Source organism: Pezoporus flaviventris, unplaced genomic scaffold (genome assembly GCF_033815535.1).
Source record: "Pezoporus flaviventris isolate CSIRO_AGI_PZ_B2104156 unplaced genomic scaffold, CSIRO_AGI_Pfla_v1 ptg000097l, whole genome shotgun sequence".
NCBI classification, from domain to species: Eukaryota; Metazoa; Chordata; class Aves; order Psittaciformes; family Psittacidae; genus Pezoporus; species Pezoporus flaviventris.
Genome location: NW_026892645.1, coordinates 1,552,176 through 1,694,451, shown reverse-complemented (window position 1 = coordinate 1,694,451; position 142,276 = coordinate 1,552,176). Strand labels below are relative to the sequence as shown.

General features: G+C 46.8%; 4 protein-coding genes across 17 annotated transcripts; all 4 read right to left on the bottom strand.

Annotated features, from left to right (window-relative positions):
- Nucleotides 1-3,013: 3,013 nt before the first annotated feature.
- TMEM250 (transmembrane protein 250) lies at nt 3,014-51,774 on the bottom strand. Of its 12 annotated transcripts, none has more exons than XM_061476937.1 (4): nt 7,129-7,300; nt 5,980-6,100; nt 5,658-5,835; nt 3,014-3,623 (listed from the first exon to the last, which is right to left on the bottom strand). In XM_061476937.1, exon 4 carries the CDS (start codon nt 3,488-3,490, stop codon nt 3,071-3,073), a length of 420 nt encoding a protein of 139 aa, XP_061332921.1. In that variant the 5' UTR covers nt 3,491-3,623; nt 5,658-5,835; nt 5,980-6,100; nt 7,129-7,300; the 3' UTR covers nt 3,014-3,070. The 12 variants fall into 12 exon arrangements, with proteins under 12 accessions (XP_061332921.1, XP_061332926.1, XP_061332925.1 ...); XM_061476942.1 differs by lacking the exon at nt 5,980-6,100 and adding an exon at nt 4,714-4,810; XM_061476941.1 differs by lacking the exon at nt 5,980-6,100 and adding an exon at nt 4,183-4,264.
- Nucleotides 51,775-56,825: 5,051 nt separating this feature from the next.
- Nucleotides 56,826-61,901, bottom strand: LHX3 (LIM homeobox 3). Its single transcript, XM_061477114.1, has 6 exons — nt 61,895-61,901; nt 60,895-61,066; nt 60,518-60,720; nt 60,209-60,360; nt 59,922-60,093; nt 56,826-58,428 (listed from the first exon to the last, which is right to left on the bottom strand). Exons 1-6 carry the CDS (start codon nt 61,899-61,901, stop codon nt 58,010-58,012), a joined length of 1,125 nt encoding a protein of 374 aa, XP_061333098.1. The 3' UTR covers nt 56,826-58,009.
- Nucleotides 61,902-68,640: 6,739 nt separating this feature from the next.
- QSOX2 (quiescin sulfhydryl oxidase 2) lies at nt 68,641-91,997 on the bottom strand. Its single transcript, XM_061476932.1, has 12 exons — nt 91,743-91,997; nt 87,674-87,774; nt 86,443-86,491; nt 85,198-85,303; nt 84,910-85,000; nt 82,543-82,688; nt 81,794-81,937; nt 79,933-80,062; nt 77,558-77,680; nt 76,264-76,414; nt 72,162-72,350; nt 68,641-69,725 (listed from the first exon to the last, which is right to left on the bottom strand). The coding sequence occupies exons 1-12, from the start codon at nt 91,972-91,974 to the stop codon at nt 69,175-69,177; spliced, it is 2,013 nt and encodes a 670-aa protein (XP_061332916.1). The 5' UTR covers nt 91,975-91,997; the 3' UTR covers nt 68,641-69,174.
- A 1,705-nt stretch (nt 91,998-93,702) lies between these two features.
- CCDC187 (coiled-coil domain containing 187) lies at nt 93,703-133,895 on the bottom strand. Of its 3 annotated transcripts, XM_061477113.1 has the most exons (27): nt 133,498-133,895; nt 132,832-133,063; nt 131,666-131,709; nt 130,831-130,924; nt 128,972-129,207; nt 128,609-128,833; nt 126,698-126,796; nt 123,269-124,014; nt 122,981-123,072; nt 122,041-122,522; nt 121,359-121,458; nt 117,030-117,211; nt 110,633-110,739; nt 110,181-110,291; nt 109,220-109,323; nt 108,615-108,748; nt 107,969-108,114; nt 107,667-107,854; nt 106,955-107,042; nt 105,992-106,168; nt 105,724-105,902; nt 102,448-102,632; nt 101,786-101,898; nt 101,238-101,319; nt 97,538-100,392; nt 96,334-96,462; nt 93,703-95,470 (listed from the first exon to the last, which is right to left on the bottom strand). In XM_061477113.1, the coding sequence occupies exons 5-27, from the start codon at nt 129,120-129,122 to the stop codon at nt 95,291-95,293; spliced, it is 6,855 nt and encodes a 2,284-aa protein (XP_061333097.1). In that variant the 5' UTR covers nt 129,123-129,207; nt 130,831-130,924; nt 131,666-131,709; nt 132,832-133,063; nt 133,498-133,895; the 3' UTR covers nt 93,703-95,290. The 3 variants fall into 3 exon arrangements, with proteins under 3 accessions (XP_061333097.1, XP_061333095.1, XP_061333096.1); XM_061477111.1 differs by lacking the exon at nt 133,498-133,895 and having other exon boundaries at nt 128,609-129,207; nt 132,832-133,087; XM_061477112.1 differs by lacking the exons at nt 131,666-131,709; nt 132,832-133,063; nt 133,498-133,895 and having other exon boundaries at nt 128,609-129,207; nt 130,831-131,065.
- Nucleotides 133,896-142,276: the final 8,381 nt, after the last annotated feature.

Sequence of the window (142,276 nt, the reverse complement as noted above, 5' to 3'; positions counted from 1 at the left end):
TGTCTTTTGCACAACCTGGCTCCAAGTCCTCTCTTGAGGAACATCTGGGCATTTGGCAAATGTTCCTTTTTTGTGGTTTGATAAGGACATGTACTTTCTCCTCAATACACACTATTGAATCAGGATGAGGAGGGCTGGTGGGAAGTCTGTGCAGTAAAGCAATAAACCACAACAACGCAGAAGCCCTTGTTTGGTCATTACAGGAGCATCATGTAGCAGATATGGGCTGCTCAAAGAACCACTGCCAAAAGTAGCAGCAAAAGTGGTTTTATTGAAGTAAGGTGTTAAAGTGGGGCTTAACGGAGTCTGATGGGAAGGGTCAATCTACTACTTACTGCACACAGGACATAATAATGATTCAAAGTTGCCAACGCAGGATTTTACTGCCCTGTAATACAAGGTTAGGAGCAGCATCAGTCACTTACCAAAGATCTGCAGTTAGTGAGGGGTCTCTTAACCTTGAGAAACATCCCAACTCAAGAGGGCATCACTGCCATGCAGCCAGCTGCTTAGCAGGGAGAGCTCAGAAAAAGCTCAGGGTCACATTTATTCAATAAGGCAGTTGGCTCATAGTCAAATTACATGGGATGGAAAAGGTAAGTATGAGAGTCCTTGTACCCACAGCCTCCTTTGTTCCGTGACCAAATCAGCCCTGGAATAACCACCTGCTATTCATGTGTTAATCGCATGATCAGTGTTCCGGTTTCCAGGCTCACAGACATCAAAGCTCTCAGTGTCACCCTGTTCCTGTGTGGGTTTTCAAAGGACAGGTTGGAACTGGAGAAGTTCACGACCCGGTCACAGCCTCGACCTTTACTTCCTCCAGAAGCCTGAACCAAACTACCACTGGTTTGGTCAAGCAGTTGGGGGCACCCATCACAGGGCACCCACCAGCTGAGCTGACATGGGTAGGGAGCACAGCAGGGCCCGCATGTACCACGAAGCACCCTTTCACTCATCATTATGGGCCAGGCTGGATGGGGCTCGGAGCATCCTGGGGAAGGTGTCCCTGCCCATGGCAGGTGTTGGAACTGGATAAGCCTTAAGGTCCCTTCCAACCCAAACCAGTCTGGGATTCTATGATTCTAACGAGTGCTGAAATACAGCCACTTCAAGGTGAAAGGAGGTCCTACCATCCAGCCTCAGACTGAGCCTCCTGTGAAGGGCAAGCTGCTCTCAGCTGAGCCTCGCTGGGGTCCTGTTGGCCTCTCAGCTCACACCAGGGCTATTTGCTGGCCATCTGTAATGTGTTTCCTCCAGTAACGCTTGAGCACAGCCACGCAGAGTCCCACAGTCTGCAGAGCAGAGCTGCAATGCCCTGGGCTGACAGCTGTACTGGGGAAGGAAGCACTGGGCTGGGAGTTACTGGGAATTCTCTGCCCACAGAGCAAGCTGTAGCTCACACGTACAGCGCATGAGGACCTGCAGCCCAGAGACCAATCCCAGAACAAAGCTCTGGGGAGCTCCACAGTTGGGAGGAAACTTCCAGACACCAGTTTGTGACATCTGCTGATATACTGCATCTTTCCTGCAGAAACAGCCTTTGGCTCTCGTGGGGCTAACCTAAAGTTCACACTGCCACGGCCTGTCATTTACCCAGCTCTGCATTATCTGTAACACTTGATAATAAGACAGTTTCTAGGTTTGCTTTAGCTTTGGGCTTCAGACAGCAGCTCCTTTACTTTGCATCCATTAAGCCTACAAATCAAAGTAAGTCAGCAAAAGACTGCAGTACTCACAAGCTGAAATATGAAGCATCCTTCTCTGTGTGCAAACTGGCTTTGTTCTCAACCACATTTATGTCTCAGACCAAAGAGATCATACAAGAACAGTCACATATTTCCAGTCTTGCTTATTCCACTATGATTGACTCCAATGATTTCGGGGAAGAGGGTAGCCATCACTTTTACCAATTTGTTTTTAAACAGTTCTTCAAAGAACACAGGGAAAAGAGCAATATTCCATCATAAGGAAAAACAAAACAACAAAACCAGAATAAAACACTTTAGGCCAGCTTCTGGCCTCTGTAAACAAACTCACTTGACTGCCTGCAGAGGAAGAGTCTGATGTCTTTGATCAAGACCAGTAAAACTGAGCTTAATGCTTAACTCCCTTCTTGAGCTGTTAGCAAAGGTCTCCTGCAGAGGCAGGAGAATGCTTTCTGTAACTGCAGATACTGCCGTTTCAGACTGTACTCTGCTTTCAACCTCTCCTGGGTATGACAGCCCCATCTCACCATACTCCGTGGGACAGAAGTACCTCTGCAAGAAAACTGGAACTAATCAATTCAGGGGAAAGCAGAACCAAATGCCAAGATCTGGATGCTAAGGACCAGTGCAATGGGTTCCCCTTAATCACCTAAAATGAGAACATATTTGCCATGACAGGGAATTTCAAGAGCACATGATGCCAAGCTCTGCTCCCATCACTCCCGTGGATTTGTTCTATTAGGGTAAGACTCAATTACTCAGCACTAACTGCCTGAAAAGGACAAAGCCATCCAAAGCTATAGAATTACATTAAAGCGAACAGAACAGCACAGTGGGTCAGATACACATCTTGCACAAATCAAAACAGGAAAAAGCCAAACCCCTACACTGTTGAATTTAGCCCCATATTCTTAGCTAGAAATATGCAAACTGCAGATTACAGTCGAGCAGGATGCATGTTACATGCCTGAGACATTAAGGAACATTCTTAGAAAAAGGGGGAAGCTGGATCAAGAGCATGGGGTGCACAATTATCTGGCTTCTGTCCTCCAGATAAACCCTGCCTTTTCCATGCCCACAGGAATACAGGCACAGCAGCACGAGGCTCCTCTGAACTAGGGACACTTATATTAACTTGCACTGTGCAAAGAAAAAACCACCCCATCGAGTGTTGCACTTTGATCACCAAAATGGCACCTCAGTCCTCAAAAAGATATAAACTGAAGAGACAAGGGGGTTAATTCATCCATAAAAAGTAGCACTGCTAAATAAATTAATCTATATAAAAAACAAGAGAGGCTATCGACAGGTTTGGGGGTAGAAGAAGAGTCACCTTCTGAGCCCACATGCGCTTGTTTTATTTACATATCCACAAATACCATGAAACACCATCCCAGCCCCCCCACTAGCAGCATGGTCACATGAATCCCATAGATGAGCAGTTCATTCATGAGGCTGAAGTCTACACGCCTTCGCCCCAGTAAGAGGAGGATGATGGAGAGTTTGTACTGGAAACGCAGAAAGATCCGGATGCCAAGGTACTGAAGGCAAAACAAGATAGAGAGTGCCACCCAGAGGATGGAGGTAAACAGGCTGCAGCTGAAGTACAGCAGGAAACGGATGAATCCATACATCCATCGGGATTTGAGATAGATGTCGAAATTGTTGTACTTGGTACGCACCAAGTGAGTGGTCCTCACCGGGCCACAGGCCGAGTGCAGGCAGGTCGTGTGGGGGCCGTGGAACGAGCGGACCCGGCGGGGAATGGGGATTACCGGCATCAGGCACCCCACCGGTCACCGAGTCCCAGGGCAGGATTTACAGGGCACATATCAAATATTATCCATGAACATGGAAGAGCTCCAACAGCCCAGGAACGCTAACTCTTTGCTGAATTTCCAGGAAGGAAGAGACCTGCAGGAAGGCAGAGAAGGAAAACACATTTAAGTAGCCCCAGCAGCAGGAGAGCAGCACAGCAGATACTCCAGGCTCAGCCGTGACTTACAACTGCTTTGTGAAACTCAGCAACTTCACTTTGCTTCTTTGGTTACTGTTTACCAGCCATACAGAGGTACCAAGTCAGACTGCACACAGCTCCCTAGTCACCTGCAATGTCAGCACTAGTTGTAACCTGTTAGAAGCTCCACGGTGTTACCGCAGGAAAGGGAACAACTTTGCTCTGGAATAAATCACAGATCCTTCTTAACCAAAGAGCCACGCTGCAGCACTCCACCCATGTGAGTAGTAATATTAATGGAATAATGTAATATTAATTCATGTTTCTTTGAAAGGAGAATACCAGTTTTCCAGGTACTTCTGCAAGTGAATTCCACCGCCCAGCCCCAGCGGTGAGTTTGGATTTCAGCTCATTTCTAAACTTGGCAAAGCTTCACCAAATAAACAAACTGAAAAGAATGGCAGGTCCTGCAGGAACAATGAGGCAATCGTGTTTTTCACACTCCGCAGGATGTACCTCCCCTTGCTCTGCCTGTCACTGCCTCCCATGGCAAACAGCCTTTCAAAGACATCCACTAGTTTCTTTCTCCCTTTGGGACCTGCAGAGATAAGTGAAATTATCTTGATCTTCTGGAGTGTTTAGGATTTATAATCTTAACATCCTTCCACACACCCATTGTTGTTGTGTGAGTGATGAGCAGTAGCCCCTTAGCTGCTCTCTGCTTCACCCCAGGCTCACAATGTGCCAAATTCCGGGAATTATACAATGACAATGCACTCATCAGATAATGCTGAAAACAACAGGGACTTCCCTGGCCTCCTCGCACACCCAGGCTGCAGAGCTGGGCAGATCTTGCCTTTGTTGAACTAGAAATCCTACTACACTTCAAATGAAAACTAATATGAAAGGGACTTCAAGAAGTTTTACTTTGCTACTAACAAAACTCATCACAGAGTAAATGACGAGGTGGCAGGAAACTGCACTTTGATAGCAAACCCCTCTTCTGATTCAATGTGCACCACTGCCCAAGTCTTCACTGCTTCCTACCTCAAATTCCCTGCAAATGGAAATTGCAGCTCTGCTCTCTGCGTGGCCCCAGGTTCCAACTCCTTTTTGCCAGGAATCAGCAGGCAACCTGCTGGCTCTGCATGAATCAGGGGTGAATAAAAAGGAGCCTGGATTAACTTATGATTAAGGAATTTAGGAAATTGAGGTCTGTTCTCAGCTCTCAAAGACACCCTTGTAATTTTAAGCGCTGCTTGCCCATAATTTCCTGCCTGCAGAAAGGAAATACCATCAGCTCGGAAGTGTGTTACAAGAATGTATTTTGCAAGACATGTAATTTGGTCAGATACTAAACCAACACTACTTAAAATCAACACAGTTTTGCGCCTGGAGCCTGCAACCAAACATGCTTCTCACATGCTCTGTATATACTGCTCTGTGTTTGTTTTTAAAGGTATTTTTGGAGGACTAAATTAGCAAGAGAGGTTAAAATTCATACTCGGGACTCAGAACATGCAGCTTCTATTGATGCAGCCTCCTTCCAACCCCTTTTCCAGGCCACAAAGGGCAGTTAACATTTCCAGCAAACTCTTACACAGCTCCCGAATCCAAGTCCCTGAGAGCCACAGGGAAATCAGAGCACTCAGCACCACTGTGCCTGTGTGAGGAGCCAAACCCTGCCCACCTAAGGTGCAGTTTGTGGGGGTGAACTCAATACCTTGGCTTCATGTCTGAGCCCTGCTTTGGAAGAGTTTTCATCCTGATAAAACCTTCAGTAGATGAACCCAAGAGAAGCACTTGAACAGCTCAGCTGTGGAGAGTTACTGTTGGGAACAGCAGCAGCTTGTTCCCATGTACTCTGCCCACCAAATAACCAACAAGCCTTTGGCAGGTTCATGCTCTTCAGACAAACTCCAGTACCAACACTGGGACAGCCACGAGCAGAGGGACATGGTCAGAATAAAATAAACTCTCTGAAATATTACATTTTAAGGGTGCTGCAGCCACTCAGCAGGAGGTCAGGAATCCACTGCCGGTCCTGAGGCCACTTAATTCTCGTGCCAAGACAAGTGAGGTTTTCCTGGGACACCTGGCCTTCTAGGAAGAGGGAAACAAACTGCTAAGGTGCTTCAGAGACTCACAACACTCTACATATGAGTTGATCTAAAAGATAAAACAAGAGAGTGAGTTTCAATTTGCTCATTTTGTGTGTCAGAAAGCTCCGAATGACAAGGCCCCTCCCCAAGCACAAACTGTTAATACCATAAGGATTCCCAGAGAAATCCCACACTCAATAACACGTCTTACAGCTTGCTGAGATGTGCCAGAGAGAATCACCCAGCTTGTACTCAATGCCGGATAAAGACAGGAAAATCACAAAATACTCTTGTCAGTCCCCTTCTCCTACCACAGAGCCATCAACATCCATCTAGGGTGTAGGAAACACGATGCAGAGCACCCACTGCCAGCATCTTCCAAACAGAACATGGAAAAGCAGCTCCCCCCAGGCTGTACTTTGGCACACAATGCCTAGATACAGATCTGGACACCCAGTTCCTCACGATCATCTTTTTAGGGACCCTTTTGTTTTAAAGCACCTTGCTGTGAGGTTGCAAAGCTGCATCAGGCTCTTCTGGATGTCACCCTACAGCTCAAAGGATTTCAACTCTAAGGCCCGAGCAACCCATGTCAGCCATGCTGCTGTCACCCAAAGCATCACATTGACAACGGCCTCATCAGGAGGTTATAAATCCGAGAATTATTCACTTGGGTGAGTTTTCACTTCCTCTCCTTCAAAATGGAGTGGATGAGGAGGAAGCTATGGAAACCCAGCCCCGCTTCCCTTCATCCATCTCACATTCCAGACAGGTTTGCTGTTACTCGGGTACTTCGTGGAGGAGGAGGAATGATGGAAGGGCCTCCACGGTCACAAACAGGCCCATCAGTCAGGTCCCACGGGACCCAAGTGTTCCAGGAGCCCAAGGAGGTTAGGGACAATGACAAATAAAGGTTAGTGCTGATAACAGAAAGCAGGGAGCGCCGGAAGGAGGGGAAATTCCAACTCCTCCTACATCCTACCCGATCCTAAATTAAACCGCATCGACTTCGGAGAAGAACCGGAGGCAGGAAGCACAGCCCGGACTTCCCGGTGGCCGGCGAGGTCGCAAGCTCGGCTCAGACAACGCGGAGCCCCGCGGGCGGGCAGCGACAGCCGCCACGGCCCCCGGGCCGGGCCGACAGCCACCTCCGGAAACCGGGGCCTCGCAGCGGCACCGGCGGGCGCAGGCCCCGCGCCCGCCCCCACCCCGCGGACCACGCGAGGCCCGGAAGGCGCCCTCGCGCTGCCCCCCCCCGCCCGCTGCGGGCCCCAGCGCAAACAGGGGCTGAGGCAGCGCGAGGGCGATTCCCGGGCCGCCGCCGCCGCCGCGTCCTCCCCGTTGGCAGCCCCGCACTCACCGTCCTGCCCATGGCCTCCCGCCGTGCGGCGGCCGCCCAGGCCAGGCGCCCCGGGCCCGGGCTGATGGAAGGCCCGGGCCTACGGGCGAGCGCCGCAATGCGCATGTGCGGGGGGGAGCAGCGGCGCGCCGGTTCCGGCCGGTGGCGGCGGCGGCCACGGTCAGGGAGCGGCCGCGGAGGCGCGCGGCGATGGCGTCATCGCGCCGCGCCGCCCAGGCCGGCCGGAAGCGGGAGGGCGCTGCGTTGCCCCGGTAACGCGGCTGGGTGCGAGGGGCAAGGCCTGCGCCGGGGCTGATGGCGGCCGGGCCGGGGTGCGGAGCCGGCAGGGTCCAGCTCGGCTCCGGCACCGGGGGCAGCTGCACGTTAGAGGAGTCCGCGTCCCGGGAGAGCCCGTGGTGCTCACCCCGCTGGAGGAGCTCGAACGCTCTCAGGCGGTAACATGACAAACGCACAGCCCCAGGTGTCTGGGGGGCGCAGAAGGAGCCAAAAAGTTCCTACGAAACAGACGGGTGGAGGAATATTGAAAAGCAAAATAAAGAGGAGGAAAAGAAGCGTCCTCCCTGCTGTCTTCCGTTGAATTGAATTAGGAATGGCCTTCCGTCCTGGAAGGAGCACAGGAGTGTCTCGTTGGCTCCCTGCCCCGCTCGCTGTCCAGGCACTGTTGTGTGGAATAACAGCAAATAATCATAACTGGGTCCATCTGCCAGTGCCGAGACCCGCGGCGCTGCCCACCCCTGTCCGTGCTCGGTGCTGGTGTGTCCCTGTGCCTGCAGAGCAGTTCTGCCCAGCCCGCACAATGCAGGGCCTGGGGTGCGCATCAAAGGGAGATGACAGGCAAGGTAACAAGTGCTGCTGCGCTGCCAACAAATTGCTGTTGTGTGCCTCCCACACACCGCCTGCTGGGAGGGAGAAGGGAGGCGAAGCTGGTGTGGTTTCTCAACAGCCTGAAACGGAACATCTGTTCAGTGACTAAGATAAGCAGGAGAGCCACGTTCCACTTGTCCCTCTGCCATTGCCTGGGACTGGAGCCACAGCCCAGGGCTGGGAATTTCAGCCCAAGCAACACGATGATGAAAGGACTTTGGCTTTCCAGCTTTGCTTTTGTCGGAGAATGACGGGGATGCTGTAATTCCGCAGAGGGGGGGTGCTGGCATCCTGCAGGATCCCCTTGGGGTAGGAAAGGTCTTTCCTGTCCTTCAAAAACACCCAGGCAGCTCCAGTGAGCAGCCCCACAACCTAAACGTGTGCAAGGGTGTGATGCAGCAGCATCCATGTCAAAACTGACCTGTTTGGTTTCTTAGGTCAGCATGACAAAAAAGCAAGGTGCCTGAAACATTCCGACCCCTTTCCTGCTTTAAATGCACACGTACCTTCACAAAGAACAGCCTGTCCTCAGGCCAGGCATGAAGTAAAGCTTTGACATTCACAGAGGTAAGGTCCTGAAGGCGTGCCGGTGGCTCACATGCAAGGAGCCCGCCCACAGCACCCGGCAGCGCTCGGGGCTGTATTTCTTCCCTGTGCTAATTTTACTAAAGACACAACTCATATTCCTGTTGATTGAACAGTTTTGTGGTGACAGCGGCGAAGATTTGTGGGGAAACTTATCATCAGCCCAGAGAGCAGCCATTAGTCCCAGTCACAGCACCCAGCCAGAGCTGATGTATTTTATGGCAGGCTCTGAAGACAAACATACACATTTATATGTCACTTGTTGCACTATAAATTCTAACTTGTACTTCTTTCAAAACTTTTAATGAATTGTACACATTTCCGAAGATTTATAGCGTGAAGCCAACAGCTCAAAATATTACTTTCAACATATTTGTCACTTTGGCAACAGAACAAAACAAATCGGGAAGATACTGCGTTTAGGAATAAATCATGAATATATGCATCTTGAAAGAGTTTGTTTTGGTCATTAATAGTTGATGCCCCCCCCCCAGTGCAGGATTTAAAGTTAAATTATGCAAAATCAAAACCAAACCTTATAATACTTAATCAAACATGCATAAAACTGTCAGGGCCAAATAAATTCTCTCAATTAACTTGCTTCAGATTGTGATTGCATTTACTAATTTAATCAACACCAGAATAATTTGGAGCCTGGGTAATGATGAATTACTGTGGTGCGGCACATGAGGGGCCGCTGAGGCACGTGCTGAGACGGGGATGTGAGACACGCTCTCAAGGCTGAGGGCAAGAAAATAACAGCTGAGTTGTTACCATTGGTTTATAATAGAAACATCTTCTTATTCCATTTTGGGGGGGGAACTTTGTCCAGTGATGGTTTTAAATGCCTGTCATTGCTAGACCTGCTCTGGATGAATGACTTGAGTCAATCTCATTTCCATCTGAGCTGAACAAGGAACTCAAATTGACATTCTCGCCACATTTTGAACTCATTTTGTGACTGTGATCTTCTGCTCTGAGTACAGGGATCTATGACTTCCAGCCCTGCTTTCTGGCACCGACTCAGACTTAGCCTGGGTCAACTCATTTAGGCTGGAGCTGGAGTAACAACCCTGTAATATTGAGATGTCCTTTCGTTCAATCCTTTTGCACTCTGAATGGATCTGCACTTACAAGAAAATGGGTCTGACCCCTATCTGGAAAAAGCTTTCAATACTATTACTTGTGGAGAGCTAAGCATCTCCATTTTGCAAGCGTAAGCAAGGTTTTATGGGGAGGTTCTCATTTACAGGTCCATGTGAAGGAGGCTGTAAGGCATTCAACCCCATCAAATACCTGCACCTCTGAAAATCACACCCTTAGTTGCTCTTTAACCTTTCCACACCTGTTTCACAAAAAAATAACCATGTCCCTATAGCTGCTGTGGGACTGATGTCAGCACTGCAAAACTCTCCCTTTTTCTCTCTCTCACTGCAAAACAGACTTCCCACAGGCTGGCTGGCCATTTTTGTCACCATTCATTTGAAATGGGGGTTGTGCTTTATAAACGTCGAGCACTCAGCGAGCGCAGTTTGGTCCCCAGCAGAAATCAGTAAATAAAACTGTGTGTGCTGAAAAGGACAGCCAGAGAGCTCGCTAACAAATTTCCTCCACTGACCCAGAAACAACTCCTTGCTCAGTGGTGCTAGAGCCATTCAGAGAGCCATAATTCTTAAGGTCTTAAAGATAATAAATGTGTTAACATGGTATTTTTCAGCCTTGCATTCACTGCTGCCTTCCAGCCGTATCCAAAACCACCATTCAAAACAAAGTGTCCTGGCAAACTCCCTTGGGGTTTGCTGAACCAGCCTGTAGAGCTGAAATATAACAAATTAAGGAATTAATTCGTTCCTTTTCCTGAAAGGAGATTTAGGATCAGGTCTGGGCTTTAAATTTTAAACATAATCGATCCTCCCTACAAATCTGAAGTGCAAAAGCTTGTGAAATAATTTTTCCTTATTTCTTCTCTCCAGATCTCACCTCTTAGCTGAAATGTCAGCTTTAATCTGTTTGGAGAGATTTGCATGTGGTAAATAATAATGCACTAGATTAGACTAATCAAATAAAAACCTATGTAGCAGAAAGTGGAACTAATTCCCACTTCTGCAGCACTGCAATACCCGTGGGCATCCCCTGAGCAGCGCTCAGAATCCCTATCCCTCCGGTCCTCTCACCTCCCCGGGGAGGCTTGGGGTGTTATTTGGGATTTCAGTAGCACTGGAAACCAAGGGAGTGATGTATATGCATCCACACCCTCAACTAAAATCCACACTGCAGCAGTGCTGAGCACAAACAGATATCCCAGCTCAGCAGGTAAGGCTACAGAGCACGAGGAGGGCAGGCTGCCGTGTCCCTGCAGGAATTCCTGCTCCTGGAACACTTTTATAGATAGATATTTTACAGGTGACTTGTGAAATATAAAACTAGACCAGTCTGCAGTTTCTAAAGAAATAAATGGTCCGTGTGAGGCTTGGTGAGACAGTAATGTTTGATGTATTCAATATACATGACACCTCAGCGTGTGCTCTGGCATAATAATCTGCCCTCTGCTGCCGCCAGCATTTGCCTCACTGAAGAGCCTGGGGGTGCCCAGGGAGCTGGGGGAAGCCTGCCCCTCCCTGCCCTGCAAACTGCTCCCTCCTGCCACAGGGAATGGGGCACAAGGACCAGCCCCAGTGTGGTGGGATCCCAGTTAACCCACAACAGGTTGGGTTAAATGTGTCATCCTATAGCGGGGACACTCACCTGCACTGGTACCATAGCACAGGACAGAGCCTCACTCCCAGCCATTCCTCCCGCCTCTGGAGAACAGAAGGTTGTTATTTTAGCGATGCTGGAGTCAAGGAAAGATTCCTGCTGACCTGCAGGGCTGGTGCAGGAGCCAGCTGCACACATATGGTGAGTGAGAAACTGTCTCTAAAACAAATGAAAATAGAATTGGACACTTTGCCAGGGACAGGCCTCCTGCCAACGCTTGTTGCTGCATCATGTTGGCTACCCCCGATCTGCCTGATGTCAGAAACTGCTGATTATGCAGAAAAACCTCATGCAGAAGTGTCGTTATTGCCTTCTGTTCATCCGTGCTCTAACGTAAGCACGAGGCGTTAAACCAGCCCCAGTCCCAGCCTGCCCTGCGGAGCTGAGGTTTGGTGGGCAGGCCCGGGAAGCCTCCCGGCTCCTCAGGCTCTGCCAAGCCCTTCTCAGAGGTGATATTTCAGTAACACCTTTTCTCTGGGAACCTCGGTTTCCTGTTTTCCCATTCATCAATAACATGTCTCAAACGTATCATGGTAGTAGCAGATGGGTCCTTTTAAACTCATTGTGTAGATCCACCAGGTCTGTGCTGGTCTTGCTGCCCCTGGGCAGCAGCAGGGCTGGGATATGTCTCATCTCCAGCATTTCCAGTGCCCCTGTCTCTGTTTCCAGAGGTACTTTAGCAGCCCATGAGGGTGCTCAACACCACACCAGCACTTTGGGGCAGGGAGTTTGAGCAGCCTCTCATGTGACAGGAGCACACCGTGGCTCTGCAGGGAAACAGCAGCAGTTGAAGGCTGATAACTGCCACAAAGCCCTGTGCTGGGCAAAGCAGGAAGGCTCATCTTGAGCTCTGCAGTGAGAAAACACAGACCCCATCTCACGCCATCATCCCCAACAATTCCCTGGGGAAAAAACCACGAACACCAAGATACCCAGGCAGACTTGAATTTTACTCCTTCTATCCCTTTTCCAACACATAAGTCCCAGTTATCCAACCCCTGCATGCAAGGGAAGGGAAGATGCTTGGGAAAGATGGAGAGTGACAGGAGAGAGCAGAGACAAACCTACTCTCGGCTAAGGTGTGTGTTCCTGAGCTCCCCCTGTCCCTGTCTCTGTCCCTCCACTGTGAATCGATGAAGCCATCTACTCTGGGCATTGGCTAAATGTCAAATTTAGAGACAACATTCATTTTTCTGGGATCAATGGAGAGCAGTTTGCCGGTATCCGTCAGTGGCCAAGCCCTGCACTCGCCGGGATTAGCTGTGATGGCATCAGATCAGCACTAGGGGTTCACTGCGTTCACAGAATCCTCTGTGCTTTGAGTTGGGGTGCACAAAATAGCTCCATGATTTTTTAAGGTAAATTACTGTAAGAGTTCCTTCTTCTTTTTAAAGCAGCCAGGAAGAGCAGGTGATTCCCATGCTGAATCATAGAATCATGGAATGGTTTAAGTTGGAAGGGACCTTAAAGCTCATCCAGCTCCACCCCCTGCCACGGGCAGGGACACCTTCTACTGGAGCAGGATGCTCCAAGCTCCTGTGTCCAACCTGGCCTTGAACACTGCCAGGGATGGGGCAGCCACAGCTTCTCTGGGCACCCTGTGCCAGCGCCTCAGCACCCTCCCAGGGAAGAGCTTCTGCCTAAGAGCTCATCTCAGTCTCCCCTCTGGCAGGTTAAAGCCATTCCCCTTGGCCTGTCCCTACAGGCCCTTGCCCAAAGCCCCTCTCCAGGTTTCCTGCAGCCCCTTTAGGCACTGGAGCTGCTCTCAGGTCTCCCCTTCCGGAGCCTTCTCTTCTCCAGGCTGACCCAGCCCAGCTCTCTCAGCCTGGCTCCAGAGCAGAGCTGCTCCAGCCCTCGGGGCACCCGACCCCGCAGCGCAGCAGGTCCCGCACCGCGAGGAGCAGCCCCGAGCCCCGCACTGAGCCACCCGCGGGTCCCGCAGCCATCGCGGACTGTGCGTGCGGCCGCGCCCCGCGTGGCGGTGCTCCTGCCCCAGGGATGCTGCTGGAGCGCAGGCAGCAGAGAAGGATGCGGGGAGGGAGGGGAAAGCGACTCCAATGAGTTCAAAGCTTTGGGTTCAGAGCGAAATCTCTTCTCGGAAGCTTTACAGAGCTCTCTGTGGGAGAGACGAGGGGAGCAGGCAGGTACTGAGTGCCCTCCTGTCACGATGCCCTAAAGATGCCAGGTGGGAGTGATGTGCACAAGGGAAGGACCCGCAGTGGGACCCCACAGAGCTGTCTGCAGACCCCTGAACCCTCTCTATCCCTGGTGCAAGGGGAATAAAACAAACCCTCTCATTCCTGTGGGGCAGAGCTGCCCCGGTCTCTTTTACTAAGCCAATTTTCCCCTTGTTTTAGCAGGGGAATCATCAGTTTCGAAAAATGCTTTGCTGACAGAAACTTTTGGTGCTCAATACATTTCAAAAGTGTGTTTGACACTGCTTGTGCTTAGGCTGTGTAGCGCCAAGAAAATGACTTTCCAGCAACATCCACATCAATAAAAATGATCAAGAAGAAAGGAACAAAGGATTTATAAAACAAAACTATCCCCAACTATTTCAACATCTAATAGCAGTGCCTTTTCAAACCGGGTTGCAATAAGATAAAGCTGATTTTGCTGTAGGTAGAGCACTACCCCTCTCCTAATTACCTCTGAACAGGGGGAATGTGGATCTCCATGGCCAAGTTACACCTCCTTCAATAAGGAATGTCACTTTGTCACTGCAGGAAGCACAGGAAAGTGAGAACATCGCTTCCAAAAAACCCAGCCCTAAACTCCACTGAAGGGCCATGTTTCAGGTGCGGGTACCCTACAGGTCCCTGCTTGTGGAGCGCAGCGGTGTCAGTCCCGCTCCTTTCTCCCCAACTTGCCTGGATTTGTTGCCTGTAACTCAATGGTGCAACATTTTACTGGCAAGAACATGGAGGAGACAAAACCCCAAAGCCCTCATCAATCACAGCCTGGCTCCTGGTACAATTAGCAAGTTCTATTATCTTAAGAATGACACTTGTAGCACAGAGCAAAGCAACGCGCACCTGATATTATAATGCTGCATGTAAAAAAAGGGAAGGCTGGAATTGCATTAGCATTGCATTAGATTCCCATGACTTTTTATATCAGCACTTGTGAGTTATTTATGAATTCATTTATTTACTAGGACAGCCCTTTCTGCATTCAGTTGCCATGGTTGCTTTAACTCCTGTATCCTATTAATTCTGGATGTTATGAAATAAATATAGATCAGACAATCCTTGTGTGTTGGGTTTTTTTATTGTTCTCATTTTACAGTTATCCCCATGTCCTGGCCAGAAAGGGTTCAACTCCAGCATCTCACCCTCACCAGTGCTTCCTGCCGCAGAACTACAGCCTGGGCTGAGGGTGCTGAGGCACTGGCACAGGGTGCCCAGAGAAGCTGTGGCTGCCCCATCCCTGGCAGTGTTCAAGGCCAGGTTGGACACAGGGGCTTGGAGCAAGCTGCTCCAGTGGAAGGGGTCCCTGCAGCTCCTTGCTGAAGGAGACCAGTTTGGCTGCCCTGGGAGATGGGGAGCGACTTTGTTTTACAGGGTGAAAGCTTTGAGGCTGCTGCTTGTTTCAGCCTCAGACCCCACTGGAAATACCGGTGGGGCTCAGGGGCTTGGCTTGTGTTTTGCCCCTTTGGAGAAGGTAAAAGTGCAATTCAGAGAAGAGGATGGTCCTGGAGCCAGGATCCCAAAGCCAACATGCTGGAAGTGTTTTGTAATAGAATTCCACAAGAAAATTAAATCAATTACTGAGTCTAATAAAGCTCTCAAGGTTTTTAATTAAACTAAGTTTTAATTAAAGCAGCATGGGCTCGTGCTCTTGTGATATTCTGCCTCAGACCCTAGAGGATTGCAACTCCTTTTTGTAATTTACGTGGGCTGGATCAATCACTGGAGTCAGGGAAGCAGGAGAACTTTGTCGATTGTCTGGGATGAAACAGTGTTTGTGAGCCTGGAATCTCCAGCAGCTCCAGGCCAGGAGTGACCCCTCGGAATGGGCATCAGCCTGAGCTAGTACTGTCCTGGGAAAAGTCCTCTCCCAAACAAAACTCCTGCTGCCTAATCCATGATGATGCTGTTAGGGGGCGGTTGTAACAGCTCAATAATTCGCCAGTGCATGCCAGAGGTGGCACTTTTGCCTCTTTACAAAGCCATGCCCCACTTGTCCCCCAGCAGTGGATGAGTGCGGGATGAGGAGGGGGATCCCATAGGGCAACAGCACCAGTCCAGGACACAGGCAGGAGAACGACAGGCAAACCAGAGCCACCTCCTCCAACCTGGACATCTGGTAAGTGGCCCCAGAATGTTCTGCCTCTATTTTAGTCTTGTTTTGTACACAATATGCCCAAAACATGCTTTATTTCTTAAGGAGATAAGGATCTTTATGTAACCCCTTTTTCCTTAACGTTAAGTCCTTTGTCAGGATTAAAGAATCCTAAAACATCTGCACGGGCTTGGGTGGCAGATGTATAGAGAAAATAGCTTAAAATAACACAGAATATTAACCTACTGAGGTATTAAAAAATAAAATAGAATAAAAGGACCCTCTTGCATTCTTAGTTCCAGCCAATTCCTGACCCTGGCCACCACGCTGCAGGTGGGTAACAAGACTGTGTGGTGGGGATTCCCATCTGAGTGCTTCAGGCATTTTTATCTGATGCCAGAACTCAACATTTCCAGGAGTTTCAGCCACGCTGAAGAAGCAGAGCTGCCTCAGTGCTGGGTCCTGTGAGCTGCCATGAGGATGCATCCATCCATCAGGAGCGCCGGAGCAGCCGGCTCGAGGCTCACTGGGTGACACCTCTGGACACCAGCAACTTCATTTAAATTTGCTCGATCCTACTTAAACCCCAGTCCTTTGTGTTAGGCAGACTGATGGACAGACACTTCAGATAGGGGGGTTGGTGCGAACAGGAGGAAGGACAAACTTTCCTCTTGGCTGCAAGTGCCCCGGTCCCCAGGCCACCTTTGCTGGATTTGCTGCACTGGGTGGCCACTGTCATCCTCCCTCCTGCCTGGCTCCCAAACTATTTCCCCTCTTTTTAGCAGCAATAGCATCACTTTTCCTGCCCTGACCTGTGACACCTCAATGAGGAGGTCTTCCAGGTCCTCTGCACCCATGAAAAGGAGCATAGGGAAGTTAACCCAAGGCTGCATTTGTCACCTCCAGGTCTGCTTGTGCCCTGCTGATGCTGCTTTGCAATACCACAGTGCTGGGAACCAGTATTCTTGTCCTGCTCCTCCCATCACCACGAGAGCCAGACTCGGGCCCCAGGGGCTGGCAGGAGCCCCTCTGCAGCCTCATGCAGCACTGCTGGGCCTTAAGACACACTGACAGCGTCCAAGGAAGGCTGGGAGCCATGGTCTGCTCTCCAGAGAGTGCACATCAAGCGCTGCCCCAGCCAGCCCTGCTCCTGACACCATGTCCACTAACCACATGGGCTGTGGGTGCTCAGTGCCTTTCACAGCTCAGCAGGGATGGATGGACAAACGGCCGTGTGGATGGATGGCTCAGAGCACTCAGTAACTGCTTTCCCGATGCCTTTGCCAATACCTGTGATCAAACCTGATGCAGCTGAAAGGCCTGCAGTGCCTTGGTCAGTTAGAGCTCACTGTTAGCAGCCTCTGCTGTCCTCATCTCCCGGCCCATTTCCAGCGATCCATACAGGTCCCATCAGTCCTGGCCACAGTCAGCTCCCTCCCAGCCAGCAAAGACCATTAGTGTGATTACTGGAGGTCATGAAGTTCAAACCAAAATGTCAATTTTCATTTGGAAGAATGGTCTCATTTTAGGAGCAAAGGGAATTTTTTTCTCTCTCAGAGAACCCCCGACTGTGAAATCATTGCTCCCCAAAGACTTGCAAATTTCTGGCCAGCAAGAGGTGCCAATAGCTGCTGGAGCCAATAAAAAGATTAACAAGGGTCACTGGTGCTTTCCTCTTCCCTGCACTCAGAAGGCTCTGGGGCCTGTTTTGAAGATATTAACCACTGCCTTTACCTTCTGCGTGTTCATCACCAGGTTTGGGGTCTTTATGGATTTATTGACAGGACATTGCCATTAATCCTACCTACGGAATGCCAGCCTGGGAGTCACTGAGGTTACATCACCCCGTCACACAGGAGCTTTAGCCAGAGAAGTCTTAAAAGGTAGAGGGAAACAGGACAAAGTAGGTGGTGGGTGAAGAGGAGTGGGGCTCTGCCAGGCCCTGAGGCATGGAGAGCACCCACCAAGCAGCCTCTGAGAGTCTGGGAAGGCAAAGACCTGACCTTGGGAGGTAGCTGGAGTCTGCTCATTGATTCAGCAGGGCCAGGGTGCCAGCCGCATGCTCTGGGGTTAATGATCTCTATCTTGGGGGTGACTTGGGAGGGCAGAGAGCTGGTGAGATGGGTGCTGATCCTGCTTGGAGTGTCCCGGGCAGGGCTGGCACAGTGTGGATATTGGAAATTTTAGATGTCTCCTTTCTGCAGGAGCTCAAAATAGCTCCAAAAGGCTTCACTCATATTGGGATGCTCCTGCGAATCCTGGCTGGGCTGCTGGCAGCTTGGGAGGGCACAGGACAAGGCTGGGTGGGCTCCTGCCTACCCAGGAGGTGTCACGCTTTTAAAGTGGGTTTTTCCTTCTATGTCATTGTGTTAACTAATTAAGTCTGTTCCATCTTTACCTACTGACAACATGGCACTTAATTAAGTAGTTTAATTAGAAGCTGGCATCTTTAATTAAGTTTAGGGCTGTAGAGGTGACTGGGAGCCTCCAGCTGAGTTGCAGAGCCTTTCCCTAGGAAAATGATGTGGGCTGCTGATGAGGGAGAAACCTTTGCTCCCTTGTCCATCATCCTCAGACATGGCAGGGAGGGAAGCACCATCTCCCCACCGCTGAGGGGGTGGATGGTTTGGGCACCCTTTGCTCAGATACTTAGGAGAGCTGAGGGCTTCCCTGGGACCATGGAGTAGGAGGGAGACATGAGGGGTATGGGTGGGCTCAGCAGGAGGTGGGTGTTGTGAGCCACAGGCTCTGCCCAGCGGGTGCCCGTGTCTCCTGACTGGGACTAAACCTGCTGGCCACCCAGGATGGATGGCTGCAGGACAGGTACCACTGGGTGAAGGCTGTGGTGAGGTTAGGAGCAGCATCTGCAATTCTAGACCACGCAAGAGGCTGTCCAAAAGATGCATTGCCTTTTAATAACGTAAATATGTAAATATTACTGAGGTGCCATTAATCCTTATTGCCTCAACATGATACCACTCTTAAGAACAAATGTAGTGAGATATTATTAATACGCACAGCAATAGTACATTGACCTAACACCAATAAATCGCAGAGCTTCGCACAAAGCGAGGAGCTGCTCAGGGAGCAGCCTGCATCCCTCGGGGTCACCTCCAGCAGCACCCCAGGCTCTGCAGTGCACAGGAGCCCAGACTGCCCCTCAGGAGCCCTAGCCCTGGGGAGACCAAGGAGCAAGGAGGTCCCGGGAGAGGACTCGGAGGAGGTGGGGCTCAGCAGACCCTGCTCCCTCTTTTGGAGCAAGAGCCCTAACTGCTGAGGCTCCTTTTCCAAAGCCTCACAGCCTGAGAGTTTTCTTGACCCCTTCTCATAACAGATTTACCTTAAATCCTAGATGTGTGTTAGGAAAGAGGGTCTTATTGATCCCAGAAGTGCGGAAATTAACCCAGGCTTTGGGCCAGATTTCCTGTCTCGGCAGACTACGAGGTGGCCAAGCCTTCATCTCATCAGTTGCTGGATCACAGAACAGGAGGATCATCCAGTTTCAACCCTCTGCCGCGGGCAGGGACACCTTCACATAGACCAGGTTGCTCCAAGCCCCATCCCAAGAAGCTGTTTGTCTATTCACAGACCCAAGCCCAGCTCTGTTTAAAGCTTCAAGGCAGTCTCTCACTGCCTGCCTTTGGTGGTGGATTTCCCATTTCAATACAAGCACATACAGGGATTACAGATTGGAAGGAGCACCCCAATTTGCCAGGCTGAGAATGCAGGCTGTTGCCACCTCTCCTTGGCCCTGGCAGGGCAGCCCCTGGCTTCGAGCTGTGTGAATGGGAGCAGAGGGAGAGCGCACGACAGAGCAAGGGAAGCCATAAAGTCTGGATTTAGGGCTTGAAAAGGAAACAATTCTGTGCAAATGGCTGCTTCAGTTCAAATCAGCCCTGCCTTGTAAATCCTGCGCATCCTTTTCACGAGGGAAACCCGCTGAAATAACCCATATTTCAGCAGCACACAGACTTCTGGAGGCCTTCACCTCTCGGTGCCCTCTGAGCCCCACACCCGAGCACAGCGCTAGAGAGCAATTCAGGCACGAGCATGGCCATTGGGTCTGAAATTAATCCTCAATTTCATGATTAATGAACTTCAGAAGCACAGATTTACCCGGGTACAGGGTACTGAGGGGTTGTGTACAGTAGATGACTGCAAATAATCAAGATTGTAACCAAGACAAGGAGTAAAAAAAGAATTATTTTCAGTTCCTTTCTGTAAAAGAATCAAATGCTGAACAGTAAAATGATCAGGCAGCAGGCTGATTTTTCCTCCCTAGAGCATTAATGAACTGCAGGACTCATGGCTGGAGGATGCTGTGTAAGTTATCGCGTATGAAGGAGCTAGAAAAAGACTACACAAATTTGTGCATTGTACGTCCATCTCTACTGCTTTCAGCCCAGGAGGTCTCTGATCAGTGGGTTGATGGAGGGCAGCAATGAACAGCAGCAGGATCACCCTTTTCCCAAACACTTCCCCTATGCATTGGCTGCTCCCTCGGTAGAGACAGCTCCTGGGCCAGGGGGAGCAGTGGAAGCTCATGTGGGTCTGGCATAGGGCAGGGTGCAATATCTTGCAGAGATATCAATTAAACCACTCCAAGCTCATGTAAATAAGGCTTTCAGCCAAGCAAAAGAGCCCCAGTTTATTTGCCAGAGCTGTTTCGGTCTTTGCCTCTCACTAGCACACTCCTTGCATGCTCTGCCAGGCCCACTGGTGCTCCTCTTTCTCCTCTTGCTCAGCTAAGTGAAGCTTGCTGTGTACAGACTGCATTTCCCTTTCCAGAACGTGAACCTTCCCTTTCATTCCAGGGTTTCTTTTGTGCATCATCATTTTAGCAGACCCTATTGTACTGGAAATCTGTTTGCCACATGTTAGCTGGAGCTCATCTGCTAAGATCCTTGGTTAAATATTCATGGAGAGGTAGCTATTAAACCAGGGGCAAGAACTCAGGTTACACAGCAGAGATGAGAAGGGTGGCTGGCAGGGGAGGCCAACTTCATATCAAGTTAAAAACCCTCATGGAAATTACTTACCCCACATAAGGCCTGGGCATGGAGAAGCCCTAAAGCACACCCCTGGCAGCGAGTCCTGCATGAGCTTGTGGCCATTAAAGTAGCGAGAGGGAATTTCCACACCGGTTGAGCTTTTCACAGGGGAATTAGAATGAAGTGTCCTTGCATGGCCTGTGCCCATGCCCACATGCCCAGGCTAAGGAGGTGGGTTGAACAGGGAATAGCATGAAACCTGCTATTCCAGTCCAAAACAGCTACTCAAGCACTGCTGCAGTGAGGAGGTGATGCCTGAGCAGGGCTGGTGGGGACAGGATGATGCCCTGTACAGCCAGACCACCCAGCAGGCTCCTCTCCACCACCTCCTCCCTGGCCATTAACTCCCACAACCCGGGGGCAGGAACACTAAGGGCAAAAGGACAAGAGAGCAGGAGTCAGTCTGGGGTGTCAGGTAACCAGTTACCTGAGCTCTGCCTAAAGGTAACTTCCTCATGAATAGCCCACAGGCCTCATCCCAACACCGACATGCCAAGCTGGTGAATTATGCAGGGCCTGGTGGTGCTGAGCAGATGGCATCGCTGCTGTAACGTGAGCAGCCACGCTACACAACACGCAAAGCCCAGCAATTAACCTTTCCCAAGGTTTCCTCTTGTCTCGGGGATTAAGCCTCCTCCAACCCCCCTGTGCTCCACTCCTGCCTGAGAGAAAAGAGTAATCCCCAAATAAATAAGGGAAATGGATTTCGACACCTCCAGCAGCCCTGGGAGATTGTCACTGGGGCTCCCAGCCCTCCGACTGGGTACCAGCGGGGCTGAAGAGGGCGCAGGAGGAGCCAGAGCTCTGCGCTGCGGGTGACACTTGCCCTTCCCAGCTCCAGCAGCCTCTGGTTTTGTCCCTGCCCTGGTAGAGCTCCCCACTCCCGCACTTCCCTGCAGCTCAGGCACACACAGCTCCTACCAAATCAGTGGTGTCAACAGTGCTGCTCTCTCCCACTTAGAGTCATTCTCTGTCCCCGTCCCATACCTGGGACAGCAGGGTCACCCCAGAGTGACCGATGGGATCAGCGCAGAGCCGCTGCAGCTGGAACCTGCTCATGAAAGCAGTGTGACAGCACAGCTCGGGAATTGTCACTGCCTGAACCCCAGCCATCCTGTTCCATGAAGCTGTGGCTCCTGAGATCTGTTTGAGATTCAGTTTTTATTTACATCCCCAAGCTTCAGCATTTTATTCTTTCTCGAGCCTGTCCTCCTGGAGCCTGGACCAGGGCTGATTTATGAGAGGAAAATAAAAGGAGAATGAATCATTTTTTAAATGAAGAGAACAAATCGATCTTTTCCTCTTCAAGTGAAAAAGATCCCACTATTCCAAATAAGAAAGGTCTATGGCCCTGATCACTAGTTTAGAAGGAGAGTGGACAAAAGAGAAAAGGCCAGGGAAGGAGCAGCCCTGCACACTACAGTGCAGGTGGTGGGGGGGGGTTGTTCCTGACCCTCTTTCTCCCCAGACCCAGACTCACAGCCACCCATTGGAACAGGCAACACCCTCCGAAAGCTTTGAGCCTTCAGCCTGTGCACAGAAAACAGGCAGAGCGGGTGCAGCCTCTGAAAAGCAGCTCCAAAGAGGGTTTGGGTGGGCTAAAGACAGGGGAAAACCAGAGCCTGTTCCCTTTCACACCCCCTTGGCAACAGCTTGGTGATCACGCAGCACAGCGGGAAAGGGAAACGTGGATATGGGTAATGGTTTACTATTTAGAGGAAAAAAACTACGTATCACATGTGAGGCATTCACCTTGGTGTATGACACAAGTTGTTCTTTTAGGCATGATTCTTCAACCTCTTCATAATTAAACTGATTGATTCACAACAATGCCTAATACTTTTAATTAACAAAGTGTTGTACATATACTGGCAAAGCATTACTGGCGCGCTTCCTATGCAATACACTTAATTCTGTAATGAATTATTAGTACAAATGACTAAGACACATTGCACCCTGGAAGAGACCGTCAAGAAAGGCCAACTTCCGACTCTTGGTCACTTGTTGGACTCTCTGGGAGCAGAAGTAGTGCCACATCCTCTCCTTGGTTTCTGAGGCGCTCTGTGGCCAGGACAGAGTCTGTCCGTGCTGGGGACATCAGTGTCTTTGCACATGACACTTCTGCTCCGGAGCTCAGAGAAAGCCAAGGCAGTTTCTCCATTGCTTTCTGCCTACAGAAATGCCAGCATGACGTTTCTTTCTCTCAGTGCAATAGAGAAGTGTCCCTAAAAGATACATACATCCTTCCACTTGACCCGGAGGTTTTGCTTGCTGTTTTCCAGCTAGCGTCCTAATCTGACTGAATTGCTCATTCAAAGGAGCACCGCAAGGTACAAAACCAAGCCTATGAAATCAGAGCACCAAGGTCAGAGAGGGATAAAAGTTTGTTTTACAGTTAGCACAAAGTTCAAACAAAACAGTCACTTTGCTCCCTAAGGTGTCTGGAGAAGACTACAGGGAGGTAAACTCTGCGTGTGAACACAGGGATGCTGAGAGCTACACCTCCAGAAAGAGCTGACTACAGAGCCGGTTCTGCTCCTGGCAGTCCCAGTGTACTGCAGCTCAAGTCTGGAGTCAACAGTCAATGTAGGGAGATGCCAGGAAGGAAAAGAGTGGGATTACTAGGGAAAGAGAGCACCCAAAATGGACCAGCCACCAGGACAGCAGCACTTGCCCCTTGGGGCATGCTGGACTTCAGAGCAGAGGCATGCTTCTCTGCCAGCCCCTGTCCACACAGAAAGCCAGTTCAGAGCCTCTGGAGGAGGTTTCTCAGGGTGGAAGCACTGGAGCAGCCATCACAGCCCTCTCCCAGCAGAGCAGCCCGTGCCTGTGCCCGTGTCTCGCTGCTGAGCTGTGAGGTTAGAGGTGACTGATGGTTTTATGCATGGTCATTAGGTCTGAGAAGGAAACCATGTCTTGTAAAGTAAGGATATGAAGGTTAATGGAAGGATTCTATGTTTTCCCAGGTTTCTTACAAATTAGTTAAGAGACAAATACCCTGGGGCCACATGCAAAGCAAAAGTCATTCCTGCAACTTTTATTGGATCACAGTTGAAGAACCTCGCGGTCAGAGGTCACCAGTGTTACTTTAAGACACAATCACTGGGGTCAAGCCAATTAGCACCGGGATCACATCACAGGCTTTTCCTTTTTCTCTTTGTTTCCAAGTCCTCCTGACCAGAGCCTCCCAGTCACCACTTGCCTGCAGTTTTCCAGCTGACAGACCTGTGGCTTCTCACTCAGCTGAAGAAACCTCCAGGTTTCTTCCTCTTTTGGTTCAATTTGCAACCACACAGGATAAAACTGATGGCAAACACAACTAGATCCCTCTCTCCAAACGGCACAAGCTGTGCCCACGGCTTAGCACAACAGGAGGAGACTAGGAAGGAAATCAGAAATGAGTTTCTGAATGGCCAAATATCTCCCTCCAGTCTCTTCTGTCCCCAGGCAATGCGTCCAGCGCCCTCCTCCTCTGACCAGCAGATCTGAGCCCGTTGTGCTTGGTCAGCACATCGCAATGATGAGTTTCATGCAGAAGCTGAGCCTAGCCCCCAGTCTCATAAATTTGTTATGCATTACATCCAATTAATGTAAATTATTACAGTGACTAAATAACAGCTCTGCCATCAGATAAGGGAATAATCATAAGTGAACCTGCAAGTTCCCAAGGGCCAACAGAATTAACCCTTTCCCCTGACTCCACTGGACCAGGTGAGAGCTGGGTACCAGCCCTTCTCCTCTGACTGCAGCAGACAAATCTACCTGATCCAATGCTCTCATCACCATCCATGAAGGTCTGGACAACACCAGAGCAATCACAGTAATTGCAGCTGCGTACTGACACACACAGCATCCATCCTTCCAGTCACCAGGTGAGAGACACCCTTCTCCTTGCATCATTTCCCACTCCTGAAGACACAGAACCAGTCGAAGGTGGCCACCCACCTCCCAGGAAAGCACAGCCGGAAGGTACTGACCCTGGCACCACTAATTCACACACCCGTCCAGCGTGCAAAACATGCCCTGCCCCTGCAGAGATGGAGCCAGGGTGAGTACAGAGCATTGCCTGGCAAAGCAAACATGTCTCAGAGGCAGATTTAATGTGTGCTCCGGGGGACCTGTGGTCAGAGTGCCCCAGGCAGGTAGCTTATGCTCATCAGAAATGCCTCCAAGTGCCTGTGCTGCTGAGACCTGGAGGGACCCTGGTGTGTTTTTCAAAGCAGAAGTGATCATCAGTGTTTGCAATAACTCCTGGGCTCAGATTAAATGGAATAAAGGCACAAGTTCAGAGCAATAAATAAATAGTCCTCTCCCTGCCCCACCGTGCTTCTCATGGATTCATTTGCAAGCTTTCCCATGTCTTCCTCCTTGGCGTGCTTGTGCCCAGCTCCTCCGTGGTACCCATTTTACCTTGGCAGAGCAGCCACAAATCATAGTGACACACCAATCAAGAGATCCGGGAATTTTTACACCACTCTGCCTCCTGAAAGATGAGTCACCTTCTGCACCACATTGCCGGGCACCCAGATAAATCTGTCACAAACTTCTCCTTCCCTCTAGGTGCAGAAGCCTTTCCATTTTTCAGTAGAGCTGTATTTCCTCTTTTGAAGCTCCTCTTTCTTGCCCCAACACGCATTCACACCCCTCAGCCATCTCAGTGTATTTCTCCCTTTGTTCCTGTTTCACTGACAACTTCATCCTAATAGTCTCCTCAAAGGAATGATGAATGCATAAGCTGCATATTGATCACTGCAGTGATTGATTACTAGATCTCTTTGACAGATGAGCCTACTAAGGTAGTTGCCAATATGGAGGTATGGATGGCAGGGCCCCCTTGTACAACAGTCTAATGGTATCTGACCTGATAGGGCAGAAAGGCAACTCCCTCATTTCAGCAGGAAAAAAGGCCTCTTTATACTCTTTATAAAATAATTCATAGGAAACTTAAAACACTCAGACACAGAGAGATTGCAAATGGGGAAATATGATGGATTATGGGTTGAAAGGAGCAGACTTCTGGAAGCTAAATTGATCCCCAGGAAAATGTTTTTGTCTGCTGTGAAAAATGGGCAATATCTGAGCAGCTCTGGAGGGCTATAATCTGGAAAATAATTTGCTTTTGATTTCCTTTAGTTTCATGCAAGGTTTTTTGTTGTTTCTTTTTTTTTTTTTTTGAAGTTGGTTCCTTGCAGGCTTTGTTGCTCAGCTGGAAAATCAGTGATGAAACAGGGAAGGGATTAGCCATGCCGCCAAATACGGGCTGATCCTTACTTAGGGTTGTAAAGCCCTCACCCCACACGATGTCACTTATGCCACGGGAGATGTTACATCCTCTACAAGAAGAACTCTGCCAACCAAACCTGGAAAAGTCAAGCCCATGGTTGAACATGAGTGTGTAGGTGGGAAGCTAGAGACTCTCCAGCCATGATGCTGCCATCAGCAGACACTTGTAAATGCTACACACAGGCTCATTGTCTAAATGTTACCCGTGCTCCTAAATTAAGACGACAGAGCACAAGGATTGCTCAGTCTCCTTACTCAGTCTTTGCTCCGTGACAAAACCTCCGCATGTGATCCTGTGCGATGGGAATAACGTCTCTTTGGAGCACTACAAGCAACAGCCTCACAGCGGGAGAATCCCACCGGCAAGGAGGGGTGCAGGGTCTGTGCTTCACTGCCGAGCAGCTCCACTGTGGAGCTCCAGCTCCTTCCCAGAAGTACAAGGCAAAACAAAGAGCAAACTGACTTCTTCTAACCCCTTTCAATTCAGAGTGCTGAATGACTGTTAAATAGTCACGGTGCATAAATCCTCAGCGAGGCAGCTACATCAGCCACCCCAGTTGGTGGACACTGGGTCATAGAACCAGGATTCTGATCAGGAAATCAGGAAAATGAGGCTTGGAAAAATAGTAACTTCGAGTGGGACTGACTCGGGGGTCACTGAGAAGTGGGAGTCTGAAGGCAGAGCTGGGGTCAAAACCAAGTGTTTTATTCACTGCGTCTGCACTCTAATCAAGAGTGTGTCCTGCCTCCCTGGCTTAGGGGCTGGGTAAGAGAGAGAACATAGGATAACCCAGGAAAACACATTTAGAAGCTTCCCTTCAGTAGAGGAGCTTCTTTTGCTCTCATTTTTTAACCAGCTTCCCACTTATAATAACAAGAAATGTTGTTCTGGCAACAACTGGAAGAGTTTTCTCCGAGTTCAAAGTGCTAAGAATGAAATTTATAGAGCAACAGTTACAGCCTCCCAGGGTCTGCAAATTCCTTGGCAGTAGGCTTTTGCTCCAGCGAAATATTGACTCAGTGGTGAGCTAACAGCTCAGGAGCCCATTACAATCACATGCATACCTTGGGTTCAGACAATAACTCAGCAGGATGCAGCTACCAGAAAACAACAGCAAGTTAGCTAGATTTCCATAAACTATACATTTGGTGAGTAATAATCTCGAAGTAGAAATGAACCGAGCCTGGATAGACTGCTGAGCCAAATGGAGATCTTTTATTCATGGCTTCAACTGCTGCATGCACCGAGTAGGATGTTTGTGGAGGGCTTCAACCCTCTAAATATACATGTGTGTGTTTGACTTCACACGTATTCCTACTGAGCTCAGTTATTTTACTGTTAACGGGACTTCTGGTTGCAGAGGGTTTTCAGTATAAGTCAGTAAGGATCCAGCAGTGAAAGAATGTCAGGCTTAAATTTAATGTGTCTTATTATTTGCACATTCCTACTTTGAGGTAGAGCTGAAGATGCCCTCTGCCTATCAGGAAATACAGCCCAGAGGTCAAATCTTTCTCAGTTTACATATTACTGCTGCTGACTTATATTCTTAGAAGTCAGCCAGAGTTGACCTCTGGCGGTATAAAGCATTTTGAGCATAAGAGCTCTCAGAAGAACAGAACCACAAATCACCAGGTCTAAGTACAACAAACAGTTTCGAGGCTACTTCCATGGTGTCTGTGCAGCCAAAGTGCTGTTTTGCTGGAGACAGATATCTGAGTTCATTTTTCTGCCTCTGGAATAAAGAGCGTTTTCATTTCTTTTCAATCACAGACACCATTTTGATTCCATGTTCATTACACAATTATCTTTCATTTATAAGAAATTACAATTTCTCAAATAAGAACTGCTTGTATTAACCCCAAACTTCTGGAGATTTCACACCCATCCCTGCAGCAGGCTTTGAGCCAAGCTGAGAACAGGCAGGAAGGAAGGATTGTCTTAAACAAAGATATTAAAGATAAGGCTGTGCCTATGAGAAGAACATGCATTACATTGCTCCAAGAACGTATGTACCTACGGGGGTGGTGGGGAGGCTCCAGAATTGTGAATTCCATTTCAGAGAGACATTTTCCTATGCATGCGGGGAAGCGTTCAGCAGTGTCATGAAGTGATCTATGTCTCCTGCTGCCAGCAGCACAGCCAGGGCACAAGCGCTGCAGTGAACTTACACACTCGTGCACATGGAACTATTTTTCATGGAGCTGATGAATTCTGCAGTGACGTTCATAGCAGTAGGACACGTTATTGCTGCAATATATGACTATCAGTAACACCTACAAGCCTTTAATATTCCACAGCCGAACTGTGGAAACAGAAGAAAGTTGCTTGTAAATGCCTTATTCACAGTGTAACTGGGTTGTCTGTCAAAATAACTCTCACATGGGGAACTTCAGGCAGGAAGCTTCAAAATCAGAAAAAAAAAATGCAAGAGACGACTTGATGAATGTTAAAAGCATTTTAGAGAAGGGGAAAATGAACAGAGCACTTTTCAGCTTCCATTCTCATCACTGGGAGTTTCAATTAGCTGTACAACTATCTAATCACTTTTTTTCTGCAGTCTTTGCAGCTCCGTTCTCTGAATTGTAAATATTGTAGCTTCAAGTGACAGGGCTTTGTGGGCAGAATATGGCAAAATGGATTCTGCCCTTCATTTTCTCACTATAGGAAATGTTTCCTGCTTATTTCTATTTCACACATCATTTGTTTCGATAGGAGTGCTGCTCAAGTGGGCTCTGCTTCAGGATCTGCGGCTGCTCTCCCTGTTCTATCTTCACTATGAACGAAGTTGTTCTCCCTCAGAATACCCACTCACTCCTGGGGGTAGAGATGCAGGCCCTCAAATCTGCCCCTCTAAGCAAACACTCAAGTTCGTTGGTGGCAGGAGAATCACACACTTTGAGCAGGAATGGACAGAACAACAGGGCTGCAGCATGAAAAGCATACTAAAAAGTGAGCCTTCTGGGTTATGGGAAGGGATTGCCCACTCCTGCCCTGCTCCAACTGTAAAGCCTGTTGCAGGATCAAGGTGATTCATAACCTGGAGTGCATCAGACTCTTCCTATATGCACCTAGCACCATGCTGTCATTGTGCAAACAGCAAGAGCAGCGGAAACAGCAGCACAAAGCCAGTGGTCAAGGGCTTAAAGGAGCTTCCCTCTCCAGGAGCACAGCCACACAGCAAGACACATCCTGGTTTGCATTCCCGTCATTTGAACTGCCTGATGGTTCCTTGTGTGAAACATTGTCCAAGGGTTTGGCAGGAAGTTGTGCTTAACAGCAGACTCTCATAGGAGGCACTTGATTATATTAGACAGATAATTATTGATCCAGCTATAGTTTATCCTTGCTGCCTAATTTCAATAACCAGCAGCTTGGGGGAATTAGCAAGGGATTCTGTTCCTCCTCCCCCTGCTTCTTCAGGATTTGTCAGAAACAAGATGATTTATGTGTATTCCAGTAAGATTCTCGTTTGTTGGCAGGCTGCAGGGATTGTTTGGGCTTGGAAGTACTAAGCTTTTCTATTTAAATGCTTCTATGCGAGTATTCATGGGTCTCACTGCCTTGCATTGTAATATCTGAATAATAACTGTGACTTATGCAAACCAGTTTTCAGCTGTTCCCTGCCATCAATTTTTCATTTTCAGCAACTCCCTGCCATGCCAGGGAAAGAAAAAATAACCTGATAGGCAAGAAGAGCAAGATCCAAGGCAGGCAGTAATACCTTCCCTTTTTAAATAATGCACAACTCATTTCTGGAACACTTGCAGATGTCTTGCTTTCTATTAAGCACAGATAATTTTCTGAAGATGTTCCCCCCTCCTTTTAGGTGAGGCTTTTGGAATAACAAAGTGTAGGAACACAGGTCTGCCTCGTACATCACGGACCAAGGCTTGGCTGAGCAAGCGTCCGTGAAACACTGGCAGGACTGCAAAAGCTCTGGGTTTGGTATAAAGGCAGTTAGTTGCTGTTATTTCCCAGTGCTGGTAGAGCAGCTGCTCCACTCCATTCAAAAGGTGCCTGTGTTTTTGTGAGGGATTAGCATTTCTAGAAGTATCAGTGCATCAAAAGCATTGCCCAAAACCAACATAACCCAGCAGACACTTCTAAAAGTGGCCAAGGGAATAGACCAGCTCTCTTCCAGGAAGCTGGTTTGGCCACAAAAGCAATGGTTGCTGTTGAACTGGGAAAGGATTAGGAAAATACTTGCTCCCTGGCAATAGTCAAGTCGACCAAGTCTATTGATAAGGAAAGGCTCTCCTGCTAGCAGGAGAAGTGGTGTTTAACTAGATAACTTCACTTGATAAATGGGAGCATCCCAGACAATTCCACCTGACCACGAGCCAGTGGTCATTCTCCTAGGCTGATTTCACTAGTGTGCAATGGATGTCTCTGAATTTCACTCACATGATGACAAATAACCTCAGTTCCTTCAGGGAACTCTTGAGGTCTTTTCTCTTTCCTAATGAAAACCTCCCACTTGGGAAGCGAAAGCAAATTCTTACTCTAATAGTGAAAACTCCGCACCAGTGCAGGTAAACATACTTAAAAATACATCTTGGCTTTCTTTCTACTTCCTGCCTCATTTGGGAGCCCACATTGCTGGAAGGCTGCTGGGGATTTCCTTCTCTCTTACCAGCACAATCTGGAAGCTTGCTGTGTAATAAACACTTCATTAGGCATCAGACTGATGCATTATGACACAATTTACAGACGAGTGCTTGGGAATACTCTGCTCACTTCTAGGCCTGCATGGGAACCAGATTACTGCTTGAGGCTTTCTCAACGCCAGTTAGATTGATGCTCTGACATTACACCTTATGCCCAAAACCTTTCCTTAGCTACCAGATACAAAGGTGGCATAGAAAGTGATTTTCACACCCATCCATGAAAAATCCCTGAATCAGAGATATCCATGTACTCCCAGTCTGAGCTGCTTCATGTAGCACTCTGCAGTTAGGAGGAGCCTGGACTTCTTGCTGGCATCAGCAAGGAGTCCTTTTGTCCCACAAAATACAAGATATATTCTATCCATGTCATGCAGTGTTTCATACCATCACTTGATGACTTCCTTTACTTTCAAGAAAGGTTTCAGGACAACTCTTTTATTGCATTAACCTTTGAAAACTGCAAACTAAAATAAAAACCCCAACCAAAGCCAAACCTCTTCCCATCTTCATTTCAAGGGCTCCTTACTCCTGGGTCATAGCCCTTACTATGAACTGTAAATTCAGCCTAGAAAAAGGTGAAAGAAGGGCCCATTGTAGCTGGGAATCCCGAACTAAGCTGTAAGGCTTCCTCTGACCTCCCACAAGTAGAATAAAGCCCTTTTCCAGAAGCTTTTCCTCAGCTCCAGCAGGAGTTGAGCAAAAGAACAACCTTCGGATAGAACCTGGCCTTGTTTTAGGGGCTTCAGGGAGACCACGGTGGGGAGCAAACCCAGCAGCAACTCACTGGCATAGTGTTGCCTCAGAAAACGTAACCGTTCTTCAGCCAAGAATTACTGGAGTGAGAGGGTTTTCACAAACTATGGAGGCTCTTTCAGAGCAGCTCCTGTGTTATTTTTCACTCTCTTGCAGCACAGGGGGCTAGGATCTTCTTTGCCAAATCTTTAGTGAACAGCATCTGCAGCATCTTAATTACAGTAGCTGTTCTCATCTTAATCTCCTGCTTCAGAATAAGGTTAAGTGTAATCTGTCCTAGATTCTTATACAGATGGTTCCTTTCTTAAATACTTGAGAAGAGTTTAGTCGATCTTTAATTCCTTAATCTGGGAACCAAGACCAAACTGATTGAATGATATTTTACAATAAAAATGTAACGCACACCCCAACAGGGGCTGATTTCTTTTCAATACCTTTTCTCATTCCGATGGAAGTTGCTGGAGGTTAGAAGATCCACATGTGACTTCCCCTTCTCCTATTAACCCCAATGACAATGCAGCATTATGGATAAGGAACATCTCAGTGGCAGAAGCTAGCAAGTACCTCTTTCTGTAGTTGAAATATGGAAGTTTCTAAACAGTTCAATAATATATTGAGCAGCTTTTATGGCTTTTTATCTATAGCCAGACTGCTGCTATCACCAGAAAATACAAATCCTCATTGGGCACAATTTCCTTTCTGCAAGAAAACAGCACCTAAGCCAATAAAACTCCGGCAAGGAACAAACTAAGACACATGATGGCAGTTTTCAGGTAGGTTCACAGGGCAACACAGTGTGATTACAGCCAGGAAAATACCAATACAAAGCTTTAAACCAAAACTTTGGTTTGTAAGTGCTTCTCTGAGTCTTGAACCAAAGTACTTGACCTTCACCCAGCTATGAACAAAGAAGGGTAGATTTTCACTATAAACAAAGAAGGGTAGATTCAGACTAAGGGAGTAAAAGCCACAAGGGTTTTGGCTACACTTTTTCTTGTCTGGTTCAATTTCCCTTTGGGAGCTGAGTTTCTCTCATTTTCAGTACTGTACCAAGGGAACCCCAGTTGATACAAGAGCAGTTACGCTAACTGCTCTGCACTGCGAGTGAGAAGTGGTGCCAGCCTCCGCAAGCAGCTGGAGGAAGTTGTTTCAACCTCAGTTGTGAAGCGAGACATCAAAGTCCTGTTGCAAAGCCAGCCCAGGGCCCCGCAGCGCCAGAATCACCCCAGCTGTCCAGCACCCAGCCACTCTTCTCAGAGGAAATAACTGCATGTGCACTTCTTTAAGCTAATAATCACTTCACCATTTTAATTCCCCAGCTCTTGGCTTGTGCTTATGATTTTAAGCTTTGCATTCAGTAAGACCCTAAAGGAAGCTCAAGAAATGAGCTCTCCGGAGTCACTTCTCCTTGTGAACTCTACCAGAAGAAGCTCTGCCTATGCTGACCTTTGGCAAGCCTCTGGGGAGGGTGTTTTGACACCTTCCTAGCAATCCTGGTAGCCCCATGTAAGAATAACTGAGATGTTTTGTATCCCAGCAAAAACCCTGCCTTTGCTTTGTGGGCATTTTAAAAACTAGCCATGATGATGTTCCTACCTCTGCTCTGGAGAATCCTTGAGATGTTCCTATAAAATGCAACGGTCACGGGTTTCTGCAGTACACCAACGTGGCAAAGGCATCTGGCGGCTGCAGGCACGGCCAGTTCTCCATCCATCAGTGGGAAGTTACTGCACAGGCTTTGCAGGCAAAACTCATGATGGAGAGGACAATGAGCTGGTCCGATCAGAGATCATTCCATGAGGAAGAGAGACTACAAGGGCTCAGGTGAACACCTTGTATGTCAGCTGCAGGCCAGACCTGGACCCAGTCGATGCTCTTCAGTGCACACCGAGTCAATGCACTTGCCACAGAGTGCCTCCTTCCACCCTTCTTTTCTGGGCATTCCCCTCTTCCATGTGGTGATTACAGCAGCCTGGAAAAGCTTCCTCACATCCACAGTTACACAGTGGGAGAGAGGGTGCTCAAAGCCATACCAGCAGGGTTGGAAGGGATCTTAATGCTCACCCAGTTCCAGCCCCTGCCACGGGCACGGACCCCTTCCACTGGAGCAGCTTGCTCCAAGCCCCTGTGTCCAACCTGGCCTTGAGCACTGCCAGGGATGGGGCAGCCACAGCTTCTCTGGGCACCCTGTGCCTCAAAGCACATTTGAGAACGGGGATGCTCTCAGCGGGATTCATTCTGGGGACACGAGCGCCTGTCAGCGCACAGCGGCGGGTCCAGAGCTCCCATTGCTGCCCCCTTCGCCGGACGGGGTGGGGGGTCCCTGAGGAGCCCCTCACCAGCTCCAGCAATGCCAGCAGCAGCCTCAGAGCCGCGTGTTTTAACGCACCCAGCTCGGAGGGCACGGTAACCTTCATCTATCTCTCCTTGATAAATCAGCGGCTCCTCGGGCCGGGCCCTCCTTGCGGGGCTGACGGGAGCCCTCCTGCTCCACGCTCTTTGTCACGGCCCCTTCCCCCTGCTCAACTTCCCCAAGTTCCTGATGGGCCTCTTGGCAAGCGGCAATTTTTCTCCGAGATTATAAATTTCAGCTGTTGCCCTGGTACAGCAGATGTTGCTCTTCCAGCTCCCCTCGATTGGTCCCCAGCGACAGGAACCGATCGATTTTTCGCCTCGGACGGCGTGGACGGATGAACACGGTGATAAATGGCTCAGGATTGATTTGCACTTAATTGACAATTTGGTGAACCTGCTCTGAAGCCCCGAGGTTTGGCCCCGCCAGCCACCGCGCCCGGGTAATGCACGGCGCGATCGATGCGGCCCGGCCCGGCCCGGCCCGGCCCCGCCGCCCGCCTCACGAGCCGCGCCTTGCGCCGGCCCACAGGGGGCAGCAGAGCCTGCGGGACGGCGCGGGCCGGGCGCGGCCGTTGGAGCCGTTAGGACCGTTAAGCGCGGCCCCCCCCCTCCCGCCTCAGCGCGGCGGCCATGGCCGCGCCGCATCCGCACCTGGGCAGCGGGCTCCCCTCACCTCTCCCTGCCCCGTGCTCCGGAACCCACCGCAACAGCGCCCGTGTTGTGTGGGGGCAGCTTCCGCCCTCGCTGCCTGCGGCCTGATGTTTATCCTCAGTGTAACCCAAACTCCCCTCGGGATCAGTCACCTGCGGCTATGCGGCTTTACGGACAAAGCAGGGAGTTGGATTGCTGCAGCAAGGAAAATAAAGGCCAAGGAGGAAGTTAATTAGCAAAAAACTATAACCTCCGATCGCCTTTTCTGTCGTCTTTTCTTTCCTTCTGGCGTGCCAAATCCCCAAGCTTTTCCCCAGGTAATACCCCCACCACAGAGCCTGCATTAGGAGATAATAAAAGCTCTGTGCAGTCCATGGCAGCAGAGCAACACTATCCTCCAGCATTTATCTATTATTTACTACCAGGTCCTCTCAGAGCCGACAAGGGAAGCAGAGTGAAGCCAACCTGTTGAACAGATACTCAGCCCCATCCCATGTGTGAGGATTCTGCAGGGCTGCGACAGTCACACATAAAGGATGTCCGACTTGGACTCTTTTCCCCAGTAGCTTCTCAATTACAGCTAACCCGGGCTTCAGCTCCAGTAGCTGGAACCAGCGCTGGGTCTCAGTCCATAGCTGAGTTCTGATGGAATAAATGGTGAGCAAGGCTAAACCCTTCATCTTAAATAACCACCTCCAGCTTCACCCCCCACTCGCCCCAACCCCAGCTCACCCCGGGGGAGCTGGCATAAACCTGCAGTGACCTTAAGCTTCATAGATAAACCCAGAACCGCAGACCTGAGGCGGCAGCAGCCTGATGGAGCAGAGCGGGTCCTGCATTCCCATAGCCATGTGCACACACACAGCTCCGCTTCCTGCAGCCGCAGCTCTCCTCTGGGTAACAGAAGCTCTGAAGCTAATGCCGTGGGTTGCACCACGGGCTCTGACCCTCTTCCTCTAGGGCAGCTGGGCTTCATAGAGCACAGACAAACCTGGTAGTAAGGCTCTGATTGAGGGCAGCGGGTTTGATTTACATCTACCTGCTCCATGCCCGGCTTGCACACCTGGGCTGCTCTCCAGGTTTGGGCTCACTCTTTGGGAGAGAGCTGCTGTTACTGCTTTTCCCTTTCCTTCACATCTTGAAACTGCCCAGGGTACCAGCCGCTGGCCACATGCTTTGCATTATTCTGAAGCAGTGAAAGGGCATTTCACTGGCACAAAAGCTATCAGATAAGGAGAGGTGAAGGCCTCCCCCATTTTTGTGGAACACAGAAAAAAGCTAAATCCCATGTCAAATATAAGGCAATAAATCTTTTTGTCTTCAGCTCTGCTTCAACCAAGGATGCCCAGCACTACCTGAAAATTCAGCCCACCTTCCCTGTAAGGCAGCCTCACAGACTATTTTGTTACACTGGGTATATAATGGAATGGAGAAAGAGAGGCAATTAATTATGTGGGATAAAGAAAAATTCTTCCTAATGCCACCTGTAGCTCTGTGGCATCTCTCTGTTGATTACAGCAAAGGGAAAATAGCAGATTACGAGCCAAGTCAGAATGCACTGCCAATACATTTAATTGGGAATGAAAAGACAAGTTTCCTGCTTAATTAAGAACTGTATCAAAAGAAGGCTAAAATTACATGGAAAGAAAAACTTACATTTTCTCTGGCCCCAGAATGACCTCTGCTGTCTGCAGCTCACTTTTGTATGCGCCGTAGCCAACTCCCTGTGTTCCTTGCCTAGAGAAATAGGTAGCTGAGGGTGCCAGCAAGCAAACTAACACTGAGTTCATTTCTCATGGCAACAACGATTACAGCCCCGCAGCATGGAGAGGGTTTAAATAATCGTATGTTCAGTAGTTTGGTTTTCTTATGAATCCATGGGTTATAAGAAGAGTTGTGCTGCTGACACCGCTGGAATGAAATAGCAGCTTCTCCCGGTTTCAGCATGGTGAAAGTTGGCAAATGCCAAGCGTTAGGGTTTAATTGTTGGCCACAGACAAACCATTTATTAGACATCGGTTTGTTTCCAAAGAACGTTTTGCTAGTGTGAAAATAGCTGGTAATTAACCTATGATGAGGTAGATTTACCTCCCTTAACAAAGCAGGGGGATCGCTGAAAGCTTGTATTTGCCAACCAGTTCACCGTTAGTAGTAAAAACAAGTCAAAAGCTCATATGGCCTTGGTGGAGACACAGACATTCTTGTGGGAAGCCATAAAAAATGGTCAGAACTCCCACTGAAAGAACTGAGAATGAGGATTTCCTAGGATTGTGCCTGTACTTCCATTAGATTCCTAACCTGTATCCAAAGGAACAGACAGCTAATTGGATACTAGGTGTTCATTGGTTCAGAAAAGCAATATTGGTAGAAAATAGCTGAATGCTGGGAACAGCAGGAGCTGCTGGTTTGATAGTGCTTTGCATAATACACCACAACCCCAAGTTCTAAATTCTACAGTTCCTGAGCCAGCTGCTGGTATCCAGCATTCCTGTGGGAAATGCAGTTTGTAAGATGTGTGAGCTCAGGAAGAGAAGCAGAGGTACAGTAAGCATCAAGCAGCATCTTCATTCGCCCCAAATCAGGGTGTGCTTTCCATTAATGGTTACTGCTGGTACCTTTTTCAGCTGCAGTTTTCCCCGTGGTGAAGTTCACTGTTCTCCTGGAGAGCATTGTCCTTGATGGGAATACTTGGGGGGAAACTCAAGCAGGGTGACAAGAGCGCCCAGGCCCACTGAAGCCAAGGGCCGGATGACTGCTGGCTCCTGTGAGGTCAGGGTTTCACCCGAAGGCTTGGAAACCTGACAAGTTATTGTATTTACTGCACTTCTACAATGGGGCTCTTAAAGAGACTTTGCTGTCAAAACAAACAGGAGGGAACGGAAATGAACCCCTTTGTAATCAGACAAGTGAGTGCAGCAAATGAGGCTGCCTGGCTCGAGTTTCTCATTCCCATGTTCTTCAATGCCGCTGTTATTTCTGAGCGCGACGGCGCAGCCAGGTCTGGAAGTGGAGGGATTTGGAAAGCAACAAAAAGAAACCCCATATCCCCTGCCTGTCCCGTGAAATGCTACAGGAGACCCAGGGATAATTATTACAGGGCTGTAGCAACTGCAATCTGGGTCTGCTCCAGGTGACAAAGGGTTAAGCCCGAGTTATTTTGAACAATAGATTTCGCTCTATTTTCCTGTTTCCTCCTTTGCAGACTTACATTCTGAGGCTTTACTACTTAATCTCCACTGTAGTAATAAAATTTTTTAATCCTGTGTTTAAAATATGAGATTTACTTGTCAAAATCTGGATATACAGCAGGAATTATAATCACTGGTCAGCCAATGCAATTCCCCTCAGGTTCAGGCTGGTGTCTGGGAGAGTTTGGCAGGTGCTTTGTGTTGGTGCTGGAGGTATGCAGACTGCAGGGGCTGGAAGCTTTCCCATGGCACCGGGGACACAAGCTCACAAGCGTTTCACAGGTACCAACTCAGGTTTCCTGTTTTTCTCTTCTGTATTTTATTAATCCCCCCATTCTTTGGTGCAAACAGTAACATCAGCTCCCTCAGCCAGCACCTGCCTGGCAATCAATGGTGCAAGCCTTTGGTCAGAGCTGAAACACACAGCAGGTTTGCCATGTCAGCATCTCGCAGCCACAGCTGGGCATCACTTAAAGTCTTTTTGAGCAAGACTTCGGTCAGGGAGTTTTAGATGGTGTGATGCATGGCCCACAGCAGATACCAGAAGAGCCCTGGGAGCCCTAGCAGAGATCACTCCCCGGTGCTGAGCACGCTGAGCAGACACAGGATGGCTCTTTAGCATGAGCACTGCTTCAGTGAGTTGAGGCTAAACTTCGATTCAGAAGTACACACGCTGATAAGGAGCAGATGTGGGAGCTAATAGAGATTAGCATCCAACTGCTAGTACTGCTTTTCTGGGAGGGGGAATTCCAGGCTGGAGGACAGACATGGCCTGGCCACTTAACTGTAAACTTGAAATGTATTCCTCACCTAAACAAAACTTATTTTCTACACCTAATACTTATTCAGAGCAGATTTAGGATGTGCCACCCACACCTACAGTCTTTTTTACAGTAATATGGCAGAAAAGTTTAAACTCCTTTATGTTTTAGTGTGGTAAAAATAATGCCAATATCACAGGGGAGAAATCCTGCCTAAGATCTCATCTAATTGCATGCTTTATTTCTATAATGCCCACATGTATCTGCCATTCCAGGTCATGAGTGCTGTACAGGGATGGCTTTACCCAGGAGATGGTACTGCCTTCTCCTTTTTCCTAAGGGCTGCCCTGGTGGCATGTGTCTGGTCAGGCAGTGGAGAAGTTGTCCAGATCACACCAGCACCCAGCCCTGCCTTTCTCCCAGTTAAACCATTGCTTCATCCAGGCAAAATAAAAAGGCTCCAAAGAAAACATCAGCAGCCTTTAAAATACAATGAGGCCTCAGCTGAGCATCATCCCAGTCAGTCATCCTGCCTTGCAAACCTGTGCCACAACCAGCTATGGGTTCTGGCTCCAGTAGCTTGATAAAAATGAAGATATTCTCCCTGCCTCATTGCACCCAGCACGAACTCCCTTCCCAGCACATCCAGATGCATCTTGGTCCAAATACTGTGACCTAAACTGCAATGAATGTGGCCAACCTTTCCATCAAGAAAGGTTTAATTTATCGCCAGCAAAGAACAACAAATCACAGGCTTTCAGATTTATGGCCCCCAGGATCCGAGTTGACCAGAGCAAAGCAGCCTTTCCAGCACTGTTCATTTCTTTAATAAAGTTGAAAATGTAAAATATGCATGCATGCAGAGCCACCCCTCCTGGATTTTATGTAAAGTGCATGATAAGTTTATGGATGGTAGTAACATATGACTCCTTGTAATTTCATTATGTTAAAAGACACAGTTGGGATCTCTTAGGCCCCTATTTAAGCATTTGCGAATTAAATAATGGAATGTATGCAAGACTGAGATTGGAGAACAACGTTTCCCAACAGGCAGAATTGATGGGAAGAGGTTTCAGTATTTTACATGGCTGTAACAATCTTTGCTGCCCAATTAGAGAGAATCTGACAGGAATGAGGGGAAAAAAACAGAGGAAAGCAGAAATCTGTCAAGATGGGGAGAAAGCAAAACTTAGTGCAGATTTAGGGCCCTGGATCAAGTCCACCCTGAACTTCAGGTAGTTCCAGGGTCAGATCTGGGTGCAAACTAACATTAGGGTGCATCTGTCACCTGCATCAATGGCAGCCAGAGAACAGGTTCTTGCTTCCACTGGACTGTTATTAACATGGCATCAAAATTTCAAGGCAGGCACCAGAGCCCTCTACGACCACCAAGAAAAGAGGCAGCACCAGAGAGCTGAAACCCAATGCTGCATCCATTGATGCAGCTCAAAGATTTGCTTGCTGGGCCCAGGCAGCGTGCAGGAGTGTGCCCAGCACCGATGCCAGAGGAGTGCAGAGGAGGCAGTGCCAGTCATTACCCTTGCTAAACTACAGCCGATCCTTTTGCCCTCCCTCTGATCCCCCTCCCAAACCCACAGATGAGATGATACAAATTCATTATCTTGGAAAGTCAGTGGGTGTGAGCTCTTCCATGCCCTTCCCAAAGGAAGTTTAAGGATCCCACCAGGCACATCCAGCTATCGCCACATAAGCTGCACCCCATTTATGGGATCCCCCGAGACACAGTAGCCACAGGTCAACCCCTGTAGCTCCAGCCTGAATTCAGAGCACCTAATGGTTACTGCAGCAGCTGTAGGCTTATACTATGGATAAGCCTTCGCTGTATCTTGTCACACTATAAAAAATGCGTTCATGCCCTGGGTCTGTCCCTCCCCTCACGCCCCCCCACCCCGAGACCTCATGTTTAATTTCATTAAGCACCTGGCACAAGTTTCTTCATAAAATAGTTTGGTCACACTGGCAATATAATGAAGGCAGGGAAAGCATCGAGTACGTTTTGGATTTATGGTGGTGTGCGTGGGACCCTTCATGCCCCGAGTTAAGTAAACCCTAACCTGTTCGGGCAATACCTTTTGGTCAATAGAAATGCCATTATTTAGACTATCACAATCAATAAATTGGATTTTGCTTTTCCAAGTGAAAGGGCTGTTATTTTTCATACAGTTTGTCAATAGGCTCTAGGCTGTGAGTTATATGAAAGATATTCTATGCAGGCCAGAGAGTTATGAGCTCTCAGGCAGATGAATTAAGTTCTTTTCACTTCTATGAAAAATAAATACAGAGACGGCCAAAACAGATGCCATAAATTGTGGTTTTGATGTAGGATTTCCATCTTTTCTTGTCTGTTCTAAAAAGCCTGGGTTCTTTGTACTGGAAATTCTTTTACCATTTGCATCCATGCAGGGAAAGACATTATTATACGCTGAAATGGTGTGCCACGGTCTGCACTTACAGGTGAACACTGACTACTCATGAGAGCCAAGAAGCAGCACTTCTTGCTGGAGGCTGGAAAGAAAGATGCAGTCTTCCCAGGTTGAAGCCTTTTCTTGTCACCTAAGAGTGGCCTGAAATTCACCATGGCGTACTGCTCTCTGGAGAGAGAGAAAAAGCACCATCGTCTAAAAGAGGTGCTCTGGCAGCCATCCTGCAGGACAGCGCAGCAAAGGATCAGGAGTGACCCTCCGAGGGGCTCCAGCTCCTCAGCCTGGCCCAAGCTATTGAGTCATCTGGGGAACTGCAGCAGCAGCAGAAGCTTCATTCTCTCCCCCTTGCTCTCTCTGGAAGGACTCAGAGCTCCAGTCCCCAGTGTATCACAGCCAAGGAGAAGATTTTACCTTCCATTCTTTCCTGACAGCTCCTCCTGTCATCCCTGCCTCTGCCAGTCTAGAGATTACCTGTCCCCAGGGGCTACTGTGAGGAAAGTTCAAAGAGAAACTAATTTGTTGCGAGTAGAAATGTGTTATTGGAGAGCCCCCCAAACCCCGCTAACCTGGCGGAGAGCTCCTGTGTTCCCGTGGTTTGAAACCCGTCTGCCAACCTGCCCCTTCCCTATGGCCTCAGTAATTCTCCCGAGCCCCCCACACACACACTGGTTCAGCGGAATTCCCTGCCCTGCCCCTCCACCCTGACACGATCCATTATTTAATCTTCACGTGCTCCATGCACCTCAGCAGCCTGTGCAATGTATTGGTTTTTCATTTCCAAGTGTGCTCAGAAGAGCCAGGGCAGAGGACGGGGCCTCTTTGTTGCCAGATGCTGCAGGGCTGTTTGAGCAGAAGGGGAGTCCTTAGTTCAATCTCATCATTAGGATATTGCTTCCTTTTCCCCACCAGCATGTGCCTGAAGCACTCTAAGACAGCCAGCTCTGCCCTTGCTGTTTCCTTACCCAATCCACTCTAGTTAAATACCTTTTTCATAAGGAGTTTTAAATTATAAGCCTAAATGAGGCCAATAAATTATACTTCGTAAAATCCTGTGCACGTCATTTTCTCGCAGAAAAGGCTCCAAAGAAATATTTTCCATGCCACCACCTATGTTCCCATCCCTTTGCAATATAACATTTATTCTAATATTAAAATGGCAGCTGCTCTATAAATTGTGAATCATTAGCACTCTTCATTGATTTTTCCCTTGCAGCCTGCAACCCTGGGCAGCGACTACTTGTGAATATCAGTCTATTGGATTGAGATTCATATCCTATTTGAGGGTCAAAGACCGAGACCTCATGAGCTTGAACTTCTATCAGCCTAAAGCTGATCAATACTTGGAGATATATTTGATCCTGGCCGCTAGCACAGATTAAGTGGCCATAAATACAATCAAAAACGTGAGGCTGCTGGGATAAGTGGCTGGGGAATGGGAGCAACAACGCACACATGCCAGCTGCAGTGGGCTTTCCAGGAGCAGGGACAAGCCTGCAAGACCTTCCTCAGCCCAGGGCTGGATGCTGCACTTTTGGGGAGGGGGCCAGCAGCACCACTGATGGAAGAAGGAAGGAGGATGCGTAACTTCAGGGACCTCAGAAACAGGATGCCACTTTGTTTTCCAAGCTTGCTGTTCAGGCTTGGATAGGGGACCCCCTTCAAGTTCCTGCCCAGCCTGCATCCAGGGTATCCCAGGAGGTGAGGAGGATGGCTCTCAACGTGGGTGCGTGACTGCTGCCCAGCCACCACTGCACCCAGCTCAGAGGAGGCACCGTGGTGGGCACACCACAAGAATTAGTGGGAGAACACCAAACAAAATCAGTTCCTCTGTTTTTCAATCTTCCCTCTCGCCCTCCTGCGCCATCACTAAGTGAAACTTTAAATATATTATTAAAATGACCCATTAAAGAGAGGACTCATTCCATTTGAGTGTATTAATGGCAATTCTGTGCTGGCTGAGGAAGAAAAAACCCCATAATCATAGGCCTCATTAAAGAACAATATCCTTCAAGAGCTTTTCGATTTTCCCTTTAGATAGCGTGAAGCCTTGAAAAATAGACATAGAAGCAGAAAGCAATAGAGACATTGTGTTGCACTGGCACAGAGGCTGTGACGCTCAGGAAAATCACCTTCCTCTTTTTAGGCACGCTTACAACATGCCTCTTTGCACTGTTACCTTTGATCCTGAGCTCGAATTTAGAGGATTCTTTCAAACACCTGGGAGAGGCAGGGTGGAACTCATTAAAAGTGACATGAGGTCAACAGGACTCGGAAAAAGCAAAGGGCTAACGCTGCACGAAGTGTTGGTAAGAGGGGGTGTAGGATGCAGCGTGTGCCCAGACGAGCAGCAAAGGGCATAAGCCATCCCTCACTGTGTGAGGAGGGACCCTCCATGCCATGGGGGCAGCGGTGGGGCACAGCCTCCTCCACCAGCACCTCTTCAGCTGGCTTCAGGAGAGCAGCCACTGCCTCGCTGCCATCAGATGGGAGCTGGGGTTTATATTTACACGGCTTCATGTCCTTGTGGTGTCCTTGTGGGATGAGACTTCATTATCATAAAGAATATGTTTTTATTCCCCTACGTAAGTACTACTTATTATACACTCATATATTTCCTGACACAACCGAGGGGTCTTTATTGTTGTACACCAAGGTCACTGCCAAGTAATATATTCAATCTATTAAGTTATTAGGGAGATAAATAATTTGAATGCAAGCTGAACTCTGAACTTTTACCTTTTCCCCTGACAGACGGGTAGTTCCTTGGCGTTCCTAGTAATCTTGCCTGTGCTTGGATAGTAATTCCATTAGGGTTATGACTGCAGCTGTACATATGCAATGACCTCAAATACAATTTCTTTATGGACATGGGCAATAGGAATATTAAAATTTTAAGCCAAAGAGGATGTAATGTAACTTTACATTATTTATTGTAGACACAAATCCTTTACAATATTAAAGGATAAAGAATTAATAAAAGAAAGATCCCATAAACAATCCATAAAGTCAGATGTCGTTCAGGATTGAATGCAATTGCTTTTTAGTGTCTTCTGGTTACAGACTTGCACTTCATTAAAAAAAATCTAGTCAGGAATCAAAAGCATCCTAACTTGAAAGCGGCTTTTGAGCCCTCTGGTTCTGCTCCTACCCACAGATAATCTTAATCCAGAGGTTATTACAGTTAATTAGGCCCTGAAACCAGGACCTCTGCACCCACTAAGCGAAGCATTGCTCTCTGCAGGACCCCAGAGCTGACCCAGAAGCCCAATCTCTGCCTTGTCAGGAGACCTTGGGGTGCGCTTCAGCCTGGCAGTGCCCCAGGGAGTATTTTGGGACCTGTGGTTTCTTCTCACCAGATACTCTACCAGATAGCTTTCATTCCCCATAAACCTAGCTGCAGAAACTGTCATGTGTGAATGTCATGTGCTGAATTTGGGAAAATAAGTGTTTGGAGCATCACCACTGCAGCAAGGAGGCTGCTTCCCCATCAACACAAAACCCCTGCTCTGGGATGCACGGAGAGAAGGCAGATATTGCAAAGGACAGATGAGAATACAAAGTGCCAGATGCTCTCACTTAAAAAAGCCCATAGCCAAAACTGGCACCACAAAACAAACCTTTGCCAGGCTGAGCCCGCCACGGTGCTGAGTTCCTGGGACTGGGCTGGTGAGGGCAGGGCCAGGGAGCACAGAGCACACATGTGAGCCACTGCAGGGCACACGGCTGCAGGAGAGCTCATCCCACCCAGCTCAGCCCCTGCTGCTCTCCAGCACACCTCGGTGTGATGCAGGACAGGCCCTGCCAGCCAGGCTGTGGACACCGGTTGCACTGTGCAGTTTTAAACCGGGATCTCGGTGTGTCTGGGGTACCAGCACTGTCACCACCAACATCTTCCTCAAGGCTGATGTCACATTGCATGAGATCGCGGTCCTGGTACCCAGAATGTTAGCTATGCCAAAAATCACATCATATATTTAACAAGGGTTGACAACCAATGTGTTAAAGCTGCTTTCATGTCAATTCTCTTTCTAATTTAGACTTAGGCTGTCAAGAGAATGTTTTCAGCAAGGTTTACATCGGTAGTCTAAATAATTAACTGAACTTTGGAACATGCTTTTCTCTGATGAGAGCAGAATGAAAGTGGGGGGAAAAGGCAATAAGACTTCCCTACCATAACTATTTGCCCTTTTGCAAATACCAGTATAGCAAATACCTTATTTTAACCAATAGAATGCTTGGCTTAATAAATAAAAAAAAAGGAATTTGAATAATTAAAGTTACCTCATTAAATTCTAACCAACCCCTCCCCCCCCCCCCCAATGCTGTCAGCTTATGCTGTAAATCCCCCAAATCCTATTGCAAAAGTGATTAAACACGAAGCAAGTCTGCCACTCCTTACATTCCTGCAGGGGATTTCACCTGCCTCATTCACTTTTTGGAGGAGAAAACAGAACCCTTTACCAGCCTAGAAAGTGCAGAACAACCCCATTGGCAAGCAGCATTATAGTTTTATGCACAGATTTTCTTCAGGCCCCAATCTACTTGGTGCAAAAGCACGTGTGGACCTGAGCCAGCCTGCAGGACCATGAGGATGGGAAAGATTCCGCATCCTCTCCTCCTTGTCCCTTCAACGTGGCTGCACAAGGAGATTTCCAGGCATGAGCACAGCAGGGCTTTAACTTGGACCCCAATGCCCCTGTGGGGCTGCCAGGAAGGGGAAAGGAAGGGGAAAGCAGCAGTTTCTTTGTCCCATGTGGGGACAGCAGATGGGGGAGGCTGAGGGTGGGCCTGTCACCCTGGGCACACACAGGCACCGAACACAAGAGCCACAAATGTGAGGAGCTCGACAGCCACGGGGATCCCGGCTGCAGACCCATTCACATGATCCTCAGCATCATCATCAGACACTCGCATGCTGATGGGCTTCATGTACTTGGTGCTGCAACATGTGACAACAAAACAGCTATGATTATTAGTTTCCATTTGGTATTTGGCATTGGAGTTTAGTTTTCACATATAAGAGGCTGTTCTAATCACCTCATGGGCTTTTCAGGGCTGTCACTTAACTAACCTGGTTTATTTTCCTCTCCCGAGAACTAGCTGTGCTGCTCCTGCCTCTAATCGTCCCTGGTGATGCTTTATTCCTACTGCTGAATGCAGAAGTCCGACCCGTCGCTGGTGTAATGCTGCTGCAGTCAGAGTTCAAGCACTTCTTTTCACATTCTCTATTCCTGCTTCTTTCTTTGCCCCTCCTCCCTCATTTATCATCCCCTGCCCGCACCCTTTCACCACCCCTCAGTGTCTTCCTCTGACTGGGACATTGCCCAGGGCTCAGAGCAGTTGCTCCCAGGCACTTACAGCCCCTCGCCCTGGCTGTCCTTAGGGAACAGGGGCAGGAAACATCCTCCCCAGAGCCCAGGTCGTGCAGACCTGCCCAAAGGCCTTCCTCAGCCCCAGGGAAGGGGGGAGCTTCGCCCACACACGGTGTTAGTGACTGGTTTCAGACCAGGCAAATCAGTCTTTCCTTGGCTTGGATTTGAGGGGTTTCTGCTTCCCTAGTTTTGGCAGTGCCTGGCCCAGCTCTGCTGCCCTTACAAACCCCAGCTTTTGTATTGCAACAAATGAGCAAAATTCACTTCACACCACATTACCACTTGCAGTATTAATTTAGATTTAAGCAGCACTATTGCTGATTAAATAATTACTCATTGTAAGGGACATTTACTGAAGATGTATCCTACCTGGTGTATTACATGCCTGTTAACCCTCCTCTGGCATGTCTTAAAGCGTTAATGGGTGGCTACTGAACTTGCAGAGAGTCATTAAGTAGCTAGCCTGCAGGGATCTGCTCTAACCAGTGTTGCTCTGAAGGGCTGGTGGGCCCATTCTTGAGAGTGGACACAAAGTCAAGCAGAGCAAAGGGCTTTGGGTCTGTCCCACAGCAGCTGGTCCCTTACCCAAGTCTGCTGTTGGATAAAGGCACATCCCATCAATGATAGATGGGTCTGTCAGGTGGACAGAGCCCTGAATAACAGCGCTGAGCTCTGGGCAGTAGCTGCCTGGATCCTCCTGTGTCATCAGGGTAGACTTCAACCCTTTCAAATGAGCAGTCCTGCCCAAGGAATGGGTCTTCTCCAGCCAGGGTGGGCAGGGATATTGCTGCAGTGTGCTGGGGATCACAAGCCCTCCCTCTATGGAGGGAGGGACACATGAAGGTTTAGCTTTGCTGTTGCAAATCAAAGGAATGACATGGATTTGTAGCCTATCTTCTTGACAGCCTCCCTTAAACTGCTTATTTTAAACAGAGGATTAATAACCTTGCAGAACACAGGGAGCCTGGCTCCTCCCGGGGCACAGGGAAGCTGCTGCAGCATCCTCCCCAGCAGCTGGGCGAGGATCTCCCCACCTCCTGCCCCTACAAACTGTGACCATGCAGCCCTCAAAAACATTCTGCAGGCTCAGGATATGCTCCTGGTTCAGTCATAGGAATAAGGAAATACAGAAACTTGCCTTGCCTCTGCACTGCTTGAGCTGGGGGGGACAGGTCTGTGTGGGAAACCTGGCTGTTTTCTTAATAATCAGAATAAAATCGTTTCAAGGTCAGGTATAGAGCCTTTGCTCCTCCCACCCCCATTCAAGCTGGCCAGAAATGCTTATCCAGAACATACGTGCAAGCTAAAGCTGTTGACAAATACACTTGTCCCTCCACTAACCACACACACGCGTTAGTTACTAGTGAGTAGCTGCACTGAGCAGCGCACAGGAGGTGTTTAATCCAAGTCCTTACGTCCCTCAGCCATTTGAGGGCAGATTTTCCATGCAGCACCGCTGGACTGCCCCACAGAGCCCGTGGGGTAGAAGGGTAAGGGAGCAGGGAATAGCAAGAAGGTGCCTTTCACACTTCTGCAAGACCTTGCTGACTTCAAAATGCCACATTTTCAGCAAAGCAGCAGCACATCCAATAAATCACATCTGTACACTGCTTTATTCAAAGGCACTGACAGTTTAGGATTGACGACACCCAGGGCAACCTAGTGTCAAGCACTCCTAATGAAAACTATCCCATTTTGCTCCAGTAGTAGCAGCTGCCAACAGACATAATCTACTGGCATATGGAGAAGGCCATGCTAATCCCTGCAAGGTCATTAACAAGAGGGTGAAAATTACATGCAAAGCACCAGCTGTGGCATCCCCTGCTCCCTCACACTTGATGTAGCAGGGGCAACAGAGGTGAAAAACGCAAGTACATCTCAGCAGGCCAAGCACTGCTATTAGGAGCACAGCTATTTCCTCCCCCTTCCCCAAACCAGGGTTCAGGACGGCTGAAATCCTTCCTGTGCAGAAGAGCAGAAAGGCTCTCACAGCTGTCCCGTTTTCACACTCAGAAATGACTTGAGGGGAGATGAGCTTCGTGTCAGCGTTGCTGCAGGGCAGCTGAGGCAGACAAGCAACAAGAAGGTCTTGGCCCACCTTGTTAACATGGGCTGGGCTCCAGCGCTGCAGGAGGCAGGGAGCCACATCCCATCATCCCTGACAGCCTGTCACCGCTGCGCTGCTGCCCGGTGTGGAGCAGACGCATACAGTGTGGTTACATCCCATCCTTCTTTCCAAGCATGTCCCTTAAACCACGCTGACAAGCCTGAACCTTGTATTATACCACCGGTTCCTTATTTGCAGGGTCCCTGCCAGCCCACCCTCCCCACATCACGCACCTCATCTTCTGCCTCTGTGCTGCGTTTGGCACCTCTAGTGACTGGCTTCGCCTGGTGCATTAGTCCGTACAGACTTGGCTACACTGCCAGGTTCACAGGGCACAGAGGTGGAGGTGCCCTCCCAGTGAGGAGCAGCACTGCATGGGCTTAAGGGGAAACCAAGTCTGCAGCCTACCGGCCCTCCATCCCTTAACCTGCAGGTAAGGACCCTGTCCCTTCAGGATCACCTCAGTTCATGTACTTTAACATTTACATGCACATACGAGCTCTGCATCCATAATCCTAAACTCGCTCCTTAAGAATACTTTCCCCTCATATTTGCATGGGAACTCAGGATCTGGCTTTGCCTCTTCAGTGAATCATGCAAACACTTTTATAAGCGATGAATCCAAAAGTCTGTTAAACCCCCAGCACCAACTCCTTAAACCAAATCTTTTTCACTGTAAAGCCCAGCCTGTGCAACGCTCAATCCCACAAACCCCATAATTGGGCACATTACTTTGGGTAATGTTCAAAAACATTAATTTCAAAAAATGGAATGGGAAAAAAGCTCTTTAAATCGGCCAAAAGATGGATGGTCTCCAGCAGCATGGCCTTTCTCCATACCACGGTGACACTGAATCATCTTAAAGCTATTTACATTTCCATTCTTCCTTGGAAAAATGTTGACAAGGCTTTCACCGGCCATAATGGATACTCAGCAACGTCTGTGAGAAGTGTAACTTCATCAAGAGCCCGTCCTCAATTCCTCTTCACACCAGTTTCAATTAATGGAGGAGAGGTGACTTCAGAGCCACCCTTCTCATTAGCACGACCAGTTGAACGGTGGGAAGTGACACAGCTCCCCAAAACACAGCTAATGCAACCTGTGGTGGACTCTTAAACCAGCAGTGTCTTCCTGCCTCCAGCACATGTGCCTGCAGCTCCCCCTTTCAATGATGAATTTGACCTCCGGGCTCATAATTGCCCCCAGGTTGCAGGTTGGTCTTGGCTTTACTTTGCAACCTGTAACTGGAGCATCCACCCGCTGCCAGCTCACCGAGAGGCAGTGGCACAGTGCACACACACAGCCCGTGGTGCTCAACACACAGTGTGCATGTTACATGCTGAGAGTAAAGCATCTGCCATGCTGGAAGCAGGAGGTGACCCCCAAGTGAATCCTATCCCCATAGACACAGCAAGCCAGGGCCAGACTCAGTCCTAGCACATGAGCCTTCATACACCCATTGTATTGCTGCTCCCAGTCCCACCCCAGGTATCCCAGCCTTCTTCCTGTTGGGCACAGCAGGGAAAGCACAGCTCTATCAAGGCTCTGTGCACTGCAACTTGATCTCTGCTTGGCTTGATATAATATTAATGACAAGTAATGTGTCAAGCCACAGAGCCACAAAAGTGATCATATTCCAGCTGTGCTATGCCCGAAGGAAAAACCTGGATCACTTGGACCCCAGGGCCACGCTGGGGCCCGAAAACCCTGCAAATACACAGGAGCTCCTTGCACCCACAGCCCCAGCTCTGCTGCCATCCCACCCCTGCAGCACCAGAAATACCCCACCAGAGCAAAGCACGTGCAATTAGTGTTCTTCTGAGTTAATGGGATGCTTCAACTACCACAAGGGGATTTATTTCTGAAAAGGATCATTTTCCTGTTGGCAAATGCGGTGATAAAACCCCCGCACAAATCTGTATTTCAGGGGATCTGGGCTGAAGCTCTGTCTCCAAACGGACTCTGGTCACACTGCTCCGGCTGCTGCGGCGTGGCCAATATCAGCATCCCACAATTAGCATGCAGCATATTAATCCGCACAACTGAATGAGCCTGGTCCTCTAATCCAGAGGAACACTTGGGGGACCGATTCTTTATTTCTGAGTGCACAATTAGTGCAAATTAAAACCAGAATAAGTTTTAGTTTTGCCATTTCGGGCAGGCTCATCAAAACGCTCTCGCCCCCCAGAGCCAAGTTCCAGGAAAGGCCTAACAAGGGGATGTTTCAACTGCAATGATTAGGATAGTCCAGGAAAATTAATTTTGAAGCTGATGGCAGCCTCCTGTCAGGACCAGGCCACAGTGAAGAGGCTGCATTCACAAAATGAAAATGAAAAGGCTGTGCTAAGTGCTGCCAGTGGCAAGGAACAGAAGCGGGATCTGGCTCTGCTCCTTCTCAATCGCTCTCATAAAAGCCCCATTTAACATGAAGCCAATTCAACATGATCAGCTCAACAACTAGAGCAGAGTCCTCAAACATAGGTCTGCATCCAAATCCTCCCTCATTTAGCTAAGGGCTCCCTGTGGCTCTTGATTAGGGCTGGTCAGAGCCATTGGAGCAGCTGCTGACCAAAATGAGAAGGGCAGCAATAACCACACTGGATATTTAACTTGACTTTCCAGAGAGCATAGTTACAACAAATGCCTTTTTACCACCATTACCACCACATGCCCTCCACCTCCTGCCAGCCCGGGGCTGCTCAGCACATCCAGCCTTGCTTTGCTCCAGCATCCTCAGATGAGCCCACCAGCCGCCACCTGGGCTGTGGCACCTCCATCCTCCTTTACCTGACAGAGCAATATTCCTGGTGCTCAGCACTTCCTTAGCCAGAAGGGAGCCACCATCCCTCCTCTCCTGCCCACAGACACAGCTTGGTTTGTCCCTCTTATTGGCCAGGACACCCCCATCCCCAGCACACAGAGAGCTCCCAGAGGCATGGCAGCAGCAGCAGAGCCAAGGCAGGACTGCCTCAGGAGCAGGCAAGCAGGAATTTTGACATCCACACTCCAGAATTTTCTTCACCACCTTTCACATTGTAATTCCTTCACATCCCAACCAGTCCCAGTCCAATGTGCAGAGGGAAAAGCAGCCACAGCTCACCATTGTGTGGCCTCATAGAAATGAGCCAGCAAACAACTCCAAGCCTTCAAACCAAGACTGTGTTAAAGGCTTGATGCGCATCGAGCTGAGACCATCTGAGGCTTGTTTTGGGTTGGTTTTTTTAGTTGAGAAATGAATCACACACTGGGAACCAACCTCTGTATGGTCATAAAGAAACAAATATTGCTTAGTCTAGGGCCCAAGCACCAGGAGTAATGCTGAGGAAACACCATGCACCATGATCTGAAAATGAGACCAGCCTCGCATCCCATGAGCTTGCAACAACCTCTCCCAAACCCAGCCCCACACAACTGACCTTCAGCACAGAGGGAAGGCTCCACCCTAGGCCCCAAATGGCCAGTACAGGCTGACTCCATGGTGCTTGAGAGAAACCAGGAGTCAGCCAGGAGCCATTAAATAACATCCTCCTGGCCTCACCTGCAGAGTCCAGGTTGGGCTCGTTGGGGCTCATTCCTCTTTACAGGCAGCTTGGGGTAAAGCAGCTGGTTTGGGTGGAAATAAACCTTCCACCCCAATCCTGCCAGCCCTGGGGGGGTGTCTGCGTGGGGACACAGCCCCTGGGGCCTCGTTTCACTCTGTTGCTTTGCACTTCTGCTAAATGCCCCCTGATTTACACGCGGCAGGAGAGGGGAGCCCGGCATCGCTCCCCTGTGCCTGTTGATAAGTATTCCGATGAGCAATTTCCATGGATTGAGAACAACGTCCTCCCTCGGAAAAGCAGAAGTGATTCCTGAATTAATTTAGGTTTCCCTCTGCCTTGGCAGGCCAGCTGGATGCGGCACGCTTCATCCTCCCTGCAAACAGCGCCGCGGGCCCGCGGGGACACTCAGCACTTTATAAACCTGTCAAGCCCTTAAAGCCGGCCACCATGAGGCTTCACAACAAAACACGTTGGGGTTTATGGCCACACACACACACCCCAGCCCGCCCCAGAGAGGAGAAGCACCATGGATGGTTTGGGAAGCGAGGGGATGTTGTTTGGTGCGACGGTTTCCTTTAAAAGCAAGGGAAAATAAAGGCATCCAAGCTGCTGCAGACTGCGATGCTTGGAGAGCATGTGTACGTATATAGGAAACAGGAGATTGTTTCCAAAGTCATTTGCATTCATTCCCCTCCCTCCCTCCTTCAGTGAGGGTTTTTAAAAGGCCTGATGCTGGAGATGGCTGAAAGACCTTTAACTTCTGTGGGAACCAGACACTTTTGGGTGCAGAGCGCCTGATGGAGCTGGTTTCCATTTACAAAACGTGTTGTTCTGCCAGCTCCCCCCTGCCCGGGGCTTCCAGCACTGATTTATTTTTCTACTCTTCCACCAAGAAGGCGTTTTTCACACAAACACCATTGATTCAGCATCCCTGCGACCTGCCGCAGGACGAGCGCTCCCCACAGCCCCCAGCACGCAGCTCCCCTCGTCCCCTTCTGCTTCCAATGTGCCCTCGCGTCCCCTGGGCTGCTCCTTCTGCTCAGAGCCGTGCCCATCCCCGCAGCCCCGGGACACGGGGCCCTGGGCTCGGAGCCGCAGGTTGGTCCCTGGAGCCGCGCTCAGCTGGCCACGCTGCTGCCTGCGCGCCGCTTCCCTCCCGCACGGCCGTTTGCTGCCTAACAAGTCAGCATCTGATGAAGTCTCTGCCGTTTGGGTCCCTCAGGGATTATAATGTGACTGCAGCAGGTCCCGGCTGCTCTCGGCAGCCCAGCGTGTTGTTGCTTCATTAAACGCCAAATTGTTACATTAATTCTAACTGCCCTGTAGAGATGTAGCTGTCAGGAATGATTTACTCGCCTCCAGCTGACTCCGAGACTTTTTACAGGCGCCGGCATAGGAGCTGGAAGAGGCCAGTGACCGGCTGGGAGCGGGATGTGTGTCCAGGAGATACTGGCAGCAAGTGGCTCTGCCCTGCCCAGAGAGATGGAGAAGCCACAGCGGGCGAATCAGCAGGGAGCTAAACCGAGGTGGAGTTTGGGTTTGTGTGACCTGTGCGCTGCTGGTGACCAAATCCGCCTCTTAAACACCAGCGTCTTTGCTGGAATATTTGCTGAGTCCCATTCTGGGATCCCTCCTTCACCCTGCAGCCTGCACTGCAGGAGGAGGGTCCGGGACATCTGTGTGTGTCAAAGCCATCTCTGGTGAGCAGGACTGAGCTAGTTGTTAGCATCCCTCTGTGTTTTCCTTGGGTTCGGAGCAGGGATCTTCACACACAGCAAATCTGTCAGAAGAAGGGGAAGGGACACAGGTCCCCTTCATTTGGACACTTATCCCTGTGGAGCACTGGTGTTCCCAGAGCCCCAAAACAGCAGTGAGGGTGAGTTGGCACCACTGTAGAGCCGCTTGGCCCCAGAGCTCTGGGGGCTCCTTTATTCATTTGTTAGAAATTACCTGAGTCTTCATTCAAAGTGGAAGGGAGACAAAACATCTTGGTAGCAAATGTGCAGTTTTATTGCTTATAAACCAGAAAAGATGAGATAAATAGGATCTTCTGTCAGGGGATCACAGTCTGTGGTTTCTGTAGGCAGTACACACACCTTCCTGACACCCTGCTCACACACACACACAGGTGTGTATCCTGCAAAAGAAATAATGGGCAGAAATTGTGTTCTAACATGGGCAAGTTTGTTTAAACCTAGAAGCCTTGTCTATTTGTCTATAAATATTTTTTTCATCTCCAGAGTGCAAAATGCTGAGCACAAAAGCAGTGCTTTTGCATTCTATATCAAGGTTTTCCCTGTGCCCTGTTCCCTATCCCCTACACCTGTGTGCCAGCAAACACACCTGCACGTGTGGTTTAGTGCAAAACACATTCCCACCTTGACACAGGATGGAGGTGTTGGAAAGGAGAAAAAAAAAAACGAATTTAAACACCTTTGCTTTTTTTCCTGGTGCATTTTTGCCACTTGTCAGGCTTTAACAAAGTCATTTGCTGCTTTTAGATGTTATTTTAGTGTATAACTAGTGCAGCTCTGCACTTTCCTGCCTTGTTCCCAGGGACCTTGGTGCATGCAGGGGGAGCCCAGGTGGGATGTGCAGGGTGGTGAGAACAGCTTTGCTTGGATGCTCTGATACACCTGGGAGAAGCCACTGGAGGGGACCCAGAGGACGATCCGGCCCCAGCCACTACCCCTGCTCCCCAAAGGGAACTGCAGGAGCTGTGGAACAGGACGTGGTGTCTGTCCCTCTTACATGAGGGGCTTGGTTTCGTTGGCCTCATAGAAGAAATCAGAGTAAGAAAGAAATAAGTTGACATCCACTGTTTGACACAAAATCTAATCATTTCCTGCACCCATAGGGAGTGCGAGTTTAGGCACGACTGCTTCCAAAAGAGGAATATGCTGTTGAGGGAAAAAGAGTCATACATTAAATTCTCCTCGTTGAGAGCACAAAAGATTTCCTGCCTCCCATGCCAAGCACTCATACAAATCAGCAGGGCTTATAAAGCTCACCTGCAAACTGAGCAATGCAAAAACCCCTCTTCCTAATTCTGCCTGGGTTTTACAAGCTGTCACTCAATTGGATAGCGTTGGGTTTATTTGCTTCTTTCAAATTGGTTTTCTTTTTAACGGGAAGAAAGCGTTTATATTAATGGAATCCCCGAGCCTCAGCCCTGAAAGGAGAGGCTGAAATGCAACCCCTGAATTTTATATCAGGACATTCAGGGAGCTCTTCGCTGTGTTCAGACGAGCACAAGCGCCGGCAACTTTCCACCCGTTCCGCCTTTCAGAGCGGAGCACAAAGGCGGGGAGGGGGGGGGGAATTTGCATTTCTTCCTTTCTTAAATCCAGCCATCCGCTGGGAATTGCCAGGGTGAGAGGAACAACAGCGCCGGTTATTTGCGGGGAGGGCAATGGCGAAACAAAGGGGTTTAAAACACATGTTCAATTACCACGCTTTCTGGGCGGTGTTATCCTAAAATCCACGACGGTTCCGTCTGTCTGTCCTTATTTCGGTCTTTTTCAGGGAATCGGAGTCTTTTAGAGTATTTTTCGCTTTTTCATAGTAAAATATTATTTACACTTCAACTGCCAAAAGCCTCTGATGCAAAACACGCAGATTTGGTAAAGGTGTTTCTGGCTCATAGGGCAGGAGAGTGAAAACCACAAACTCTTGTTTTCTCTTGGGGTGAAGTTCCGTGATGTGCTTTTAAAAATCCCATTGTTTGCTAATTACTCCATACATTTCAGTGAGGAATGTCCCTGCAATGTACCTATGGGCTGGCAGCAACAGTTGTCTCTATTACCCCGTTCCGGAGAAGGAATAAAAAGCAGCTCCAGCTCAGGGCTCAGACCCGACTGAGGCAGATCTGTGCTTGGCTGCAGGAGACGCAGCTTCACCCATCTGGAAACTCCCCCAGGAGCAGGGACACAAGCAAATGTGCAGGTACCACCCCCAGGTTCCTGCTGCTGGGGAGTTTTACACCAGCAGCCCCATGGTGTCACACAGTGACAGGGGTTTCTCCCTTCCCTGCTGTAGCTCTTAGGCTGCGTCTCCTGAATAAGGAGTGTGTTTCTCTGCTGAGGGACTGTTACAGCCGTAAGCAGTGTGCGTGTACCTGTATTGCCTTGGGCAGGCTCCTGATAGCTCCCTGAGAGCAGGACCTGGAGGTGTTCCTTCTCAGGTGCAACTTGTAACAGGAGGGGGAAAAGCTCTAAAGATGCTTACAGAGTGCTGGTGGTTAACAAGTATTTTGCATTACTCTGCCCTAGGATCCCTGCAGAGTGGAGGGCAGCGTGTGCCAGAGCATCACTGATGGGGCTGGACCCAGAGGCAGCTGCACCCCAACCCCGGTGCTGTCCTCTGCTCAAGCATGCCGCTGCTCTCTATCTCACCCACTCTCGAAGATGCTCAATGCAAGGAAGACCCCGGTACAAATGTCCCCCAATTTCCCAGGGGAGTGAGAGCATCAAAGCCCATGTGCTTTACAGTGTCCCCCATAGGATTCCTAAATCAGAGCCTTCAGCAAAGTGCTTCACTTGGCTCTTGGGAGCATGGCCACAGACACTGGATACGAAGATGTGTTCACACACATGAGCCTCTTGTGCATGCAAACACACACGGGATGTGTGTGTTCAACCAAGCTTACTCCCTGAGGGGATTCTTCTTTTCTTTCTGATTTTGAAGTATTCCATATCTGACTTGTAGGGTTTCATGTGCACAACTTGCTGCCCACAGACAGACAACGTCACCCTCTGCTATTTGCCATTGCTTTATCAGCACAGATTTCTGCTTATACCTTCATAATGAATGCTGAAAAATAACCATCACCCATCAAAACCAGCTTGACTGCAATCAAAGCCTGTGCATGCACAGAGCAGTAAATATGTTTGGATCCCCCAAAGACTTCCAGCCTTCGAAACAGTCATTTTTTGTTTCAGTTTATCGAAGCATTTTTCCAAAGGTGGGATTGTTCCTCTATAAAAAGGGAAGAGGGATATAGAGTGTATGTCAACCCTTTGTTGAGTCATGGCATCGAGTTTTGAGGGCTTTCACTTTCAGTTTCAGGTCTTGCGTTTACCTGCATTGATGCTTTGGATGTGTATTTAGCAGAAGACTATTTCAAGTTTAGCTGACAAATTTATTTGTAATCGTGAAGTATTTGATCATCAGAGAGAAAGCGAGAATATAAATAAAAGACACCGGACAGCCACAGAATCTACAGTTAATGCCATATTTTTACAGATAACAATATACAATTGTCTTGCCTACATCTGTGGAAAGACACAAATGCCTGGAACAGAGAAGTGTCACCAGGAAAGTGTGTGCTCGCTCAGCCATGCAACCCCCTAAGAAGGTATTTGGCAACAAGACATCAGCGTGATTTCCGAGACACTTTGCAGTAAAACTGCTGCAAAGGAATTTGAAGGAAAAGCGGAAGAGTCACAACCCAGAGCCGACAGCGTTCCCAGGTCAGGGCAAACCCCTCCTGAGCTCGGGATGAAAGGGTGGTTATTTGGAATAAATACATCTAGTCACGGTTCAATGCTTATCTGGAACAGTAAAACTAGCAATCTACAAATTAAAGAGAGGAGAAGCAGAATTAACATATGGTTCCCATTTGACAAAGGAAAAGGGTTGCTGGGGAGTGATTGGCAACTTAAAGAGCATTTCATTATAGAAAAGTTAATGTAAATTCAAAATAAAACATTACATACCGCATCAGATATAAAATACCTGCTGGAAGAACAGTTTCCTACCATGGGTTTCTGACGTGATTCACTATTAACATTTCTCCTATAGAAATATAGACATTGTCACACCTTTTACCGTGGATGAGGACTTTATTTTCTCTTAAAAAGGTTTCGATGTGGATGGGTGATGAAACAAGTCCTTGCTTTGGGGAATGCACTGACAACAGAAAGCAAAATACCTCATATCAAATCTGTAAAGCACAAGTCTTGGTGTTTAGTAAAGACACAAGAATGGGCTTGGACGCTCCATGTGCCCGTCACTGCACTGCAATTGCCCTTGCTCACCGGCCTCCAGCCCCTGCCTTTGGGTCACCATCCAAAAGCGCATCTGCTCTCTCCATGTCCTGATGCTTCCCTGCCCTGCTCAGCAGTCCCGGTTTGTCCCTCCTTCATTTCCAGGGGCAGATGACGTTTTACAGCACCGAGTCCTTTCCCTTCGCACCATGCGGTGATGAACCCTCTATCAAAACTGAGCGTGGTCAACTTCATCCAGCCAAGAGGCCGGGCTGGCAGGGAAATCCGGGTATCCCCCGCTGCTGCCGGTGGAGAGGTCGGAGCTGGGTCCATTCCCAGCCAGGACCCTCATGGATGGGGGCACCCCCTGTCCGCTTTGTCCCATGATGCCCAAGCCGTTGTCTGGGTAAACCAAGCTGGAGATTAAAGGCTGGTGGCCTGGCAATGCTTGCAAGGAAGCTGGTGACTGGGGTATCCCGTAGGGGCTGTTGGATCGCAGGTCATGGTACTGGTCCTGAGCTGGGATGCCGCTGTGATCCAGAGCAAAGCTCCCGTTGGTCCCAGCCTGTCTACCCAGAGCAGGGGATGCTTCATTGAGATTGCTGTAAATCCCATTGGAATGGCTCATCTCAGACATAGAGGGCTCATCTGAAAGGGAAATGGACTGGTTTTACTGGGAGAGCAGTGGCCACGGCTGGCATTGTTTGCATGGGAACTCCTGCAAGCTCTGGGAATAAACAGATTAGATGGATGGGAGCTGAGCAGCCACGCACTTCCCTCTTGTAATTCCTTATTATTCCCATTCTTGTTGACAGATCTTCATAGAAAGTCATGGGATTATTATTTTTTCTGTGTGCAAACACCTGATACATTTTGGATTTTAAAAATATGCCCCCAAAAATACATATTAGAATTTGAGACTATGCTTTAAAAATAATCCCTTAAAGGGGAATGTGAGCTCCACGTCTTTGCACCTTTTGCTCTGCAGTTCTATTTGGCTGTGAGGTTTATCTGGAATTTTGATAGCGTTTTTAGGTGCTACCTGAACATTCATTGATGAAAGAAAACCTCCCCATTGCTCACGAGAAAAAAGACGCTAAATCTCAGCAGGGATTTTCTGCTCAGGAACTGGTGAAACGCATTTGTACGACTTTAAAACACTGTTGGAAATACCAGGATTTTTTTAGTTACCACCGAAACCGGTTTGCATTCGTTAGGGGCAGCAGGAGCTACAAACCTGTCTGTGGCACCAAGCTGGCGATAATTGTTTAACACTCTTTAGTTATTATTTAGTGTGAATCCCTATTTAATGGAGCTGATGCACAGTGTGAATAAACAGAGTTGGAAATCAAATAGGTTTTATGAGCACGAGGGAGAAGCTGGGATGCAAAGTGTGTGTCTAAAGATCCACAAGTAATAGACGTACGTGTGTGTGAATACACACACAGTTCTGCATTTCAGCTGCTCTCCTGTATTGCCAATACCGCTGCACACACACACAGCGGTTTGGGCACAGCGGTGGCACAGACCAGATGCTGGTGGGAGGTGTGGGGTGAGAAGCGCTGCTGTAGGCATGGCCCTGGGTTTGTCAGCAGGAATCTCTGCTCCAAAGGTGGGACCCTCCGGTGCGCAAACCTCCTGGTGCGCAGCGTCTCCCTTTTACAGCCCAGTGGAGAGGTAACAGCTCCCGCAGAGCTGGGAGGGGAGTCCTAACGCAAATAAACCCCCTTAAATAGGGCGAAAAAAGGATTCACACGCTTTTCCCACTAAAGCTCTCAGTGATTCCGGACTCTGGGTTTTGTACTTCCAAGGGCCCTTTGAAAGGGCTGAACACGAGCAGCGGCTCCAACACCCGCGGCGCTGCCCGGGAGCTCTCCCCGCTCTCCCGCTCCTCCCTGTCGGTGCTGCCGCAGCCCCGGGGGAGCGGAGGTTCCGCTGCAGCGGCTCCGGTCCCCCCCATCCCGGCCAGGACCCGGCAGCCGGGGCCGCAGAGCGGTGAAACCCGCGGCTCTGCGCGCCCCCGCCTCGGGCTCGTTTTCACTCGTTGTGTTATAGCTGAAGGTTATTAACGTAGCACCGGGGGGGGAAGGGGGGGCAGGACGAAAGCAGCTTCGTGGGGAGGGCAAAGCCCCTTCACCGACCTGTGAAGGAGACCTCGGCGTCGCTGTCTGGTCCCTCCTCCTGGATGCTGTCCTTGTCGGACTTGGAGGTCCCCCGGGACCGCTTCATGTTCCTGAAGTACTGACCCCACCGCTGCCTCCCCGCGTCCTTCTTCAGCCTTTTCTCCTTGGCCCTGCGGTTCTGGAACCAGACCTGCAAGCGGGACAGGCCGGGGAGCTCCCTCGCTGCCGGAACGGGCCCCATCTCCCCGCCGCTCCCCCTCGCAGCCCGGGCGGCCCCGGAGGGGTCCGAGGGCCGCCCCCCTCACCTGCACCACCCTCATGTCCAGCCCCGTCTCCGAGGAAAGCTGCTCCCGGACGTGCCGCGCCGGCTTGGGCGAGTTGTTATACGCGTTCTTGAGGGTCTCCAGCTGCTTGGCCGTGATGGTGGTGCGGGGCCGCTTGGCCGTGGACTCGGCCTCTGCCGACACGGGGAGAGTTAGAGGTGAAGGAACCCCCGTCAGCCACCCCCCAGCATCCCTCCCTCCCGCAGCGTGAGCGCGTCCCGGAGGGCAGGAGGGCCCAGGGCCGGCTCCCTGCTGCCCTCGGAGGAGAGGGAGGGACGGGGCGAGGGGTACCTCTCTGCTTGGCCGTCTCGTAGTCCGCCTTGCAGACCAGCCTGCTGTCCTCCATGAGGTAGAACTCGTCGCCGGTGGCCAGCTGCCGCTTGCAGACGATGCAGGCGAAGCAGTGCAGGTGGTAAACGAAGTCCTGGGCCCTGCGCACCACCTGGGTCGGGGGGATGCCTTGCTGGCAGGCGGCACACTTGGTCCCGAAGCGCCTGAGCGGGGGGGGACAAGCGGCGGCCGCTGAGCGCGGCGGGGCCCCGGCGCTGTCCACGGCGCTGAAGCCGCCCGGCCCCGCCGCTGTCCGCGGTGCTGAACCGGCCCCGCCGCCGCCCCGGCTGCCGGCGCCCTCCCCGGCTTCTCCCCGTCCCCGACCCGTCCCCACGCACTTGAAGAAGTCCTCCTTGCAGTAGACGCCGTCCCCGCGGCTGAAGCACTTCTCGGCCAGCTGCGTCTGGCAGTCGGAGCATTTCAGGCACTTGCTGTGCCAGTGCCGGTCCAGGACCTTGAGGATGAACCGGTCCACGATGTGCTGGTTGCAGCCGGCGCACAGCGGGATCTCTGCGGGGAGGCAAACCCCGTCAGCCGCCGCCCCCCGAAACCAGTTTTGGGACGAAAAAGATTCGCGTTCGTTCAAATCCGTTGACGCGGGGCCGCGAAGCCCGGGACCGCGCACCCCGGGGGAAGCAGCCGGGAGCACTGGCGAAAGCAAGAAGGAAAAGGATGGGAACGAAATTCCCCGCCCGTGCCCACCGCGGTAGCCGCGGGAAAGTTGCAGCGCAATTATTTATTCCGAGCTCTCTATTTCCCCCCCTGCACCCCAGAAATCCACCCGCAAATAACGGGCGGGAGGGAAAGAAACTACCGAAAATCACGAGGATTGCACTCAAAATAAAAACGCGGTCGGCTTGTCCTGCCGTCCTGCGGATACCAACAGAGATGATATAGAAAGAGATGACACAAGTGTACAGAGAAATAGGGACATAAAACTAAACAGATTCAGTAGCCAGAAAACAAAAATGTAAAGATATACGGACATAAATATATAGATATCGGTATATAGGCATAGAAATAGCCAGGTAAAAATGTGGATACAGAGGTACATAAATATAGATATATCGGTGAAGGTACAGATGGAGAGAAACATAGACGCGGCTGTATAAAGATGTAAGAGTATCTATATATAAAAATAACTCTATATAGATACGGAGAGATGTACAGCCCTGTGGAGGGGAGCGGTGGGGATGATGTCGTTGTAGGCATTCATCGTCTCAACAATTCACTTTGTCCAAACAAATAACCCCGAACAACGGCGGTGCTAAGGGCAGCGGCACGGTAACACGCCAGAGCCCCGCCAGGTCCCGCCGCAGCCCGGCCCGCGGCTCTTACGCTGCATGGCGACCCCGCGGACGCTCCCTCACACGGGCCGCAGGCACTGGCGCATCTTCCGCGGGGTGCGGAACAGCCTCACTCCCCCCCGGGCTCCCCCACATCACGGCTGCGGTTCGGTGCCGCGTCCCCCATCCCCGGCCGCTGCCACCCCTGCGTTGCCGGGGTTTAATTCACTAAAGCGGATTCCTTGGAGCCGCAGCCCTCCCGCCGGTGCGGGTCTGAAGCGCCGGGCGGGCACCGCTCTTATTTAATCCCCCCGGGCCGGCGGCGCGTCCCCTTCCGCCGCCCCTTAACTGCTTGGGCAAGGCGGGAGGGCCGCGGCTGCGGGCGGCGGGGGAGGCAGCGCCGGCCGCGGCCCCGGGCTCGTTGTGAGCCGCGAAACTCGGGATCTGCCCCCGGTCCGGGCAAAGCACAGCGCGGCTCGGCCCGGCCCGGGCACCGAACCCCCCTCCGGGCCCGGCTGCCGTCGCCCTGCCCCGGCCCCCCGCCCTGGTGCGCCCCGCTGCTCCCTTCCCGCTGCCTCCCCGAGCCCCGACGGAGCCTGTTCGGGGACCGCGGGGCCGTGAACGAGGGTCGCGTCCTAGGGGAAACCAGCGTTTTGGTGTCGGTCCTTCCCCCGGGGGTCGCTTTCGGCGCTGTCGCCTCCGCCCCCCCTCGATAGCAAAAGCATCTCCCGATGCGCGGGGTCAAACGCGCAACTGCCGCTGCTGCGGTGTCCGCACCGCGGGGGACGCAGAAAGACAAAACTGGGCAGGACGGGGGGCACCGGCCCGACAGCGGGAGCTGCCCGGCCCGGGGGTTCGATCCCGGTGACTTCTCGGTCCCCGCACTCCGGGGGTCCCGTCCCGGCTCCTCGCCGTTGTGTTTTTAAGGCACCGTCGGCCGCGGCCGACGCTGGCGAGAACCGGGGCGTTCCCGCACCGAAACCGGACCCCCTGCCCGGGACCCTGCTCTGCCACCCCCCGTGGGACCCTCGGTACCCCGGATACGCCAGGGGAGGTCAGCGCGGTTCTCCCCTCCCCGACGGTGCTGTCTCCGTTCGTTAAACGGGAGGAAAAAAACGGTTGGGAGAGGAATTAACGGGAGCTTTCCCAAAACGGGGAGAAAGCCGGAGCGGAGCAGGGCGGGGGCTGCGGGGGGGTCCCGCCGGCAGGGAGGGGGTGTCCGCGGGCAGAAAGTCCCCGTTTCCTCCCTGCCCTCGTTGTGCGGGAGCGGCGGGACCCCGGGGCAGCAGCCGCCGCGCCGGGCAGAGCTCCCGCCGGGGCCGGGCTATCGGGGAGCCCCAGTCCCAACCCGACGGCGCACAAAAGGGGCCGGAGCCGCCGGCGTGCGGGGGGCAGCGGGGGGTGTCCGGTGGCAGGAAAGAGCGGGAGGGAGCGGGACGGACGGGACGGACCGGGATGGACACCTCGGTGCCGCAGGGCCGCCCTCCCTCCCTGTAGCCAACCCCGACTGCAGCCCCGAGGGAGCCCCGTGGAGCGCGGAAGCGGCACAGACGGCGGCCGGTTCCCAGCGGGGCACGCGGAGGTTTCCGCGCTCCCCCCTTCCCTCACCTGGGCTCCGCGGGAAGGGGCAGAGCTCCGCGGCCTTCTCCGAGCCGGCGCGGACCCGCTCCAGCAGCATCGCGGCCCCCGCGGGCGCGCCGGGCGCCGTCCGAGGTGCGCGGGTGGCTGCGGAGGAGTGGCGGAGCGGCGCGGAGGGGAGCGCAGGGAGCGGCGCGGGGGGCGGCCGCCGCCGCCCGGGGCGGAGCGGGGCCGGCGCGGGGGGGGGGGCGGGCAGGGGGCGGCACCGACCGTCGGGCCGGGTCGCAGCTGGGCCGCGGTTCTCCGCGGGGCTCTTTAGCATCACAAAAGCAGGAAGGAGACGGAGGGGGGGAGGCATCGACCCCACGTCCCACGCGTGGCCGGAGCGATGGGACCGGGGGAATCGACGTCGAGGGAGGGGAGCATCCCCCGGGCCCGAGTTTCGTTTCCCCCGCTGCGCACGGGTAGCAGGGGGGGCTCTTCCCCCTCCACTAATTAGTTAATGAGCAGCGAGGTAACGGTGAGGACTCGAGTCTGACCCACGGCGCCCGGCGCCCTGCGGATGGAGGAGGTTAACGGCACTGATTGAGGACGGGGCGGACATGGACGTGTGTGCATCGTGTGTGTATCTGCATGTGGGTGTGCAGGAACACGCAGGGGGTGTGGGACTAGAACACACGCGGCTGCAGCGGTAGTTGCGTGTGTGCAGGGTTGTGCACACTCGTGCATCCCTGCATGTAGCCTGTGTCTGCACCGGGATGCTCGCGCTCTGTCCCATGGGTGCTCATGTGTCTGAGGTGCGAAGGCATCGGTGTGACCACGGCCGTGTTGTGCCCGTGCGTGTGTCCCCCCCGTGTGCGTGTGCCGGGGTGGACAGCGCCGTGCGTGCGCCCCGCTTGCCCCAGGCAGCCGGAACTGGTAATTGTGGTTGTTACCGCGAGCCCGTTAATCCCCGAATCCCTTTACCTCCTGCTCGCGGGGGATTACAAATTAATAAAAGCAGCTTAGGGGCGGGAGCCTCCCAGCACGCACAGATGCTCCCTCCGGACGGCAGCACCGCGACTTTCGCCGGGCCCCGAGCTCCCAACCTCACGTTGGCCCCGCACCTACAGAGCATCGGATGGAGCAGCGAGGGCCCACGCCAGCCCCCACACAACGGCACAAGGGGCAGTGGTTGTGTTACCTTTGAGGGTGGTGAGGACAGGGAACCTTTACCCCTGTCTGCGTTTGTCCTCAAGACATTTGGGCGCTGAGGCCACTCCTCAGGCTCCCCAGGGGAATGTCACTGCTTCCCAGGCAAGGTCACGGGCCAGCAAGGAAATCATAGAATCGTTAGGGTTGGAAAGGACCTTAAGATCATCCAGTTCCAACCCCCCTGCCATGGGCAGGGACACCTCACACTAAACCATCTCACCCAATGCACACAGCTCTGGAGCAGTGCATGGCGGTGCCCAACTTCCAACGTCCTTACCTACACTTCCCAGGGCTTTTGATTCCTACCAACACCCTGGAGGACTTCAGCAGGTAGATAACCAGTGCTTTTACCAGGCCACACATCCCACACTCTCAGTGTCAGTATGGATGGAGCCACAGAAGGATCCAGAAGCCTCAGTGGACATTAAAGCCATCCTGGCCAACGGGCATGGAAGGCAAAGGGAAAGGAAGATTTGTGTGTGTGTGTGTGTGTGTGTAGAGGAACGGGCAACTCATGGGTCAGAAACCACCGTGTCCCTCACTGCCACAGACATTCAGTGACGTGAAGTTGTGGGGTAACAGTGAAAGAAATGGAGGTCAAGGTTACCCATTCCTGGTGCTTTCCCAAATGACACGACCGCTATGGCTGGGAAGGGAGGTGCACACCAGCTCTCCCTGCGGTACAGAGCCTGAGGACACAGGTAAAGAGCCACAACGTGCCAAATGGTTGCCGTTTATTTCCAACAAGCACATCAGTTTACAGGTCAGTACAAAACAGTCACTTCCTTCCTCCAGAGGTATGGGACTGAGCAACACCCAACGAAGCAACCCAGAGCGGACGTGAAAACGTCCGGTTACTGAATTCCAATAAATAAAACACTGAAGTCACTCTAATGGCACAGTCACTGCTCCCACCAGCGTGGATGCAGCACAGCCCTGGACAAGGCACCCGGACCGTTTGGCGAGATGGTTGCTCCCAGCCAGTTCTGAGCAGGAACAGCTGAAAACTGGGAGTTCTCAGAACAACTCCATCATGTCCCTTCAGCACTCGCAGCTTTTCTCTCTTCCCTGGCACATTCCAGAGGCCTCCTTTCATTTTCTAGGCAGGTTTAGCACTTCCTCTTTAAAAACACCTGAAGAGCAAAGGCGGCTCCATGCACGAAGAAATCCTCCTTGGAAATACCTGCCACCAGCGTGGAAGGATCCCCATAGGGAAGTGGGACTGCAGAAACTCCTGTGGAACAAGCCAATTCCCAAATCCAGCCTCCAGCACTGAGCAGGTGTGAGGTGAACTTTCAAAGGAAACATTTTCTTGTGATGCACCCACCAATTCCCTGCAGTGAAGCAGCATCACACATCCCCCAGCAGACACAACAGACCTTTACAGTCAATGTACAAGGATGTAATTTGTCATTATAAAGATAACAGAACCCCAGCCTGGTTTGGGTTGAAGGGACCTTAAAGCTCATCCAGTTCCAACCCCTTCCACTAGAGCAGCTTGCTCCAAGCCCTGTGTCCAACCTGGCCTTGAACACTGCCAGGGATGGGGCAGCCACAACATCCACAAGACAGAAAATCAGAACAAGCAAACCAAGACTCACACAACCAGAATCAAAACCAAGAAGACATTTCCAGATGAGGTCACTACCAGCAGTGAGGTGAATACCTTGGCTGGTTCACCAGCAATAGAGCATCGATATGGATATTAACATCCCAATTCCATACTTTTTCACTCTAAGGAAACAAACCAGAATACTGTCAGCTTGAGCATTGGTTCATTTTGTCATATTTCCAGCAGGGGCACAGCAACATCAAAAGTAAGGGTGTGGAGTAAAAAAAAACCCCACCTTATTCCAAGCCCACAGTTGCTGCTGTTTAAATGGCAAAACCATCACTGCAAACCTTTTGTGCTTGTATACAGATGAAAAGCAGCAGAACAAATCAAAGCCAATGCACTCATGTTTGCTGGAGCTGTAACTCACAGCAGCAATGACTGATTCCAACTTCAAAACATGCACGAACACTGAGAGCAGGGAATGCAGCACTCCCACAGACATGGACCAGTTCCCCAGATCCAACAGTGGCTGTGCTGCGGTTTGGGGTTTTGCTGTGGTGGTGTTTGAGAAGCTGAATGTCCTCGCTTGCCGCTGACACCAGCATCTGCCCAGATCAGATCACTTCAAAGCTGCCTGATTTTCAAGACTCCATTTGGAAACTCTGGGCTTTCCTCTTAATGAGCCTCCTCCTGGGCCCTCTCTCTGGATTCCAGCACAAAGCAAGTGGCACTGAGCAACACCGCCTCATCCTCTGCCTAGTTACCTACAAACTGTTTCAATACCCAAGCCCAGGTGCTGTAATTATAGGTATTATAAATTCCTAGAGACCCACAGTCGCTCCTTGTGACAGGACTCTGGAACAAGTGTCCTTACAAAGCACAGACACATTTTGATATTAAATCAGTGTCACTGATTTAATAAACAGTGTCACATCCAACCACAGCAGCAGCAGCTCTCAGAGGTGCTCCTGCAGCTCTCAGAGGCAGGAACTGGCTTCCAGCCTCGTGGAGAGAGCATGGAGTCAGGTTTCTCCCATAGGAGCAAGGGCCATCGGATGCACACAATGAACAGTGATGATGGGTTAAGAACAACACTGACCATGCACCTCACCATGTACGTCAGACCAACAGCACTGTGTGAAGGAGATGCTTTTTCCCTCTGACACACGTGTGCAGTAACCACAGAAGGTTATTTCTTTGTCTATGTGTTATTCTGAGAAACTTGAGGAACAAGTTTCGAAGCTCACATTTTTTTATGCCTATTGGAAGCTGCAGAAACATTCAGTGAACAAACAAGATCTGATCATGAGAAAATCTCCCTGTTGGGCTTTTGTGCTTTTAGGCTATTCTGGCCAGGCTTGAAACTTTTTATACTAAGGCTTATGATGGAAATCTGAGGAGGACACACTAACAGTATAAATACAGCAAAGTGGCCAAGGACTATTCATTCCTTCCTGGGTAACAGGGGAGCCAGCAAACATTCAATTTAATTAAAAGTTGCAAATATAGAATTGAAAGGAAAAGCCTTTTTATATAACATAATTAATCTGTAGAACTCCCTGCCACAAGAAAACATTGAGGCCAAAACCTATTAGGATTAACTAAAGATTAGGTAATGGATAACTCCAGCATGCTCAATTACATTGGATAGGATTATAAACTTCACTATCCAGGACGTGAATTATCCCCCAGCTAGGATCAGAAAGGAACTCCTATTCTGAATGGTAATTTTATAACTATGTGCATGGCTTCTCTAACCCCTGTAAAGGCAACTGCCATATTTCCAACTGCTGCCCCATCCCAGAATGGAGCAGCTCTTGGACTGAGCAAACCCCCTTTGTGATGAAAGCAGAACAGTGATCCAGCAGAAGGGCAAGAGAAATGGGCTCCCAAGTCCTGCACAGGACTCCCAAGTCCTGCACAGACAACGTCACAGGGAGCAGGTGATGCTGAGAGCTCAGAACTGAAGTGTTTGCACTGCCTTACAAGAAGAAAATTACCTCACTGTACTGCAGTTATCCCACATCACAAGAAACTCAGTGTTTCCCAATCTCTGAATTTGTTCCTGCTGATGCAAATCTCAGTGTCCTTCACTAAAACCTGTTTCCCTTTTCTAGAGTTCAGCAGAATTGGCTTCCATCTGCATAACACAACAATTGCTCAGCTACTTTTCTGGTTCATAAATGAGGCGAGTTATCCAATGCTCCGTTAAGACATCTGATAGAGGAGGAAGTGAAGCACCGGGTCCAAGTCTGTCTTTGCCTTCATATAAACTCCATTAAACTGGACGACAGCGTTAGCAATCAGACTCAGGCTTCTTACTGAGATACAACCTGCCCTAAAACTCTCATCCTAGCAGAGACAGACACAGCCTTGGCTGGAATGCACATGAGAATGGAAGACTTATTTGGACACGTAGTGCCTTCCCCTTCAAAGATGCGGTATAAATAATATTTGAGAACGTCACATCAGAGGGTTTGGAATTGATTTAATCAGAACAGAACTTGCTTCCTGAAAAAAAAAAATGATCCGAATTTGGGCTTCTCCAAACGGAGCAGCCAAAGTAACAGCATCACCGCTCAGTACCCTGGGAGGTAAAATCACCTCGGGATAAATTAAAAAGACCTAAACCCAACAACTACCAGACTTGAAGCACACAAAACAATATCCAATTTCCTTCTAAAGCAGGCGCAGCTGACTGCACAACGCAGTGTTTACTCTGAAAATGAGTAAAGGATGGAGGTGGCAAGTCACGGAACAATCTCAGCTGACAAATGCAATGCTTCCTTCAGTGGACATTTCACGATAGCACTGTGTGCCTCTGAACGATGAGGGTTCCTACAGCGAGCTCCCTACATTAAGCTAGAACACTTGTGAAATGACCTGGGAAGAAAGGGCTCTGAAACAAGGAATACTGTATATAAAATCCCTGATCATAAATATTAAAGCTGTATCTGGTACTGAACAGCCACGTACAATGACACTGTTGTTTCCGATACAACCTTCTACACAGACGACCGATAGTGCTTCACTTTCCACCGTTTGGATCTCATCCGGAAAAAAAAGTACATTATCATTAGAAACAAGGATGAGGCCACGTACAGAATGACACACAGGCTCATGTCTATGTTGGAAAATCCAATCCCCAGGAAGGACACGGCCTGCTTCGCCTCTTTAAGGGTGGCTAATCGAACCGCGCTTTTATCGCTATCTTTGACAGGTCCGTGATTTGCTATTAGTTTATCTAAAACCTTAGATTCTGAACCTAGTACGTTTTCTTTATCCTGGATCTTATTTTCTCTGTTTCCACTTGGCTTCTTCTGTAGGCTCTTGTCCTTCCCCTCCCTTGTATCCCCCTGTTCAGTTTCACTGGAGTCTGTTTGGCTTTCGGCATATTTATACAGAATGTTTTCACTGCTGTAGTGATACTTCATGAACTGCAGAACCTGGGCTTCATTCCAGCTGTGTAATCCTTTGATTTCCTCATGACATGCAGGACAAATGTCTGGAGTTGGCCATTGAACTTTGGGAAATTTTGGATCTTCAGTCAAAGCACCTAATTGGGAGAAGAAAATAACAGTTATCAGCAGTGAATGAACTAGGAAAGCTGAACCTGGAAACCAGAGAGAGTGTTTTCATAAGCTTCCTTATGGACACCGATTATGTTCTGAAGTGTTGATTCTTGTTTCAGGACACAAACACTAAATCACAATTACTTTCCTCTTCTCTCAGCTGTTGTGTCCACTTTCAAATACAACAAGATGCTACGACTGCTGTTTTTAGAAGGCATGAAGCCATCATCTGAGCCGTGCAGGGGTTAACTCGAATTACAGTTCAAAACAAACTGCTCTTCTGCACTCGCTGCTCTTTAATCCTGAAGCTTGGTTTGCAGCAGCAGTTTCAAGGCCAAAGACTTGCAGACATTTTCCTGTTTCTATATCGTGAACCATTCCAGCCTGGCTGGCTTTTTCACAGCTTGCGTTATTACTATAGCAAACTATTTTCAGTACTTTAAAAGCCATTATCGTATTTCAGATGTATTTTTCAGCTTGCATTTTAGCATTTAAACATATAATGCTGCCTTGAACTACATCCAGTGTTAACTTTTTGGCTGCTCATAGCTTTGGTCACCTTTCCATCTTGATAGCAAAGAGCTGAAAGCTGTAGCTAGTGTTGCACTGCTCTAAAAAATAACACTTTGAAACGTGGATGAAGGCAATTTTAGAACAAATCTCTACCTGTAAAAACCCAAGCTGATTTCTTTAACCGATTGTTATTAGTACACTAATGCTTAAACTATTTCGGTAAGTTTAGGTTCTTATTTTATTATTAAGGTAAGAAACTTTGGGCTTCTTAAGCAAGATGTTGTTTAAGGATTCAAAGAATGCTTTCTAATATTTGTCTCTGATATTTACAAGTAAGAGAACACGTCTGTGTTTGGGATATGTTAAAGATCACTCAGGAATCAATTTGTTTCAGTAGAGAAAGTAGAAACAAAACATCTTACGGTAAGATTACAAACTGAAAACTTGCTGTACTTCATGTTTCCCTGCCAAAGAGAAGAATGCCATAAATCCTGCACATTCTGAAGCAACAGAGCCATATACAGCAATCGCATGACCTACACTTGAAGGCTGTGCCAAGGTGTTTTCATTGACCAGTCAAACATCATTCCTCATGGAAAGCTATATAATATTACCAGAACTACAGAAGCAGCTTTTAAGGATTAAAATCTATCACTGTCCCAAAGAGAAATTTTAGCAAACTTAAAAAGCATAATTTAACATTATTATTTATTCCAGTATGTTTCTACTTCTTACTAAAAGGGTATTTTAGCTGGCTGCTGCATCATCTAAATCAATATCCATAGGAGTTTTTCCAATAACTTAATGTTCTAAATAAGTATATTGCTCCACTACTTAGCAACTCCAAGTCAACAGGACTACCTTTCTCCACGTTCAACCTGGCAGTAGTAACAAACATTAGGGGATGTTTTTATTTAATACCTCACCATTTACTTTTTTCTCCTTGGAGGAAAGGAGACAAACTGTTTATACTCACAGCAGTATTTAATACTTCATAAATCTTGGGAATTCAGCATAACCATAATATAAACACAATATAGCATATTTAAATTGTAACTAATGCTACATCATAGAGATCCATAACAGCAGACAGGGATTTAGTGCAAACAGATACCAATTTTCTTTAGTGCTTTAGTTACTTGATATCCCCATAACAGAACGGATTAAATACAACCAGTATTTTAACAGTACTTTAACTGGAAACAGAGCAATCTAGTGGGGGAACAGATCTGCTTCATACAGTAATTTTACTTCACTCTGTTGCTGATCTGCTAATAGCTTAGGCTCTTTTATCCTGAGAAAGTCTCCCCTTCAATTATCATCATTTTCTATGCAGCATCTCACCACAGTGACATGAAGACAGGTTTTATCATCTAGTTAAACTCTTACATAAAGAAAAGCAATTATTTTTTATCCCCCAAAAAGCAGCTGAACTGTATTGCTCCTTTTGAAAAGGCTTTGATTTGTACTCCAGAAAAATCCTCTCCTCAAGCAACAGGTAAAAGTTCAGAAGAAACAGTATCCAAGAATGATGGAGTTTTTCATGATATATCATAGGAGACACTATACTCTAGTAACATAGTTGTGCCTCAAGGGTGTATTTCTCACCCATGCAAAGGTTACCAGCCTGGTCTCTAGTTATAGCTGCTTAGGATGCTCGAGGTTTTGCTCCAGACACAAGCACCCTTTCTTGAGCACTGATGTAAATGTGGAGTTAGTCTTTTGAAGTCAATATTTAATAAAGCAGTGTCAGGCTGGAACAACGATTGTTGTTTTAAACTCATGTTACAGAGCCTAAGTTGCATATCTCTTTGTTCAGATATAAACCACATTGTATAAGATGTCACAGGCTTGTCCTCTGGACACAGCTACCCATGGTGGGTTTCCCCAAGCAAGGTCTTCCATACCTGCAAGCCTGTTATTCACAACGTTGTGTTTCTCCCAGAGCCAGAGAACAGCCTTGTCCAAGGTTTTAACGGAATCCATGGACTCTTTAGCCATTTCTTCAAAATGCTGAGCACAAGCCTTGCATCCAAAAAAGTGCTGAATGTATCTCCGCATGACCTGAAGCACTATTTGGGGACTGTCTTCAAGACCTAGGATATTAGAGGGGTTAAATCAAAACAAATATATTAGTGGGGTTAAAAGCCTCACACGGCTCTTAGAAGAAATACCCTTCCCCAACAAAATACATACATAATATTGCCCAAGTAGTTGAGGTGGGACATTCAGAAACCAAATTATTTGGCAAAAAGATGTAGAGTTTAAAGTGATCTCGAATGGTACTTTTCAAAACATACTGGTTTGAAAGGTTGTCTGTGATATTAGACACAACTACAAAGGAATGAATTCAAACACACTCAGGTTCAAGAAATGTTAGGTGAGTGATAGCGTTACTGAAAATGTGAAGTAGCTATTTATACCCATACGTACTAACACAGTCTATACAACTGTGTTCAGTTATGCAGAACACCACATTTTAAGAAGACTTAAAGGTCAAGTGCTCATTACAGTGAAATCTCTCCCTTCAAGGAGTATCTTATAATTTGAGGGGGGGCAAACTTAGCTAAATGAAACTCAGATATTACTGCGTTTTCAGAAGCCCATTAACACAGTGCATTTTGCAATGTTCAACCATGCAAAGCCCATGCTGCCTGTACTTCACACAAATCATGTGGAAGTAGAGACTTTCTACACTATTTTGCCCAATAACTAAATGAATACTTACATTACGCATTCACTATTGCATTTATGCTTACTGCTTTAATGCTCAGGCATTAAAGTTATGGTGACCTTGCTACTGAAAAACCAAGAGTCAAAACCCCTCTGGTAACTATTTGACAAGGTGCCTGTGATATCCGTTTGTTACTCCATAACTCTGAAGCATTACAGAATTCCAGAATCTCATTACAGTTACTAATTCCATGGTTTTCTTGGCAGGCACTGAATGAACACACATAACAGCTACTTAGCAGCATCTGAATTTTCATGAGTAACTCGGGGATTCCTCCTAAAATAAATACAAACCCATTATTATTTCTATAACACACTTTTACACTGGAGATAATGCAAAAGAATCCTTATTTGATTCAGAAGTAAGGTAAGGTCTTCACAGATTAAGAGCTCTGTCCTGGGCCTTTAGTGCGGCAGCAGATAGTCCCTACGTCAATAAGTGACTCGAGAACCAGATATAATTCATTGAAGTCCTAATGGTTTCATCTCCGGCACGCAGATTTTCTGATTCATGCTTAATTGACCTAGTAAATTCTGCCCAAATGTGTTTACGAATGAACTATCTGTTACCAGGAACATGCACTTGTCAAACTAAACACGTTTTATGATGCAGATTGATCAAATTACCAACTCGCGCAGCTGAACGCTCCACCATGAGCAATTTACAGCGTGGGTTTCACAGGTTCTGTAGTAAAGGGCTGCAGTGCTTTGCTCACTGCTCTGTTCTGGCAGTGAGTAACAAACAGGTTGGTTGCACATATCCTCTCTGTACATGCATTATTTTTCGGAAGGGAAAAAATCCTCAACAAAACCCATTCAAAACTATCAGAGTATTTCTCTGTCTTCTATCTAAGAGATGCATGAAGATGTCAAACACCTTTATTTAGAACAATGCCGTTATATTCTTAACCGTGGCGGCAAAGTAAGTTTTTAAAGCCAAAAAGAAATCATAAAAGGCAAAAAATCTCTACTCAGACATTCAATATCTGTGATTGAACTGGCGTGTATAATAAAAGCTATGAGATTAAAGCAGATTAAATTACAGTATTAAAAGAAAGGCTGAAAAATCATTTTGGAAAGTTGAACTGAATTTCAGGCAGACCACTTTTACCATGTACTAAAATGTATATTTAGAAAGAACCAGTAACACACCAAAAGTAACTACTAGCAAATTACCTGCTTGTGGAGGAACAGCCCGATACACAAATTCAATTGTATCTGTTCTGTGCAACGTGACACTCTTTGACAATTCATTTTGCTTTGAAATTCAGCGACAGATTAAACAGAATGCAGATCATTTTTTTATAAACCCCACAAGCCTGTCTTATTCACACTAACAGATCCTATTACCTAAACCAATATTTCATTCAATTAAATGCGCTCAGGAACAGATTTCTGCAGTGATTTCATACATCCTCAGGTGCAAGCGGTTCTGTTCAGAGTTCCTTTGGATTCGCTGATGCTGAGCAGGTTCACATTACACCCTTCCACATTGGAACATGTCAAACATAAACCAAAGAAAGCCTCAGCAGGTTCCCTCTGCCTGCCAGACGCTGCCAGAAGAGGAAACTATCAAGAAAAATACGGCCGCTTCCAAAAGAAAACAAACAATTGCAAAATGGCTCATTTTGTTTGTTTTTCTTTTATCAGCCCAGAGATGAATCTTCTATTAACATCTGCCATGTATCATCGTGTAATCCTCCTTTTCTCTTTCCTCACAAACTACTGCAATTCAGGGTAACCCTAATCTTTAAAGTGGACAAGAACCATAAAACCCTACCTGTGGTGGGAAGGATTAGGGAGTACATCATGCTTTTTAGTAGATGGGATTTAAACAAGCAATAAGGAGAGGAAAACCTCCCAAGACATAATCCGACAGTCTCAGACTGACCCAATTCTTTCGCCATAAGAAGTGATCATCACATATCTGCCCCGATTTAAATCGATGGCTAAGTGTGCCAGAGTTTTCAGGTTCTACAATGAATTTTTGACTTCAGATTGACAAGAGCTCACACTTGAAACACTGCAGCAATTTAAGATGCAATTTTGTATGGTTAAATATTAAGAACATTTTTAGATTTAATTAGAAAACTTTCGGCAATTGGGACAAAAGGGGAAATTTAACTTATGCATGATCCTGTTGAAGAGCTAACATGTCATCCAGCCCAAAACCCCCAAACTCACCAGGCAGAGCACAGTACTAAATTAAAGGGATGCAAAAGGGAAACAAAAAACAACAGCACAATTAGCTAGCCAAAAAAATCCCTCTTATGCAGGAGTGTCAATATTAAGAATTGAGAGATTTTCACTGTGATTTACAAGTGATGCTGGGCAAATGCAGGCTTCCATAACTTGAAATAATGAATTATTTTTTTTAACATACAATCAGTAACTGACAAATAGCAAATTTCTGAATTTTATGATCTAGTAGCAGTCCATCTGGCATTCTTACATTCCTGGGAAAAGACATTTAAAAGGCTTTAAATGAAAACTAAATAGAACAATAACCAAACAAAGCCCTATCCTGGCAAGAACAAAAACATATTCCAACCCTAACTATTCTACGATTCTATGTGAAGGCCAGTATTTTAGCATTAGTAATTCTGTTTCCATCGTGTGAGGAAAATAGATTATATGTCCAGCAGGTTTCTTAAACAGGAATCATCACCCAGACATAAACACTCCGCTTCACAAGATGCTGCAAGTCTAAAAATAAGCAATTTTACTGAGTGCTTGCAAAGGAGTGTATCACTGCCGAGATTAATGGTCACTGAGTACATTCAGCTGAAAAAAAACCCAAACAGCCAGAACATTCAGTATTTAAGAAATAATATTACAGAAGGATTGGCTAATGGCTGTGTATCTTTTACAGCTGCTAAACTGTAAAATGTTCAATCTCATTCTTCTCAAATTCAGAGAGCAGTGTAATCTCAAGTAACCTGAACAACCTTCCTCTCTTTTCAGGTAGTCCAACATTTCTTTCTTTGAAATTCTCCCCTTTTTCTGCTTTATGGCTCACACCTTTAGGGCCACACACTTTATTTACCTCCTCTCCAAGCAAGGACAAACTGACCTGCTTTCTTTGAAGCCTCCTGCTGCAGTGAAGCTCTGCTCTGACCTCTGCTGGTGCAAACCTGAAAGCCACTGGCCAACACTAATGTATTTGACTATTTACTAACGCATTTGCTCTAATCTGTTTTGTTTCTACTGCACAGCACAACTTTGTTTTTCCACATTTGTCTTTTCCTCCGAGTGTCCCACAGAACTGCTGCTTACCTGTATTTATCAACGCCTTTGGCTGCAGTGCAGCTTGCACTGTGAGGGTGTGGAACAGCTTCCAGAGGGCACAGGTATAACCCCGCAGCTCGGGTCTGCTGCCCTGACACCCGACCCACTGAACCTTCTTAGTGAGAAATATCCCAGAAATCTGAAAGAGAGATGCAATTATGACAGACAGCTCTGGGCCATAAACGTGCCTCTGAATGTAACAGCAGTCACAGCTGAGCCTACCTTGAAGTTGAGGTGATCCGAGAATAAAGAGTAAATGACTCTTTGCACTTGTTGCTAATGAATTCATGCTTCAGGCAAATGAATTTTAAACTTACAGCCATCCTTAAGTCTGAGACACTCTAATGCACCATTATAAAACTCATGCTTCTCACAAATATATTAGATATACAACATACAGTCACTGATGCCAGACCTACTAAAAGGCACATCACGGATGTCTGATTAGTCTGACAGAATTAAGTAGCTTAACTTGTAAACTTGTTTTTAAGCACAGTACGAACACAACACACACAAATACTACTGCAAATCTGTCACGGCTACAGTTTCCCTGGGTACATTAAGTATTCCATACTACTCAGCAAGATTTACATGACTTACAGGGTAAATTCTGAAGATGCAGAATACATTATTGTTTCTTCTTAAAACAAAATCATTACTTTGTCATTACACTTAAAATCCAGTGCAAGATTTGAGTTTCTGAGGCTTATCTGCCTGCTTCCTGAACAAATGGAAGGCTTCCAAATTCTGGATAGCAATCCCATTTCAAGGGAAGACAGACTTATATTAACTTCTGTACAAAGATGGCCATAAACAGGGCTTTGTGTTACTGAAATGAGGCACAGTTTACTGTGCCAGGAAATTAAGGAGTATTTGGGGAAACTCTTCGGGAATAAATCCCATTTCAGGGGGTAAATTTGCCATCACTTAAGTTCTGACCTTCATGAGAATCCTGCTGATTACCAGGCACAACAAGCAAAGGCAACTCAAAAATATCCATCGGGAACATTGCAGGATTTGAAGCTGGCATCAGGAACGTGTCCATGTTAGTGACTGCTTGCTCCTCATTAAACTGAACCAGGATTGTGCGTGTCAATTCTCTCATATAAATTCCTTCATGTGGATTTTTTTTTCCTGGTAATGATTTCCCTTCATTTCCATTTTAACCTTCTTATAAGTCCATTATGACTGAGGGGCCATCAGTAAGTGATGTCTTAGATTTACACAGAATCTTATCCTTTACTAATGCTGTATTTTATGCTGGAAACTAGCAACAGCTTACCCGCATTTTGTTGTTGACAAGATCTAGGATAGCATCATAAGGGATTTTGTCTAATGGAAGGCTCACCAGCCACTCCTGCAAGGTCTCTAACAACTTCACCACAGACTGACGGCCAGGGAACAGCTGAGAAAATGAAAGAAAGAAAACACCGTATTTTAAAGCACAAATCTCATTACCAGCAGGACACTTTCATCTTGATGTAAATGCCTTAATTCCTGTCTTTAGAATGCTTCAGATTTTCTTTTGTTTTGAGCAAATTAATTACTTGTTCTGCTTTCAGTGAAAAGCCATCTCACACTGACTTCTGCTTACAAAATGTGACAAGTTGTAGGCACAAAATGCTAACTAGTAAAACAAAGCTACTCAAAAGGAAGCAGAAATGATAGAGCAACTTTTGGCAGATTCCATAGAATTTCAGATTAAGGTAATTCAGTTCTGTGTGTAGCTCAGAACAGAGCATCAGACCTCAGTGAATCAGAGGCGCTGAAATCCTTCTCACTTGTGGAAGAGTAATCACAGAAATTAGTTCTCCTAAAACTTACGTTCAGGTATCTGTAAATGCAGGTATTGGTTACCTAGAAGAGCATTTTCCTTTCCTGTGTGTAACAGTGATTTCCGAAGCAATCTGGAGATTGTGACTTCCTTAACTTGCAATTTAAAGAAGTCACAGACTGGCAGACTGGTGGTAATGTCATTACCTCACACTAGAAATTGTATTTTGCTTTAATGGTGGCTGTAATTACTACAGAATTAAGTAGAGTATGCATACTATCCTCTAAATATCCTTCCAGAGGGAGCAGTATTTTAACAGATGGAGAAATAATGTAGCAGGTACAGGGACTTTAAGTATATAAAGCAATTTATGACAGAACATGCTGTACGCATGCCAGTGACTCCACAGTCAATGTCCAGCTATTGATAATATCTCCAATTCAAAGACTGCTTACTTGATACCACACAAAAGGGCAGGAACTCCCTTTTGCTATTGTATCTAACACAAGGAGCCCTGTGCATTGTTTGGTTTCAGAGAACCTTAAATAGTCTATAATAAACCAGCACACCTCTGAACTGCATACTACCATTACATTTACTTCTGTAGGACCCCCAGAATATCATGTACTATTATCTAGAAGAATATCTAACAGACAGTAATTGTACAGTATCTCAGATACATAACGATCTCATCAAGGATTCAGAAACCAATGGACTTCTGCACTGGTTGCCAAAAAAAACTCTAAAAGTACAACAGTGGAAATTCCCTAAGTAGGGAACCGGAGACCTCTCTGGTGTAGGACTTACCATCACTATAAATGCTGTTAGAAAAGAGGATAGTATAAACATTGCTTAACAGGAACACCTGAGAATCATGAATGAGAACTACAAGGCAAGTGTTTCACGACAACAGCAGTCCCCACTTGTGTAAGGCAGCCTGGAGACGAGTGTGCCACTTAAAGAGAGCATTCCCCACTTACGCACTAATAGCCAGGGAAGCAAATGACATCAGCTGGCCAGGAGCCATCAGGAAGCACAGAGGATGTTTTAGGGATAATATGATGGAAAGATTACTACCACACTTTCTTAAAGAAATGAGGCCAGCTAGAGATTTCTGGTGGCCACAGCGGGGGCAAGAAACAGTCTGATTTTCAGATAAATCCAGATATTTGGAAATAGTTCACATAGGCCTTACTATTCCCTCAAATAGCTGTTCATTCACTTCCTTTAAAATAATACAAAGGGCTAGCTGCTCAGTAATTATGAAGAGACACTGGTCATTACATAGGCTGATATTATAAAGTTATATTATTCCAAATTTTTTCAAGTCACATCACACAGATTGTCCCTTCACCCAAATGTAATATGTAAGCATCTTTAAATAGTCAATTATATACAATATCTCAATTATTTTAAATACTCAACTAATTAAATGCAATACCTTAATTATATTAAAAATATAGACAGAAGTTACTACTGTCTCTAAATAAAACACCATTGTCAAGCATGCATTAAAGAAATCCAAAAGTCAAGAATGAAAAACAAAAGGGTTTTTAATCCCACCCGGTTACAATAGCTACTTATCCTGAAAATCTGATAAATGGACTATATTTACAGTGCTTGTTCAATATGGTGCAGACTACTTAAGCTTTATTTAATTTCAAGCCCTCTGAGATTAAATTAAAATGCATTTCAACCCTGTGTGTCAGAAAAACACAGAATAACTCAAGAATTTAAAGAAACCCACAAAACTCTTTTTAAGCTAGTGAGGAAGTGTATATTTAAGGATTGTGAAAGACATTTAGAGAGACTTATGTCGCATAATAAATTTTATGTTACAGTCACTTTATTCGTACAAATAATCAAAGATTAGGAGTGTATACCTTGGCACAGACAGTAACAAAGTCCTTGAAGGTCTTTAGCTCCGCTCCCTCAAGTGTCTTGTGCGTAGCAAGCTCTACCCTGAGCAGGTAATGCAATCCTGATTCAAGGTCAGCCATGTACAGCTTAGCTCTGAAAGACACATATATAACGTTAGAAAGTGGCAGGTTTCTTTCGCTCATTTTCTCACCAGTCATGAAGGTAAAATTGATATATAGTGGGTGTCATTAAAACCTCCACGTTTGCCACTCCACGGTGATTGCAGTGTATCTTACACCAGCACGGGAAGACACAGTGGCTACTTCAGGCGCTCGGTGGGTGAATGTCAAGCTCAATGAGTTTCACCATACCCTCTGAAAGGAAATTTTATGTCATGTTGTTCACAGCTCAGACAAATGAAGCATAACCACACACAAGAATTTCTTTTCTAGTTGGCTAAACTTTTGCCTCCCAGCCAGTTTTACCTTGTAATGCAATTATAACCCTGACATTGTTAGCAAGGAAATAGCTAGGGTAAAGAAATTACAGCTTCTCCTCAGGCCTGACCACAAACAGAAAAATTATATGCTACGAAAAAAGGGAGACTTTGGTTGAAGTTGGTTTCTTTTGTTAAACAAAAGTAGATCATACACAGAGCAGGAGTGCAAACAGTGTTGGAAAGGACTGAATCTAGAAACCCTCTCCCAAATGCAGCAGTTTTACTGGAGGTTCTTTGCATGTAACAGTCAGTTTTAATCACACCAGCTCTTAAGACAGATTGAGGTACCTCATAACAGGTACAAGTAAAGCATGTAAAGCAAATCAAATCTTCTAAAGAGTTCCTTCTCACAACCAAGTATCTTCATTTTAAAAAAGATACCAACAAAAACCACTTTACAAACTACAAATGCATCAGGTAAAGCACCTGACCTTTAATGCTTTTCAGAGTACAAACTTGAGACAGTATGACACAGAGCATTGTAACTGAACAAACAGAAGTTCATATAGTTATAGAGTTAGTACTGAGTTCAGCAGCATTATTATCTCTAAACCCAAACAATTAAAACCACCTATCATTCAAGAAACTGACTGCCCTCCCCCCCCCCATAACATGCAGGAAGAAACATACAGAACAATCTATATTCTTATCAACTCAACTACAGACTGGTATGAGTTTATCTCCTTAATTAAGAGGGTACTCACTCAAATCTTAAAAACCAGCAAAATTCTGCTTCAACTTTCTTAAATAAAAAGACATCCATAGGAATGCATGAGGTTCTCCCAAAGGATCCTATTTAGAAGATACTCGGGCTGGAGATTCGTATCTACAAGATTTTGTCTTGCTGGAAGGCAGCTCAATTTAACCAAGGTGTTTTGATAACAGTGTTTTGTGGAAAGTATTTTATAATAGTCCTTGCAAGAAGATGACATTAATAGTGTCTATGAAAGGAAAATAAGTACATAATTGAAGCACTCAGTCCTACATCTTTTCTATCTAAGGATTATCTCTCTGCAAAGCCTTTGCATCCTCCTCTCAAACAAAGAGGGAAGAAGAGCGATAAACCTTACTGGATTTAGTATGATAAACTTCTTTTACACTGACTTTAGTATTTTCTATTACACTTGCATTTGACAAGCACTTTTTAGTGGGCACTGCTTCAGTATTACACACACAGAGCACTCTTGTTTCCTACAGAAATGCTGTAGCTTGTTACTATTTATTTTTTCGGAGACAATGATTACTTGCTGAAGTTTTCCAACAATTCTAATCAGTGATCAGGATTTTATTGTAAGTGAGAGCACAGCTTTCCACACGGCAAGAAAAAAACTGCAAGCAAATTTTAACAGCCAAGCGTTAATCTGAACATCAAAGGTATCACTTACTTATCGAACTCTTTCCACACCTTGGTTTCTGTACTCTCCTCTTTGTTTTCTTGAACAGGCAGCTGAAGTGGCAAAAGAAGTTTCTTTCTTACACCTGGCAGTGACTTTAAATACGAAGAAAAGAAAGACCGTAGAGGCTTCAAACTGCATATAAATGGACAAAGCAAAGATTACTTTTCATCTCAGACTAAGTGAATATCCGAAGCAAATTAGTGTATTTATAAAATAAGATATTCACTTTGTTGCACGTTTCACAGTCCTAGTGTAGCATGTTATGTTTTGCTACAAAGTGAAATCAAATAATGTTCAATTTAGATACAGTAATAACAATCATTTGGATTAGTGGTTTGAAATCCTGTCCAAAATAAGATCCTATCAGCTCACCTTACAGGCTATGTTCACAAGGAAAAAGTATTTTGACTTAGAAACAAGCTTTTTAAAGAACTTTGATACTTTTTTTTTTCCCCCACTTTTATTCCAAAGTGTTTTCCTTTCAGAAGCATCACAGTAATAGGTTAAAGCTATAACAGCGTAAGTAAAATTCGTACTACGTCTCTTGTTAATAATACAGGTAACACACAACTCCAGTCAGTACAATGTATTGATTACATGTCAGGACAAAACTTTACTACATATATATATGCAAAAGAAGGTTATAGAATAATTTCTTTTGTATGAAAGCAAGCTGTGGAAACTGCTCTTATAGGTTAAGTGGACATCCCCATATTCCTTGAGAGATAACTACTTACATGTTAATTAATCCATGAGACCCATTAGGGTGCATCAGGTAGCATGAAGGGACTGAGGTAATGCCAAGTTTCTCAAGAAAAGGCTTATCAAAATTCAGTGCTCTCTTCACAACGATGTTTTCATACTGGATCAAGTCTAAGAGAACCTGGGTAATGAAAAGATGACATGAATTATACATTGTTCAAGGAATCTGCAATCTTGTAGGACAAGACATAAATAGGTGAAGAGCATCATCCTTTAAGCTGTTCACCAAGGAATACATCTATAAGTACTCTGTGGACACTAACAATTTCAGTTAAAGAAAATTTACTCTGCCCTGGAAATTATTACTCCTATCTTCCTTTTTTTCCCCCAGTCTATCCTGATATTTTCCCTTTGAAGTCTAACATCTGAAGAAAACATGAGAATGAATGATGAAATGTCCTCATAAACCTCAGAACAGCCCAGAGGTTATTCCACAGGCACCAGCAGGTTTATGTTTCACATTACATGTAAGAGTCTAAAGGCAAATCTTCAGGTAGTGAAGAAACACTGCTCCCACCACTTTATGGCGTTCTGATGTCAAAGTCTATGACTTTGAAAACAACTGAGGGCTCCATGGGAGTTAAGGCTTTGCCTGGCAAGCCCTGCCAGATCAAGCTGGGTAGTCTGTGGTGTTACAGCACCCAGCTCTTCGTTCAGCTCTTTTCGTTTGCCAGCCCCCGAGCAGAGACTCCCTGCAGGGATAAGCGCCCACATCTCAAGATGCCAGCACCCAGCTCAAACCAGTCTTCATCAACTGCTTTACACCTGATGCTGGGCTTTTGCACTAGAGCAGCTGGGAGTGGGCACAAATCTCTTTGCATGGTGTGAAATTAGCAAAGGGTGGAGGAGGCAGAAGAGGGTGGCAACATCAGGATGCCTGCAAGATTTGCCAGGGCTTGACTATCCAAATCATTTGCCAACTACAGCCAAAGCTGCACCTACAAATATGATGACTCAGTTATAAGTAACAAGAATTTGCCTTTTAAAAAAGTTTAAATACTGAGTTCTTCCCTTCTTAAATCCTTCAAGATCCCACTGCTAAAGGCACCTTCTTTTGCTGCTCAAATGAGAACACTCCTCTCATCCTTCCATTAGTTTGTGCTGTTATACTACCATTTCAAACGATTCATTCTTACTTACAAACTCCCCCATGCTTCCACTCTTCGGACATTTCTACTTGCCATTTGTTTACTTTTACCCCTCTCTGCCTCTTCTGTATCTTTTTCCTGTTGTTAGTTTCAGTTTCCACTATACTTTTCCCTCTCAGGTCAATTACCTTTGCTACATTATCCCTCACTTTCAAACTTGTAATGTAAGAGACGCTACACAACATCAGCAAATGTTTTTTCTTCTGAAAGCAGACTCCACTTTCTGTTAATCAAATGACACTCAAGTCTTCCCCGTAAGAGCAGGTAATAAAATTAAGGTGAGTGCGTTCAAAAGCTGAAGAACTTTATGATCATCCCATTTCTTCTCTTCAGTCATGTCCGTTTCTATCAGCCCAGGAGCTTCTGGAAAACGAACGTCTGGGAACAACCTGCTTCTCAAAGTGATTCTTGCTTTTGGCAGCACAGTCTCCTCCACTTATGCAACTGGGCCATCTCAGCATCAAATCTAATTAGAAACATTTCACAGACATGGGATGTTTCTACACAGATTATGCCTAGATAATTATGCAATTTATTTTCTTCACTTAACCTCGATCTTGGCAGGAAGAGAAAAGTAACAGTTGTCTAAGCCTACAGCGGGCTCATTAGGTGGTGAAATGATGCCAAATCAAATATTTTATTGGGGGGGTGGGAGAAGCAAAAAGCCAAAGACTCCCACTTCCTCAGTGCCTCGGTGCTATGAAAATGATTTTATGCTATCACTTAACTTAGAATGTAACTTCCTAAAACCTATACGTGAAGAAAGAGAACCAGAGAATTTATGTTATAAACAGCTGAAATAGAAAAAGCTGCCCAGAATGAGTATGAGGAATGGTTCTCCAGCAGTGAGAAAACAACAGAATCTGACAACACATTTGTTGTGATCTTCCAAATCTTGAAAGAAAAGACTTGTGCTAACAATGAAACTAGCAATGTAATCATTTCATGTAATCTTCCATTAAAACATGAATGGAAGAAATTAACCTGAATTCACATTCCCTTATAAGCAAGTTCCTCCAACAGCCCTATATAATCCCTTTGTGATATCTCAAATATGCATGACCTGCCCTTTACGACCCTTTAATTCAGTTCTATAAACAAAAATGTTGTTGTTTGGCTAAATAACGTAAAATTCAGCTGTGTTATGATAACATTCATTCATATTCATTATGACATTCATAAGGCATACATTACCTCTCGTCCAACATAGGAGTTATTACTTTCAAACACAATGGCAGTATAATGATGGCTGCTCTTGTCAAAAAGAGAAGTGATATCACTGGACCTTTGGAGAAAAGAAAAGCTATTTAGCACAGGTAGAATGCAGTATGCACACCGTTGTTGATGGAATTTCCTTCTACAATCTCACAGCAAAACTGATAATAAGGAAAAAGGCTGAATTCAACTTTAACAGCACCTTCTGCATTGTATTTCATTAATGCAGCAAGCACACAGCAGCTGTATTTTAAACAAGGAACTTACGGAACGGGATCCAGCGGCGGACAAGCAGGAGGTCTCAGCTCTTGGGAATGGTTCTGTAAGAAGTCAATCATCATCTGACGCACTGTTTGCAGCTCTCGATCAGCTCCTGTTGAGAGCAGGTTACAAAAAACCATACAGTGCTTCAGCAAACTGGGACAACACGACCCACATGCAGGTTTTTATGCATCCTCCGGCTTTTCTATGTCAGGTTTTTGTTTTACATTTGGACTTCAGCAGAATATTACTTGGCTGAAGAACAGGAACTAAGGATTTGCTTGTAGGATTTCAGCTGAATGTCGAGATGATTTAAAAGCTGTCATTCCACCCCAAAATTAATAAAACCTCAAGACTTTTCCAATTCTAACCATCTGCCTGCCTTGCTGATTTCTCTTCAAATAATGCTTCATTCTAAAGCTGTGCCCATTTTCACAGTCGTTGCTGTGGGCAACTTCAGTACCTTGTTTTTTTGTAATAAGGACATTCATCGTGTATTAAAACCTACAAAGGTTTTTAACCGTTTTTACCAAACAGCCAGGTGAGGCTCCAAGGCCATGTAACAATGTGAGGAAATAACTGAAGAGTGAGAATACTTTATTTGCTTTAAAAGAAATTAATTGAAAAGCTGAAACACTCAGAAATGCCCCAAAATAACAGGTACAACTACGGTCTATTGCATGAAGGGTTAATGGTGCAGGTGGTCTCTCTTCTGACCTCTGGCCTTCTAAATGTTAATCCATTGAAAAAGACAACATTACTTTTGTCCCCAGACAAACCACCTCAAGCTGTGATCCTGTCAGACACAGGGGATAAGCCTGTTTTCAGTCAGTCAACATCTGAATAGGGGTTGTCCCCAGTGAGATTCAGGATGCCTGGAAAGTGGCTGATAGATCAAAAAAGCCCCAGAGTCGGGATTGAGCAAACGGGATCTCCTGCTGATGAGGTGTGTGGTGGAAAAAAAACTGAAATTTTCAAACACCACCAAGCCATTTGTGAAAATTAGGAACTACATTCCAAAGAAATGAGGAATCTGAGCTCTCAGTCCTTGAACAAATGTCTGAAATTCTGCCTGACATCCCAGTTACATACAGTGCTTGCAATATCGTATCTTAAAGAGCCATCCAGTGTCCAGCCCATCTCTAGCTGTCCAAACTAACTGACTGGCAAAAGGCTCCTGCTTCCTGTGCACCACATTCCTGGCTCATAGGATAACTGCTTTGGGAATTTCTTACCGTAGGATATGCGTACCTTTGTAATTTTCTCCAGTAGTAAACTGCTTTGTAAATGCTTTGAAGAACTATGTGGGAGAAAAAAAAAAAAGTATTATTGCTTTGAAAACAGAAACAAAAATGGTTTTCAACAGTTTTTAGCTTTCACAGCTCTAATTACAGAATTTTTTCTATCTGTTCAGAAGACAGTTTTCCCTCTTAGCCTGAGTTCCAAAGACTTGATTCTCAGCCATCTGAGAGTGGCTTATACGCACCAGTCAAAACTCTGATACACAATAAAGGCAACTTTTAGAGGAAAAACCCCTAATGCATAATGCAGTACTGTGTATTGATCCATTACTGCAAACATTAACCCAAACACAACTGATTACCAGCACTGATTAATCAGTACTACCAACTGTGTGTATACTTAGAACACTATTCACATCTTCTCAACTCCCTCCAGTGGCTAAACAGGATATATAATAGAGCTTGACTGCCTTCTGCTATAAAAAATGAAGTAGAAAAGATTTGGTGTTTCCAATTTACACCCAAAACTTGGAAGATAAAAACCAAATGAAATTGCTCCTTCTATCAGGGTAGAATCACAAATTCTGCAGAGAAATATCTCTTGCTCCCTCTCCTGTTATAACAAACACAGTCTATTCAATCCTCCCCATCACATTCTGCTCATACTTACAGTTAATAATAAGATTATACAGGCTGCAAAGACAGAGAAGTTAAAGATTGCATTTACGCCTGAAAATGAACAATTGTAGATACTTCTGGCAAACACAAGATCCCTCTTAAAAAGCAGTTTAAGCAAATTAGGAAGTCAATTAGAAAAATAGTGTAAAAAATATATAATTGATTGAACTTCAAACCTTCACTTTCACATACCAAAACTAAATCACTATTAATAATCACGAAAATCTGAATGTGCAAAGTATTTATACAAATTATTATTATCCAGTGAATATATTACAATAATCCAGTACTCCCTACAATGGCATCTTTTTTCAATAAGAATCTTTCAGATTCAGAGCTGAGGACTGAATTACTGCTCAAGTAACTGCGCCTGCTATTGCATTCAGTGAGACAAACTCAAACTCATCTTCTATAAACTCTGTAATTTTCTCAGCAAAAGTAAACAAAATTCCAGCTAAAGAGCAACTAGGTACATGTCAGGCACTGCACAGGCATGTTCGTTATGCTTTTAGTTCCTATAAAGCATGGATCATTTACCTAAGGCTATATATTATACCACTTACCCTGAATGTTGGGTAGTAGTGAATACCGTATTCTTTGCACGTCTCGTAGTTTTCTTCTTCCCCACAATCCAGCACACCAAGCCTAATTGCAGATTCCCAGTCTGAAAACAAAGGCATCTTTCAATTTTCAGCAGAAGTGATCATGGATCCCAGCTGATGGATTACCCTGCTTCCCATGGAAATCAACAACAGAACTCGGAGATTCCAATGGCATAAAAATCAAGCCCTGGGTCGATTCTCATTTGCTATTCATTTCTATCCTCGAGTGTAATACTGGGTTTTAAAATAACAAAAACCTCCCTTGTTGTCTTAGCTGCACCAGTATTTTCAATATCTAAATAAGAATCCCAACACACAATGCAGCGGTTTCAGGGGCAAAGACATTTTACTGAATCCAGGAAGATGAAAAAGGGACCACCCCAACACTTGCAAGACACAGGACTGTATTCCTAAGCTTTTCCCATCAGCTAAGCTCATAAAATAATGCATGCAGAATATATAGAACTGAGTGAAATTAATCCAACAGTTACTCATCCACATGGCTGTCAATTACACCACCATAAATTCAGCATCTTCTAGTACAGCTGTTTTAACAAGGACTCACTATTTCCGATTCTCTTAGAGACCTCCAGAACTGCCCACAGGCCAGGGCTCACAGTTTGGTCACTGAAAGGTGTCTTTAGCTTTTAGTATAGGAATTCATTAGATATATCTCAAAAAATATCTGAGTTTTAACCAGAGTGCTGAATAGCTGAGTTTGAACCTTGCCATAGCTTTCCTTTACAAATGTTTCATAGCAATAACCACCAGAATTCAAGTATTTCTATAAATATGTTTATATAACTTCAATAAAAGCTTTTGACTCATTTAAAGCTTTTTCATTCTGATTTTGCTAAGAACTGAGCTTTTTGACCCACACTCGGCTGCAGCAATCACTTTAAGGAAGAACTGCTCCCAGAGACTCCTCAGACAGTTCCTTTTTAAAGCTAAGCTAAATCAAACCAGCTGTGGGCAGAATCTGAAGGCCCACCACAACTCCCAAGTATCAATAAAATTTGAAAAGCAATAAAAGTCAACTTGCTTTTATAGCAAAGAGCACGAAAGCTTCATCAAGTCCAAGCTCTGACTGACAGTTGCCTGCCTAGCTGCTTCTGAAATTCAGCTTGACCTTTTTTTGTCTTTGGAGGAGGATGGGGCAGCGATGGGAGAATCTCGGTTGTGCTGAACATGCCAAGAGCTGAGCAGGCACCAGGAGTGACTACAAGCACGCTGGAGCAGATGGGCACGTATTCACAGGAGCACAAAAGATGCAACAGTCTATTTCATCAAATAAAATGCAAAATAAAAAAACCCAAGTGTGGCTTCTGGATGTCTCCCATTCAACTTCCACCATTCCTCCTCCTTTTTCCACCTGTCTTGATCCTCCTCCACACCATGAATAGAAGCACTATGGACCCAATGCAAATGGCCCACAACCAACAATGCAACCCCCTGGCTTGGGTTAAAGAGCACCAGCTGGGCTGTGTGCTGCTCAGCATTAGCTTCTGCTTTCAAAGGAGCTTTTCCTTTCTAAAGGATGCAGAAGTGCCCAGCCTAGACTGCACACTTACAGTGGCACTGTAAAGACTGGCTTTGTAAAATACCCATGAATTTTACATTAATATTTTTGAAATAGTAACTCCCAAACTCTAGGAAAGGGGTAGATGGGTGTTATATCAACCAACACTAGTTCCAGCTACGCTAAACAAGTTCCAATGAATGACATGGATACATTGAATCACCTGCAAATGGAGCAGACTGGTCAAACCTCCCATATGAAGACATGCTACAGAACACCAGAATGCTGCAGAATTTCTCCTTCCAGAGAAGCTGTGGCTGCCCCATCCCTGGCAGTGCTCAAGGCCAGGCTGGACACAGGGGCTTGGAGCAAACTGCTCTAGTGGAAGGTGTCCCTGCCCACGGCAGGGGTTGGAGCTGGAGGAGCTTTAAGGTCCCTTCCAACACAATCCAGTCGGGGATTCTAAGACACCAACACACCAGTTCCAGGGGATCAGCAGGAGGATACTTCCTGTGCATACACCTTGTGCAGTCCCTCCAGCAGAAGGCTGCAACGCCATGTGTTATTTTCCATTGTAAAGTTCTAGTCAGGGAGATCACAAGGAACCTTTCCCTGCACGCTACTCAGGAGTTCTGTATTGTAACACACAGGCTGCTTCCGAACAACGTTTCTGAAGTTCCCCACCAAACATGTTTAAAGAACAGTTTCTAGAATGAAATCGTTACTGCTGGATTTGAAACAACAGTTGCTGGGTTTGGAACAGCTGTACCAAATCCAGAGATTGCTTCTGCATATAATTCAAGGGTTGTTGTATATGGGATTTCCAAGGGTTTGTAACTTCTACACAGAAAATTACAACACATCATTCCAGCCCACAGGCATTTTGGTGGATAAATTCAATCACCTTTTAAGACAGAAAAGTACAATTAACGATAATGGCTGCTTTGGGCACTACTGCAATAAAACTAAATGTGTGATTAGGAAAGCAGCAGCAACGACGCTGAGCTTAAAGCCTGTTCTGAGAGGGAGCATCACGCTCAAAACGTACATTATACAAAAGCAAGCACTGCTCCTGTGTTTCGGGAGGGTTATGTTCTGCTGTGATGGTTGCAGTGACAGTATTGCCAAGATTTAGAAAATGAGAAATGAAATAGAAATTAAGTATATTAGCACAGGCCTTTAATGGGCAAAGCAGTTGCACCAGTTTGGCTTGGCTATACCACAGCAACAAATACAACCACAGTGATCGAGGAGTTCTCTAGTGTAGATGAGTCTGCACCCCAAAGACAGCTCCAATACGCTAGTAGATGAGTAAATATTACTGAAAAATAAATGTTACGAGTTTAAGTAGGCAAAACCTTCTGGGGTTTTATTTTTGGATGAAGCTACCAATGAAAACTGTGACTGCTCTCAGTCTCCTGCTAAAATCCACCCATTCCAACTTTAAAATGGCAACGTTTTGCTGACAAACAACACTAGAAGCCAAGTGCATTCGCTGGTGGTGCCAATGTCCACAACATAAAAATCCACTTTTTTAAATTAAAGTCTTCACAGAAACACAATAAAGAGTAGAAAGGCCTTCAACTGGTTATAGCAATGCAAGTGTGTAACATCCTTTGCAGTTATTGTGACTAGAGATGAAAAAGAACAGATATATCTGAAGTCACCAAAAGTTATAAAAATATTGCCTACAAAGGTATGATGCTGCTGTAGCAATACATAAACATGGGCCTTTTTTGACAGAAGCTCGAGTCAGTTCAGGCTCTCAGGATCACAGAATCCCAGACTGGTTTGGGGTGGAAGGGACCTTAAAGCTCCTCCAGCTCCAACCCCTGCCACAGGCAGGGACCCCTTCCACTGGAGCAGCTTGCTCCAAGCCCCTGTGTCCAACCTGGCCTTGAGCACTGCCAGGGATGGGGCAGCCACAGCTTCTCTGGGCACCCTGTGCCAGCGCCTCAGCACCCTCCCAGGGAAGAGCTTCTGCCTAAGAGCTCATCTCAGTCTCCCCTCAGGCAGGTTAAAGCCATTCCCCTTGGCCTGTCCCTACAGTCCCTTGTCCAAAGCCCCTCTCCAGGTTTCCTGTAGCCCCTTTAGGCACTGGACCTGCTCTCAGGTCTCGCCGGAGCCTTCTCCAGGCTGAACACCCCGACAAAGTGCCAAGACGGTGCCACTGGCTCTGAGGCACTGCACATCACGCAACACACGGCCATGGGTGTCGAGGCGCCGCCGAAGCCCGGGGCTGACACCGCGAGGGGAGGCCCCGCTGCAGCCGAGCGCCCCACGGGTGACCACGTGCGGCGGGCCACGGACAAGGCCCCGCTGCGGCCCACACGGGTACCCGGCGCCGGGCACTGATGGTCGCGGCCAGGGGACCCCAGGGAGGCCGCGGGGGCAGCGGGTCAGGTCCGCGGCGGCCTGGCCTCCAGCCGGGCGGAGCTGCGGAGAGCCGGGCGGGGCGGTGACCGCTCCCCGGCCCGACCCCGGTGCGGAGGGGCGGCGGCGGCGCCTCACCTTTGACGTCCCCCGCCAGAGCCCGCCAGGTGGGGGCGAAGGCGACGCAGTGGCCGCAGGACGAGCTGTAGAACTGCACCAGCCACGCGGCCGAGGAGTTGAGCAGCGCCCGGCGCACCGAGCCGGCCGTCAGCACGGTGAGCGGGTCCTGCCCCGCGCGGTACAACCGCGCCGCCGCCGCCGCCAGCAGCACCGCCAGCACCGCCACCGGCCCGCCGCCGCCCGCCGCCATGTTGGGACGCCAGCGGCGCGCGGCGAGGGGCGGGGCGGGGCCGCGCCATAGCAACGCGCCGGCCCTGGCGACGCGGCCTAGTGCCGGCTGCGGCCCGGCCCCCTCGGCCCTCCCCGCCCCGGCGGCCCGCAGCGCCGCGGGGGGCCCGGTGCCGTCACCCCGGGAGGCGGCGGGGTCGCTTGGAGCGTTACCAGACCCCGGTGACAGCGGCGCACCGCAAATGAGCCCTGAGCCGCTGCGTTCTGAGCCGCGTTTGCCTCAGGGAAAAACCAACCGAGGTTCAAACAATAAGATAGGTTGGTGGCCGATTTTGTGGGCAATCTGCTGTAGGAACAGAAGCTTCAGCTTCACAGAGCTGCTCGCTGAGAGGAGATTAAAACCGTGCAGCCTTGGGTCAAGAAGTGTTTCGTCCTGAAGTGCCTCACTCCGTGGGGAAGAGCCTCTTCCCCCCAGAACTGAAGGAGGAATGAAAGGCTGCGCACGGGAGCTCTCAAGAGGATGTAAGAAACGATGTCCTTTTAGCAAGTTCAGAGTGGTTGAGCACTAGCAATGGATTTTACCACCTTTCATAGCTGCAGCCACAGTGTGAAAGTCTCCTTTCGTTTGTAAGTTCAGGCTCAAGAAATTTCATTACATTAACAGCAGAAACCAACAGAAAATGTCCAAGGATGGAGAATTTGGAGGAGTCTAAAACTCAGACAGTGAAAGAGCAAGGCCCCTGAAAAGATAATTCTTGTTCCTGTAACTCACAAATGCTTCTTTTAATCCTTCAAGAGCAGCTAGGAAACAAATGGGTCCAGATTCTTACAGTATAAATACAGAGCTTAGAATCTGATCTATCATTTTTTCTGGCCAGTAACACACAGACAGTACAAGGATGGGTTTCTTCTATACAATAAAAATGTTCTCCTTTGGCAACCAAGGAACAGATTTTGCCACCTTTGCCTTTTCCTTTCCCAATCCTCTCTTTTCTTCACCATTAACATCTGAAGCAGCTCAGTCACCTTCTGCATCCATACCCACAGCTATAAGTTACGTGGTTGCTTGTAGTACATCCCAGCCGAGGGTTTTCTCCTGTCTCTTTTTCCCTGGCACTGTATGCCACAAAATGAGCTGGTTACAGTGGCAGAGTCCAACCTCTTCAAAGAACTCAGAAATCCTGTGGCAGCTGCTAATTAGGATGTTCAGAACCTGCAGCGCCCAAGAAAGATACCTGAGAGTGCATTTTATTCAGAAGAGTTGTTAAATGGATGAAGATGAAAGAGATGGATTACAGGAAAATTAAATGTAGGGTTTAACTGAGAAATAATCATTTTCTATGAAAGATAATGACTCCTCTTGAGGCTGGTATCAAGATTTATTGACCCAGGAGGTTAATATTGATCAAAACCAAGGCAAACAAAATATTAGACCTTGAAGGAGAGTAATCTTGATATTGAAGTCTTGCCACTGACTGAACAGGTCGATATATCTGGGTGCCAGAAGCTGAGGTTTTGAACACAGAATGGTGGAGATATTAAACATGTCTGACATGTCTTGTGTATACACTTTTTATTCTCATCAGCAGGAGTTACTTTATAGCTCTGTCCTTCTGTATACAGCATCTTGCAAGGGTTCAGGCTTCACTCACAAACCTAATTGCAAATATAATGGTTATCTTCCTCAAGTGTAACATATAGCGTAGCATAAGGCATCAGTCTGAAATGGAATGAGTCCTTCAGCTACTCATTCACATACATAAGTGGTATTTTTAATAGCTTTCATTCCAAATACAACAAGGATCCTGCTGCTGCTGCAAAACCATAGTGACAGTAAACTGAAAAACTGCAGTGCTTCGATATATGGATTTGTCATTGTATCCCACAATTTGTCTGAAAGTCCAGGAGGAAAAAAATTAAGTTAAATCCTACTGTAAACTGACAACAAGAAAACATTATTATTGGAACAAATAACTTATCTGGATTAATTCGTCAATGAGGATAAGAGTCAGAGTGTTAAGAAAAGGTACCACAAGGGACATGAAAATAGTTGATAGAAGATCAACAGTTAAGGCACTGGGGGCAGCGAGCCGGAGCTGTCTGCAAAACAACAAAACCACTCCCATTCACCACTGAGAACAGCAGAGCATACACTATGGCCTGCAATTCCACTTGATTTCAGTACTAACAAATAAAAGTGAGATTTTGGGGGGGGTATTTTGTTTATTCAGAAAACAAACAGTTCAGTAGGAAAAGTTAAGCCATCAGTATTTAAAAATAGAAACATGGAATGTATTCTGTTTTCCTCACAAAACCTATATTGTAAATATTGTGATTTTAAATAGGAGTCTATATATGGCTTATATGTAATTGTCCTGCTTTTCATTTCATTTGAAAGACACCCTGAATGTTGATATTTTTCTATTTTTGCCAAAACAAAAGAATAGGATTATTGATTTCCTCTGGTTTGCCCAGTAAAGCACATCCTTCAGCAGCCCATGTTTAGATGTAAGATTCAAAGGCCTCACGTGAATTGTATGATAAATAACCTAACCACAGGCACATATTTAATTTTCAGAAATTGGAGTTACTGATAGAAAAATATCCCCTTTGAAGAGCATTACAGCAGGGTTTGTCTCATCTGCATAAAGTTGTAGATATTAAAAATGAATGTCTGGCTCTAGATCCTGCCAGGACAAGATCATTCCATATGCCACATCTCTGAAGCCATCTCCGGGTTCCTTTTAACCAGTTCCATAGTGTATAAGAACATATAAAAATGATGCAGTGACATTTAACTCTGCTGTGCCCATCAGGAAAAGCTTTAGGCTTGTTCCAGTTAGAGGAGTTTATTCCAAACTGCAGAGGCACACAGCAATTCTTTTTCTAGGAGATTTAATTCCATTTGCACATTTGTATTCTTAAGAGTCACTTATGATTATCTGAACATTATTTTCACAGTATTATTCACCTGTCATCACTCATAGCCTGAACATGATAACAAAGAATAGGATAATTTACACATAAATTGGGTTCGAACCCTGTTTATAGAGACTTGGACACAATTTTAAAACATGTTGTGCTCTTAAAACACACAAGTGAATAAAGTGCTGTCTTGACCAAAAAAAACCCAGAATAAAACTTCCAGCCTTTAGATTCTGTGTGACATCAAAGGTGAGCATTACCTTAATAAGCATTTCCAAAGCACACATGAACACACAGATTAGGTCAATATCCCACTGGTATTTGGTACAAGTTCAGAACTAAAATTCTGAAATCATGCCTAAAAAATTCCTTGCCTGAATAAAGAAATATTTAAAAAAACAGATTAAAAATCCTTAAAAGTCTTTTAGGGAATCCTTAGAATTACAGGCTCTTCTCAGATAGATCTTGTTAAGAACTCTTATTGTGTCGAGGATCAAGCTATCAGATATGTCTTCGATCATTCTCATCTTCACAGTTAATTCATCATCCTTGTAGTAAGTCCATTGAGGTTCTTCTTTGCAGAGTTCCTGAATCTAAGATACAAGTTTATTTCAGAGATTTTAATTGTTTATAATACTTCAAGAATAAGAGCATGGTCTGTTCTGAGAGGTACCAAGACATTGTACCTAATCCAAGAACTTTAGATACGCATCACTGATTTAATGTATTTCATCTGAACCACTCACAAGGACTGGAAGTACTGGATTATTATTGCAAGTGTACTGAAAAAGAAGTTCTGAAGTTATTCTGAGTGCACACGACTCTCACAAAAGCATGAGATTTTTTAGTTTAAACCTAGGGAAAATCAAAACGAATCTGCGGTTGGAATTCGCTTACCAGAATAAGGTCCACTCTGTCTCTCTTACAGTTGCCATACTTGGCCATATTAAGGAATTTGATTTTCATTTATAAGTCATTCTTTTTCAGGCTCATTATTTTAAAAAATTCACCCTGAACAAACGTCTACAAAATAAAAGAGGCTGAAAAGAATTCTTCCCATAGGAATTCTGTCACTGAGAAGGCTGCCAGGGTGCCAGTGTGAAGATTCAGCTTTAGATCTAGAAACATCCCAGAGTTTAGGGGACTGATTTAGAAGTAGCTGATCAATATTGGGCAACCAACACGCTTTACATGTAAGATTACTTTAAACGTTACACCCAACATAGTCATAATCAGGGAGATTTAGAAGCCCCTTTCCCATTCTGTAGAACTCTGTACACTTTAATCAGCTCGGTCTGTATTTATAAGCATTTCAGAGCAATGCTGTTTTCTTCTCTAATCACCTCAGTTACACTGCCGTAATCCTCCCACATTTCACACTCTCTTTTTGCCATGACAATTATCTGCTCTCCTCCCTGACTCTTGTTATTGTACACTTTGTGTTTCCAGAATGTACCTTGACAACACTGACATCCGTTCTTCTGCAAAGACGCCTGGAACTTTCTCGCATCCACGGAAATGCATTTGGATTTGCAGTCACTTGATATTCTGCACATGGCAACTCACGGGTCAAATCAAATATAACCTGCAACAACAAAACCACAGTACCAGCATAAACCAAATCCCTCACTGATGCCCTTTCAGAGGTTTCTCAGCCCTTCTGAAGGATGTTATGCTGGTGACAGTAGAGGTTTGCATCTTGGTGCAAAATACCCTAACATCGCCCGCATCACTGATGTTCCTATGCTGATCATTGCCTAAAGAGCACATCATCCTGTACAGCAGGGATTGGACAGTAATGTGTGAGCACTCGCTAAGTGTGGCGCTGATGGGGGCCTTTAGTCTCCTTGTGTAGGCAGATGTCCGCAGAACTCAGTAGTTCCAGGATGCTGAGGAACACGAAGATCTGTTCAAACTCAGCAGGACCATCTGAGGTACATCCTTTAATTTGCAGCTTTCCAAGAAGCTTGGAACTTTCTGAACAGACCCCAAACAGATGCTGGGCTATGTGTCCAGGGAATTACAATTGAAAAGCTCTAGCAAAAGGCATCTATCACAGCAAGGACATCCATTTTAGTGGAACTATTTTGCAGCAAATTACCCAGAAGCAGTACTTTGCAATACCTTTCATGCTCTTTTAGCTATATTTAGTGTTAACAGCTAGAATAATATGAAGTACTAGCTAATATGAGTCAGTGTACAGAACACTGGGTGAGTTGAGTAACAGTTACTGCTTTAAAAATACCTGATTATACATCCTCTTGCTTTCTGTTTCGAAATCGTTCCCTGGGAGATCATTACATTCAAAGTACTTTGGCACATTGATCCTTCTGAAATCTGAATATATGTTTTCTGGGGTCCATAATTCTTCTACAGCACATGCAGACAATTCCTTAATATAAGAACTGTAATGTGGTATCACAAATGGAACTTCCACAGTTTCCTTCCAAGGAGCTGAGTGCCACTGATCTAATTTGTACAAGTATTGCTTTTGTGTCTCACCAGCGTATGTTGGTGAGAGGAGCAGATCAGATTAAGTCAGCCATCTGGTTGCAAATGCTGACATGATTTTTATGGATGTGGAAAACAACACAAATGCTTGTCTGTGCAGACAAAATTTCAGGTCCAGGACTTTAGACAAAAAACCTCACTGTACTTACTGGCAAAGTGGTTGGAGAAGCCTCTGGAGATAAGGGAAATACATTGTCTACTTTTGAGCCTTGTTTTCTCTTAATCTTATATTCTTTAACTGCGTCACCTACAAATTTAGTTGCAATTCTCTCTGCTACTGTGTGACAACCATGAACACTGCGTATGTCCAAGTCACACAGCAAGACATCAGAAACCTTTGCTGATGGTTCAGATAAGAAAGAAACTGAGTTTTCTTTAAGGAGAAACAATTTCTGAGAGTCTTCTTGTCTTAGGTCTTTTGCAAAGGCACTTTTATATTTGTGCTGAACTGGTTCAGAAAATACAATTAAAATGTCAAGAAGTTTTGTACCAGATTCACTTGCAATATCACCAACAAGTTTATTCCTTTTCCGATCCTCTACCAAGCGACAGATATTTTTGCTTGTGTTTCCCTCATCTGTGTTACCAGTCTTACTTTCCATTGGAGTCACATTTGCAAGGGTCCTTTGTTTTATTTGTGTTGGTTCTGGTTTTTCTGTATCTGATCCCAAGCACATTAGGTTAATTTGACAGAGGAATTCATCACACTGGTCACAACGTGGAATCTTTTGTTCTTTTCCAGACAGCAAGGCAGTGTGTAACCTGGCCTGGGTTTCTTTCACTTCTGATCCTTCCACACTGTTTGTGTCTTCTGCTTTCTCCTCTGTAAACCCTGCTCTCTGCTCATCACCTTCAGAATATTTGCAGTCTCCTTTGAAGGATTCATCATCGTAGAAGGAGTCAGAGTCTTCATCCCCAGTGTAACTGGAATCATTTTCCCTAGCCCCCAACAAGTGGGAGATCTCATTAGGTCTGACAAAGACACCACAGTGCTGAGCACACTCAAAATACTTCACCCCTTTGTAGGTGCCAGCGTTATCACCTTCAGCTTTGTCAAGTGCAACACCAGCCCAATGGCCACTATCAAAATAAGTCTGTCCTTTGAACATGAGGGTTCCAGGTTGGGTCTGCTTTACTAACACTCTGTCCCCAATTTCAAATGATGACAATGGGTCGGCACTGTTATCCTCAGCTTTGGGCAGTGCTAAGTGTGTTTTGCATTGTTTCGTTGTGAAATCGAAACTTTCCTTGGCCTGACCAGAAGTAGCAGCATTTGACACAGGCAGAAACTCTGAATACTCCATAGGTGTCTCATGTTCTCCTTGCTGGTTTTCTGATAAGCTCTCCTTTGCACCAGAAATACCTTTAACTAAAGATTGCTCTGAGACTGTACCATTCTGTGTTGAAAAAACAGCAGTTGTTTCTTGACTGAGCAGGGGAAATTCCTCAGGCACAGTGTTATCAGGTAATGGGGGCAATGTGTCCATTTTCAGTGATGCATCTTCATCCATACACTCTCTAGTCTCCGAGACTGTCATTTGTTCTGGTGGAGATGGGAGATCATCCATACTCAAGCTAGGAGCATCATTTTTCATTGTATCTGTGCCTAAAGGGGGAGGAGGAAGATCTTCACTTAGAAATGACAAATCCATTTTGTTAGAGGATGGCAAGTCAGCACTTCCATAGGACAATACTTCATCAACAGGAGACAGTATTTCTGACAGGATTTCCTCATCGGTTGGAGGGAGACCCTCATCAGTAATAAAAATTGTATCATCTTCACCTTTGGAAGAGCAGTTCTCAGCTTGAAGCAATTGCTTTCTTGAGGAGACAGAAGAACACAGTCCTTTCCTTTCTTCCTTTATGGCTTGCCTTTCTGTTGTGGAAATACTTTGATTTTCTGTAGCCACCCTTTGGAAAGACTCGAATGAGTTGGTTTCTATATGGACTTCCTCAGAAATTCCAGGCATGGATGTGGACAAGGATACAATCTGACTGGATTTGCTGGATCCAAGTCTCTTGTTCAAAAGTTGCGCATGCTTATTTTCATCTCCTGAAGCAGATGAGTTTCTTGAAGATAGACATGTCAGTAATTTGTTATTTTCAGTATCTCTGTTGGGTGGAAAAGAGACAGTGTTCCTAAGCTGGTCAGTCACCAAATCTAGATGTCTCGAAGAATCTGCGAGTGGAAACACCATTAGGTTTCTATTTTGATCCACAAAGAAACTGTTAATTCCAGCAACCTTTTTCACTCTCCCAGTTACAGAACTAGGTTTCTGCAGTTCATTGATCTTAGGTGAGTAAATATCATCACTGCATGAGGAGCTGGCAACTGCAGCTTTACCCTGGTTTGTGACCTCCTGGGAACAGGCTTTGTTTCTACTGTAGTTTTCCAAGTCATCCAGATGTGGCTCGTCCATTCCTTTGGCAGGGTTATCAGATTGGGAGGAATGTGCTGAGGCATTTACTTTGTCTAATGCAATGAAAGAAAGCAACTGATCAGTGCAGCCATGATCTGAATCATCTCCAGCGTATTTCTGGGAGCATGATGAAGCCTCAGTGCTGTGCTCTTCAGGCACTTCATATTCAGTGTGTTTGTCACTAAGTAACATTTCCTTTCCATTGCTTCTTGCTATGAGCGGCGCTTTTGAAACATCAGGAAATGCATCACCATTGTCACAGACAAACTCGTGTGGGATACTGACATCTGTGTCCTCTCCATTTTTCAGCTCTGATTCAGCATCTGAACTGGAGCTTTCTGAAATGTCAATCCGAACTGCAGACACTTGCTGAAACTCCAGGAGTGAAGAGTCTGATTTGGCACTTTGACATCCTGAGGAGAAGTTGTTCAACCTGAGTGATGAGTCAGTGGAAGTTAATCCTTCAGAAAATGCTTGTAGTTCTTCATCAGGAGCTTCATGAGAAATATGGTCCAAATGCTTCAAACACTGCCTCCCATCCACCTGCTGGGTCTCATACAGGACAGGCACATCTACTTCTTTAACTGGACCATTCAAGTAAAAAAACAAAATAAAATAAAGCCCATCAGATTTCAGAACAATATTCTTTTGTAGGTTGCTGACAGATAATTTAGGACTCAAATCCTAAGCTAGGCTTGGGAATCTGGGGAAGGTGCAGCCTATGCCAAACTTTGATCATCAAGACCGCTGTTTTTAAGTCTGTCTTACACAAATCTATAGTCTCCCTCACTATGGAGTAAATGCAGACAGACAGTTCATTAGAAAACTATCACAAATATGAAATATTGTCACAATATGTAAATATTTATAATGAGAGATTATGCATACACAGAGCTATGTAAATGATATAACTGGCTCATATACAAACAGCCAGTTTTATTCATTATATAGCCTACTGAGAGCAAGAAATATGAACCGAGGATAAAACCTGGAAACAAAAATAACTCCAGCATGTCCTGTCAAAGTCTATCTTCAACTGATCTATGCTCTTTTAAAAAGAACAGCCTTAAATTATTGAAAAAAATGCCTCAAAAGAGAGTAAATTGTTAATGACACAATCAGAGTAAGTTATGATTTTGTTCTGAGGAAGCAGTATAATCATATCTGATAATAAACCTTTGAGAGATCTCCACCATCTTGCCTAGCAGTGATTTATATATTGGGTAAAGTGAGCAAGACACTCAGGTAATAAATGAGGAAATTGTCTCTCTTTCTGTCTGGATTAAAGTTTGATTGAAGTGGTTGAAACAGATTGGACATAATAGCATTAAATATGATTTACCAGTTCCTTGAAGAGTATTTTCTGCCTGAACCAGGCATAAGTTACACAAAGTAGAAAGCATCCCCAAGCTTTTCATTGTGAACTTACTGTCACATGGATTAATATCTTCATTGTCTTTAGGATCTATCTTTGGGTTTAAAACAAGTGCCTTTTCCTCCAGCGCAAACTCCTAGAATGTGAATATGTAAGAGACAGAGTTATCTTCTTAAGGGAAAAGGACTCTGCTGGCAGAAAGAATAGTTGAGATCAGAGGTTAAATCTACATGTTTACACTAAGATACAAGTTCATATGGACTGCTGGGCATATATATACCTATGTTGTGAGTGCGTCTCTGATGTAGGAAATAGGGAAGGGCCTAACTAGTCTCTATGGGCAGCAGGTTTATTTCTTCCTGGAGCGGCACTGCACCACAGGAGATGGCTTAAGGACACTGTCATCAGTCAATAACATAGAGAAGATTGAAGGGCAGGAAATTTGTTCAGTCTTTAGCTGAAGGTCACACAGTCAACACACAAAACTTTTACTTGATCTTCATAATTGTCAAATGAGCCTGGTGCTGGTCCTATCTTAAGGCAAATGTAACCTTGGGCACCATTTCTTTAGGCAGAAATGGAACTGCAGGGGTGATCCTTACCGGAAATGCACACTTTCTGCCTTCTCTTGTAAATGGTGTGGATACGGCCTCATCCATTCTAGCTGAATCTGCATGTTCCAGAGGTAATAAAACATGATCCTGAGCATTAAGCTCTGAAAGGTACAGCATGAAGTTACAATATTTCCAGTCCTGCATTTCTTTTCCAAGAATTACTTGACTGTAGCTTTTTGTTTAGCTCAGTCAAGAAGGTTTAAAGATATTTATAGCTATGTAACTTAGTTTTGCCCTACACACTCCTCATCATACAACAGAAGGTGAAATGAGCAATGACCATATTTATTCAATTATCACCTTGGGTATCATCCAGTTACATGGTAGCAATTCTCAAGCCCACTTCCAGAATTTTCTACACTCTTTCTTTCTTCATCTATGCATGGCTGCTAAGTCAACAACAGGACTTACACCTTTGTAACACCTTCTTGCCAATTCTGAACAGGACCTGGTACCAAACCCCACGATGAAGGTAACCAAGGAACAGATCAACATCACAAGCTCTCTCTCATGTGCTTGTCCTCTTCTGGAAGATCATTTGAACTGCTCCAAAGAACAACTGAGACTTTAACTTTTGCCCTAAGTCATGCAGTTTGAATAAGCAGCCACAAACATGGCTGATCTCTACAGAGATCATCTTTATTTGGTACCTGTGGTTTTGCAGTCTTTAAACATAAAGACTGAGCCTGTGGTTTGACCAGAAGCACCACACACTTTCTTGGCCACCGTTTGAGACACATCAGGACCTTGCACACCAAGGGATGGCTCCAAACCTGGCAACTCCTCTGCCTGCTTCTGGCAGCGTACCAGTGTTCCCTTGCTCTCAGAAGGAAAACTGTAAACAGACAAGGAATTAATGGTTGGGGATTGGTTTTGTGTTTCCAAATTAATCATGATAACTCTATATGAAATCAATAAAGGTATGAATTAAATGCTTCTGATAGTGCTTGATAGTACCTGTAGAGTGCTCACAGACACATACGTTTTGAAACCAGCAAATTAGTAAAGTCAGAAGCATCCTGAAGAGTGTATTTTTCCTCTCTTTTCCCCTCCCTCTCACTTAACGTTGTATTTTATAGTCAGGTTTCTAATCTTCATAGATGAGAACAGGAGGAGACTGAAGAAATCATCAGCATTGAAAAGGTAAAACCGGGGTCAAACTCTGAACCTGTTTGCCTCCCCCATTTCCAATCTGTGGTACTGCAGCAGATTCCGACAGATCTTGTTAATTTTTCCACGTTAAACATAGCATTGCAACTTTATGGACATTTGGGACATCAGATACTGAACCTGATGGTGACTTTGAACTTTCCAAACAGCCTGCTTACTGCAAAAGCATAAAGCAACACAATTCACACTCACAAGCTTTTCAGTTAGTGGCACAAGTTCTAGAATACACAGTTGAGTGAGTCCAGAAAAAAAGAGTCATCTCCATGTGGGTTGTTGTGGTTTTGGGGATTATCTTTTTTTACTACAATAACAGTTTAGAAAGTGAAATATATTCTTGAATAGATGAAGATCAACAATATGACAGTGGCTAGAAGCTCAATCCTCATTCATTATTTTATTTTTAATGACTATATAGTATTCACCACCACTAGTGTTTAGGGACTTCAAATTAAGTATCCCAATTCAGAAGATGCATTCCCAATTCTTAGCTAAAAGCTTGTTCATTTATAACAATTAAAAGCTTCTGTATTCCTTGCACCACCCATGAACAAAACTAAACCAGCAGCTTTCCCACATGCTGGTAATTTATTTATTATTTCAGTTTGCTTTAATTTTTAGAAGTATTTACCAGCCCCTTCCAGCCCTGCTTATCAGCTGTCTTCCTGATCAGGATATGAACATACCTGTGCTGGTAGATAAATAGTGTAATTACCACTCTGCACTTTTACACAGTGAGGAAATCTATGCACTGTCAGCCAGCAGCCAGATTTTGGGTGTATCACGAGTTCTACCAGGCCCCCTCTGCTCTAGACTGATGCGAATATTCAGTGTTCTCCTATGAGCAGGCTTGTCAGTTAACAAGAAGTGAAAGCACAGCCAAGAAACCTTTTAAAGATTTCTGTGACTTGTAATCAATAAACCCATGAATTATAGATCAGTTCTGTACAGGGATTTATTTGAAAGCCTTTCCCTGTGGGGACTTAAGTAAATGCACAAACCTGACTCACCAGTCTGCTAAAGGTCTGGTGGAAGGGGGTTTCTAATTCATATAGATATGGATTTGTCTTTAACTACTTATTTTATCTTTCTGAAGCAAACTAGATTTTGCTCATCTGAGTCTGCTTTGGAAGGCTGCTGTTGTGAGCAGTGTGGATACTACTGAGCCCTCACCTGCACAGCTCAGCTCCTCCAGCTCAGTGGGAAGCAATGGGGAGTGCTGGGGATGCAGTGCCTGGGGAACAGGAGGCAGTGCTGAACTCTTGAATTACCTCTGGCTCTGGGCATTTTACATGGAACTCCTACACTTCAGTTTAAGCATAAAATTAAGCCCTGTGTAGTACAAAAGCCTTCCGTGATTAAATCCTAAGCAAAACACAAACCTCCTCTGAGGGGTTGATACATAGGCTCAGCCAGAGGAGACAAAGGAGTGAGCGTATTAAATCAATACATTTCTACTCATTCTGTATGGGTATCCTGAGGTCTAATTAATAGGTAGTTGCAAAGTGTTTTGAGATTTAGTTAAAAAAAATGTGAACTATCATTAGCAGTTGTGTAGCATCATCAAAAAATATTCAGTATTTCATAATTTCATGTTCATAATGCTATGTAAAATAACTTTGTTAGGCTTGATGTCAAAGTTCTGTTTTTTCCTAACATTGCAGAGACAGGTGCCAATCCCACAGACTTAGATAATGCTACTTAACATTTCATACTGCAGAGAATCCTAGTGAAATATGTTCACCTGCTTGCACAAAAATGCAGTTTGAAATGAATACATAAAGCTTGCAAAGATTGGCTTTCTCATAGCCCAGAGGATTGTGACACTGCAAGCAGGAGCATGGAGCCATCTAATGAAAACATAACTGCCTGGGAAGCAAATGTTACTCCAGCTTTTGCACACAGGATTAAACAGTTTGTTGCTCAGTGCAGCCCCTCCCATGTGCAGTGAGTTTATGGGGACAAACCAACAGGGCTTTTTTCAGCATGAAACAGACTTGTCCAACTTCTAACAGTAAATCACAGCGCTACACATTTGCTTATATGTCTGAATAGACACAGACAGATGCATACCTAGATACAGACTAAATTTCAGGATTAAGGCTCAGATTTGGCTTGTTCTACTGAAGGAGTTGATGTCTGTGACATACAGAAGAACTGAGATCACAGTGTAACTCCCTGTAAGCACCAGGAGATTGTGGTGTTTGTTTGTTTTCAGATAAAGAAAAATAACACTGATAAATAGTGCAGCTGATGTAAATGCTGAGTTAAACAACTTCCTGATCAAGATTTCACTTAAACCACTTTTTTTCCCCTGCACAGAAGAGGACTTCTCTTTAAAGAGTGGAAAAATCTGAAATAAATACACTATTTGCTGTTGATATATTGAAGTGATGAATGTATCCTGCCTCAGGAATTCAGTGTTGTGAAAAGGATCCACGCACCTTAGTTTACTCGGTGCTGTTCACATCCCCTGCAATAAGCTGGTCCCTGCCCCAAGGAGCTTACCATTTTGAACACCAGATGGTAGGTTGGACATATGGAGGACACAAATAAGCAATAAGGCAATTGGTCAGAATGATAAGCAGGGATCTTGATGCATCCACTGCTTGAACACAAAGGGCTTCAAAACTTATCATTCTAAAACTCCCTCTTGGGAGCATTTACGGCTCACACAATTATCTAGGACATAGCTGCCCATCTTCTCCACTGGATTGGTTCTTACCTTCAGCTATTGCTGTGGAGAGGGTTTTACTTACCCCTCATATTTCTTGCTTTGTTTGTTCTTTAGCTGGGTACAACTGTCCCTGTTCCCCAACAGGTCAGGCTTTTCTGGGGGGGCCACAGACTCTGCGGAAGAGGAATGTAACTTTGGGCTAGAAATAAGTCTTACTGTCTTCAGCTTTATTTCTTCTTCAGCTGCTGGGCTCCTTGTAAGCTAAAAGGAAAAGGTAATATGTAAGGTTTCACCTGGGTTCCTCAGCTGTACCGTCAGCTCTTCACTTCACTATTCCTCAAAGGACCCACCGAGGCAACTGGTGACTGTGATTTAGTAGCCTCTTCCTTCCCTGCCAAATAATGCAGCTTTTCCTGGAGTTGTGCTGTCAAATGCTGCATCATTAAGATTTCTCTTTGCTGCTTTAGTATTAGTTTTCTTTCCTGGTGTGCCGCCCTGTAGATGTTTTGCAGGTGCTGGATTTCTGCCTATGCAAAGGGAAGAAAGAAAAGAGCATCAGAGCTAAGATAACAACAGAGAGACCCCACTTAACGTGCACAGTATTTCTTCACACAAGGCAATGCCACTCTCAAAATACCCAGAGGATTCAATATGCAGGTTTATTCCTTTTTCTGTAAAGGATTTTGTAGTTCTATTCTTCACTAATGCTGACTGGAGGATATCCATGAAAACTAATGGCAAGTAAGGGGATATATTTCACTGCTTGAGAGATGGGGTGTCTGAGAGGCGAGACCTCTGGAAATTGATCATCTTCAGGTCATTCAGAACTATGGAATGCTTGCTGTTCACACAGGAATTCCTTGAGCTAAAGGAGAGGCCTGCACTACATAAGGAGTAGGACAAAGTGTAATTATGAGCCCAGCATTCCTCTCAGGAGCAGAAGAGCTGAAACTATAAGATTAGCTGTCAGATTAATTTAATGTACTTCAACATCAGAAGCCTAAATCTGCACACATCGATGGAATTCTGCATTATATGGTTTTTGTTATGGCACAAACAGAAATAAAAGCACAAAAACAGGGAAAAAAATAGAAAAAGAACTATTGTGTGTACTTCTTTTCTCCAAGATGCACATGCTGCTGACTTGGCCATGACCCCCCTCTCTGAACATGAGGAGCCAAGCAGAACAATGCACATGAAAAGACCCCAGTGACTGCTTTAGAAAGCAAACCCCACTTGCTCCAGCGGCTCCCGGTGTCGCATCCTCCCACCGGTTAGGAGATGAAACCCAGCTCCTCTTGCTGCAGCCTTACCTGCTCCTGGTTGAGCTCCGTTAGGATTCTGCACTGCTCTGCGGCCATGGCAGAGGCTCCCTCGCTATCCTGCAGGTTTTCCAGACAGCTGGAGGCCAGAGAGGGATGGGATTGCAGTCAGATCATTAAATGCCATCAATTTAACACTCCGCAGAAAGCGGTGCCAGGGACAGCCATGGTGGCTATGGGAGGCTGTGCTAGACGTGGGGACACCCCACCACGCCGGGGCCATATTGCCAGAAGCAATCCTGAGGCACGCAGGCTTCCCTGAGCACTCAGTGCACGGCGCTGGCTGCTGAGGGGCGCCATGAACCGCACCCCACAGTGCCCCCGGTCAGCACTGAGGGACGCCTTGCACCGGGGTCTGTCCCCATCCCTGGCAGCACCGATGATGCCCTGTGCCGTCAGGGACGGTGCCTCAGCCCGGTCACTGCTGGGGGACATCTTGCGCTCGGGGGGTCTCCCACTGGCCATGATGGCGCCTCAGCCCAGTCAGCTCTGAGGGGAGGCTCACAGCCCATGAGGACGAAGCTGCAACACGGAGCTCCGCTGTGCTCTGGGTTGACTAGAACTGCACAGACTCCTTCCTCCTGCACTTACTCTGTAAGAGAAGGGGTTTATATTTGCTCTTTTCCCCTCAAAGGAAGGCAAACCGTCCCGCTGAGCGCCCGCCATGGCAGGTCTGCGCTGTCCTGCCCGTGCCTCCCCTCACCGTTGCTGGTGTCCCAGCCAGGCCAGCTCGGCCATGGCTTTCTCCCGGAGAGCTCTCCTGCGGAGCTGGAGGAGGGCAGCCTGGTGCTGAGCCCGCAGCTCCTCTCCCCTCAGGCACTGCTCCGCCATGGCCAAGCTGAAGCGGCAGAAGGTGCTGGAACCTCCATAGTGCCGGGTGACCTCGCTCCGCTGCGGACAGAGCAAGCGCCATCTTTATTGGTGAGGTGAGAGCTTGACACAGGGACTACCAGCAAAACCACCCCAAAACAAGCACCCCGCACAGCCCTGAAGAGCTGCTGTTACCTGGCTGGCAGAGCTGCTCTGTTCGCTGCTCTCTCGGGAGTCATCCCCTGCCAAGGTCTCCCCGTGGTGCAGACTGACCAGAGGTGACGACAGGTTAAAGGCCTGATGGTCGTGCAGCGGCTCCCCGTGCTCTGCCAGCAGGGATCCTGAGGGAAAAGATATTCCTCTGTAACAGAAGACGAAAAAGACACCACGAAACAGCTCCCACAGCAGGAGTTCACATCCATCCTGGAATTCAAGGAGCCTCTGCAGGGAGCTGGCAGCCAGGCCCATGCGCTGCCCTCAGCAGGACCCTGAGGAACATCTCCCCACAGCTCTTAGCTCCCAGGAACAAGCTACGGGCATGGACCTTCACTTCCCAGTGAAATTGTGGCAAACAGGTAAAAATTAGAGAGGGTAAGTAATTGGTAGGGTGAATAACTCAACTTTGATGGTTATTTTCTGTAGACAAGTCAGGACTACAAAGGGAGATCGCTATAGTTTACATGTGCAGAATGAATAGAAGTATTTACGTCAACCCTTTCAAAATCAAGTTACTGAGCTTTGGGATTCTGTGTTCCAGCCCCTGGATGCTGCACTGTTTTTTGTGCCGTGCTAGAAAGTGCTGCTTGCCCAGTACCACCAAATCCTTTAACTTGGCGTTCACCTTCTGGAAGCACTGAGGGGTACAAATCCCTTTCTCCCAGAGGTTTTCTTTCTCCCACTGTTTTGGGGTCCACTGGACTGTGGTCTCTTTCAGTCTTCAATGCAGGTGGTTTCAGTGAATGCATCTCTTGCTTACTGAAGGTAAGAAAGGAAATATTTTCTTAGAGCAGTTAGAGGTATGTTTTCAATTCCAGCTTTCATAGTTAAGCCCTCTGTGAAGGCTGAATCTTTTCCAGACCAGAATGGTGCTCATTTTTGTGCAATACTGGAACTTTTACCTGTGCAAAGGCACCTTTCTGGTAATTGCATCTGTAAGGCTCCAAAAGCAATTCTGCAGTCTTTATGCCACTTGAAACGAACATAAAAATGCGCACATACAATACTGTCATTCACACCAAGGTATATGATGGTAAAGCAAAATGAGGAAAATTGTGTTTTCCCCACAAGTTTCAAAGATAATGTAACAGCCATTACTGTTCTTAAATGACTCGAAACAAACATCTATTTTAGAAACACACTGCAAATGCTTTAGGCCCCCACATCATTCAAGTAGTCAAAGCACAGGCTAAACCATTGCAGTGCCTCATTGTATACTGCCTCCTGTACCTGCCAGCTGTGTCGTCACTTTCTGGTTGATGTCCTCTCTGTGTTGGCTCTGTATGGTCCAATCTTGGCACAAAAGGATAACTGCCCTTGGAGCTACTGCACTCCTGCAAACACAGAAACTGTCTGTAGGCCTGAGTGATCTGGTTGAAAGGCAGAACTTTGAAGCTTTCTTCCCTCATTTTCTTGGGAAAGCTCTTCATTGTAGATAATGCTTTTCATACACCAGTAATTCCTAAAGATTTCATTAACTAATGAGCTGGGTACTACTCACAGTGAAAAACCTGTGTGGGCATATGGACGTAAGGTAGTGTAACAGCTCACAAAATGTCCTGTATTTAGAGCTGCTTTCATGGGAGTCAGGGTACTGTGTTCATCCTAAGGGCTCTTAGGCAAAACCCTAGAGAGATTACTTCTGTCCAACCTGTTCCAACATACTGAGAGACATTAATTGAGCTGAAGTATCTGCCAAAGTAAATACTCCCAAGCATGTAAAGAGAGCTTGGAATTGCACATGAGGTCTGAGCTTGTGCTTACGCATATGGGGCTGCATTCTTATTCTAAGAAGTAGACACTGAAGTCCATCAGTCCCCAGCTGACTGCAGAATCTGAGGCTGGAAGGTAAACAAGCTGCAGTACCCAAGTTATGTCAGATCAGCAGTTCAAATGAGAACCTAAGGAACTCTGTTACCTGAGAGACCTGGGCACCTCTGTTTTTATCTCAACCCGTGGGAGTTGCATTCTTTTTGATTCTCCTCTCTGTCCCTCCGGGAGCAGGGGGAGGGAAAGAAGGGGGGAAGTGAGCAAACGAGTTACCTGACTGGGTTTAAACCACGACACTGACCTACACTTTTTAGTCTTTTGACTGAGGGGGGAAAAAAACCCCAACAAACCCCAGTGGGGATTGGGGAAAGATTTTGCTGAAGTCAGAAGTGGCAACCCAAGAGCTGAAACAATAACTTACCCCTGAACTGTGCTGAAGCAGGTCATTCAAACACCTCTGGCTCTCTTGAACCTCTAGCTTTGCTTTCTCCCTCAGCACTGTAAGCTGCTGTCTCTGCTGCAGCTGATGAACCTGTGTTAGGAAATGACACACTATAAATGATATTTCCAACGAAGTCAGGTGATTCCCCAGAGCTGGAGAGCAAAGGGCAGCAAACTCCAAAAGAAGGCAGCCCTGGCATTGCACAGCAATGTGTTCTTACCCACCAGTGCTAGAGGAGGACCTCCAAATACCAGTTTAAGGCTGGCACCTCCCCGTTACAGGTAAATGAGCTTTATAAACCTGATGCAGTCAGCTGATGCCAACTGATTATATCCTAAACACATGTGGATTAGGTGAGAGCTAGCACCTTTTTACGTGGGACAGCAGAACTTGCATTGCTCTTTGCTTGTTGCATCAGTTGCTTACTGTACCTTCAGTTTGTGAGCCAGTAGGAGGGAGGTTTGCCTCAAATAGTCCAGGTGGCTCCTGTGTTTCTTTTCCAGTTCTGTGCAGCCAGGGTGTCCCTTGCCTGCAGGAGCTTGGGAAACAGATGGTAACAGTCACCTTCTTAATTTAACAGATCTGTGCTCTGTTTAATGAGTGCTAGCTGGATAAAGTAGCAGAATTAACCAGAGGGAGGCAGTGGAACCAGATTCCTTCAGGCTTCAGTTGCTGCCCTGAAACAGTTTCTATACTGTGCAAGTCCTTTGGGGTTAAAGCATTTGCAAAGTGTTTTGCCAGCAGGGCTGACTTACTGGGTCACCAGTGACGCCCATAGACCTTGTAACTAATCTAACAGCATTGTGGTATTTTCAGTGTGGTCCCAGAACACTTCTCAGCACTCTGCTGAATTTCAGGCCTGACTGTACTTCTCAAAACATTCCTGAGTCCTAATACATGAACATAAACAGGCAACCACTGAAAGGGGAAGGGTGGATGTGTACATTGTTCCTAAGTGCATTTTTCTTTTGAATCCTCCCTGGGCCTATTTTTGGAAACCTCCCAAATCTGCCTTTATTCCCAGAATAACTTTCCTGCATGCATTTATTTCTTGTAACATATCTGAAAAAGGAAAATGTCTCTACCTACGTCCTGTCAAGAAATCTGTTAGCGTAAAGTCCTGCAAGTACCGGGGAGAGGGGAAGAGGCAGGACTCAAGAGGGCCTATGTCAGGAACTTGAAGCAGTGGGGAGTAATTTCTGTTCTAAGCTTGAAGTTCAGAGCATGGGTTATTGCCACTCTTACTATTTCCACTGCTCCTTTACTGCACCAACAAGACCAGGCACACTAGTTACAGAAGAAGAAAAGCTTCTCAACCTGGTCACTTCTTTGGGAGCTCCAGCAGCATCACTGGAACTCCCAAAGCTCCCCTCCATCTTGCAGCTTGTCCCTGTACAGGGTCCCACTGGATTTCTCTCTTTTGTCACAGGGGAAAAGAAACCCATGAAAAAACCTTTCAGTTTAAGTGGAGTAAAGAACTCTTGTTCCGGGTGCTCCTATTTCACTGCTGCTTCTTTATTGTAACTCTCCTGTCTGTCTTTTACAGTACAAGTGATGTAATGTTTACCAGTGATATGTTCTTGGCTGCTTTGAGCTCCTCAGATGAATTGCTAAGCTTATGCAAACAGGTTGCGTGTTTACTCTGTGCTGTGCCACTGTCACAGCAACCAGAGCCATAAATGAATTGAAATGTGGGGTCATAAATAGAAATAGGTTTGACTTGGAAACTTGAGATAAAATCTGTGTCCCCATCCAGATTGTCTGAATTCAAATTACCCCAAGCCTCAGGATAAGCCCATGACAGGCAAGGTTTGAATTTGCAGTAAATACTGAAGGATCTTGAACATGGAAGGAGCAGAGACGTGGGCTTCTTTGCATGCCAGGATGCTTTTTGTTTTTACGTGGATGTAAGTGAAATAAAATGTTAATGCTTTAAGCCTGGTACAGATTTTCTATTAGAATGCTGCTGTGTTTTTATAAACAGCTTGATTGCAAAAGTCACCTCTGATTGTTACCATGGAGCTTTTTCTTAACCCTCTACTTTTCAGAATTAGACTAGATGAAAATCTCATCTTTTACTTCAGTAATGCATAGCTCCTGATTCTGGAGGGTTTTTGCAAGGGCAAAACCACAATGAATTGCCTAGAAATCATATGCCAAATAAAGAGATCATCCTTTTTAAAAGATCCTTGGGTTTCCTCAATTTTGAGGACTGATTCAGACTTTAATGCATAGGCTTACCAGAGATGACTTTGTGACATGGTATATTTAGGAAAATCCTCTGGATGAAAGAGCTGTTGTTTCTGCAGGGAACTTTTACTGATGGTTTTAAACAAGGTAATAGAAAAAAGACTAGAAAAAATAGAAAAAAAGTGAAGAGCTCTTCAGTGGGTATGCAGACAGCTCATCACTTTCAAAGCCAGCTGAGGAAGCCTCCTTCAGACCTAACAAATGAGGTCATTTTGTAAAGAAAAAAACTACAAGCTAAACTTACTGATGTCAAGTTGTCTGAGTAGCTTTTAATGCTAATATGTGGGCCATTGTGAAGCATGGTAATCTGCCAGGATAGAGCTTAAAACCGGCAAGTGTTTTCAGTTTATGCCTCAAACTGAACAATGTTATTGTTATTCTGCTCAAAGCCTGGCCAATGGTACTAATATCAAAGCGAGTAAGAAGTTCGCTTTGGCCTGTGTTCACTCCTTTTGAACAAAATTTTCCTAATTGTGGCTATTTGCAGATGCATTTCTTGTGCTGCAACACCCAGCATTAAAGAAAATACCATCTGGCTAAACTTCACGGCCTCCTGCTCTGTGATGAATGGGGTTTCTGCATCCCCAGATAGCTTCAATGTACACACACTCAGTCTTTCAAAAAATGCCATTTATTAAATCACTTTCCGCTGCACCTGCAGAATCTCAGCAAAGCCCTGTAGAATCTGTGACATATAATTAAGAAAGCTGGGCTAAAAGTCTCATTTTTCTAATCACTTGAAGCCAGGCAGAAGCACTTAACTGCTGCTTTACTCAAGGACAGATTTTCCTCTTTCTGCCTGTGTCAGCAATCAGTCCAAACCAGTTATTACCAAAATACATACTTGCAGCTTCAGATGTAAGCACAACTTTGACTACATTGCCTGGAATCGTTTGAAGATGGGGTGTAAAGAGTCCTGAAATGCTACTGTGAGAGGGAGCAACAGATCCAGAAGGAGCTGACCTGTTCGATACCCAGGTCAGGGCAATCCTTCCCTTCTCCAGAGTTACTGTGCTAGCTCAATTGCATTATTGCAAAGGGAAGGGAAGGGATGGGTGAAAAAACACCCAAGCATTTCAGTACCTTGTTAGCATGCAGGAACTGAGCTGGAGACACAGAAGAGAGGTTTGCTAACCCCTGGTCACAGCTGAGATTTGCAGCTCAGGTGACAAGGATGGCAGTTTGACCCTTCTTCAGCAAGACCTGTGGGCCAAGAGCAATCCCTAAGAAAGAGGCTCTACACTTGAAAGCTTTGCTCATTTACTCAGGGAAATCAATGGGCTGCATTCTTGAGTACCTCAGAGAATCTGTACCTCCACGCCTGCTGAATCGGTTTCTTCTCTATAAATACATCTGGCATCCTGCTTGTCACTGAAGACTAGTTGCTTGCTAAACAAGGGGATTAATGTGGCCTGTGCTGCTCCTGTCCTCTGCAGGTTTTTTATATCTAAATCCTCTGGTGTGGAGGGTTGGCCAGAGTTCAGCTGTCAACCAGATGTTGCAGCACATGGCAATACCTCACCCTGCTGCTGCCTCTTCCACGTGTGGCACATTACACACAGAGCAGCAGAGCAGCTCTTGCTGCAGGCTAGCAGGAGGCAGCTGGGCCCAAATCTGGACCTAAACAGAACTCTGAATTTCCATGGAATGTTCTTTCTATTCCCTCAACCCACTCCACTTGCAGTATGGGTACCACAGTCCCAGCCTGTATGGCAAAGCAACACCTGACTGCCCAGAGGAAGAAATGTGTGTGTTCACATGCTGTGCAGTGGTATTTCACAAGGAACAAGACACAAGTAGCATGGAAAGGAGAAAGTCCTGAATCTGATGCACACCCAGGCATGGTGTGCATAAAATGTGCATCACAGGCAACTGCAGACTATGTGGGGATGGAAAGAAACTAGTTCAGAGGGAGAAAACTAGTATCAAAGGAAGTGAGAGCAATTCTCTCTTGTTGCCTGCCACAATGCCAAGAAGCTTGAAACTGCCATTGCTGCAGACTGCTTGAGAGGTGTTTGGAGGCTGCTGATGGAGCTCACTGCAGCACCAGGCAGAAACTTCGTAACATACAAAAGCCAGTGTAGGATTTTGAAGCGAAACACGAGGAGCTGTCTTATCTCAGCACTCTCCATCAGCGGACAATTAGCTGAAACCAGGCTCTTACACTGCCCTGATTCCACCAATTTAATCGTTTCTCTCTTCTAGAAGTAAGAAGGCAGCTCCCTCTAGTGAGGTGAGAGAATATCTCAGTCCGCAGTGGAGGGGAAAGATGTTACATAGAAATATATTCTCTTTGTAATCAGGTTAAAATTCTGCATTTTGAGAACAATGGAGACCGCCCCATTTGCTTTCCTATTGCAAGTTACTTCAAACCAGTTGCCATGCTTAAACTTCCACGGTTAGAAAATACTTCTTTTTAACAATTAACTTCAGCTTAGACCTTGTTCTCTCTCAAATACAAAAAAGGAAACATAAGTCTGGCCCATGAAATGGGCTTTCTGGCTCATTTAGTCCCATCACAAGGCTGTAGCAAGGGGCACAAGCAGAATGCTTTTCTTTTAAATCAGCAACTTCCCTTATTTAATAGCAATAGGGAAACTGGGGGCTTTTCTTGCAGTATCAAGGAAACTACACCTCATTCAGCTCCCTCGGGAAGAGACCTGGTGACCTGGCAGGAATGATGGGAAGATTTTATGTAGTGGTGTCTCTGAGACAAGCAAGATGTGCAAAACACTTCCTCACCAGCTCACTTGGTTATAGCAGGTTTTGTGCTGAACTCGTTTGAGATGCACATAGGAGCTGTGTGAAATACTTCCCAGTGATGCCTGTGGAGCCAATTTGTGTTCATCACAGGTGTGCTTACAGCAGTGGCAAATCTGGAGTTTACACTGGCTGTGTTTAGAAAGAAAATGGAACAGTTCAGACAGGTCACTGTCTTACTCCAGGCAGTAAACAGTTAGAAATATGTTGTGAATATCTGCTTCTTACATCCTGCTTTATTATGTTTGAAAATGAAATTTGTTATTTTGTCAAGTATGTTTACTACAGAATATTTTTCATGTCTTTGGCTCAGCAAGCAGGTGATGTGGGTACCTTTTAATGGTAGATATTTATGTTTTGCAGCAGTTATATAATTGCACATCATTATGCTGCGTGTGCACAGTGACTTCTGTGTTCACACAGAACACAGTCAACTGCTGGTGTGACGCCTCAAGCAAACAATACAGGCTTGTGTCTGAATGCCCTTTCCCTGCTAAGAGTGGCAAACAGATCCACTTGTGACCCATATTTCAAACCCACATTGTCTTCAGAATGACAGTTCTGTGCCTCATCTGCAGCAGCGTGGTCTGGAGTGGACCTGCTGGCTCACAGTCAAACCATGGGCTGAAGCTCCAGTGCTGTCAGAGCCTGCAAACACTCAGAGAAGGTTCAGGCCTCTCCTGGCATAGACACAAGGCAGCAGTTCCTATTGTTCCTATAGTGAATAGTAGATGGCAGGGACTTTTTGCCAAATAGCTTCCAGAATTGGGGCCCTTAGTTATTAATATTAAACAAATACAATGTCTTTTGCTTGTGGTAAACACTTCAGACAACAGACTCACTGTCCAATCATGTGAGATGCCCTCCCAGCCCCTGGGGGTTGGGCAGAAGCCTAGTAAACAATGCTGGCATCAACACCACCTCAAAATCCAATATTAAGTATGAAATTTGGTGGGCAAAACAATGAAGAATCCTTAATAAGAGCAAAGGCTTTTTGTAAGTACCCTCTTTGAGGAAAGGTTATCTGATCTTGTTCTTTTGTCTCAGAAAAGCCCTTAAAACAATGCACCATCTGCTCTGTTTGGTGGAAGCCAGCAGAGATCTCTTCAGACAGAGCAGGCTCATGCTGCTGTTTGCCATTTAACCCTTTCAGCCACAAACTTTCCCTTGTTTCCAGGCAAACGTTTGTTGGGGCAGAAGAGGCAAAGCCCTGCAGTCATCCTGCCTTGCCCAGCCCTCCAGGGTCCTTGAACACATCTCTCCATCAGCCTGCATCCTTTGCTAGCCCCTGTAAATGTGCCTTGATGTCTCTTGCTGCCCAAGTAGGATAACATCCCACACTTATGTGATGTGGCAATTATGAAGAGTTCATTGCAAGGCCCTGGGAGACCTTCAGGTGAAGCTGAAAATGTCTCCAGTCTAAACAAGTGGTTATTCCATCTGGGGCTGTCTATGGCTGTCATGGTGTAACTCAGCATGGGAGCAACCTGTGAGGTTGTCCCTCTGCTGCAGTCACACGTGTGACAGCAAAAGAACTTCTATTGCATTTTTTCAGTGGGCTGTAATCAAATTGGACTTGAATGTTGAGGGAACATCCTTCACCTTCGAAGTCTGGAACATAAAATCATAGAATCAACTAGGTTGACATGACCTGGCTATTTGCCCTCACCCCAGAAGTATTTTCAGTTCTAGTCAGAGCCATTAGCAGGAATTCTCTTACAATGAAGGACTATTAATTCTTTAGCAATGGCATAGGAAGTACCCTGGGAGGGCACTGGATAACCACCACACCCTACACTTTGGGAAATGCCACCTTACCATGGTCCTGCTCACAGCCACCTTGAGCCTCAGCTCCAGCGCTCAGAGGGGAGGAGAGCTGTAATCGGCTGTGCCGTGTCCTCAGGCTCTCTCCAGGAGACCCATTGGCAGTTTCCTCTGGATCCTGAACTTTAGGCTCCCACCAGCAGTGATTCCTCTGAGCTGTGAGTTCTTTCTGTGAACTGTGCCAAGGTAGCAACAATTACTTGGAGAGTTTTTAAGATGGTGCATGTGTGTAAGCAGTCTTTTGAAGTAAAATGTTGTTATTTTATCCAAGCTATCTTTTATTGCATTTTGTTAAATTGAAACAAAAGGCTCAATGTAATGTCATACTGTACCTTGATGTTGTCAGTACAGGTAACAACACTTGTCTTTACCTACTCTAATTACTGCTCTGAAAGGGCTTGATAGTTTTCCAAAACTATCAAGTGGCAAACAGAAACAACAACCTTGCAGTTTTGAAGCTGAATTTATGAGGCTTCATCGTACAATCTGTGCCATGCTGAGACCTGGTTGCACAATCTGGGTCTGAACCTTGGCAAAGCTCTCCGAAATCTTTCAGAAACACAGAGTACCGATCTCTGTTCCATGTTCCTGGGCTAATGGTGAGCATGGCTGTGACCCAGAGCTGTGATTTGCTGTTAATGTACATACTGATGTTTTGCAACAGTGTCAGCACCAAGTCCCACTGTCCTGACAAAGATCCCAGCAACTGGTTTTGTTTTATTTTGATCTCTAACTCTCTGAGCTTAACTATAAAGATTAGGAAGAAAGGTGCGAAATGGGCATTTATTGATCAAGCCTCAGCTGAAGCACACTCAGGACACTGAGACATGCTGAAACAGTGACAGATGTTCTCTTTTTTTATACAGAAAAATGAATGTGGAATATTTTTTTCAATCAGCAATCAGCTTAGGGAAATCTTATCTCGTTTTTCTCCTTAATAAGCTTTTCTTTGTTTTTCATGACCCAGAAACAGCTAAAACAATTAGAACAGCTTCCACTACCATGTCTTGGATGTAGTCTTCTGAAAGCGGGAGCAAAGGTGGGTGAGAGAAAAGGAAAAAGAGAGGAGGTAAAAAGCAGTTCTAGTATTCACTGAGTAAAGGCACTGAGCATTGTCTCAGCTTTTGTGATGTGAGAGGTTTTTAGCTAATGCCACTGTTTCCTTTGGCTCTTGAGAAATGCCCACCTCTGTTTGGGGAGACTGATGCAGGCATCCAAATCCAGCCCTGCCAGTTTCCTGGGAAGGCTACTGCCAACACCAGTGGAAGTCAATGCAGATTCTACAGGCGGTATCGGGATTACACAGGAGCAGCCAGCAACCCCTCTCCTCCAGGCACAACCACCTCTATAGCAGGCATAAACCATCACAATTCCCAGATGAGCTTCTTTGGATTTGGCTAAAAAGCATTATTGGGTCCACAGTGGGAGGCAGACTTGGTATCTAACCACTGTCTCTAAGGAATGTAACAGAAGCCACTTGTATAGGTGACTGCAGCAAAGTGGGGATGAAACTGTACACACGTTTACTGGCGGTTTGGAGAATTCCCATCAGTGAATTATTTGTATTAGCAACACATCTCCATCGGCCGCCCTGCAGCCGGCAGAGCAGCCGTGCATGAAATGGGAACGTTTCTCATGGAAAGAGGCACCTGCAGGACTTCTTGCATGAACATGAGTCACTGTTTTCACAGCTATAATTAAACATGTAAACAGAAACCTCTGCTGTTGAAACAGGCTGTGGTGAGATGATGATGTCAAGAGCTGGTTTTGTAACCAGGAGGGTTTGTGTTTGTGACTGAGGCCAGCAAACCGTCAGCTTTTCACAGGTGGCTTTGTTCAGATGAACTCTTGAAGAGAGTATCTGTTGTGGCCAGCTGTAGACTCATAATTCATTGTCACTGGTAGCAACAGCGGAAGTCAAAGCACGGGCCCAATTCAGCTGCTTTTACTTCACATTTTCTAACCCAGCTCTGGCTACGCTGGTGATACAGGCACAGGTTACTGAGCGCTAAGACCCCACTGTCCCTGCCTGTTAGCACAGTCTTGTAAAGGTGAAGAACAGGCTTCCTTCAGTCCCCTGGTGGAGTTCTCTTGGTGCTGGATGATCGGAGCCTCATGTTGTCCTTTCTGGCTGTGATGCCCACCTGTGGGTAAGGACTTCACCCACTTTTGCTTCCCATGAGTGAGTGTGCAGGACTCAGGACTACATCCAAAGTGAGAATCTAGATCATGTGCAAATAAAAACCAATTCATAGAGGGGCTTTTATGCTGAATCTTTGTATTATCTACTTTACCAGTAACTAAGAAAGGGTTAGACACAGGGTGATCTTTCTTTTATATCATCCCCTTACTGCCACTCACTGCTGCATCAGAGGTGCCCTCAACCCACAGGGAAATGAATCCGGAATTGTTCACAGTACAGCAACACTTTGCACTTCTAATCTCTACATACAGTGATATTATATCTGCAAGTAGCTCTCCTTGTCTTTTGAAATAGCACTTGCAACAGGGCTGTGGTTTATTGTTTGAGAGGTTTTATTGGTGGTTTTTGTGTGATGCTCTGAGGACTTTGACTCAAACACACGGTGCTTCACTTTCTCAGTGATTGCATTGTTCAGGAGATCAGCACAATCTGTCTTATTTCTGCTTTGATGCTTGCTCATTACAGCTGAGGGGCTGTTCCCAGCAGGGCCTACGGGGGTTCTGCACCACCTTCCATCCATTACTGTGAATTAGAGTTGCCTGTAAACATGCACATCAAGGCAAGAGTAATGGACTGGCCATGCTCCCTACCCCACTGAAGGGCATCACAGACACAGCTCGACTCTTCACTGAACTCACGGAGTGACAAGTGCTCCAGTTTTATACAGTTGCCATCTTCTGTGACAAAAGAGCTCTATAATCCTTGCAAATGATCTCTTGGGGCAGAAACCAGCCCAACCATTGGGAATGTGGCAGTTGCACACAAAGAACAGAGTTAACTCAGAAACTCCAATAATCACTTGTCAACTTTTTTAAGCTGAGCTCTCTGGACTTACTGCTCCAATTTTCATTTTGCTCTTGTTTATTTTGCACCGTAAAGCTCTAAACAATCTTCTGTAGTAGAACGCTGAGCCTTGAATCCCACCTTCAGTTAAAAACTGCTCTTCTTTCTCAGTCCAGCTTTGTGCAGACCAGCAGAGCCTGGGCTGGGATCCCCACAGCAACTCATCCTTCTGTCTGAATAGGAATGTGGGGAAGCAGAGGCCAGTTTGCTGCGCATAGGTCCTTTCTTTGCAATGCCTGTCCAGGCCAGACTTTATCTTCCAGGACTCGGGGGATTTATTCTCTAAGAGAAGAGCTCTCGGTCCCTGCAGGGCTCTGGCTTTGCTCTTCACTGTGACTGGATGGGGGCACAGCCTGAGCCGTTGTGATTGTCTCTCCATGGTCCTTCTGCCACCAGAGACAACCCACCTGGGGCTGACACATGAGTAGGTCTTTGCTCTTTAAGACCAGAAGGATTTCTGCTCATTGCCATCAAATTAAACATTTCATTAACATAGGCTCCTGAAACCAACTTGTGCTAGCACCGTCCTTTTCCTCTAAACTTCCTGCTTCAAAACCCATTTTCCATAATAACGCCAATGTGTCCTGTTCAAGGAAACACAATGTTTGTGAGGAGGTGTTGCTCCACATACAACCAGTAGAGCCGGAGTAAGCAGAATCCTTCACCCCACTTCAGAGCAAAGTGAGTGAAAACAATTGCTAAAAATGAATGTATAGTATTCGGTTGATTAAATCACTGCAATCCCGCGCAAGGAGGAGACCGGCGGAGGTTTAACTATGTACTCGTGAAGATGACCCATTTACTCTGCTGGCAGTGCCACCTGGTGGGACATGGCGGGCTTACGGGAGCTCCGCGGGCGCGGAGGGGCGCGCAGTGCTGCTGGCACCTCCTGGCGGGCAGCGCTGACCCCAGCCCGTCCCCACCGGTGCTGTCGCCGCTCCAGGAAGGGCAGAGCCTCGGCTGCACGGGGAGGGGAGCGCTGCCCCCCTGCTCCCCGCCTCCTCCCGTTGCGGGGAGGCTGCCTCTGCGGCAAACCCCCCTGTAGCGGAGATCCATCTGTCCAAAAAGCCCGGGTGAACCTCTCCCATCGACCTTCCAGCTCTCCGCGAACAGGTGGTTCCCTCTTTCAATACATCTTGTGTCAAAAACTGCCTACTTGGCGATTCTCCGGGTAAGGAGAGAAGAGGAGGCTGGCTGCGTGCTGAATTGGTGCCATTTATTTTAACTACGTGTATGGGGGGGTGCATTTAGAGAATAATATATGCAGATTTGTTTACCTTCTAGAGAGGAATCTGTGAGATGGAGTGGCTGGGCCAGTTATGGGCTTTCCATGCAATAGGCTTGTGTCCACCTCAGAGCCCTTATTCGCAGCAAAACCTTTTAAAAAGACAAATGAAGACATTTAATAAATATGCTCTTGGTAGAAATGAAATGGCCCAGCTTTGGCATCTGTTTTCTGCCTACTTATGTGTGAGCACTTAACTTCCATATAGCTCTTCTCACCCACAGGTTTCTAAGGGCACAGGGTTAGGTTTATAATTCCTTTCTCCCCACCTGGGAAAGCCTCAGCACCAGAAGGTGAAGTGATATGTCCAAAATCAGTGGCAAAGCTACAGATAAAATTCAGAGATGCAGCTTCACAGGTGCCATGAGAGGAGAAGAAAGTACTCAGATTATTTCTAAATTAGATCTGAGCTGAGCAGGGATCGAGCCTGCAAGCACTCAAGGCTCCATGACTGCTCCTTCTGAGGACCCACTGCTCAGGGATTTGCCAAGAACACAACTCTTCCAACAGCCAAAGGGAGCTGAGGCTTAAATACTGCTTTGTAGCTTTGGAATACTTGGGCATCTAAGCCCACTGGGTCAAGGAGTGGCTATTTCCATCTGGCTGTCCAGGGATGTTGCTTCCACTAGTGCTATCCTCAAGGCTAATCCTGCCCAGTCCTTGAAATTCCTTACCTGATGGCACAACTAATGCGTCAGGATCTGGGGCATCCAGAAGCATTTGTATGTTCATTGTCCTGTCTTGCTCATCCTTGAAGGTATCAGGTTCTGGGACAGAAGAAGACTCATTGTAAAGGTCCAGAGTTTTCTCTGACGATGTTTTGCCAGTGGAGTCTTGAGTCCAGCTCACTGCATTCAGTCTCTTAGTTGCCATCTCAATCTTCTCTGAAAGTTCCTTAGATAGACTACGTATGACTTTCACTCGTTCCTGTTTACTTCTGTATGGAGAAAGACCAGAAGTCAAGTCTTTGGAATAAGGTTTTGTATCTTCCTGATGAAGGAAGAAGCTCAGAGGAGGCATGTGTGAGGCTGAGGGAGAGCAGTCCCTCGAGTCTTCACGTTTCAGAGGACTGACAAACCAGCACTTGGACTCTGGTGTTGCTGGAGAAGCTGATGCCTCTCTGGTTTTAGGTGACTGAACTGCTTTTAGTTGACTCCTGTTTAAATAAAAAGGAGAAATAACCATGTTATAAAGACAAAGTAACAGTAACTTTCTGCCCAGACCAATATCTTCAGCTAAAGCTCTTCACAATAGAAAGAGTTCTCTGCCTACAGATACCTTTGTCAAATTATAGATTCAGGCTGGAGCATGAACTGCTGACAGATAAGGTGAAGAATCAGCCAGGGGCTAGCAAGGAATAATCATTATGTAAAAATAAAAAACATAGAAGTGGGCTGAAAACTTTGCTTCAACCTGGAGAGCCAGAGCACTGGTGTCCTCCTATGCTCCAAAGCACTCCCGGCTGCTCCCTGACCGGGGTGGAGCGAGGCTGGTTTACAGTGAGGTATTGCACTGGTCCATTGCTCTGCTTTTTATAGTTTACAACAGAATAACATGAAAAGTCTGCAGAGTGCTGAGAAAGAGGCTTTCAAAGATGCTGTTTATGTCTAGTACCTGCTTGCGTGGTCTTCACTTAATAGAGTCCAGGATGTTTTATCCACCAAGGCCGTGAAACTCCTCTCTGGAATGCCACCAGTGGTTTGCTCCTGAAACAGAAGTAACCATTAGCATAAGCATCAAATACCTGGGCAATACAAGGGTAATATTTGGCTTTTGTTCCAGTTAATAATTGGATCATGCAACTATACAGATACTTTGAAGCACTTGCAGGAAGTGTTTCATCTCCTGCTGTGCTTATCAAGGGTGGATGGGTTTCCGTTCCCAAAACCAATGATGACTTACTTGTTCACGTTTACCCTGAGGACTCCCTTTTGCAGATGCTGTTTTACCCATGAGCTTCTGCATCTGGTCAGAACACGTTTTCCTTCCTACAGCTTCTCTCTGTTTCCTGTATACTTCCTGCAATCTCTTATTTCTCAGCTCTGTGGCCTGCACCAAGGACTTTTTCTCTTCCAGGCTTTTTTTCTTTCTTTCTTCCTTCTTTTGATACATAAACTCCTGAATAATTTCAGGGCTGTAGGGGTGAGGTTTCTTAATGTTCACCCTCCTTTTTGAGGGGTGTTTTAGGTTTTCTTTCTCAGACTCTTTCTGTGCAGGGCTGCTTGAGCCTTTCTGTCTCTGAGGAGATGCACTTTTTCCTCTGCTGCAGTTTCCTGAGGTCCTGGGCTTGGCTCCATCTTTCATTGCTGAAGAGCGTACCTTTTCTCCACTGAAGGCAGACAGAGCTGTGCCCTGAGGTCCAGGTGAAGGAGAATGGATCCTCAAGTATCTCTGCAGAGCTTCCACCTTTTCTTTTGCAGTGTCCTGGTGGAGCCTTGTGTGTCTATGTTCATTGTGACACTGGCTTTGCAAGTGCAGGCTCCTGAGTATTTGCTTTGTATCCTTGGTCGGTGCCTTGCTGGGGGTAGTTGCTGTGGTCTGCTTTTCAGCTGTGCTCCTCAGGTTTGGAAAGGTAGGGGGTGGACCAAGCAACTTCCTAGCTAACTTCTGACCTTCTCTCCAGGCAGAAGCACCAGGCAGCTTCGCACCTGAAACAGGGGATTTGTATTTAATTGTTAAACTCTCACCTGTTCTTTGTAAGGAGGTTGCAACTCTAGTATGTCTTTTTAATGGGGATTTTGCAGGTTCTATAAAGTTTCAGTCAGGGCAGGTTTTGCAAAAAGAGTTGATGCTTGGATAACAAGAAGGTTTTAAAGCACTGCAGGTGTGGAGGCTGTTACTCTGCTCACATCTGTTCACCGGCTGACAGAGAGCTGGTTCATGAATCAGATGAGGGCAGCACATGAAGGTTCAGTGGTATCTGAAGGCTGGACCATTACCATTATAAATTATACAATTTAGCACTTGTAGCATGTACACACAGTTGTTACAAGTTTTACTCAGAAGCCATTGACCCCCCCACAGTCCTCAGGAGTACTAAGAAGAGGTAGGGACATCAACCTGAGGGTGTCTGAAAGCATCCTTCCCTGATGGCAGCCACAGATGGCTGGTCCTTACTGTGTATATGTGATCACTTCAAACTTGCTGGAGTAAACTAAATCATTTTGAAACTGGTGAGAATCAGCAGGATGCAGTGGGGAAGAATCAATGAACAACACAGGATGAAGGACAATGTATAATGCAAAAATGAACGATGCAGTATGCAGCACAATTTTTTTCTGCTTAATAGGTGGTGTCACATAATAGACAACATTTATCACTGTTTTGCTTCAGCATTTCAGACTGCATTTGCAGCATGCCAACACTTGCACTGGCATAATCATGTATTTATCGCAAACGCTTTGCCAGTTTTTAGGTGACTAAACGGGTATTTGTTGTTTGGGTTTTGCATGGAAATTCCCCCCATTGAAAATATTCAAGCTTATTTTTTTACAGAAGAGACTTTACTCTTAAATTGATATTGGCCTCAATTCAAAGATGTGGTTCAGTACTGAGTCACTGAGTCAGGCTTTTCCACCTTCTGCTCAGTAAACTTGTCCATGAGCTGAGCTGTGTGCAGCACCTCTGAGAATCACCTGCTGAACACAGAGCAGCTTCAGAGACTGACTGGTCAGTGGGATCATCTCGAGATCCCCTGCTTGGAGTAAGGCAGCATCTCGGCCAACAGCCCTGGGCTCTGGACCACGGCCCCTCACAGCAGCAGGGCTGGCAGTAGACTCTGCGATGCTCTGAGCACATCTTGATCGTGCAGTTTAGGTCATGTCATGAGAGGAATGAAGTTTTTAAGACAAGGAAGAGCTTCACTCTGTGCAGCTGAAGTCACTCCCTGTGATCATGTGGATTTACTCTGGAACCCTTCAGAGGACTTATACACTAGATCTGTGTCTCACAGCAGGAACTATGGATGGAATTGCCAGAATCTGATGGGCTGAGGAAGGCTGAGACCCATCAGTGTCTTTAGTGAACACCTTGCTGTATTACTTTGGTTTCTAGTTTAGCTGTATTAAAGATGCGGGAAGCGCTTATTTTGCATGCTGTCTGAGCTTCCCCGAGTGCAGATCTCACAATCTTCACTTCCCCATGTTGTCTGATTCCAATTAAATCTTTTTTATCTACACAGTGTTTATGAACTACAGAAACTCCTTTGCTAAAGTTCAAGAGCAGCTGCATTTCTGATACAAACAGTCGCTAGAAGAACATCTTTTGATTTTAATATTCCTCTGGGAGGATTTCTACCTATGAATGGATGAATATTTTATAGCTGTTGTGACTTAATTTTTTGTTAACTGCAGCAAATTTCTAATTCATCAAATTCCTGAGTGCTCTGGCTCTGACCCCTGCCCCTCATTCATCTCCTCTAGCCCTGCCTTGGCTCTTGCACTGACAGAAACTAATAGCCAATAAAGACACCATGACACTGGCAGTTACAATGATGAATGCTTCATGTGCCATGCTCTTATTATGACCCTCTCTCGGAGGAAGATGGAGCCATTTTTCAAACAATCCATTAAAACAAAAAAAAAAAAAAGAGGAGGGAGAGGAAATTATTACATATTTCATGCATTTTAAATCATCTTTAGGTAGTTGAGCACATGGTGCCACTGTGTTCATAATTTCACCTGCATGGGATTAGATAGCTTGGGGTTTTTTTCTTTCTGGTTCACCCAGGTTACATACCTGGTACCTTGGCTGGTGTAAAATACAGCAGCTTCGAGGGAGCAGCACCCACAGCACTTCCACTACTTGCCCGATTCCCCACTAAGTTTGAACACAACCATTTCCTATGTAAAGTAATAGCATTTAATGGGCGAATTACTTCAGTAATTCAAATGTGCAGCTAGCATACTGGTCAAAGAAACCTGAGAACTGAGGACTGACCACTGCTTCCAGCTGTTGACTGCAGTAAGGCTGTGAATAATTAATCTGACTACTTTGGTTTAATCCCTATTTCACAGGCCAGGAAATCCCTGCATTTTGAGGGCACTCTTAATTCATTGGGGAACACAGAACTGAATATTGATGGGGCAGTCACAGCTTCTCTGGTCAACCTGTGCCAGGGCTTCACCACCCTCACAGGGAAGAGCCACCATAACCCTCAATGGTTTTCTTTGTTACATGTTTGGTATAACTTGGCCCTGGCCCTTGACCGTGGATCCTAGGATTTGGTTTAACACCCAGCTAAAGATTTTGACAGGTGGGTGCCTGGATGACACTGACCTCCAGCAGTTTGGTGCATCAGTCCATGTAATTGCTCATGATTTTCATCCTTACCTTTACCTGTTGCTGCTCTCTCCAGCACAGAGGACTTGGGTGAAGGCTGCGTCTGCCTTTGTGTTTGAACTCTCTGTGCTGAGCTTCTCTCTCTTCTGTCTTTAATCAGAAGAGGGATAAAAAAAAGCACAGGAAAGAATTAGTGTGCACCTAAAATCAAACTTCAGACACAACTGCTGTCACCACCAAACCAAACTCAGTTCTGTTCACTTGGAACACAAAAATGAGAGTCTCTTTAATGACACTGGTTACCAAACTCTTTGTGGTACTACAGATGTCCTGGCAAAGCAAGCACTGGCCTGGTTACATCCCTGGGGTTACTTCTGTGACCCTGTCTGCATGTACAACAGTGAACTGTGCAGATGGAACCCAACTGGCGATGTGGGTGCAATGGGACACCCTCCCCTCGTGTCTCTTTGGAGATCCAGACTAACCTTTTGTGCAGAGTACATAAACCCTGCATGCTAGGGCAAGGTGCAGGTAACAAACTGTTAGGATGCAGCATTGCCAGCCTGGATCTGGGGGGCTTTTTTATAATGCCTCCCTCGTCCAGGGATGGCAAATTCTTCCCTGCCTGGTATTCTGTGCTCTTCATCAGATAAGGAGAGAGCAAACCCCAAGTTCCCAGCACTAAACCTGGACAAACAGATATTTGAGACGTGTTAGGCTACCAGGAGCAGTGCAAATGCCAGTATCTGATAGCACCAAGCTCCTGTATGTGTGAAGAGCAGGAGCAGGTTTCCCAGGCCAGACCTGGGAAGTACCTGGCAAAGCAGCTGCGACACACTTTTCCTGGTGCAGTCACACAAACTGAACTGTGTCTGAACCGAGCATCCGGAGCTGTTACTGTGCAGCCTCAGAGGCTGCCTCTGCTCTGCAAGTGGCATTGTTTGCCTGGTACTTCCCTAACTCAGTTATGTAAAGTGACCCTGGTTAAACCCAGACCAAAGCAGCCTTCCCCAAGGGTATGTTGGAAAGAGGCTCAGTGGGGATTGCAGCTTTGGCTGCTGGGCATTAGGGCCGGGGGGGGGGGGCTAACTGCACACTGGTGACAGAAAGCACTGCCTGGGTCAGCTGAAAGGGGGAGATGGCAGCACAGACCTGCACTGCCACAGACCCACCAAATACCTCCAGACACCACTGTAAAGGTGACTTAGAGCAAATCTAAGGGAAATGCCTGCAGAAGCTGGTGCTGTGTGACAGGGATCATAATGCCCAAATGAATTAACACTAATGCTATTACAGCAACAAGATTTGTTATGCACAGCTTTGCAGCATGTCCTCTCTAGTCTAATACACCCGCAGTAATCCCCTGCTGACAGGACAGCCCTTGCTATCGAGTCTGCATGTTACTCCCAGCAATCTCAGACCTTAAATAACTCTAAACTGAAGTGACAGCTGTAGATGGATGCTCCTTCAGGCCCAAACTTAGCAGCAAAGCAGGATGAGGAAGTCTAATAATATTTGCTTTCAGATCCACACAATTTCCACTGAATGAACTGTTAAATCCACTCTAAGCCTCTGAACTACACAATTCCTGCTTTAAATACCTGTGATGCCTCTCCACACTACTGTGCTGCTCTTTGGTATTTCATGCTTGATATAGAATATAGATTTGCAACAAATTCTTTCCTATTTTGTGGAAAGAGATGTGTAAATTTGTGCATTTGGGGGAGTAAATCCAGTGGAGAAGCAAATCCAGGAACCAAGTTCATAGCTATAGAGCAGGGTGGTTCACAGCTCCCCCAGGGGCTGCAGGAGTAAATGCATTTATCATGTGAGCATGTTGCTGCCCAGCATACACCAAAGTGTGGGGTGGGAGCTGTGGGCTCAGTTATTCAGCTATGCCAAAGCACTGTTGGGTAATCCACAGCTTCAGCCTTTCTCCATAGGTGCCACACTGCTACTGACCTCTGGGAGCTGGAGCAGGAGGAGCAGACATCACTTGGCACACCTTTCTCTTCAGGCCTCTTTTTTGCAGTGGCTCTTCAGCATGGGCAAAAACCAGGCACTTCTCCTGCAATGCTGCTTCCTGCTTTTGCTTCTGCTCCTGGATTCTCTTCTTGAGTTGCTCTAACTTGTTCTGGGGTGATTTTTTCCACAAGTCTTCCAGCTTCTCAGCACTGGGCTTGCTGCCTGATGGAGGGTGGCATGCAGGAAGCAGGACATTGCTCCAGCTGCCATGTTGGACAGCTGAGCACGGACTGCTCCTTGCAGGGCACTGAGGTGGATGGCACAGAGAGCAGGGAGATGTTTTCTTTTGTACTGTGTGACCTCCTGAATCTGCCTGCTCCCTGAAATGGTCCCTTCTTGGTCTGAACAAGCTCTTTGCAGAAGACCATGTCCCAGCTGCGCCTTCAGCATTCACATCCTCCTCCCCAGCAGAGCTGCAAGGTGCTGAGCTTGAGTCCTCCCTGGGGGTCATGCTGGATGGGCCAGAGCTCACAGAAGGGCTCTCAAGGAAACAGATCTGTGATTGAGCAGGCCAGAGAGCAACACAGCTTCCCTTTCTTAGGAAAAGAGAAAACCAAGACTGAATACATAGGGTGTATTATTAAATTGATCAATACACTGCCGATATGAATGGCAGCTGAGCTTCTACAGCATGTTTCGGTGGTGATCTCAGTGTCTCCACAGGATCAGCATTTTACCAGTTGCCAGCAGTTTGGCAAAGAGCTAACACTGGGAAAGCACAAAGCAAACTGTGGTTTGATAAGTTATTGCAGGCCCTGGCAGATAGACTAATCCAGAGGACTGATGTCAATGGGCTTGTTCCTCTGGCTCATTGGCCAGCATTGCCAAGGGGACATTGTTTGGAGACTTTTCCTTTTTTCTAATAAATAGGAAGGTGCTAAACTTTTCCTGAAGTCCTGCATCCCAGAATTTCAAATCCCTTTAGGTGCCTTCACCTCTTCACCCCCTAGGTGCTGGACACTGAGGTGGTTATTTACCTGTAGGCTGGAGGAATCTCACTGCTTTTCTCATTCAAAGGCATTTCATCTTTGTTCCTCTCGCCATCTGCAGCATAGCAAAATTATGTAAATGTCCAGAATATTCCTTAACCATTAAATTAAAATGGCTGTTTTCACTGGGGACTATTCCCCAACCAAATGGCCCTTTGGACACTTGGGTACGATTTCACTCCTACTTGGTAAAGAGCCTGCAGCACTGCCGTTCTGGGAGAGAAGAGCGAGAGTTCGGTCTGGTATAGAAATCCCTGTGCGCACTGCCTCTATGTCACCCAGTCCTGCAGGTCACACCCAGGGGTTGGTTACTAGCATGGAGCATAGTACCTTGCACAGAAACCCATGCTACTTTTAGCATCCTGTGTCCCAGCTACTTGGGCACCCTGGGTGTTAAAGTGTGTTCCACCAGGTCACATTGTGCCCTTGTCACTTAAACCCTGTGGCAAGTATCCAGCTCCTCTTTCCTTCCCTGATTCTTGGGAGCAAGAAAAGAGATTAACATGTGAAACCACAGGCTCCAGCAAAGCTTCTGGCAGATGTACTCGACACACTTCTCTTGCTCTCCTTGTTACCCAGAGCAGGGCCCAGGCAGTGAGCCGTGTGAGTGTACCATGGGCATGGTACAAAGCTCTGTTGCTCTGGAAGGAAGAGCATCCATGCCTATCAAAGCCTGGCAGTTTAAACTGTTCCCAGTCAGTAACCAGCTCACAAATAAATACCCAGAAATGCAAAAATAACAAGTGAAGCCTATTCTTGTCATTAGTTTTTAAGAGTCTTCTGGAATCTGGTTTTCTGCTTTTTTCTTATCCCACTTTGTCTCTTAGAGAGATGAATTTAAACACATTTTGTATTTCCTGTGACAGTGAACAAAACGTGCTGTATTTACATCACTTCAGTTAACTCTAGGAAAAAAACCTAAGGACAAGCACAAGTAGCTTTTGCTTCGCTGTAGCTGGTGGGTATTAATGTTGCATCTTTGCCTGAGCTCTTTCCAGCAAGGGGACCCCTCATGCATTGTGATATTCCTCTGGGAATATTAGCAAGCTGATGAAAATACACTCTTCCCTCAGTAAAGAGGGACTTTCACTATCTCTTGCCACCTTCCCTTCCCTCCAGCACCAAAGCAGTCCCCCTGTCCCAGCAGTTTTCTTGTAACTCAGGACTCACCAAAGCTTTCTTCATGCCAAAGCTTTCTCCTGGCTGCCTGGGATTTGGCACATCTCCATGTCTGATGATAGAATTTGTTTTCAATCTTTTGTAGCTGTGAAAAGACAGATTTTTCTTTTGAAGGGAGACATATGTTTTATTTCTGTGGTCCCTTTGCTGGCACACGCTACTGCTCTGATTAATTTTGCAGCTCCTAGTGACTCTGTAAATACTGGCATGTCTGAGCATGTTCCTTGTGGTATTTCCTACCGTTGGAAAGAATGCAATTCACTGGGAAGAGGTGAAATAATCTCCATTATTTACACTCTGCAGGTATGCGTGCCTCAGCTTTGTACCAGAACTGCTCTGATGTTAAACCCAGCATTAAACTGGAAGTAATCCCAGCCAACAGCAACTCCAGCAGCACGATACCAGTGTCATGCAGCTGGGTACCATTGCGCATTCATCCAAGCAAGTCCTCTGTCAGGATTGTAGCTGCTGGGCCTGACAGAAACATTATGTTTCCTACTAAGAGGACAGGAGAGCTCAGAGGATGTGTCAGCTCAGGGAGTGTCAGCTATTGCTCTGCTCAGGGCTTCAACCACAAGCAAGGCAAACCTTGACCTGTCCTTGTCATTAATGTGGAAGAGTGTTATGAAATTGGGCAAGACTTCTTACTCTTCCCCTTACCCTCTTTTTGTCACTTAGTAAATGAGCAAAGAGGTCATGTGTTCCTTGAGAAAGCAAACTGAATGGCAAGTTTACACCCATGAAAGAAACCTCTGTGGAGGTGATGCACAGGCAGGTGACAGAGATTGATAAAAGTGACAGCAAGTGTTCCTCAAAGCACACATACCACTGATTTGGCTTCCTGGAGACTCTTCCAAGCCAAGGCCACATCTGCAGAAGCAAGAGACCAAAGACATGTTTTAGCATCAATTCTCTCATGTCTTTGCTATAGGCAATTTCCCCTCATGCCCAAGCCAGAGCCGATTATAGAGCTGGTGGCTGAAATACAGAACTGCTCCTGAAAACTCTCTGCACTGCTTTTATATGCAGCTTGTTTCCAATGTGTGCTTGGTTCTGGCAGAGCTGATGCTCTTTGAGCTATGTTAGTGCTTATTCAGCAAAGTCCTCACTGCTATTAGCTGGTTAGTCCTATTTGGTAGTTACCTTAAAACCACCCAACACACAGGATAACATGAGAGAGTAAAAACCCTTGTGTCTTTTACAGAAAAACCAAAGGAACACATCAGATACAGAGAAGGTCTTGATGGGAGCTTATTACATACAATGAGTAGTAACTGAATCTTGATAATTTGAGGCTGAGGAAGTTTCATAGAGCAAGTTTCTGTAGAAAGCAGTGTGAAAAGGGGAGTTTTGGTGTTGCTGTAAGAGCCACAAACACTGTTACAAAACCATCCAGCACTCTCCAGACTTCAAAATAGTTGCTCCATTGTGTCTGAAAAATCCAGATTAAACCAAGTGCTAAATTCTTTCAACAGTGATAAATCCTCAGTTTAAAATCAAGTTACCCAAATCTCTGCTATGACCACACAGGAAAATGGCAGCTCATTGCCTGTGTACCACCTGGAGGAACTGATTCCTCAGATGCAAACCAGTGCCCCATCTTTCAGCTGGGCTAGAACTCTGCTTCCTTGATACCCATGTCTGAAATAACCATGCAAAAGAACTGGTGACTGCTGCCTTTGAAAGACAGCTGAGGGCACTTTTATGCCTACAAGTATACTTTTTCTCATCTACCATTGCCACCTGCCCATAAAGCCCCTTCGCCATTCACATCTGTGGTGTTTGTGAATGTGACCTGTTGTTATTTAATTTCTCAGCCTTGTGATGGAACCTGGGGAGAGACAGGGATATGACCCATTGGTAAATGTCCTGCTCTGGCTCAATGCACTTGAAGAGCTGCCCTGGGAGCTCGGGAGTCTAATGCACTCCCTTGAGGCAATGTCTGACTGGTCAGAGAGTCAAAAAAATCCTTACTGCCTGGTTAACACTTACCTTTTGAAGTGTTATCCATGCATGGAACAAAGTCTTCACTGAAGAGCTATACAAAGTCACATAGAGAAGCACTTCAGAGATGATCCGTGGGAGGGCTACAGTCTTTCTACGCTGGCTAATCCCAGGAGCCACTTCCAAAGGGAGGTGTGAGCAAGATCTGAGCACTGAACATCCCATTTACTGCTCCTTCCTTGGACTGAACCATCCACAGGCACCAGCTCCCTGGTACCTGCTGGGAACACAAAAGTTCATATAAGACAAGTCCCTGCCCGTAAGTGCTGGGAGGAGCAGGATGATGTCCAGAGGAGTCCCACAAGCCCAGGAGAACATCAACCATCACCACACCTTTGTTTGAGCCCTTCTGCGCAGGGGGAGAGCAACAACAGGTTATGAGCAGAGGAGAAAACAAACAGCAACAAAAGGAGCCTGAGCACCCAACTCAGCTTGCAAACATGCGGCAAGGTGCCAGCAGCTCTCTTGACAAGCCCTTGAGTCCTCTCCAGGGCGTCTGGCATCCTGGACATGACTGCCCATAGGGCTGGCTGGCTGCAAAGGAGAGGGCAGCAGAGGAGCAGCGTGATCAGCCTGGGGCCCAGGTGGAAGCAGCTCTGAGATTCGGGGATGGAGAGAGGGTACGGTGCAGAGCAGGAGAGAAACCAGACCTACCCGAGTCCTCACTGCAGAGCACCTCTTGTTCCAAGGCACCTCTCACACCTCCCAGTGTGGGCGCATCCTGCCTTTGGTCCTGCTCTCAGCAGCACTCGGTCACACCTGGATGCCTGGTCTCCAGAGAGCACGGGGCTTTTATTTAGGGGGAAATGAAAAGGGGTTCTGGTCTTTGTGATGAAAAAGAAAAGCTTGAGAACATGAAGTAAGCATGCGCTGAAGTCTCGGATGAGGCTTTTCCCCTCCGTGGGGGTCAGGTTTTGAAGTGTCACGATTTTGACGTTTCAGTATTTGAAAGCTGGGGGTAACCCCTCCGGTTCTTCAGGTCTCCCTGCTCCTGTCTCCCCGTTTTAACCGGAGGGAACAGTTCACTCGGGAAACAGCAGAGGGCAAGCTCAGCTCGCGAACAGGAGCGGAAACCCAGGGAGGCTCCGGCCAGCAGGTCCTGCCGGGACAAACCAGTGGCCATTGCCACTTCGGTCGGAGCCTGGAATGGGATCCAGCAGCAAAACTCCTGCTAGAGCAGTGATTCACTCTCCTCTTCGTTCTCGTTCTTCATACTGCTGTGGGTTGGATTCCAGCAAGTACCCTAGGAAGAGGCCCTGTATCCTCCAGGTCCCACGGCATTGCAGAGCAGAGGCTGATGTTTCAGCAGCATTTTGGTTTATGTTGAATTGGGCTCTTTTTTCTGGTTTATGTCCTCAATCGTTTGTTCGTGCTTTATAATCCTGCAGATTTGCTTTAAGCAGCAATGTCAGGATTGTAAGTGCTCATTATAACTGGAAAGTACTGCTAGTGAGGCAAGACACTGACACCACATCCTCTCATGTACATGGATCCCTGTGGTCTCTAGAGAAGCTCTCTTGAAGCAGCAGACTCAGACTAATCTAAGAAAGGTCAGATATCCCCAGCAGTTCAGCTTTTCAAGCCCAACCAAACAGGGAATTCCTGAGCTCCAGACTGGAGTCACAAAGTTCCCGTTTCAAGCTGTTCCAAGCCAACATTTCAGCCTGATTAGAGGTTTCAGTACCAGGAATGCAGAGCTTGTCCAAGAGGGGAGCCACAGCTATTCAGGGTGTGCAAGTGATGAGACCTAAATACAGCCTCGGGCTTCACAGACAGCCACGGTGCCAAGTGAACTGGTCCACCAGAGAGAGGAGAGAGAGTTAATGTGAGAGCTCAGCAGTGGGAAGGCAACTTCCAGTGAAGATCTGGGAAGATGGGAAGCTGTGACAGTCACCAGGAAAGCCCAGGGCTGGATGAATTGACAGAGGAGCCAAGTAGAGCAGGGATGCACGTGCCGACAGGCAGAGCTTCCCCAGTCCCTCAGATCACACTGGCATCTCTTTTGGCAGCATGTTTTCCCAGCAAGCTGTTGGAGCTGACAGGAGCCAGGAGCGTGACAGATTGCCAGCATGTTAGGCTGCACATCTTGGAGTGTCAGCCCACAAATCTGCCCAGAGATGAAGAGAAACCTATCACTGGACCAAATCCCACTTCTGCAGTGTGTGAAGCCAAGGCAGACAGGGGCAAATCCATTCAGATGGGAGTTTCAGATGTGTATGAGCAGAATGAGCCAGTCATGTATGGTTCTGGCCTGCTGACTCCACAGCTCCTGTCACGGGGAACTGAGACAGAATTAGCCCTGTGTTTTCACTCATATGGCACTTATGATGCATCAGCCCTCACATTCTGATTTTCCTACAGAGGTACTCAAAACTACTCCTACTCCTTTTAGCAAACCAGACTACAGGCTATCGCATACCCAGCGGGGGCTTTACAAACCCATTTATGCTTTTTCTGGAAAGGATATTACAAAATTTCTTGCAGCCAAGAATCTGCCAAGAGTGATGCTGCTAACCGATCCGATGGGATTGTCCCACAGGATGCATATGGTCCAGATAGGAGTCTCTGCTTTTTCCCAGCCAGCAGTTTCTGCTGTCTTCATGTGCACAAGGATGAAGCGGGACCAGAAGTGCACAGCCCTGTCTCACTGTGGCACTCGGCGAGCTCCAGCATGGATGGCAAAGCAAAGGCAAATGGGTTTGGTGACTACTCAACCCTGTGCAAGGCCGTTTGGAATTTGGTTTGACATCGTCCAGGCTGCAGACTCACCTCCCAGAGGCTTCAGCATCCGCTATTGTGCGCTGTCACTGGTGGGGTTATTTACTTAAACCAACAACCCACAGGGCCTGGCAGGATTCAGGAAGTGCATCTGCACGTGAACCAAGCCCAGAAATTCCTCCTCAGGCTGTGTTGGGAAGCAGCTGTGTATGACACAGCTGGGCTTTCACACCCACCACATATACCCCAAGGATCTCGTAGGCAATAACTCGCAGCTCTGGCAGACACACTCCTTCCTTTCTGTCGCTGGTTTGCTGTGGTGCTTTGCTTTGTGAGGGTGCTGCGAGTTCCCTCGCTTTTGGGAAATTCATCCAGCTAAAAGGAAGGGAAATGGTACTTGTTTGTTGGGGATTTTTACATGTCTGACTAAGCAATTCACATTGTAAACCCCTTCTCACAGCAATTCTCGGTTAGCAAACAATCAAAGCACAAATCTAGACTTCAACTGCAAGCAGGATGTGACAGGAATTTTGTAGTAAGCATATGGTGGGAAGAGGCAGCTGATAAAAACAGTGAACTGCTCTGAAGTCAGAGAGCCCAGCGCCCAATCCTGCACCCCTGCGATCTGTGACAGAACAAGAGACAAAGACATTTAATAAATGGGGTTTTGATTTGAACCTGCAAAGAGTGTCAGGTTGACCACAGCACATTGAAGTAATTAAGGGTTCTTATCTCTCAAATCAGCAGCATAATAAGGCTGACCTAAACGTGTTACCCCCACTTGTGCCTTGCCACAGCTCCTGAGATAAGACATGAATTTCTTCATCCCCAGGTAATGTTGTAAGATAACATTAACATAAAACAGAGATGCAGAGGGAGGAGTTAGACTCTGGCTGCAGTTTTTGCTGCTACCACTGATCTTATTTCTTGTATTGATTTTTAATCCCAGCAGCTCCTGCTCTTCCCATATTGTTTAGAACAAGCAGATGCATCTCTCATGCTCTGTGTCATCCCCTCAGTCACTGAGCTGTGCTGAGGGCTGCTCAGAGAACAGCTCAAATGCAGGTGGGAGGCTGCCCCAAGCCTATGGAGGGATTTGCTGCAGTAGGAGATGCACATCCTTTGCAGTGATTACAGCCAGAACCACAAGGAAATATTAAGCTTACATTTTCCTATTGATGTCCTAAAATAACAACAGAAATGTGTGTCAGGAAAGAACTAGACCTCCAGAATATCTGACTGTCATGTTGCATGCCAAATGAAGTCTGGAAAAGGGCAAGTGTTCTCTTTATGTGCTAAAACACATCCACTTACTGGGAGAAAGTGCATTAGGATAGGAACAGCTATGCATGGCCCACTGGGGGCTTTCCTATCAAGAGGTGAATCTGAAGGAGGGGGGCTGCCTGCACCCTGCCTGCAAGGTTGCCATGGAAACCTGCCGTAGTAAACGGGCTCTCCAGCACCATGAGAGGATTTATAGCAGCGGGCTGGGAAGAGGCCACTGAAAACAACGGTTTGCAGGTAAACCGGCACATTTCCCTCTGCATGGCCTGTGTGTGCTGTGAAATGAAAAAGATGGGGAGCAGGTTGCTGCAAGCCCCCGTGTCCAACCTGGCCTTGAGCACTGCCAGGGATGGGGCAGCCACAGCTTCTCTGGGCACCCTGTGCCAGTGCCTCAGCACCCTCACAGGGAAGAGCTTCCATCCAATGTCTAAGGAAGGACAGGCCAGTGTCTCAGCACCATGCAGCTTTCACAGGCTTTCTTCTCCTGCTGCTGATCTCTCACACAACTCTCTGCAAAATGGTCGCTCAATGGCAGGACCAATGACAACTTTCTGCCCAAAACACTGACATCAAAGAATGGTTTGAACCAGATGCACATTTTGTTGAGTGAATTTTCATTTTCTTCCAGAACAGAGGAAAAAGCGACTATTTTCAATCATTTCATTAACTCCATGGGGCCAGGGTGGTCATCAGCTCCTACACAACTGCCTGAGTTTAAGCAAGTCACCTTGTTGTCATATCTAGTAACAAAGCTCAAAATTTCCTGACTTACCACGTGTCCTGGGCTTAGTGTGACTGGATGGAAATATGCAGGTCAGTACACGCCTGGCTCCACTTGTGACACTTATTATAAGAAGGAAAAAACCTTTTGAACTGGAGAATAGAGTCCGTGGCAGCAAAGACTCAAAGCTCTGTACTCTCTTTAAGCTTGTTCGACCGTGCTCTGCAGCTTTTCCCTCAACTGTTACTTTGTTCGGCTTCCACCTTTCAACAAAGCATCAAACAGCTTTCAAGAGTGGCAAGTTCTCAGCCTCCTCCTTCACAAAGAGTTATATGTTCAAAATCCAAAGAGTCAATCAAAATCTAGGAACTGGGTCCCCCATCCTACCTCTGCTGCTGCTTCTTCCTTTGCCATCAAGTCCTACCCACACAGCAGATGCTGCCAGCATTCCACTCCTTGTTTGCTTCTTTTCCTCTCTGTAGTGCTGCCTTTGGACCTTCAGTGGCTTTTAAAAGCCCTCCTGCTTCCTTTCAGTTCTTTTTATCTACTCAGCAATTTGCAGCCCGTTAATCTCAAACCTGCATCATCTGCAGATGGCATCATGAGGAGCTTATCTAATCACCTGGGTGGAAGTTCTTGGGTAGGCCAGTGCAATGATGGGTGTGCAGATGGGCCACACAACTCATCTAGATGCACATCTGTCTTGTAGCAGAGCTGATCTACACCAGTACAGGCAATTGTAAGAGGTTATGAGAGCAGAAAAGCTTTATATATCCCACTGCCTAAAAGCGGTCCCTAGGGACATTGACCCTCTGCTGCTAAATTCACCTGATTTCTCCTTGATTACATTTGGTTTACCACTAACAGGCAATTCAAAAGGGAGAAGCAGCAGGGTAACCTAACACAACAGACTGTGTCCTGCCTTGTTATGCTCTGTCAAATCAGGTTGCCCTCAGATTTGCCAGAGTTCCATTGCTGCTATCCCCTGGGACGCTCAAAGGCACACTCAGTTAACCCAAGATCATTTACGACTGTGACTGGAACTTGTTTGACTAGGTTGGTTTTTCCCTGTCTCTGTGGATAACAATGTAAAAACCCAGTGTCAGCCAGCAAAGATATTGCTTTATTACTGTTGAAATTAATCTATATGGAGCTGAGTGCAAAGCAAAACAGACACTGGCTGCATAGCCATCTCAGTGGAGAATGAGCACAGCGTATGTCTGTGGGCTAAATCCTTCGCAGATGTGAAGTGAAGTGGTGTGGCCCTGTGCCAGTAAACAGCTATCCCAGTTTATGTAAGTAGAGAAGCCCCTGAGGATTTCAGCTTGCTTGCAGCAAAGCTGGTGGCTGTGCTGCTCTACCTGAGGGAAAGAACAGATCCTAGACACCTGGAAATGCTGGTTATTTAAAGGCTGGGCCACTGTGAGCAAGGACTGCCACCACAGTGGGCTTGGTTAATTGTGCTGTCTGGCAGAAAGGCATTGAGTTTGTAGAGACTGAGATACATAGGGGTGGAATGTTTCCTCCTTGTGCATAGCCCCAACTGGAGGGTTCCCAGATCCCCCTTTTATGTTTCTATGACAACACCATCCAGCAGCTCTCGAGTGAAAGCCAAAAGCAGCAGCAGGGAGGTAGACACTGCTCAGAGGAGGAGCACCACCACCTTCACTCCCTCTGCTTTTCCAAGGAAAACTGAGGGGATGGCATTGTAGGCTAACACTGTGCTTTGCCTCTCACAAACCTCACTCAGAATCAGGGCTCTGCTCTTTTCCAAGAGGCCAGGGCAGCCTTCAGGCTGCGTCAGCCAAGGACACAAATATCTGATCCCAATAGACAACAGAACAAACGTGAATATTCATTTTGTCCCCAGGCGGTGCAGGTTGTCAATCACAGCCTGATCGATACTGGTACGTGCTGCACTAGAAACACCACTGCCATGCCCAGCCTGATGCTGGGGTTTGCCAAGCCAGGAAAAATACCAAGTATCCGTAGCTAAATGTGATCAATAGTAAAACAAGAAGAGTGGTTTTCCAGGTTACAGTCTTCTAGATTTCATTAACACAAACTTCACCAGTAATGTCCTTATACTTACTCTCCGGATCATTGATAAAAGCATTGGATAATATGCAGCAAGAGTAAATCCTTTTGGACACACTAGGAATTCCTCCATCAGATAATTACTTTTAGATGATGTTACCAAATTTTCCATCCATTTAATATAGGCCACATTGATTTTGTTGAGTGCTGTTTTTAACAGGATGTCATGCAGGATTAAGTCAACTGCTTTGTAGGAGTCTGAATCTATTATGTCAGCAGAATTACCTTTATTAACTGAATTCATAATCTCCTCGAAAGATTGCTTGTTTGATGAGCAATTTTCTGGAGCAATGGATTGACATTCCATGGCCCGTTTGGCTGTGTCCCATATTAGTATGGCATCAGTACTGAACAAAGAGGCTAAAGTTACTTGGGTCGTCCCAGTTACTTTCCTAAGCTGTTTCATTTCACTATTAGTCTCTTTTCAGGCCTTTGAAACTTTCCTTGTGCTCTGTTACTTGCTCAAAAGTCAGCATTAATAGTGCAGAGAGTGTGCTGTGTGCCTGTTATCAGTCCTAAAAAGAGAATAACTTTTAGAAAATGCTGCTTAAAGTTGCTATAATATTGTGCTCATTAGAATAACAAGAACAGTCTGATCTTCAAGTGGAAGAAATGTAGGAAACAAAATGTGTATCTACCATAGCCACTGAGCAGAGCTGTGGATGGTGATGTGCTTTCATTGCTGATGAAGGAATCAATGGGTTGAGCCCCGGGTTTATGTGGTTAGAGCACAGCTTCGGTTCTAACCAGAACGTGCTTCCTGTCACAGGGAAATGCGTGGGGACCGTGAGAGGCTCTGCACCCGCTGCTGCCGCAGCAGCCGCTGGCACCCTGTGGTGGGGCTGGGGACAATCACTTCTCCAGCTCCTCCTGCTCCTCCTCATGCTCTGAGTTAAACAGAATCAACCCTGTCAGTTATGGGTGTTTAAAAACACTCACAGAAGCCTGACTAAACAACGCGATTACAGTGTCAATATTGGCAAACTGTTTCAAAACAAACCCAAACACGTTTGCTTGGCATTAATGGCATTGCCAACAGTTGTGACTTAAAAAGGAAATAACGCCCCTTCAAAGGGGAAAATGTGTGTTTTTCCCCCGGGCTTTCAAGTATAACAAAAGATTGCTTCTTATTCCAGTTAATGCTAACAGGAGGTTTTCCCACACTTCCAGCAGGAGAAATTGGGTTTTTGTCTGTTGACTGTTGGAAATTGAAGCTGTTAAACAAACCCACTGCCACCATTGTAAATAGGAGCTGATCCTGACCGGGAGCTCTGGAGTGTTTGCCCGAGCAGCAAAGCTTTGGCAAAGTGCCTCCAAGAAAAGCTCTCTGTTACTGCCATGAAAGTCTTCCAAGCCCATAAAAAGCCAGCATATTTCTGGGTCCCTTCACCCTCACAGGGCTTTGGTTGAAGTCTTAAGGGATCTCCTGAAGCAGGCACTGTGCAGGCTTCATTCTCCTGCAGGAGCAGTGGGAGCATATGCCCCCAAGCAGTGAGAAGGGATGGGAGTTTACCAAGAGCTCACAAGGAAGCAGAATTCCATGCGCTGCTCGAGCATGTCCAGCTTGCTGTAGACATCACTGAAGTGCCGGGGGCACATGTGAGAGGCAGTTAATAACAGCAAGGCTGTTCTTGTCCCCCTGGCTGGTTATCAGACATCATCCATCCTGGAGAGTGCAGCCAGCTCCTCTTCTCCCTTTAGGCCCATTGGGGTCTCAGGGAATTTATGGCTACGGGAAAGACAAACTGAGACACAGAGCAGCCAGCTTGGAGTCCAGGGGGAAGATGAGGGTGTCTGCTGAGCCCTGAGCTCCCACACTGGGGCCAGTGCCAGGGCAAGCTGGGCCAGGCTCCCCTTAGCAGGCAGTATTCAGAGAGCAATGCCAGGGCAGAGGAAGAGGTTGGCATGAGGATGCTGTTACAACATGCACCGGTGTCTGTGCTTGAAACATGCTGAGTTCAAAGGCTTCTCAGGCACTGTGCAAGCAGTCATTGTGCTCTGAGGTGAAGAGTGAGATTTTGCTGAAAAGGAGGTGCTGGCTGTTCAGACACAAAGCATACGTGACATTAGCACAAAGTCAGGACAGTCCCCTCTGGCCCTGCCTTAAAAAATCCCTATCCACCAAGCAGGCCAATGCCAGGCCCTATGGTGTCATCTCATCAAACAAACTATGAGGTGGAGGACAAGGGAATTTTAAGTCCCTTATTATTTATTTAATGAAGCGTTTTCAGTCAAGCTTGAAATCTAAAGGAAGCGGATGAGTTCTGCCTCTTTGTTTGCCTCTTCCGAGGCTGAGGAGCATTAATGAAAAGGAAATTCAGGACATCAGAGACACAGGATATATAAATATGCACAAAGCTGGAAAGGCCAAATCCTCAGCTGCTGTGTGCACCCACACATAAAGGAATGTACCTGTGAAAGCTGCTGAAGGCATTCAAGTGTGTTTTCATGCTGTACAAGGAAAAGAGAGGGGTGAGCATGGGGGCTTTGCCCTGGGCCGGAGAAAATAAGCAAAGAGTGTTAGTGCCCAGGTTCTGGGAAGCGGGCTTCATCCAGCTTTACTGCCTACCAGCACCTTCTGCCACATTACAACATCAGTGCTCTCACTGCCCC

What these genes read in the sequence shown, in the direction of transcription:
- TMEM250 (XM_061476945.1), bottom strand. Translation starts at nt 3,490, where the DNA reads ATGCCGGTAATCCCCATTCCCCGCCGGGTCCGCTCGTTCCACGGCCCC.
- LHX3 (XM_061477114.1), bottom strand. An exon ending in CGAGACGGCCAAGCAGAGAG is followed by an intron (nt 60,361 to 60,517) that starts GTACCCCTCGCC and finishes CCGTGTCGGCAG; the next exon opens with AGGCCGAGTCCACGGCCAAG. An exon ending in CGCCGAGGTCTCCTTCACAG is followed by an intron (nt 58,429 to 59,921) that starts GTCGGTGAAGGG and finishes TTTCCCTTTCAG; the next exon opens with ATGAGCCCTCTATGTCTGAG.
- QSOX2 (XM_061476932.1), bottom strand. Translation starts at nt 91,974, where the DNA reads ATGGCGGCGGGCGGCGGCGGGCCGGTGGCGGTGCTGGCGGTGCTGCTG. An exon ending in TCTGGCGGGGGACGTCAAAG is followed by an intron (nt 87,775 to 91,742) that starts GTGAGGCGCCGC and finishes CTTTGTTTTCAG; the next exon opens with ACTGGGAATCTGCAATTAGG. An exon ending in CCGCCGCTGGATCCCGTTCC is followed by an intron (nt 85,001 to 85,197) that starts GTAAGTTCCTTG and finishes TTTTCTCCAAAG; the next exon opens with GTCCAGTGATATCACTTCTC.
- CCDC187 (XM_061477111.1), bottom strand. Translation starts at nt 129,122, where the DNA reads ATGACCCCCAGGGAGGACTCAAGCTCAGCACCTTGCAGCTCTGCTGGG. An exon ending in CGCATTAGTTGTGCCATCAG is followed by an intron (nt 121,459 to 122,040) that starts GTAAGGAATTTC and finishes TCTTTTTAAAAG; the next exon opens with GTTTTGCTGCGAATAAGGGC. An exon ending in TACTGGCTCACAAACTGAAG is followed by an intron (nt 110,292 to 110,632) that starts GTACAGTAAGCA and finishes TTCCTAACACAG; the next exon opens with GTTCATCAGCTGCAGCAGAG.